This window comes from Tachypleus tridentatus, chromosome 12 (genome assembly GCF_004210375.1).
Source record: "Tachypleus tridentatus isolate NWPU-2018 chromosome 12, ASM421037v1, whole genome shotgun sequence".
NCBI classification, from domain to species: domain Eukaryota; kingdom Metazoa; phylum Arthropoda; class Merostomata; order Xiphosura; family Limulidae; genus Tachypleus; species Tachypleus tridentatus.
Genome location: NC_134836.1, coordinates 51437126 through 51559021, shown reverse-complemented (window position 1 = coordinate 51559021; position 121896 = coordinate 51437126). Strand labels below are relative to the sequence as shown.

Below are 121896 nucleotides of genomic sequence, written 5' to 3'. Positions count from 1 at the left end.
ATAATGTGCACTATAAAAGAAAGAGGATCTCTATTTATATGAAAGTAAAAAAAACAGTGTGTGTGTGAGTGCACATGGATTAGATGCTGGATGGTTGCTACATATTAGATGCATGAATTGACAAGCAGTTATTCTTCCATCAAGATATATTTTCTTCAACCAACTGACTTTAAGGTTTGATAAATATAGTTTAAATCTAACTATTCCTATTTAACCAGAAATATCAAATTTACCTATAGCAACTAGCATTACCCATGTGACTGGTCCTTCTTGTTTAACGTAGGAAAGTCCATGACCTCTAGATAACAACTGCTCCACCATTGAAGAACACTGCCATTGTTGATCTTCTTGCACAAGGTACAGCATTATAGTAATATCCAGTAGGCAAATCAAGTATTATTTCTATAAAACAAGAAAGTAAACTTAATAGATTTCTGTATCATATATAAAACCTGAATAGATTCAAACTGAATTTTTTTTTTAATTTCTACATTAATATAAAAACAGTAAATGCATGGTATGTCCACATTTCACATGGTCTGTACATCTTAACAACAGCCTTACAACTTATTTTCCATTGCAAAATGTTCCATTGTAAGGCTGTAATGTTCAAAGTGCAGCCTTCCTCCCTGTATGCTTTTCATAAGCCACCTAAAGTACAACTTGGAAAGTGAGGAAATGTATGTATAAAAATATTTTTTCTTACTGTTAATTTTGTAATAAAATTAATGTTTCTATTTTCAAATCTAAATTATCTTGTGTTTATATACAAATAATCAACCATTCAATTATTCCTCAGTTTTTCTCAAATTCACATTCTTAAGAACCACTCTGATTTTACTTGTTTACAGCCTTTGCTAATGATCAAATAAATGTATTCCAACAGGTTTGACACAAGTAATTAAATTTTTATTCCTAGCAATCTCTTTTCTTCTTTAAAAATCTTGTATGTCTCAATTTTGTACATAACAAAATAAAAATATTCTATTCATTACTCAAAATGTTACAGAAAATCTTAATGGATCACAACTTCAATGACAAAAAATAAAGGATACAAAATTTGCATATTAATGTATGACAGTGGGTCTTTAATGAGTAAATACCAGCCAATTACAAAAAAAAAAAAAACTTCCTGAGATTATAACATTATATGAAGTAATGATGCTAAACTTTATTTTTCTTATCTTCTTGGGATATGTCTGATGCTTTAGTTGGATGAGGGCCTGGCACGGCCAGGTGGTCATGGCACTTAACTAATAATATGAGGGTCAAAGGTTAGATTCCCTATCCCATCAAAAATGCTGCCCTTTCACCCATTGGAGCTTTATAATGTGACAGTTAATCCCACTATTCATTGGTAAAAGAATAGCCTAAGAATTGGTGGCGAGTGGTGACAACTAGCTAGGGACAATTAGTGCTGATAACCGTCATGCAGCTTTGTGCAAATTCAAAACAAACAAACAAACAGCTGGATGAAATAAACCAGATTGTTCCTCCAGTTACAAACATACATGTATTTTGTACAGCTGTTGTCCAACTAGCTGAAACACAGGTTGTTTTTTTTTAACTCAAAGGGAATTATTTTTTTATCTATAACTGCAAATCTGTTAAAGATTCATAAACATACATGGTAAACAGATTTGACTGAACATTGTTTTAACATGTTTTAAAATTTAGTGCTTAAACAGGGAAAATTTCTTTTATACCTATATGCTGTTTTTCTATAAAAACCTATTCCCTTATCATATGGAATTATTTAAAAAGAAAATAATAGTCTATAGGCCAGACTACTTGAATCCTGAAGTGCTAAGGCAGACTGAAGCCCCTTAGGCCTTAGCCATGTAAGGAACTTGTAAAAAAACAAAACAATTTATAATTTATTTATTTCATACCATGAATGTACAATGTGCAAAACAAATTACAATGTTTAATTCAGTTATCCACTTTGCCAGAGATGCCAAGTTTGGTGTTTCAATAATAAGCTGGCCTTTTATAACACCCTGTTGGCACTTATTTCATTTACGCAGGTCAAACTACACTTGGCCTTTTTAAGTCTGTCGAAGAAAATAAATACATTAAGAAAAATATGATAATTAGAAGTTTTTACAATACCCTCTATTAATGGTATATTTTATGATGCAATTAAGAATGGATTATTTTATGTTCTTTTCAGGGTTAGAATCTAGTGAAAAATTCTGTTATTTTATTCATACCTATGGCAATAACCTATGTCATTCTCTTCCATGACTGTTTCTGTATGTACTCATTTCGTTACATAAATTAATAAACTTCTGGATTCTATGTTAGAATCTTTTGAAATTAGTAGCTGCTGTACCAGTCAGGTAAAGTAGGCATCTGTCTAGGGAACCCAATCTCCTTCTGAAGCTCCATATTTGACAAATTATTTTTAAATATCTACATCATATAAATCTCCACAAAAGTCTGACTGCCCATAAGAGACCAATGTGCATTATTTATGCAAAAGTTTTACATCAATGGATAAGAATACTTATAGAGTACGAAATTTTACACATATGAGCAGATGTCACAAATGAGCATAATCCACAGATCCCATGAAGCCCTCTGCTAGTCCATCATGCACCTGTGCTTAAATGCAGCTCCACTAAATGTAACAATAAGTGGCATATCAATGACTGGACTACTTTTCCAACTGGTGAGGCTCTGATATCATTTTCAACAGCTGCTGTTCACATGGAATGTGATGGTGCTATCATTGTGACAATATTTATCACTATATGTTGAGAAATTCTACAACAAACTATGCTTGAGGATGCTACAATCCTCAGGATGTCCACACCTCTGGATCTGGACACCCACAGATCAGATCACATGAGCCTCCTCTGAATGTGCACAGTATCTCGGCTGCAAACTGGTTAAGAAGCTGATAGCATATGGAGCAGGCAACTAACCATAGATTAGGGAAACAGCTAAGGTATCGTACTAGGGCTAATTTGCAGAAACTGACATTCAGTTATTCAGCCATCAGATGGTGTGGTCAATAGTGTGATACTAAAGAAATTAGTGAAAATGTAGATATTTGGTTAACTTATCAACTATTGATCACAGCATCACATCCAAGAAAGAATACACAGCTTCAAGAGTACTTGAAATCTCTTGTTTAGAAATAAGAAAACAACCAGTATTCACGACAGACAGATTTTGTGAATTGCTCAGGGAATTTGCTGATGTGCATGTAACCAGATGACTGATTGGATTAGACAACAACTCCACATCATTATGCAGACATAGAAAACATCTGATAAAACAATGCAGTAAAGGATACCTTGGAGTACTGGGGAAGTTGCCATAAATAAAATGGAGCAAAGTCTAATAAGTGGAGTAATACAACCTTCAATGAGTCTGCAGTTATATCCAGTAATAATTCTCAGAAACAAAAGTGAACCCTAAGGTACTGTTCTGACTTTAGATGGATAAATGTGGTAAGGTATATCAACACACAAATACACCTCTGGATGTATTGGAAGGTGCACCATGGTTCAGTATACTCTATCTGGCTTCTTATTTCTGTCAAGCCAAAGTGGATAATTAATGCATATCTAAGACTGCCTACAACAATTAATTACTGTAGAAATTCAACATCATGTCTGTTAAGAGATTAATGAAGTTTACACTTAGAACCCTTAGAAATCATCAAAGATTTATGATTGCAGGGTATTGTAATGCATCATGAATGCAGACTTAGAAATGAAAACTGGAAATAATATATGCACAGTCATTACAGATGGAGTGTCCACTTAACTTGGAAAATTTGCAATGGTCCAAGACCATACATCATATTTTAACAAAGAAAAAATCTTGTTTGTAGATAACTTCTCAAAGATAACAGCACATTTGTCTACATTGTTTAAGATGTGAACTTCTGTTCTAGCCTATGAAGTACGCATTGGTCAATGTTCCAATATTTTTTTTTATGTTCCTTAAGTTTTCCATTCATTCTCTAATCAAATGCCACTAGTAAAAGAACTGACATGATTTTGTCAGAGGTACAGGTCAGCAAGGAGTACATGACCACATATGCAAGTTATAAATTGAGTGCTCCTGAATTCCAAAACTGTACAACAAAATACTTTCTTACAGTTGTATAACTTCTCAAACATTATTGCCACTATTTGTATGTTAAGAAGGTCATAAGTTGAGTGAGTCATGCATCACTGAAATGGCTACTAACCTCTGAAAACGTTTAATGTTAAGTTGTACATTAGATGATGGACTTTCAAAAGTACTACACTGTGATATAACAACTGGGTCAGAAGCAATATAGAAATGATTATATTGTATATTAGTGAGATCATGTTTTCTAACTGACTGTCAAATTCTTAAATATCATGCAGCAGTTAAAGCTACTGAAGCAAAGTGGACACCTACAAATAATCCACTGGGAGCTTTGGGAAGAGGAAATGAAGGATCTATACTTACCTTGTTGCTGTAGAGTTATGTTGTATGCACTTATTACAAAACTGGCAAACACAGTACTGATGTATAAAACTTGCAGCATTTATAATAATTTACAGGTTAAAGATGACATGTTCTACCATTTATTCTCCTGAAGAAGAATAGTCAACTATCCAAAAGCTCTTGACTTTTGGGTCTCGTTTTGAGAATATTACAACTTTTGTATGTGATCCTGTGTGTTAACTACTTAACCTGAATGTTCTACCATGGTTATGAAACAAGGTATGGTAGCTAATCTGATGTAACTAGTAATACCCAGAGCTCTAAAGCGGAAAACATTTCAAATATTGCATACTGCAAATTTAGAAAAGTAGTCTTCTAGGCTCCATTCACATAAATATTTTGAGTGACAGTATAGGGCCTTGTACCACATGCAATGTTAAGTGAAAAATCACGGAAAACATCTTCTAAGTTCATGAAGATCAGTCTAGATATAAGATGGTATTCAGCTGTTTGTCCAAAATTGAAAACAATAATTGATATGTGCTTGTCCTTTTTGATTACTTCATCAAGTGGACTGAAACTTGTCCATTGGTTAACATGTCAGCACAGTACATCAATGCTAAACAATGGGTTTTCTAGAAATCACTGGCATAAGAAGTGTAGCTGCATATATTTAATGTTATAACAATGTGACTTACAAGTAAAAATGTATGCATTTCAGAAAAACAAAATAATGACAGTGATTTAAAAATCACAGAACTCTTCCAGACAACAATTCCATACCATTGCAGTTGATTGATTTATTCCTGCTTATCATTTCCTAAATCTCTACACATACAGAAACTTTGGCTACTGATTGGATATCAATCAGTACATCTGAATACCATATTGGACTGAGATCAAAGTGAATATTCACAACACACAAAATTTCTTGTCATTAAAGATCACACATTATTACAACACTACCTTCATAAAGGCAGTAAACTAATGTGTAAATATCATTTTCACGCTATAATAGCATGTTCTTTTCAGAGAACGTACAGTTGTTAATTTGTTTCAGAATGACAGATAGGTCATTCAACAGATAAGTTGACAGGTAGGTGTAAGAGTTATTCCACCTCATTGTGACTAACTGTATAAATACACACAGAACCCAGAAGTTGTTTTGGGATTTAAAAATCACATCTATTTCAAGATGTACACTGTTCTACTTTAAGCCTTGGCTAATTGCCATATTTACCCCCATACAAAACTACAACACACAAGCATGAAGAAAATACTGAGTTATACAACAGAAAAGCAAAATACAGATTTTGAAAACAAGAACACTAACTATAAAGCCATTGTTTTAGAAACTCAATTTATTTGTTACTTTTCTATTTACAAACATAGACAAACATGGAAACAAAATGAACATGTCCAAAGTCAAACAATTAAGTACATACAAAAAGATCTCTAAGATACCCAAACTTTTCAATTTTCTTTTAAATATTAGTATAATATATTTAATGTATTAATAATTTATACTGTTATTTCATTAATTATTATTTTAAGCCTGTCAACACAACTATGAATAACTATGAAAAAAATACTTCAAAACTTTCAAACCAATCATATAGCACTTACTTTTGGAACATAAAAAAAGATTAAATATACATTTAATATATAAAGCATACTTGGTTTTCACCAGTTCGTGTGAAGAAATGGATAAACCAATTCCAGTCAATTATTTTACGGAATAACTCAGGTGGGCCTCCAAAGATGAAGTATGAATCAATAAAACATGTGCGAAAACGGTTCATGTTCCGTGGCCATTTCGATTTCACTTTTGCTAATGCCTTTTGTGCCTATTTTACAAACCCCCAACTTTTATCATATAAAATAATTAGGCTTATATAGTTATAGTGCACTTGATTATAATATTTCACATTTTATATAGCTTACACTCTTCTTATGAAACATTACCATCTTTTGACTTGAAATATCGCATGCCCTTAGACCCCCAAGGCATTAGCATACTGATTTTGCTTTGCACAATATGAGTTGGCATTTAATTTCACAAATTAGAACCTCCACTTCAAACATTCTGTGTATGGGCCTGCAGTAGACTACCAAGGCAAATTATGTTTACATACAACATCCATGTAAAGTGATGCCAAGTAGAGTTGACTTTCTGGTGTCATCACAAATCATTGTGATCGAATGGTATAACAAGTTTTAAAGAAACTGGATTAATGGTATGAGTTTAACATTCATTTAACTGTTTGATACAAATATCACATGAAAGTAGTGTTTAATGTCATGCTAGTACATTATGTATTTAATACTCATATAAGAAATGCTACTCAAGTTCTACAGAACTACAGCTTTTATGATTACCTTAATACAATTAAAATACTAGTGCTAGCAGTGTGTAACAGTGGACTACATTATGCATGCATGGGTTGTGCTACAATTTTAATATTCATTCAGTGAACAAGTGAAAGAAACACACTAATATTCCTCAGTTCAGATACATGAATTAAGACACATCTAAATCAAAGTTATTTTCTGTAACATTTGGGGCAAACACCTTCCTCAGGTAATATATATTATGTTACACAGTTTACTTTAATTAAACAGTATAATACTATAAAACCTAAACTCACCAGACATTTAATACAAAGATGTTCTCTTTTATTATATGCCACAGTGCAGAAAATAATGAAACCCTGAGTTTGTAACATGACCCAGAAAGAGCATTACTGTGAAAAACGGTAAACATGATACAGACCTTCCAGTGAGACAGGCAACTGCAAAAATAAAAAATGTGTTGATATAATTTATATCTGACATATAATAAATGTTTCTACACTAATCTACAAACTTTCCATGAAAAAAACCCTTACTATGTGTATCATTACAAATTTCACTGTGCAAATACTGACAATACTATGTAACATATTTTGTTCCTGGGTAGTATGTGTTATTTATTAATTGCTTATGTTGTAAGAGTATGGAAAATGGCAATTATTCCCTTCAAACTTTGCTTTTGTAACCTGGATAATGAAATTTTGAAATTAATCTATTTTCTATGTAAAAATGGACAAATTTGCACATTTTCATTTGCATAAGGTCTGAATAAAACATATGAATTCAGATTTACATGTATTTATACTAAAGTTATACAAAAATGTTTAGAAGTGAGTAGTTTTTCAAGATTTGCTACTGTAATATAAATCACTTTCACGTATCAGCCCCCAAATATAGTCTCCCATCATGTTTTCGTTATACACTTCTAGGTCACAAATGCAAAGTTTGAAGAGAAAAATAGGTCTTTTCCATTTACTTAAGGCATAAGCAATTGGGAAATAACACTTTCTGCCCAGGAACAAGTAAAATAAAAATTTTGTTACATAGTGTAATGAAACCATAATTATTGGCCCACATGACAAATGGACTAAAATCTATTTTTGGTAATTTGTAGTATCATAACTACAGTACTGAACATTTTGCTGGTTACAAATACAGGTTTACCTTCAAAGTTACAGGTTTTAAAAGGCTTTTGGCTTATGTGTAGCAAAATATTCGAAACAAAGATGGAAATAAAACCATACGTTAGTATATGTTTTACACAAGTTTCACTGTCAAAAACTTTAATAAATAAACTCACTATTGCTTTGCTTTGAGGAGAAACTCTATATAAACATATGTTATTCCTTTTCTTGCTATAATTTTCTTGTTCAAGTTACTTTTCACTATTCTAATTTTACAGTTTTTCTGCAGAGGAAATTTCAACTTTTCTCACAGTGAGCAAGCTGTAAAAACGAAATTTACAAAGTCATTCTGAATCTTGAAAAGTACAGTTAGCCAGACATTTTCTACCACAGTCCACTTAATAAGTATAATAAAATAGGTAAAACAAACAGTGCATGTAATTTAAATTCTTGAAAAGTCCAGTTAGCCACACATTTTCTAACATAGTCCACTTAATAAGTCTAATAAAACAGGTAAAACAAACAGTGCATGTAATTTAAATTCCTGAAAAGTCCAGATAGCCACAAATTTTCTAACATAGTCCACTTAATAAGTCTAAAAGATTGGTTCAACAGACAATGTAAATGTGTAATTTAAATTCCTGCTATGGAAGTGTAATATTTGCTCGAGACAGAATGTATTTGCCTTACACAAGATTAAGATCCAATTTATACAAGTATATATTTTTTACTTCACTTGAAATAGTTTACACATACATTGACTTTTTATAATTAAGTATTAGAAGAATGTTTGACTGATGAAACATACTAGAGAAATATGTTGGTATCAGATGTGTACTAGAGAAACAATAACAATACTTCTTAGTAAGGTATTCAAACTTGATTTTGCTCATAAAATAAAGCACTGGTTATCTCTTTCACTACCATGTTTATAGACAATTTTCTCATAGCTAGGTACATTTTAAAATACACAATTAAAGAACAAACAAAAAGGAACATTTTGGTATTTCTTTAGTTATTTGAAACTTTGAAGGAGAATTTTCTTTCTTCACAGTGCTACAAAATTTTAGATTCACCTGTACTGATTAATATCACACTTTTCAAGACAGAATAACTGTTAGTAATGTGTATTACATTTGTGCTAACACAGTTAAAAGAATCAAATGATGATACTACCTTCATAAGCATATATTCAACATTCCAGTAGATACAATCCAAAATCATGTTTAGTTTCTCACTGACAACAACACACTACCTGAAAGACATAAGATGATCCACTTAACCACCAAAGACCTTTTATTTTTATGGTAATATTCAGTTGACTTCACTGAAACATAGAATAAACACATAATAGTTAAATGTGAGTTACAACTGTTGTTTCCACTATTATTCAGAAGCTGTATGTGTTACCATGACATAATGTATAGGGACAACAAACAGAAGCTGTATGTGTTACCATGACATAATGTATAGGGACAACAAACAGAAGCTGTATGTGTTACCATGACATAATGCATAGGGACAACAAACAGAAGCTGTATGTGTTACCATGACATAATGTATAGGGACAACAAACAGAAGCTGTATGTGTTACCATGACATAATGTATAGGGACAACAAACAGAAGCTGTATCTGTTACCACAACATAATGTGTAGGGACAACAAACAGAAGCTGTATGTGTTACCATGACATAATGTATAGGGACAACAAACAGAAGCTGTATGTGTTACCATGACATAATGTATAGGGACAACAAACAGAAGCTGTATGTGTTACCATGACATAATGCATAGGGACAACAAACAGAAGCTGTATGTGTTACCATGACATAATGTATAGGGACAACAAACAGAAGCTGTATGTGTTACCATGACATAATGTATAGGGACAACAAACAGAAGCTGTATCTGTTACCACAACATAATGTGTAGGGACAACAAACAGAAACTATATCTGTTACCACAACATAATGTATAGGGACAACAAACAGAAGCTGTATGTGTTACCATGACATAATGTATAGGGACAACAAACAGAAGCTGTATGTGTTACCATGACATAATGTATAGGGACAACAAACAGAAGCTGTATGTGTTACCATGACATAATGTGTAGGGACAACAAACAGAAACTATATCTGTTACCACAACATAATGTATAGGGACAACAAACAGAAACTGTATGTGTTACCATGACATAATGTATAGGGACAACAATGTTTATTAGTTCATCTTGGCCATCACATCCTCTGAACTATTATAAATTTTAAAAACATAAAATCTTAAAACCAGTCCTTATTATTCATATAGTTGTCAAGCTTTCTCTTAAACTCACTAAAATTTACTACCTTCACAACATCCAAAGACAAACAATTACAGAAGCCAACCTCCCTGTTATAAAGATAAGATTGTCTTAGCTGAATATTCCTCCTGCCTTGCCAAAATTTGTATTTATGTCCCCCTATTTTCACTGCTAAGTATGAAAAAAGGTGTTACATCAACACTATCAATCCCCTTTACAATTTTAAATACTTCAATCAGGTCCTCTCTAACTCTTATTTTATCAATAGAAGACAGTGTCAGAGATCTTAATCTCTCATTGTATAACAAACCCTCCAACCCAGGCACAATTTTAGCAACCCTCCTCTGAACTCTTTCAAAAAATTAAATGTTCTTCCTTAGGTAAGAAGCCCAAAACTGAACACAACATTCTAAATGTAGCCTAACCAGTGACATATTGGCTTGTATTCAATAATTCTGTAGATACAACCTAAAATCGTATTTGTCCAACTGCCAGCAACAGCACACTGCTTGGAAGGATCATACCTTTGTTTCATTACAGTGTTAAAGTTATTCCCATCAAAGTTACGCCTATAATCCAAATTATGATAACCCATATGCATTATCTTGCATTTATTTCAGTTATTAGGAATTAGTTAACTGTACTTAAATGTACATGTTTATACATTTGTGACATAGAATATATCATAAATTTCTTCTTTATTTAGTAGTAATATTTTTTATGAAATTATTCTAAGTGTTGAAGAGATACAAGTTTTCCATAACAGGTTGGCTAGGAAAATCATTAAATTTATCTTGTTTCAAATTACCTTTATTTTATTATTATTTTCAAAGTTGGCAATACTTGTTACCACCTGTGGAGGTCAAAATATCCAGTGACATCATTTCAGAACAAAGTAATGCCTTTCAGTGTTTGTACAGGTAACATCTAGAAGTTTTAACCTCACTTAACTGAAATAAGAATGATCAATCATACTGGATAAAGTTGAGGCTTCACTTTCTGGAGAATCGTTTTATTTACTTAGCTCTGCTCAACTCACCGTCAAGTAGAGTTTTAAACGTGATCAGAGCTCCACCTTCCATTTAATATGATAGTGTGTAAGTATTTGTAGTTATGAAAAGGTACACATAGTTTTCAAGGGTTTTATCAGAGGCTGTTTATTTTATCAGTTTATATCCAAGCTCTTTATTTCATGTAGCACAGTTGTGGTCAGTAAGAACTTCTTCATAGTTCCATCTAATCAAACCTCATATTTGGAAAACTTGTGTTTGTTTTTTTCTTACAGCAAAACCACATTGGACTATTTGCTAAGTCCATCAAAGAGAATCAAACCTCTGATTCTAGCATTGTAAATCCAAAGACTTAGCATAATCCCAGCAGGGGACTTGGAAGGCTTACCTAATACAACTCTACACATTTTTAAATTACGTAGTTGTAGTACCACTAACAGCATCAATAATACATGCAACAGAAAATTCTTTAAAGTTATAATTATCACAATCTAATCTATAAATGTGAAATAAGTTCATATAAAAAAGTAACATAACTTGAAACATTTACACTTTTCATGATAAATACACATTTATTGTTAAAAACATTCAGTAGAAAGTTAAACAGATAAATAGTAGTACATGTATCTACACCTCTTAACTTAAACAGTTCTATTACCTGGTTAGTTCTCAAAGTGGTGTGTGTTCATGGTTCAATAGTTTAATACCTTTACCTTGTTTACTAACCAGTACTCATATTGTCACCTACGTGATAATGTACTTACTTCTAATTGTAAACAAATATGTAACAAAATATAAGGATCTTAATTTTCTCTACAGTATAGCCTATTGTTGTAGCACTACACTTGTAGTTGTACCGAAACTTGAATTTGTAAGAAAGCCAACATTTCCTATACTTTTAAATTAAGTAGAAAATATAAGCATATATACGTCTACAGCTGTTTTTATTATCAATATAACGCATACATTTGTAACTTCTGGAGCTCACTATACATGTACGTCATTCTTGTTAAATGTTACGTGTTCGTCAAGTTCAGCTCACTGGTTCATATAATATAGCAATAATTATCAGTAGCATTTAATGTATAGTTCTATTAGCGAAATTACAATTTTATTTTCGGTTACGAATACAAAGATGGTTTATGGCAACAAACTCTTTACTAAAATCCACGTAAAAAAATCACATAAAATGCATGCTTTTTTTTTACATTCTTCTAATTTCACTATTTCAGATTCTACTTTCAGCCCAAGTTCAAACTTCAACAAAGCTCCTAAGAGACAAATTAATTTGAAGAAAAAACAAGCAGTTCACATGATCCATACAACAAATTTTAAGCCTATTCGTACTCAATGCTTCGCCAAGTTTCGGCGTTTTGTTTGGTTTAACATTTTAGATAATTAAAATTCAATTTTAAGACTGATGAAATTATGTTAAACTTTGCACAACGCACGCTCGTAAATGAACAGAAGGCACTGAACTATGAGAGTTAACATATTTTATTTTAAAGTTTGAGCACTGAATATTAAAATACATGTTTAAAAGAACATCCTCCTTTAATTTCACCTTCTTAATCTACTTATCATTAAATGACCAAATCTTAAGCAAGACATACTCTAAATAGCATCAATCGTCAGACCTACGCAAGCCTCTTTTCGTCCAAAGAAACCTGAGTCTGGTTCTATTGTTTTGTTGTACACATATGTATAACTTATACTGTCAGAGTATATTTTTAAGTTCATTTATCAAAGGTGTTTTCTCTTTCATACAATTTTAATAGCTTATTCAAATCAGTTGCTATTAGTTTTACTCGTAATGATACTATCACTTTCATTTACTGGAACTCGTACCAACAATTAAACATAGACGGGCATCCAGCACAAATATTTTATTCTTGTAATTGTGCTCCTGTCCATCACTCCTTTGTAACTGATTGGTGTGTATAATTCAAATGTTATTTTCCTACGTACATTGTTGTTACTGTATTCCTTAATAATTGTAATATTTGTATGGTAGTTTTAAAAATGTCTTTGCTTTTAAATTTGTACTTTCATTTATGATTTGTATTTTCTTACAGTCATAGTTGAGCTATAACATTTGCACACTACAGCAGTATAGAAGAGTCAATAACAAAAATAGGTATGACTGGCGAATATGCGCGAAATTGAACAAAAAAAACAACAAAAAGTTGTTTGCTTGTATTGCTTCGTACGGAAACATTTTGAAAGGGTGTGTTCACCACTATCAATTTCATCAGATTTCTCTAAAGGGCAGTAGTGGCGCCAGGGGGGGGGGGGCTTGAGACCCCCAAAATGAGCCAAGCCCCCCCCCCAATATTGTTACCTACATATTTTCATAAAATATGGAAAACACAATCGTCGTTGTTGCTTAACAATTAACATCAAAGAGACATTGATCTGTAGAACTCAACGTCTTCATTAAGACGGAAGTATGTGTCATGCGTCCCATAGTAACGTACTGAATGCACTAAAACTCATGCGCTGCATTGCTACTCCCTGTGTAATGCCATTCTATCTTAAGCTTTTACGAAGATTAGACAACCACGTTGATTTCAAGTTACAACAGATCATCAGTGATTTTACTTGATAAACCAAAGGTTTCATAAGTATTTGCCCATTAATTTCATTTACCTTTTATTGAAAAGTAAAACATAGCATGCATATATGAGTGCATTGTGTATAGGTCAAAACTATTAAACATTTAGTCGGTGTTGTATTCTCTGTGAGATCATTTTGCATTGTGTATCAGCCATCCAAAATTGTACTGATGATTGTGGCATATACTTAAAATTGTGACTTACAATCCAATTAATGTTATACTTATGATTAGATAATAACCTTACATGTTAACTGACCAAATAATATTTCTAAACAATTTTAGAATTAATTTTGAAATTGTCTTTGGGCTATTTAGAAGTGCCTAATTTAATGTAATGTAGTAGTTACATTATTGTAACAGGTGCTTGTCACACTTATGATAATAAGAACAATATCACAATCACAGTTTGACCTGTATGAATAATGTGAACTTATGAAGAAACCAGCCTTTCTGTGAAGGTTAACTGTAATTTAGACATTTTGTTTTGGTGCTACTATGACCATTTAATATCCAGGCCGCGGGTTTGCTTTGTTCGATCGCGCGATTTCCGCCTCGAACGTCTTAAGCGTATGATCACCGATCCGCTGACCATAGTGTACGCTTTGCGTACAGCTAACGATCAGCTCAGCCCGATCGAGATCCAGATGCCAGCTGCACGCCACACACCCCTCCCCCGCTCATTCCCATTAGCTGCCCACAGTTTTACAACATGCCCTATCAAACCTGTGTTTGTGTTCCCTAATTAGCCCTGTAATTTTACATTAACACTACCCTTTAATTAAGTACTTGTGCTATATGGTTAAAGATAAACACTTTCTCTAACAGTATTTCACGGATATGTTCTGGATTTTTATGTGTTATTAATATAATTTGGTGATTTCAATGCCGCAGAGCAGTTGTTCGTAATGTTGAACTGTGTTTAGTTGTTCCTTATTCATGAAATGACTCAATAGTATGTATGTTATATCTTTTTCACTTATATTTCGATGTTTAAAATGAATATCCTTTGTAAGCCTTAATGCCAATATAAGGAGAGAAATTCCCATTCGTTTCATATAAACTAACACAACTTGGAAGTAAGAAGTGGTACTAGCAGTCTCTTTCTCTCTCTGGTGTTTGGATATATATATTTGTATACCCAGGAGGGTCAGGTACGCTAGACCTCTTCCTCCTTCCATTACTTTGTTAAAATGGCCTGATTAATATATTTCGAGTAAATACTTAATGGTTGGAGTAATATCATAACTTTAGTCTGGTCCTTTTCAGGACAATGTCCATTTATATGGTTCTTTCATTTTTTAATTTTTTTAATAAGTCATATATGCAATATCTATCTAGTTCGCATAACAACTCATTTTTTCGCCAATTTTTATCAAAATATTTTATTGTACTCTGTAGAAGTCTATCTGGTATTGTTTGTGTATTTGAGTAATTGTGCATGAACTTTGAGGAAGTGGTTTAGGTACTCTGTATGCTGACGTAATTAGTGTATTCTGTAATGTTTGGAGTTTGATTTGTATTTGTTTTTCACTTAAATTGATCCATGCAGGAGCTGCATAGTCTATTACAGGTCTAATGTATGTCTTGTATATTTTAATGATGTTTTCTGGTGTTGTTCCGTAGTTTTTACCAGTTAGACTCCTAGAATAGTTTATTCTTCGTCAAATTTTAGTTTTTATGTTATTTACATGTTTTATCAATGTAAGTTTCGAATCATATGTTAGCCCTAGCAATTTTGCAGATGTAGCAGTTTGGAGGAGCTCACCGTTCATGTAGATCTGAGGTTGAACTTTTTGATGTTTCGTTGATTTTGAAAATATTACTAATTGTGTCTTCACTGTATTTATTTTAATTTTATATTTTTTCACAATATTCACATAATCTATTTAGTTGTGGTTGTAAGTTAGTGGCTGCTATTTTTGGTGTAGGGGCACTTTTCCAGGTTGCTACATCATCAGCAAACTGTGACGTGTATCCATGGTTTGGGTCTTTGAGTGGCATATTATTTACACACATGATGAAGAGAATAGGACTAACTAACCTTCCTTGAGGGACTCTAGCTTCTGGAGTGAAGAACTCCGAAAAAGTTCCCTCTACGTTTATTCTACATTTTCTATTTTCCTAATAGTTGGATAACTAGCAAATAATTCCACGCGGTAGTCCCATTTCATACATACGGAACCGAAGACCATCGTGCCACACAGAGTCGAATGCTTTCTCGAAATCAAGGAAGCAGGCGATAGTGCATTCTTTTTTATTAAAGCTGTTTATTATTGTTTCAGTTAATCTAATTAAATGGTCTGTTGTTTGTCTATATTTTCTAAATCCGTTTTGCTCTTCTGGTAATTTTGAAGTAATCTCCAAAAATGTGGAGAGTCTCTTGCTTATTATTCTTTCAAGAATTTTGCCTACACAGCTGGTCAGGCTGATCGATCGATAACTGTTTGGTTTATTGGCTGGTTTTCTCTCTTTGTGGAACATTAAAATATTAGCTTGCTTCCAAGAACTTGGGATGTATCCAGAGTATAGAGATAAGTTAAATATGGCTAATTGGTGGTCAAGTAATTTTGGAGTGCCTTTTTTGAGAAGAATTGTTTATATTCCATCATTTCCCGGAGCTTTGTTTTTAAATTTTTGATTGCTTGTTCAAGTTCATTTAGTTTGATTTTTGTGGTGAGTAGTTGGGTATTGTAGTCATATGTATTATTAGTGTTGCTGTTCATAATGTTAACTGGAAAGTGTGGTTTATATAATTCTATGTTATTTGTTACGTGGTTGTTTATTTTATTGTAGTAATGGTTGTTCATGTCCGTGTCATTATGTGTTTTAAATGTGTTTTGTAATTGATGCTTGAAAGCTTCTGCTTTTTCTTTGTTGTTATATTCCAGTGTTGGGTATTTTCTTGTCGTGGGTTCATTTGTGAATCTTTTTAAGTGTAGCCAGAACTTACTAGGGTCCGTTTGTTCGTTTAGTTGGGAACAGAAGTTGTCCCATTTTTCTTGTTTTAGCTGTTTAATTTCTGCTCTAATTTCATTTCTAATGTTGTTAATTTGTGTTTTTAATTCTTGTTCTCTTGTGGCATTGATTAGTCTTCTTAATTGTCTTCGTTGTTTTATCATTGTTGATAGTTGTTTGGTAGGTTTCCATGCATTGTTTATGGTTATATATTGTTGTTTTGGTACCATGTCCGTAGTTGCTTTTAAAAGGCACTCCATGATTATTTTACTGTAAAAATGAATTTCTGATTCGTTGTTTTCTGTATGTTTGATTATGTCTGGTAGAATGTTGTGTAATACTTTTTGAAATTCTTGAACTAGCAGTCAGCCGGGTCGGGGGTCACTTTGACGTTCGTGCGCTCTGTATAAAAGGAAGTTATGTTTTTTTACGCGGCTCTCGCTCTCTATGGTACTCGGCCTCACACTGGAACACACACTCTGGTTGGATTAATAAGAGGAAATCAAAATCAGCGACTCGTTTTTAAACAAGGACACCAACACACAAGACAAGAGTCAGACATCACTCACCAAAACATAAACCGGTCATACTACACATAGGGTTGATTATACAACACTACCTGCTACCCAAGAAGAGGCAGCGAGTAGATGGTCTTACAAACACATGTGGTGCAAGTGAGGAGGACAGTGGTGATCGTGATGGTGAGAATGCGGACACGACTAGTGCGGGACCCCAGCCACAAGAGGGCACCACTCACACCTAGGTTTTAAAACTACCACCAGGACCCACGGACCTGAGCCAGCTTCCAGATTGTGGTCCTACCTGTCCAGACTTGAAGAGATACCCGACCACAGAATACAGCGGCCAGTCAAGGTCATTCAACAAGAATTGGCGTGATCAGCACTCGTGGTTGGAGTATCCTGTGACCCAAGATGCTGCATTCTGCTTCGCATATCGTCTTTTCAGTCACACACACTTCAGTAAAACTGAGAAGTTCTTCACCAATGAAGGCTTCCGGAACTGGAAGAAGGCGACCACATCACTGAAGTCCCATGATAACTCTGCAGAACACAAGTTTGCCATGCAAACTTGGGCAGAGTTTAAATCGCAGGAAACAAAGGATGCAAGGATCCAACATGCACTCGATGCAAGTCACACTAAAACTGTGGAGGAAAACCGACATTATATAAGAGCTGTGATAGATGCACTGCTCTACACAGCCTGCCAGAATGAAGCCCAGAGAGGTCACAGGGAAGATAGTCAGTCAGATAACAGGGGCAATTTCCTGGAACTTTTGACATGATTTCCATGTATGATGAAATTGTGAAGAAGAAGCTGAGTGGTCCTTGCAATGCCAAGTACACGCACCATGATATCCAAAACGAACTACTTGACATTATAACTGGAATGATCAGAAAGAATATCGGCATTTTGCTCTTATGGTGGATGAAACAAAGGATGTGAGCAAACAAGAACAGCTGTCCATTGTGGTAAGGTACCTCCACCAACAAAGCCTTCACAAGGAGTTCCTGGACTTCACAGCTTTGAGGGTCTGGATGCAAATTCATTGCTCAAGAAATTCATGGAGACTCTGGGTAAATGCGGTATTGACTATAATGTTTGCATTGGCCAGTGCTATGACGGAGCTGCAGTCATGTCAGGGCACATCAGTGACGTACAAGAGAGGTTCAGGAAAGAGGTGTCTCAGGCTGTGTATGTCCAGTGCTATGCACACAGGCTCAACCTTGTACTAGTTGATTGTGTGCACAACGTCTAGGCTGCAGCAGAGTTCTCTGTAACAATTCAGAAGCTGTACAAATTCTTCTTTATATCGGTTGTACATGAAGAATTTCTGAAAGTACAGAAGGAACTTGAACCCATGAACCAGCACATAGAGTTGAAGCGACTGTCAGATACAAGATGGGCCTGCCAACATGCTGTTTGTCTGGCTATAAAAAGAACCCTCCCTGCCATTGTGACAACCCTAAAGCGTCTTGTGGAGGGGAACAATGTTCACAGAGCCACTGAATCAAAGGGCCTGTGCATCCTCCTAAATCAGCAGTTCGTAACCAGTCTAGTGGCTATAGAAAAACTACTGCTGATGACAAAACAGCTATCAGACCACCTCCAGTCATCTGACCTGCATCTGGCCTCTGCAGAGGAGACCTAGTACAATCTGTCATCTCTGGTCTCTCAGAAATGAGAACTGAAGCAACATGGAAAGACTTGGAAGAGTGTGCTGAGGATATATGTAAGAAAGTGGGAATATGCAGACACCTGGACGAATTCATAATCACATCTAAGACTGGCCAAAGAGATGAACCAACACCAGATGCCAGGAGACACACCTTTTATGTCATCATAGACAGTATGCTCAACGAGCTGAATAGAAGATTCTCCTCTGATGCCTGAAGTGTTCTGATGGGTTCAACTGCATTGAACCCCAAACACTCCACATTTCCGGACAAGCAAACACTCTTAGGAATGGCAACAAACTATGGTGTGGCAGAGGATGAACTCGCAGTGGAGGTTAACCAGTTGAACCGGCTAATTGCCAGGAAGAAAGACAAGGGGCAGGAAGTAGCCACAACATTTGAGCTTGCAACCATGCTAGAGCCACACAAGGATGCCTTCATGGATCTCCACAAACTTGTATGCATTGCTGTGACCCTGCCTGCCATTTCAGCTGCCTGTGAGAGAAGTTTCTCATGTCTGAAGCTTCTTAAAACATACTTGCGCAACAGCAGTGGTAACAACCGCACAAACAACCTTTCTGTCATATCAGTAAACTCCAGGAGAACAAAACAACTCGATATTGATACTGTTATAGACACATTTGCTGCCAATCACCAGAACAGGCGCATTGTTTTGAAGTAATATTGACTATAAACACAACATGATGAAAGGTAGTTAACCTGATAGTAACCTTACTTTTCCTCAAAGTGTATTAACTTCACATGGGATAATTCGTTTCTGCTATTTAAACTATGTCTTTATGTTATATTTCTTTTGATTTGTAGCTTTACTCTTAATGGTATATTAAATGTTCAATCTAAACTAATTTTGAATTTCTTTATTATTATGTATTACCTTGGGTGGAATTTAGGTGAGCTTCCTCTTTTACATATACGCATATTTTCATAAACAGATTATTTCTAAATTGTAACAATGAATTATTAATCAGAGTATGAGTTTCCAATGAAAACTGCATTGAAAACGCATTTCAAAATAGCACACCTTTCTGAAATGTACCTTGGTATTTACATTATTATAATTTACCATCTATACTTCATATTGATCGCATTTTGGGAAGCCCTTTCACAGTTTACCTCAGCCCATCCAACGAAAATATCCTGTTGCCGCCTCTGCTAAAGGGACATTTCTGTGTCCTTTTTTCCTATTATCCTATATATCTCAATTTTTTTTATTATTACGCTTACAAAGAAGAAACAAAAATATCCTCACTGAATAGCTGTGCTGCACATCTCAATATCTAGTTGATAGAATATAATGAAGGAACTCTGTCTGCAGTAGTCACTGATGTCTCTTGAGTTACTCTGATCAAATTTAAGGATCTGACGGTTATCTTTATAATCTACACATACGTTTAACATTTGGAGCATGATAAACTAAATAATAACTCTTACCATAAATAATCTTGTATATCTAGCATCCTTTAAATGTGAGTCATAGGCCCACGGAGTCGGTAAATGGTATAAAATGAATTCTTTCAATCTCCAGGTTTGCATAAAAGTAAAACTTCACCAGCCTCTTTGTGAATCTGAGTATTTCTCGAAAACATTTTCACGTGAACTTCCCGGAAGTAGACCCCAAGTGCTGTGAAGTATATACAAAGTGTATATATTCAAGTGCTCTCTGGTTTGGTTTGTTTTTAATTTTGCTCAAAGCTACACTAGGGCTATCTACCCTAGCTGTCCCTAATTCAGCAGTGTAAGACTTGATAGATTCACGTTTTTGATACTTATGTAACTTATAAATATATACGACTCACTATACCTCTATATGTATTACAAACCCTGTAGTAGCAAAATGGACTTGCATAACTTTCTTTTCATTTCTTTGGATTAAAGTACATTCCAGTTTGTTATTATGTGTGAGAACCAATCTGATTCGATCACAGATTCTATGTTTTCCTAGGGTATGTGTGTGTGTTTTCTTACAGCAAAGCCACAATGGGCAATCTGCTGAGCCCACCAAAGGAATCAAATCCCTGATTTTAGCGTTGTAAATCCATAGGCATACCGATGTACTAGATGGGGACACACATTCAGAGCCCTTTGGCGAAAAATTGGTTTCATTCACCTTTCATTTTTGGTTTAGAATGAGCTGAAAATTTTCTGTTTGAATTTTGTAACTTGTGAGATGACTTATTAGCAATTTATTAAAGTTGTATACACTCTGAAAGCAATTTTTTTAAAATAAAATATTATATATATATACATGTATATGTCTGTTACATGCTCGATTTTGCTTTTCATACTCCACATAAACAGTGAACGGTAACTTACTGCACTTTAACTAAGGGTCAATGTCTTTAGCGTAAGTGCGTTCCAATTTCATATTTTTTAACGTTGACTTTTGTCGACGTTTCAGTTTGAGAACTAGTAATATTACACATATAGTTATGTCAGAGTATAGTGAACACGATAGAAATATGCATTCTGAACATTTCGGATGGGTTAATGAATTTCCTTCAACTTCAGGTCCAGTTACTTACAGCTATGAGTGTGATACGATGGGTAAACCCGCACTCGAAGGCGATTTTCGCTCAGAATCTATGTTTGGATCGTTTGATTACAGCAGTTCAACCCCGTTTGTGCCACCTAACATTTCAGGAGGTGTAAACGTTGGAGGGTATACTCAGTATCGTAATACTTACACCAATCATGGAGGGGGATTGTATGCGGGTACTGGTAGTATTCTGACCCCAGACATATACACTGGGAATAATTTTGAAGATGAACCACCTTTGCTTGAGGAGTTAGGTGTGAATTTTGACCATATAATGCAAAAAACGTTGACAGTGTTGAATCCTATTAAAGAACCAGAAGCTTCAATTTTGCAGGAAACGGATCTAACAGGACCTCTTGTTTTTTGTATGATATTTGGTGGATTTTTATTATTAAGTGGGAAAGTTCATTTTGGATATGTATATGGAATTGGTGTGTTAGGATGTTTGGCAATGTATGTTCTTCTGAATGTGATGAGTATGTCAGGTATATCAGCTGGATGTACTGTTAGTGTTCTTGGTTACTGTTTGCTTCCAATGGTAATTTTATCAGGAGTTTCAATAATGTTTTCATTAAAAGGAACTTTTGGCATGGTTATAGCTATTCTTGTTGTATTTTGGTGTGCTTTGTCAGCTTCAAAGTTATTTGTAATAGCACTTGTAATGGATCATCAGCAACCTTTAATTGCATATCCATGTGCCCTGTTGTATGGAGTTTTTGCACTTTTAACCATTTTCTGAAAGGTGTTAAGTGACTTACATACAGAAATAATGAAAATTAATTGGGCCTGAATGTGATACGTGCTTATGCTAGATTTCAAAAAGAAGATTATTTAATCCAAGATGGTATTGTTGTTCTTTATGGTTGAAAAAGGAATGAAATTGTGGTTGCATTTTATTTTAACATTTATACTGAGTTTATTTCTTTAAAATTTAGACATGACCCGACATTACATGATCTGAAAAAAAAAAGCATTTGAAATTTACTAACCTACAGTTATCATGAACATACCTAACAGTGCTCAATATATATTTTCACTTAACTGGAATAGTTATTTATTTATTTATTAATTTATTTATAGATTCGTTGTTGTTGCTTATGATATCTAAAGTATCTTGTATTCCATATATTATATGAAGTTTTATATTACTTGAAGATTTACAGTTAAATTGCTAACAAAAGAAATAGTGCCGAATGAAAGCCACAAGTCACATGAATGACATTACTAAATATATATATATATATTTAATTATACCTCTATTTTGATCATGAATATATAACAAGGAACTGATGAGATTTGGTTATACTAAATAGAAGCAGTTTCATAATCTCTTGTGCTTGACTAGTTTGATTTAGTTTAGTAATATTCATGCATTTTAATAATTTCTTCTTAATATTGTGCTTTAGAATTTTTTTTTCTTAAGTAACTTCTTGTTTGCTTTCTTTTTGGAAGGTAAAATGCTGTGAAAGGTGTAAAATTTTAATTAGAGAATTTTTTTTCCACCATCAGATTCTGTGGAACTGTTGTGTTGATACTAACAATAACAAAATATGTGTTTGAAATAATAATAAAAAACAAATTCATTATAACCTTGGAATGTATATATTTTGCAAAACTAATAAATATGTAGATTTTTGATTAAAGGAACATAGTCTGTTTGAGTTTTATACGAATGCATTTGTTTTACGGATGTACAGATATTTGGCGTGTTTCACAAGGCTAGTCAAAGTATATATGTACAGAACTTAGGTCTTTCTTCAAGTGTTAAGTACATGAATTATGGCCCCTTGTGGGAGAACTGTAAGTATACAGTACTAAAATCAAGAATTCAATTCCTCTCAGTGGACACATCAGATAACCAGATGTGGTTCTGCTATTAAATCACACATATGCATGATGAAGGGATCATATGCTACACATATAGTCTGCTTATTTCGTAAGATCAGTTAGTCAAGTTAAAATAAATGTACAGTATTTGTTCAGATATTTCAAATTTTAATAATAAAATATTCTAAGTAACATATTTTCCATAATTTTAAGAAGTGCACTTGATACTGTTAAGGCTACAATCTTTAAAAAAAATAACAAAAAACTTGGGATGTATCTAGATCTCACTGAATTAACATTGAACCAAATTTTTCTTGGTATTTTTCTGTACCAGTGTTTTAAATGTGTGGCTTAATGTTGTGTAACAATAATGATTGTATTTTATTTAACATTTGGACAAGGAACAACAAGGATTAGGATAAAACATTTGGTCTTTAAAAGCTGTCCCAGGGGTAAGTAAACATTAAACCCATCCTTTAATTTTCAGGAAATTATTGATTTTATTCTAATGCTCCAAAAAGGTTCTGGTTTCTATTAGGTGCACAAATGGATTACCTATAAAAGGCCAATTATTGATTAAATGATTATCAAAGATACTGTTAGAGCATCAAATGCACTGATTGGACTTGTGGAATGATTTTCAGAGTAAGGTTCAATTATAGAACAGTGAACCTGTTGAACTAAATATTTTAAACTGAACTCTAGTGCAATTTTTTTCATATCATTAACTTAGCCCTCTCTTGTCATTGTCAGAATGTAACAAAAAAAAATAGTGGTTTTTACTTTGATTCCTGGGATAACCATGTAAACTTCAAACTGTAAATTCTAGCTCAGTTTTTTTCTCATGAGAAAAGAAACTAAGATAATTCTTTTATCCAAGTATTTTCATCCAGAACCTATTATAGTAAGCCAATATACTTCTTAGATAAAGAGATCAAAGTAAAACAGTGTTCTAAGTGAGGCATATCTGATGGCTTGTAATCAGTATATCCACAAGTAATTCTAAAATGCTATCAGTTTTACCACAAGCATTAGAGAATTTACCCCATGTCTTAATTAATGTCATTTATTGTATGCTGAGGTCTTTTTATATATTCTTGCTACTAAATAGGTATCCATCTCATAATAAACAATAATTAAAATTAGGATGATTTAAACGCATTACTTGTGTACTTACTATAATTAAAATACACTTAATTGTCACCTATTTTACATATTATCAATTAACCTAAGTAATTTTCTAGCATGTAAGTATCCTCATTACAACTATAAATACCCAAAAACTTCATGTTAGCAGATTTACTAGTTTATGTTCCTATCTAAACATGACTGATTAGTGAATATTTGCTAATCAATTAGTTGTTGGGCTCATTAGTTGATTGTATTCAATTAGACAGATACTCTCAGGTGAGACTTATTTGGTTTGAATAGCTAAAACTAATAATAATTTGAAACACTGATTTTAATCAGTTGATTATTTTGACGACTCATGACATTAATTATCTACATAGAACAATCTTAAATTAATCAAAAATAATAAGAAATCATGATGGCGTCATCTTGGTTACTTTGATAGTAATAATAATTGAAAATAGTAATGATTAAAAACACCAATTTTGATTAATTGAACATTTGTGAGATTTAAATTAATTATTTTAATTTAAACTTATTGATTAGTAACTGATTAATTAATTAATGAAGGTAATATTCAAGCTTTACACTTTTCAAAGTCTAATGCAAATAAGAAAATACAAGAAATCAAACATTATTAGTAACAAAAGTTTAGTTTGGCTGGATTTCATTAACAAACTTTTGTCTTCTTTCACTTATGAACCCTTCAAATCAATCAACTAGTACTTTCAGCAGTGTGATGGCACCTTATCAAAAGTCTTTGGAAAACCTAAGTACAAAAAGTTGCATTTTTTCATCATTCAAATAACATTGAAAATCCTACATTCAAATAACATTGAAAATCCTCAAACAGTTAACAGTAAATGCTAGATTTATCTTCAGTGAATCCATATTCAGCTACTTTTATAAATTACATGTTAATAAATGATTTAGTGAAGTTTTTTTTATAAACTAAAATTCTTCTCATTTCTGAAGTATGACTAATTAACCGAGAATATTCAGAAACCATGTTAAAGACAAGAATAACATTAGCAATATTATATCATGTATTAATTTGTAACTAATTTTTGGATTCTTAGAAATAAAACGCAAAAAATTTGAAAAATCGTAATTTTCCGTCTTGTTTCAATTAATTTGCACAAGGGTGCACGTAAGTGCTCTAAAATTGTTGTAACCACAATGTGATGATACGAACACAGCCATTTATATCTTCTTTGAGTACAGAAGAGTTGTTCTGTTGCTTCAAAAAACACAATATATTATCTAGAACAAGAAACGCCAACCAGTTACTACTGTGCAAGCACTTTGGGCATGATAATAAACGTTTACTAAATCTGATTGCTCTCACGTTTCTTTCATGTTTTGCTTTGGATTGTTATTATTTTAATTCTAAAAGTAAATGTTTTCGAAACTACCATATTGAGTTTTGTAACCTTCTTGTTGGTTAGATTTATCAAATATTTTATGAAATATCACTTGTGCTATACAGAGATTTAGGATGTTATACTAAAACGATTTTGGAGTCGTTTTGGATTTAGAACGTTGTTCTAGTCCATGTAATCACCACCAACCATACCTCATCTGACGACCTGCATGTCTTCCTATGGAATATTATGAGTTTCTGTTTCATTCTCCAGCTGCTTGAGATATGTCATGAGAGTAGTTTGTGTACATGTGAATTGTCTCTCTTTTTCTCAGACAGAGATGGTTATTATTGTTATAGTGGCACTGTTGTTTGCCGTCAGACGACAGTTTTCTACTAAACTTTATGTTTGTGGGTTCTCACCTATTATAAGATGCCACTATATGCTTACAACGGCTGGAATACAAATTGTTGTAGGTTTCTCGTTCGATGGTACTAAGTAACCCATCTTGATCCATATTCCTATGTTCTTTGTTTTACAGTGGCATCTGGGAAATCCTAAATCCCGACCTAAAGACATCTTTATTATCATAGTGTATGGATATTTTGCGTTAGAAAGAGATGCTACATGGTCTTTCCAAAAGTGAGCAATCTTCAGAGGAATTATACCACCTACATAACACCAAATGAAGTTCTGATACACGACCTTCCACCACAGGTTTGTATCACGTGTGGTTACCGCGCGACTTGGTCATTTTTGTATATAAAATACTCTTATGTGTAGTTAAATCTCTGCGTAATAATACTATGACAAATATTCTTGTAAATTCAAAAGGTGTCCCGTTTAAATATCTAATAACTAACCAAATCAGCTGTATTTTAATGAAAGAAGGAACTACTTTGGTAGCGAATTCTTAAATTATCCATATTTATTATCAATAGAAAATAGTCGAAATATTTTTGACGAAGTTGCTACAAATATAAAATCACGACCTCTGCCTCCAGAACGTAAATTTATTAGCTCAATATTTCTCTATTACAACTTCGTCAGGAGCTATCGATATCCCGCAATTTTCCTAATCTAGCTGAATCTAAATTGGAAAACTGTCATTCGTAAGTCAAATATTGATATATGTCTTTAGAAAATATGCATTATATTAAAATAATATCAAACATTCTTGAATTTATATTGTTAAGACAAATCAAACCAACATACTAAATAAATAAAATTTGCAAACGAATTAGTAAACTACTAAGCTCATTGGTTTAGAATATAATGTTATTTATCTACAACATTTATTCATATTTTATTGGTAAGTATTTTTCAATCTTATTACGTCAATATATACATAAAACAATGTCTGAACATATTTAAATTCTAATAATTGTGTATGGAGACTTGGTAAAATTTCAACGTATTCGAATCATTAGTCTCTATACTAATTCTAGCATTTGTATTTGTTCACATCAGGTTTATTTTTCTTAATCAAAATAGATTCTTTATTTTTTATGTCCAGAAAATTATGAGATTCCGATATCCGACGTTTTCCCTCGTGGTAAGCCATGTTATTTTCCACAATGTTCTGCAAAATCATTGTTAGTACAAGGGTTTTAAACGTCACGTACAAGTTCAGATATTTTATCATGTATGGGTCAGAGCTATAAGAAAACAAAGAATCAAACAGAAAGTTGCTCCTTTATAAGGTACTTTATAAACAACATTTTAACGAAGGCATCTTCATTGTAGCCCATATTTAGTAGCTTTACAGTTATTTTTCGCGCATTATGTTTCTTCCTGTATGTTGAACTTGTTATTAACGACTGTAGAATGTTCTTGGATTTTGTATTATTTTAATAGGTAAGTCTGATGTCGAACTATTCTATTTAGTTTTTGAGTGATATTATCATTTATATATATAGTCATCCAACTACCCTTAGCTTCAGATGTGTTTTCTTTATTTCTGCTGTTCAACAGAACATGTCTATTTTCTGTTTACCTATCGAAATTTCTTGTTACGTTTTGAATAAATTCCTATGGATAAACATATTTTCTTACAAGAGTGATCAAGTTTTCCATAGCCTCCTCCCACATTTCTTTGTCATTACAAACTTTATCATTTCTATGGAGGTAACAATAATGACACCTTCTTACAGCAAGGGAATGATGAGAGTTGAAATACAAAGAGTTTCAGTATATAGCTTACTGAAAACACCAGTAATGATTTATCCATTCCTGAGACAAGCTGTGGTAACTAGAAACTCTTAAATTTCTACCTGATACGGCAAAACGTGTAACTTTTATGAATAGTTGAACGGTAAGAACTCAAGGACACTAAAAAAAAATTGTAAATTAGTGATTCACACTCCAAACACGTCCCTATGATGTTGGGCCAATATTCTCTCGTTTATCAAAAATAATAAATCTAAGTTGAATAAATATAATGGTTGGCCTTTAGTATTATTTGTTTGTTTGTCTGTTTTAATTTCGCACAAAGCTACACGAGAGCTATCTGTGCTAGCCGTCCCTAATTTAGTAGTGTAAGACCAGAGGGAAGGCAGCTAGTCATCACCACCCACCGCCAACTCTTGGGCTACTCTTTTACCAACGAATAGTGGGATTGACCGTCACATTATAATGCCACCATGACTGAAAGGGCGAGCATGTTTGGTATGCTTGGGATTTGAACCCGCGTATAAAATATGGAAAACCTTTTGAAACCACCCAAGCAATTAACTGATTAAAGTAAAGAATCCACCTTCCATTCTAACAAGAAGACCCAAGATCGAACCATGGTTCCTCTTAACAGATACAGTCCCTCTCAGGGCAGCGATAAGCTAGTACCAAAAACGTAGAACTTACATTAAATAGTAATTAGTATTAATAATAAATAACTAAATAATTTGCTATCTGTAAGAGAGATTAATATTCGATAGCTACAATCGGTGCGCTATAGTTCTAAAAAGCTAAAACTGTGACTAATGTCTATTAATCGGAGAACTACAGCGCTGGACCAGCAACGTTGATTGGTTTCGAACATTACCAACCGTTTGTCTTCAGTGAATTACTTCAGATGTTATTATTTCTATGAGGACATCAAATATATCGCTGTAAAGAGCGAACTTCTAATCGGTGAGAAGCCAATCAAGCCGAGCTAGCTGAAACGAGGTGCAAATATATCAACCCAGAATGAATTTGTTCGTGGTTGATGTGGATCGTCGATACAATATTGAGTTCTAGGCCAGATACAAGACTCTATGTTATCTGTAAGTTTGTAAAACTGTTATATATAAACCATCATTTGTACTAACTATGAGTAATAAATGTTATTATAAATTCTATTGTTTTTACGTTTGTATATTAAAGTATATTCGTGTTAAAACAGGGAATTGTGTGTACCAATATTGTTGGCAAATAATATAAATTTGATACGTATTAACAATTAATTAATTAGCTGATGAACTAAGATTCAAATTTCCGGTTACTTGTCCGAAATAAAATTATAATACGTGACAAATTAGAGATAAGTGATGGTTTATGCTACTAATTATGACAATGATGGATAAAATATCTTGGGTTGAAAAATAATTGAATGGTTAATATTTGTTATGTAGATTATAATAATTATAATTTACTTAATACACAAACACACAAATACATATATATAAATCAGTTTGTATATTTTTGCTTATTTGAAAATTGTGATAGAATTGCAGAACAGTTAAATTCAGAATTTATTTTGCAAAAAAAAAAAGGTTACACTTTTACTCAAATAAAACTGCTTGTTTTTCAGGTTCATAATTTAAAAGAACTTATATTACAGAAGTCATTTTAAAATGCATTTGAAAGCCAATAGTAACTGCAAGCAGCACATAAATATTTGGTTGCTTTTCGTGGAAATCACAAAAGATTCTGTGAAAATAAAAACTTTCTAGAAATATCACATCATACGGCACAACCAATTTGGAAATTAGAAAATCAGTATAATTCCGCTTCTTGTGAAAGGAAGTTAACCCAAAGTATTCAATCCGTTCAGAGGGAATCCATTAAAGCTATTTAATCCATTCGTGGGAAATCCATTGGTAAAGCCATTTAGTCCTCCATAGACAGGATATCTTGAACCTATGTTACCGCCATAAGGATAAAGACCTGTATTTGTAAACCGAGGATAACCTCGTGATCTTTTGACCCTTTGAAGTCGATTAATAGCGTTAATCAGTCGAGTCTTATCATTTTGGAAGTCGTCTCTTGAAGAGTGTGGTGCAAAATCTGTACAGACAAAACTCAAACAGTTAGTAAGTGTACGAAGACAATTTCTCCTTTATTTTATTTGTAATAAGTTATCCATATTCTCAGTTGATTCCATTCAGTGTAAAATAAGTGCAGTAAAATTTGACTTGTGGTGGTGTCTTAAAGAACTAGTGTACGTTAATATTATATACTAGGCTCTTCAGTACTAAAGTGTGAGAATATTCTTGTTGGATAGTTTATTACACTGTTTATAAAGAGTTTTGTAGTATGTTGGTTGCACTTATCAATAAGAGTGGCTCGACTAATGATGTAAGCAACATGGCTTTCTGGATATTTCTAGTAGGGTTAGAAATGAACTATAATTGTATTGATGATGCTTGTTACTTGTAGCCAGGGCGTGAGTAGCTTTGCTTGAAATTCAAAAAAGCAACAACAAACCCAAGCACTAGGACTTGTGTGTTTTTATATCAAAACTGGCATTTAAAAAAAATAAACATCTATCACCATTAAACACGGTGTTACTCAGTATGTAGATGGGCTGATAAAAAGAAATTGACTGCCACATTCAAACTCTTTAGTTATGATGCTTAAAAAATGAAATTTCGCACAAAGCTACTCGAGGGCTATCTGTGCTAGCCGTCCATAATTTAGCAGTGTAAGACTAGAAGGAAGGCAGCTAGTCATCACCACCCACCGCCAACTCTTGGGCTACTCTTTTACTAACGAATAGTGGGATTGACCGTCACTATATAACGCCCCCACGGCTGAAAGGGCGAGCATGTTTGGCGCGACGGGGATGCGAACCGCGACCCTCATACTACCAGTCGCACGCCTTAACACGCTTGGCCATGCCAGGCCTATTGCTTGTTTGAAGTTAAGCACAAAGCTACACAAAGGGGTTATCTGTGCTCTGCATACCATGTGTATCTAAACCTGGTGTTTTGCGTTGTAAGCCCGCAGATACATCGCTGCATCACTGGTTGTTTTTTTTTTTATAGGATGATAATAAAAAAAAACTACCACTTAGCAGTGAGTTCAGTTTATTAGCGTATATTATTTCCATGTTTCATAAATGATAGTTCCATTTCTGGTTGCAAGATGGCAGCACAAAATGCTCTTATATAACGACGGTTTGTGACTTTTCATTCATAAACACGATATCTGACAAAACAAGTTCAGTAAAAATAAATATTATTGATGTCTAAATTTAAAAACACCAGTTTGATACTATCAAGATAATACATTATATAACAGTCTACTTTTCTTCCAATTTTCAGTCGTGTCGAGCCTGGTAGTTAAGTTTGTAAGTGTGGTATCGTATTTCATGGCTTCGGATTTGTGTGCTATCCTTTCCACTAATCAGCATGGCCCTAGCATGAGATGGAGTCGATTGTATGCATGTGCAATGCGTTGGTGTGAAGTTGAAAGATGTAGGTTCTGTAAATGTAGGGAACTTGTACCGTTCTGGAGGAATCATTTTAGCTTTACTAGCCCCCAGTTTAATGCAAAATTAGAGAAACTGACAAAACTGATATGTTATTATCAATTATGAAATTGAAACAAATGTTCAATTCTTAAACTTTTTTAATGTTTTAAAAAATAGAAGAAACAAGTAATAAAAATAAGTATGATTTAGGGATGACAATCACAAACAAATATAGAAACAAGACAGGGATTAATACACAAAACCATACAAATGTCACGTCATACAGTAAGTAGCTTACTTTTTACAAGAATAACTTTTATCTACAAATAAATGTTGAATTGCTGTCAGTTGCATGAATTCAAGATTTAATAAGATTAGGATAAACTGAACAGTGTTATACAGTCTTACAGTGGATAATAGCCATAAGCTTGAAAGATTTCCATCTCTATATCAAACATAATTTTTCCATTTTTTTAATTACGTATATATATAAAGAGTATTTCCTTTAACTTACCAGTATTTCCTTCACTTGTGTGTATGAAGTAACAAATACATGTTACAAACACAAGAAGTAAGTACAAGTTACTCATGTCTCACCCTCAATTCTTTCTGCTACGAGTAACTAGAACAAAGGGTTATATTATAACATATATACAAGTGAGCTCTACTTTTATACTTATGTATTAGGTTTAATATTGACCCTACTACCAGGTGAAAATGTTTCGAGACGGATTTAAATGTTTTTCTTTCTGACTCAACAAAAGCTAAAAAAACAGTTTGTAAAGAACAGAAAATATTGTTATTCAAACTTTCCAGCTGGTTTTGAAAATTCAGATGACGTCATGATATTTCTCACATACATCTTAGGTTTTTGTTGTTGAATTTCGACCAAGGCCGTTCTGTAGCTATCTGTGTTAGATAGCTTAGTTTTGCATTCGACATAAGAAGAAAAGCAGGCATTCAACACACGTAATCGCCAACTTTTGCCCCACTGTTTGGATTAATCATTACATAGCACCTCCACAAGTTTAGATTCCACGACCCCAGCGCTGCTACTCGAGCCCCATAAACCCCAGGATATATCATAGAAGACTGAGTATATAATCAGTATTTTAACATTAAATTATACGAACTTATAACCTTTCTGTATGTTATCAGTATTGCTTTAAAATTCAAAAACTGATTCAGAATTTTTACTTAAGGCTACACAAATGGATATCTGCTCATGGCTATCGCAAATTGCGAAATGATAAATAAAAGGGAAAGTACTATTCAACAACACCGACCGCCATCTCTTGGGCTACCATTCTCTACAGTAGCGGATTTAAGGTTGTGTGAGCCCAGGGGCTAATAATTTTTGTGGGCCCTATATCCAATGTAGTTTTATGTAGAATAAAATTATCAATGGGCCCCCATTAAAACCTTGGGAATGAGCCTTCTCCAGCATCTACTTAAATAGGCTACTGTATCTCTCACCGAATGTTGTTCTTACGGTGCACCAACTACCCCAGAGTGTAGAATGTATTTCTGTGGCAATGTACTGCGAAGTATACGCTCTACCATTTTAACTTATTTAACGTTTATAGTTCAATACGCTTTAAACACAATGTCCCTTGTTTGTTTGTTTTGAAATTTCGCACAAAACTACTCGAGGGCTATCTGTGCTAGCCATCCTTAATTTTGTAGTGTAAGACTAGAGGGAAGACAGCTAGTCATCACCACCCACCGCCAACTCTTGGGCTACTCTTTTACCAACGAAAAGTGGGATTGACCGTAACATTATACGCCCCCACGGCTGGGAGGGCGAGCATGTTTAGCGCGACGCGGGCACGAACCCGCGACCCTCGGATTACGAGTCGCACGCCTTACGCGCTTGGCCATGCACAATGTCCCTAAACATAAACTTTCAGTGCTTATAAAATGAAGTTTCTTTTTATCTTGAAGGCTTAAACATACCAATACCTTGAAAATGTGAACACATACATAGAATATAATATTGGAAAGTTGATAATATTTATTTACTTACTTGTAAAGTTTTTAATATAAATGTTATTTTGAACAAATCTTCGCCTAACGATTAGGCCTCGCGAGGCCTACTTAAAACTAATTCACTTCAAAATTTTGAGTCTCAGCATAGCCAGGTGGTTAAGGCGCTCGACTTGTAATCTAAGGGACGCGGGTACGAATCTCCGTAGCACAAAACATGCTCGATCTATCATCCGTGAGGACGTTATAATGTGACAGTCAATACCACCATTCGTTGGTAAAAGAGTAGCCCAAGTGTTTGGCGATAGGTGGTGAAGACTAGCTGCCTTCCCTCTAGTCTTACACTGCTAAATTAAGGATGACTAACGCAGATAGCCCTCGTGTAGCTTTGCGCAAAATTCAAACCAAACAAACAATGTCCGTCTTACCAATTTATTCTTGGTCTTGATTTTTAACTTCTTCTGCAATAAAAAACAACAACATGCGAAGTGCAGAATAGTGCACTGTTTGTAATACTAAATAATAGCACCTGAATACGTACAAACTGTTTAAATAACCTGAGTGAAAACGCGAAATCAGAAAATTGTGTTAAAGTTCTGATTTTAAAAAATCAGATAAAGCACAGATAGTCCTTTGTGCTGCTTTCTTTTTAATTTCCAACAAACGTTTTAGAACACCAAACTGTGCTGATATCCTAAATGTAGACAAACGCGAAGATTTTAATATATTAATATACGTTTATCAGTCACTTACATGTATATATGTATTGACCAGTCGATAAATTGATATATTGTGACCAATCTCATATTAACAGGTAGACGCATACAAACAAATGTATACATCACATTGGTACAATTAATTAATTTAAAGTATGCTTTCCTTATTCTTTTTCTTGTATTAGTTTTCATATTAACCTCTTTTCTTTGAATTTCGTAAAAAGCTTCACGAGGGCTATCTATGCTAGCCGTCCCTAATTTAGCAGTGTAAGACTAGAGGGAAGGCAGCTGGTCATCACCACCCATTGCCAACTCTTGGGCTACCCTTTTATCAACGAATAGTGGGATTGCCCATAACCTTAAAACGCCCCCACGACTAAGAGGGCAAACATACTTGGTGTGACGGGGATTCGAACCTGCGCCACCCTCAGATTACGAATCAAGTGTCTTATCCACCTAGTCATGGAGGCCCGTATTAATCTGTACAGTGTTTATAAGCACAGTTCTGAATTGATATGTTTGAATTTGGCTGGAGCTACAAATTTTCTCCTAATTATTGTTAGTCATCTTAAAGCTTTAAGAATATTTATTTTAGTATTATATTGAACGTTTTGATGACACGTTTACTTTAATGGATAATTTGTATTTAGCTTAATTTCCTTTACTTTGAATTTCATACTTTTGAAAGATGCAGCATGACCAGATGGGTTAAGGCATTCGATTCGTAATCCGAAGGTCGCGGTTTTGAATTACTCTCGCACCAAAGATGCTCGCTCTTTTAGCTGTTGGGGCGTTATAATATGACGGTCAATCTCACTATTCGTTCGTAAAAGAGTAGCCCAAGAGTTGGTGGTGGGTAATGATGACTAGTTGCCTTCCCTAAAGTCTTAAACTACTAAATTAGAGAGGGCTAGCGCTGAAAGTTTTGCGCGAAATTCAAAACCCAAATCATACTTTTGAAACAGTTCCTCTTATATTCTATTTGAAGTGATGTGTTTTTCATTTTGATATTATTTCTCTTACATGTGTGTTTATGTTTTCTTCTATATTACTTATTATTTTGCAAAGCGTCTTATTTGCACAATATTTTTTCTGTTTTTGCCATTTATTTTGAATTGATATTTTATTGTTATTTATTTCAAATTAAACGTTTTGAGTTTTATTTTAGTTTGTTTTAGTTTATTCAGTGCTAGTAAATATTTATAAATAAAATTTCCTTCGTTTATTAGATGTGAACTAATAAGGCATCTTGAGTATCATTTTAATTTAAAACAAAAAGTATTATGGAAACTACGAGTTGTTTAAGCAGGTATGTCGTATTTAGGTATAATGAATACAATCTTGTAAATAGAATTCAGCGGGTCACGAACGTGTTTGAATCATGGTCCATGGTTGCATGTTACAAAGGTCATTCTAAAGATCTTGTAAGTGTCTGGATTAGATTCAGTAATGCTCTTCTTCTTTCTTTTTGTTGAGAAGGATTCGTATGAGCTAAGAGTTAATCTGTTCTTTGAATATGCAAGAAGAGTAATCACTAGCATAGGTAATCTAGGATCGTGAGATACCTCAGTAGGACCTTTTTCTAAGTAAATTATTGACCAGTATTGTTAAATAGGTAATCTAGGATTGTGGGATACCTCAGTAGGACCTTTGTCTAAGTAAAGTATTGACCAGTAATGTTAAATAGGTAATCTAGGATTGTGGGATACCTTAGTAGGATCTTTGTCTAAATATAACATTTGTATGATGATACGGATGTAACTCTTTCTATTTTATTGGAGTGCAGATACAGTTTTTTCATACTTCGACAACCACAATAAACACTGTAAGACAAGAGTATCCAACCAGTAGTAGTCTTAGGTATGATAATCAATTGTTATTTTCTTTGTTTACGCTTATTTTTATGTCACTTCTTTTGTCGTTTGGATTTTCATTATTCTAATATCGAAACCTTTCGAAACTCCTGTATTGCGGACGTTCAACCTGTTTGGTTAGTTTCACCAGTGAATTTTACAAAATATTGTTTTACACTAAAATTATTTTGGAGTCTCACCATGCTCCTGCCACCATCACTAATTATGTATTGTTTGACAACTTGTAATGGAATGGATATCTGTTTTATCATGCAGCTGCTTCAAGTATGCTACAGTTGAACCGATATGTCGCTGAAACAATATTTATGATCATAAATTGTGTTATTATTATAGAATTCTTTTTTATTTTGTTGTGTACTGTTGCCTGGAGCTAATGCCACTCACCATTGTGTTCACGAATTCTTTATTGTTACAAGACGTGTTTTCCTTACCACGGCTAGGGTTCGTCTTGTTACAAGTCTCCCTCTGGATGATCCTAGACCCCAAGGTGATACATATTACTTTGTTCTCAGATGCCACTAACTACGAAGGATATATACATCTTTGAAATTCTAAGTCCCGATCTGTTTTTTGTTTGTTTTTCTGTTCAGAATTTCACGCAAAGCTATAATTGGGCTAGCTGAGCTAATCGACTCTAATTCAGCAGTGATATCTTAGAGGGAAGGAAAACATCAACATCAAGCACCGTCAACTCGTGGGCTGCGTTCATAGAAGGGGATTCGAACTTGTGACCCTCACACTGCGAGTCAGGCGCCTTCTCTCCAGGTCGCATCCCGGTCTGAAACTTATCTTTTTTATTTAAGTGGAAGAATAGTTTGCGTAAAAAAATCCTACATATTACTTCCCAGAGCAAGAAACGTTAAAATGTAGTTCTGATACATGTTGTTCTACTTTAGTTTAAATCAGTAGTTTTTGTCATGCGACTTCGTCATTTTGCATGTAAAATATGTATGTGTGTGTGTGTGTGTATTTAATTCTTTGCATAATAATATTATGAAAAAATATTATTTATCGGCTGTATTTTAATGGGTGAAAAATGTGTTGATAACGGATCGTTAGAATATCTACGCTTTACTATTATTAATGGAAAACATTGAAACTAATTTTCGACGTAGTAATTGATATAAATATTTATATTTTAGTCAGAAATTCAAATGAAAAAATACCATTAGCTAAACATAACATGAATATTGTTTGTTGATTCAATTGTTAAGCAAAACTACGCAATAAGTTATTACAATTGGTCCCTATTATTTTCCACACTGGGTGACTCATTATTTCCCATATACATTTTTATTTACTTTTGAAACATCTATCGAAAGCTTGATGTGGCCCGCGCGCCACCTGTTGAAGATTATTGGACAACTGAGAAACACACAAGTCAGCAAGACGTGGAAACCCCTTTCAAATTATCCAAGTGCTTAACTGATTCAGTTTCTTTCTAGTAAGAAAGCCGGACTTTCTCGAAGATACGAAATCATTAAGACCTAGTGTGATTTTTGGGGATAGTTTTAATATAAGCCTACCCCCAGATACAAGACTTTCTCGAAGATAGTTATACTTTAGTATCCAAAACGCACGACTCACACCAACAGATTACCAGTATTAAGTGATAATAATAAAGAATCAATTAATTTGTAATTAACTCAGGTGATCATATAGACTACTGACTATAACAAAAAAAAAAAAACTACTGTTGAAAAGGAACATATGCAAATTATTAACACTTTATGCATTCTTATTAGTATGAAAATTTAGAAAAGGCTTAATGAACTCAAGTCACACTCAAACGCAAATACTGTCCCTTCTCATTAATAATCAAACAACTGATATTTCAGAACCCACGTTTATTTTTAAACATTTTGAAATGCAACTTAAACAAGACAGTAACTACAAGTAAAACATAAACGGTTGCTACTCGCACAAATCTTATGAAATTCCACGAGAAAAAGAAAACGTTTAGAAATATAACTTTCGGAATAACCAGTTTCAATATTAGAAAATCGGTAAAAGTCCGGTGGTTCCTGTAGAAGGAATTCCAAGCAAATTAGTCAGACTACTTAGAGGAAGTCCACTTGAGCCAGTTAATCCAGTTGTAGGAAATCCAGTTAATCCAGTTGTAGGAAATCCAGTTAAACCAGTTAATCCACTTGTAGGAAATCCAGTGAAACCATTTAATCCAGTTGTAGGAAATCCAGTGAAACCATTTAATCCAGTTGTAGGAAATCCAACTTGTGAACCATAGTAACGGCTGTAAGGATAAAGACCCGTATTCGAGAATCGAGGATAACCTCGTGACCTTTTGACTCTTTGATGTCGATTAATAGGGTTTACCAGTCGAATCTCGTCATCGTAGAAATGGTCTCCTGAAGAGTATGACACAAAACCTGGATAGATAAAACTCACAACGTTAGCAACTATATACGAGTACATGTACTTTTTCTAACGACTCACTCTCTGTTTCTATGTATACATACGTGCGCACACACGAATGGACATGTATCTGTCTAAATACATTCAACATATAATAATTCCAAGAATGTTTGACCTTTGATTATAGTTTAAAATTCCAGTATGGTAGCATGGATCTGTTATGGACTGAGCTTTCATACAAATATCAACGCGCACTGTAGTGGCACAAACACTAGAAACTGGGTTTCATACCCGTGGTGGACAGAGCACAAATAGCCCATTATGTAGCTTTATACTTAATTACAAACAAACACATAAAATATGTCAGCACGTATGAATGTATTTCTTGTTTAATGCGTTTATTACCGTGGTTTTGAACTTTTTTTTTTTGCATGTGGGTTACACTTATAGATAAATGAGGTCCGGGCCCGGCATGGTCAGGTGGGTTAAGGCGTTCGATTCGTAATCCGAGGGTCGCAGGTTCGAATCTCCTTTGCACCATACATGCTCGATTTTTCAGCCGTGGAAGCGTTAAAATGTGACGGTCAATCCCAGTATTTCTTGGTAAAAGAGTAGCCCAAGAGTTGGTGGTGGGTGGTGATGACTAGCTGCCTTCCCTCTTGTCTTACACTGCTAAATTAGGGACGGCTAGCGCAGATAGTCCTCGTATAGCTTTGCGCGAAATTCAAAACAAACAAATAAGGTCAGACTAATGACACGTCACATTCTGACACGATGTACTAGGTTAATAACTGAAGATAATTTTAATCAATGTAAATTACATTGAACAGTTGATATGTGTAGCTTAACCCCCATATTTTTCACATACCAATTTGTTTTGTTTTGAATTTCGCGCAAAGCTACTCGAGGGCTATCTGTGCTAGCCGTCCCTAATTTAGTAGTGTAAGACTAGAGGGAAGGCAGCTAGTCATCACCGCCCACCGCCAACTCTTGGCCTACTCTTTTACCAACGAATAGTGGGATTGACCGAAACATTATAACGTCTCCACGGCTGAAAGGGCGAGCATGTTTGGTGCGACCAGTATTCGAACCCGCGACCCTCGGATTACGAGTTGAACGCCTTAACACGCTTGGCCATGCCGAGCCATTCACATACCAATACAAGATTGTTGTACGTTCATTTCTAAATAAAACATTGCGATGAAAAATAGATTATAACTTTTTGAGTTTAGGCTGGACTGACAAGATAAAAGCGTTATATAGTTATACGATTAGAATAACCCTCGTCCGAACCATGTGAACTTATATATTTTTTGTGTTTGAACCAATATTCACGAAAATATTTTCAGAATATTTCACTTAACTTACCAGTATTTTCTCCACTTGTGTGTATGAAGTAACAAATACACATTACAAACACAAGAAGTAAGTACAAGTTACTCATGTCTCACTCTCAGTTCTTTCTGTTACAAGTAATTACAACAACAGGTTATATCACAACATATACTCTAGTGTTCCCTGTTTTATACTGATTCGTTTCCTATAATGTTGCCTTTGCCACCAGGTGAAAATGTTTCGACACGAATTTGAACGTCTTTGTGAGTCATTATAAGCTAACAAACGGTTCTTGTATTTTATCAATGCAGCTGTAAATGGAAAACGTAGTTATTTCACTTGTTTTCTGTTTGTTTGTTCAGCTTCCTCAACCTAAGAGTCATGAAGAATCTGTTTTCGAAACCACAAGTTGAATTGACGTCAAAATGTTTTTTTTAAAGTGTACATCTAGGTTTTGTTGGTTTTTGTTGGTTTTCTTTTAATTTCGAAGCCAAGCTACTCCAGATCTACCTGTGCCAACAGTCCCTAATTTCCAAGTGATAGACTTAACAAACTCACTACCAACTTTTGAAATACGCCTCTGACCAAACAACCGGATTTAAGCATCACTCTTAAATGTAATACATCTACGACTCGAAATTGCGGAGAATGTTCTTGTGGCTCGCGAATAACCTGTCCTTAGATTCCCGGTTCGAGCCATGCTAACAACGTGTGTATACTTATTTAGGCATTAGGTACAGTTACAAAGAGTGCACCACCAAGAACGTTTGTTTTTGTTGAAGAAAGTAAAGCTGACGTAATCGATCACGTTTTCTGAAGTCTTGAGATAAAATTGGAACTCGGTCGCTCCATTTCTGTCTTTACTTCACTTATTATATTAATAAAATATTTCTCAAGAATATTAGTATTTATAATGTGCAGCTGAATTCCAACACTTATTTATCACTATTTCAGTCTTTTATATAAAAAAAAAGTGTTCTCCAGTGGCTCAGCGGTAAGTCCACGACTTATAACGCTATAAATCAACTTTCGATACCCATGTTGGGCTCAGCACTATTGTGTAACTTTGTGTTTAATTAAAAACACAAACAAACAGAATATTAAAAGCTGAAGCCTCAACTATTATTCCTATCTTATTGCCACAGTGACTTATTTGTTTCGATTCCTCAGATAAAACATTTTGTGTGTGTTTTTTCAAACGTTTCTTTTGCAACAATGATTTTTTTTAACAAATGGGTCTAAAAGGCCGATCCAGTATCCTGATATGCTCAGTACTTTTCACAAAGGCTCAGCAGAGACTGGTAGATTTCGCCAGAATGTGTTTATATGACGGTTAAGTGTATCGATATTGCGTTAGAAAGGTTTTAAAATGAGTATTTAACGTATAGAATACACGATTTTGCATTCACATTTCAAACAGATACGCAAGTGTATCTAAAATTATTTATATCTACTGTAGATAATTTAAGATTTAGTGGTACGAATTGTTTTAAACAATTATAAATTATATAGGCTATCGCCCTTTAGATTTATTTTTTATCTTTAAACGTAACGTGTAAATAAAAATCGTTCTTGCGAATTTTACAAGGTGATAAAATTACGTTTAGTGACAATAAATTCAAATTTGAATTTAAGTTTTGGCATGAACCAACAAGTAAAACTTTACATTACAAGTACTTAAGGTTTGGATCATATTTTAAAGAAAAAACAAACAAGAATTGTTTGTTTGTTTTGAATTTCGCGCAAAGCTACTCGAGGGCTACTGCGCTAGCCGTCCCTAATTTAACAGTGTAAGACTAGAGGAAAGGTAGCTAGTCATCACCACCCACCGCCAACTCTTGGGTTACTCTTTTACCAACGAATAGTGAGATTTAACGTTACTTTATAACGCCCCTACGGCTCAAAGGGTGAGCATGTTTGGTGCGACCGCGATTCGAACCCGCGACCCTTGAATTATGAGTCGAACGCCTTAACATACTTGGCTATGCCGGGCAAAAACAAACACCCTTTTTATCATTCTAATTCAAAGTGAAAAATATGTAAATGAATCATCCACCAGGGGAAAAAAATTAATAATATATATATATATATAGAGAGAGAGCACCATAACCTCTTAAATGTTCGACTGGCAGCTAAAGGCTTGTTATTAAACTGCCACATTTAAAAAGACAAGTTAATTTAATATAACCACAAGACGTGCGAAATGTCCACAGGAGAGAAATAAACGAGCTCGTAATGAGGTGAGGTAAATCTAACATCTTTTACGTTTACCTGTTGTTTGTAGTGTTGAACTTTATTTAACCCTAACATGGTATTTGGTAAAAGTTTTTGCAAATCGTTGTTCATGTTGACGAAATTGTTAGATTTATTATTTATTTATTTATTTATTATTTGTGATAAACATGTCGTTGTTCTTCGTTCGCCATTCACTTTTTCACCTTCCTTAAGATAGCCTATCTTTAAATACTTTGAGGCCTGTCGTGATTTGGTGATTAAATAGGGAACTAAATTCGCAATTTATAGTCGCGGGTTCGAATATCCATCACTGAACATGCTCGCTCTTTCAGCCACGAGGGCGTTATAATTTTATGGCCAATCCCGGTATCTGTTGGTAAAAGAGTAGTTCAAGAGTTAGCCGTGGATGGCGTTGATTAGCTGGCTCTAGCCTTTCACTGCTAAATTGGGGACGGAAAGCGCAGATAACCCTCGATTAAGTTTGCGCGAAATTGTAAATAAATCAAACTTTTAATATTGATACAGTTATAAAAATAAATTTTAAACGTGTTCATTATAAGTTTCATGTTGTTGATGTTGGATTTAAATACCTTTAGTCGAAGCCTTAAAAATGTTGGATTTTTGTGTTCGTTTAAACGAAAGATATTGGTGATGAAGTGACATTCAAACCAGTATTTTTTTAAAACTTGTTTGAAAATAATTTGCAGTAACGTATTTTACTAACTAATGAAATTTCATCTATTTTTATTCCATGAAAGGTTCTGTTTAGTGTACAATTTGCTTAATTTAATAGATATATACATTTTTTTTTTTTTTGCAAGTCAAAGACGTTTGTTTGTTTAAGTTTCGCCCAAAACTACACGAGGGATATCTGCGCTATCAGTCCCTAATTAAGCAGTGTAAGATGAAAGAGAAGGCTGTACTAGTCATCACCACCCACCGCCAACTCTTAGGTTACTCTTTTACTAACAAAGAGTTGGATTGACCATCACATTATAACGCTCTCACGACTAAAAAAGCGAACATATTTGATGTGACTGAGATTCGAACCCGCGACCCTAAGACTGCGCGTCGACTAACCACATGGCCAGGCCGGGCCAACCAAAGACATCCATTTGACAGAAATGTAAAGTGAATGCACTGATCTACTTGGGAAGATAATTTCAAACTTACATTTTTAGTTTTAATTTTATCGCTATCTCGTTCGAATTGAATCTCTGTCGGTGTTTGGGTAAGAAAAGTTCATACCCTGGAGGGTCAGGTTCTCTTGACCTTTTCCTCCTCCCTGTACTTATATTCTTGTCGGATTGGTATTTATAATTGTAGAATTGAATATTATTTTGATTCTTTTCAATCGCTATCGTGTAGTATTTGTTACTTGTTATGTTGAATTTCGCGCAAAGCTACTCAAGGGCTATCTGCGCTAGCCGTCCCTAATTTAGTAGTGTAAGACTAGAAGGAAGGCAGCTAGTCACCACCATCCACCGCCAACTCTTGGGCTACTCTTTTACCAATGAATAGTTGGGTTGACCACCACATTATAACGCCCCTACGGTTGAAAGGGCGAGCATGTTTGGTGCGACCAGGATTCGAACCCGCGACTCTCGGATTACGAGTCGAACGCCTTAACCCACCTGGCCATGTCGGGCCTATCGTGTAGTAACACAGGAAGTCTTGCGATCCCATAAAATAGTCTCCACACTTCAAGCTGGGCGCTATGAAAATAACAGCCTATTCTAGCGTGAATGGTGGGTGGCAGGGTGCTGTTGAACGAAGGCCTTCCCTCTGGTTAGTAGCTCAAACTTGGGGAAAGCTGTCAACAGTATTTAAAAAAAAAAAAAATTTTCACCTTGCGCTAGATAAATTGAAACACTTTTCAAGGTAACGTCACGGAATACAAAAAAACAACCTGCCCATTGACGTCATATCTTTTGTCAATATTTGTCACAATAACATAGAGGGCCAAGAAGTATGACTAATCGGCCAATAATGAATCAGGATTTTATCAAGAAAATAATGTTTTGTGTAATAAATAAAACATATTTACACTTTTGCAAAATACGATATTGATGTCACATATTTAATTTTAGATAGATAATAACTAATTTATGAAAGAACAAAAAAAAACGTAATTTCCAACAAATTTATCTTTAAATGTATACATCAAATTACATTATATAAAACACTTTTTACTTATTCTTGTTTCCTGGGCAGAAAGTGTTATTTCCCAATTGCTTATGCCTAAAGTTAATGGAAAGCCTTATTTTTCTCTTCAAACTTTGCTTTTATGACCTGGGAGCGTATAACGGAAACATGATGGGAGACAAAATTTGTGGGCTGATACGTGAAAGTGATTTAGATTACAGTCGCAAATCTCGAAAAACTACTCACTTCTAAACAGTTTTGTATAACTTTAGTATAAATACATGTAAATCTTGATTCATATGTTGTTTTATTCCGACCTTATGTAAATGAAAATGTGCAAATTTGCCCGTTTTTACATATAAAATAGATTAATTTCTAAATTTCATTAACCAGGTCACAAAGCAAAGTTTGAAGGAAATAATGTCCATTTTCTGTACTTTTACAACATAAGCATTTAAGAAATAACAAATACTATCCAGGAACAAAATTTATGTTGCATAGTTATTAATTAATACGCTACTAACGCCTTACTTGCTGGGAAATTATCTAAATATTAACTCATTAGAAAAATATGATTCCCAAGTAATGAATTTTAATAGAAAAAAAAATCTATGGATGAAAGTACAAATTATATAATGAATTACATCCATAAGTAACAATTATTTGGTGATTAGTACTTAGAAAACGAATTTTACCTTTTCTAATGATTTTAAGTTTATGCTATCTGTATACTATATTTTTTAAGAAAAGAAATAATACATTTTATAACTGTCAGATGGTACTATAAAAATCGCATCAGTTTAAGCGGTTTCGTTGTTTGTTACAATACAATGCGTCACTTGGCAGTTGTTTTTGAAGAAACAAGTATTCTACTTTAGAACTGCGTGAATAACTTTCTCTTTTGTGTATGTTGGGCCTTTCTTGTTGTAATAGAGGGGTTTACTTAACAATCATTCAGATAACTTACTGACAGCGATATTCTGATGAACCGTAGCAACCATTTTGGTAAATGTCTTCACACGCAGTATCATCAATAAATGCAGCAAAATTCGCGCATGTTCCACACTTTTTGTCCTCAAAGTCTGTTTGAACAGGTGGCTGTGTTTTCCATTGGGTTGGCCAGTGATACAGTTTGGCTATGACTGTTTGAAAGTCGTGGAGTTAATTTTCATCCAAACGTTCCGGCATGGCTAGGGGGGGGGGGTTAAGGCGTTTGACTCGTAATCCGAAGGTCGCGGATTCGAATCCCCGTCGTACCAAACATGCTCACCCTTTCAGCGGTGGGAGCATTATAATGTGACAGTCAATCCCACTATTCGTTGATAAAAGAGTAACCCAAGAGTTGACGGTGGGTGGTGGTGACTAGCTCCCCTCTAATCTTACACTGCTAAATTAGGGACGGCTAGCGCAGATAGCCCTCGTGTAGCTTTGCGCGAAATTAAATAAAAATCCAAACGTTCAGCAACACCAGGCACGAGATCAGTCAAACTTCCTAACAAAACCGTCGTAAAACAACTTCCCTGAATAATTTGAAGAATTAATAAAAACACCTCTGAGTTGGGGATGACGGTGGACTGTTTTACTCCACCACTACCAGATTGAGTCCAATACAAACAGAATCCCAAGACTGGCTTCATTCGTAATCTTAGATTGAGGTGCTAACTTTTAGTACTCATAGGCTTCTCGTGTTTGGTTGATAGTGAGGTTCACTTTCTCGATCAAAGTATCAGCAGGTCATAATGATGAATGCATGATTATTTATATCTGCGCAATCCCAAACTTCCTAGAAACTTCTGAGTTTAACTTTCCTTCCTTACAAGAAAACCGCTGGATGATCTTCCATCTGTTGTCCCATGTGATGGCGAGATAACTGTAACAGGTGTGGTTTGTCCTTCAATCACATATCTTCCTTTCTCATTGTCATCAAATATTATTTAGCAGTGATATTCATAGATGATGAGTGCTACAACTTTGGGTGTCTGTAGATCTCCTGGTCATTTGCACCCGCCATAGTTGAAGACGGCATTTTAGTCCAAATTACTATCACTAAGAAAGCCTAGGCTATACTTTTTGGCTTTTTTTCTTCTTGTTATGTTATTTTGTAAGGACTGGTAAAGTGCAATAGATTAATGAACTCACGACACAGTAAAAAACACAGGTAAGCTAAATAAGGCACCTAAACTTTAGTAGGCCAATACAAATAAGAATAAAACACTTATTTTTTGAGCTACCAATTCTGTAATTATTACATAAATGTAAGAACAAATCAACAATCACAATTGTTGTTTCTTGTTGAACTAGCTTTCTTCGAAGCATAATTGAAAGTTCTTACGCTGTAATGTAATAGCTTAAAGTAACTCCCCACAGCAATCAGAGTTGACAAAAAAAAAAGACAACCGTAAAAAATCCAAAGTGCAACTTTCAACTTATTGAAATATAAAGTTGATAACTTACCAAAACACAGTAGTTAAATATGTGTCTGGTCAGAACTTGAAACTAACGTTAATGAACAATGCAGTATATAAAACGAGGTTAATAAGCATTTCAGTAAATAAAGGAATTAGGAGAAAAGAAGCAGACAAATAAAAAAAAAAAAAAAAAAAAATCAATTTCCAAAGTAACAATATTCTGTATACAAAATTAGTAACAACATTAAGTAATAATTGGCAATAATACTGTTCAGCTATATCTCTTGATCTAACTTGTTACTGGGCCCGGCATGGCCAAGCGCGTAAGGCGCGCGATTCGTAATCCGAGGGTCGCGGGTTCGCGCCCGCGTCGCGCCAAACATGCTCGCCCTCCCAGCCGTGGGGGCGTTATAATGTGACGGTCAATCCCACTTTTCGTTGGTAAAGAGTAGCCCAAGAGTTGGAGGTGGGTAGTGATGACTAGCTGCCTTCCCTCTAGTCTTACACTGCTAAATTAGGGACGGCTAGCACAGATAGCCCTCGAGTAGCTTTGTGCGAAATTCCAAAAACCGAACCAAACCAACTTGTTACAGCTCAATATAGGGTTTTTATTCACTTGTTAGATCACGAGATTACAAATCATTGGATCATAATTTACATACCCTTGTGAAACATTAATAAAACCTGTACATAATTTACATATTCTTCTGCAGTATTAATGGCATCTGTTGGTCACTACTAGGAGAAACAGATGCCAGTCTCATAATATGTGCATATTAACTGAAAATACACGTAATCATCTGGAAGATGAGTTAACTTTTTAATGTAACTAAAGATTCATAGATAGGCTAAACGAGAAACAAAACTATAGCCAAAGAAAAACATAATTATCAAAATGATATTTTGTATATAATTTCTCTACAAACACCATGACTTAGCTGATCAGAAGAGAACAAAAAGAGTTTATTCATTTTTTTTTATCCATACATGTAAGCATTATTTTTAAAAAAATCATCAAAGCTAGCTTAAGAAATTAGTAGGCTATGTAACTTGTATTATGTATTAATTTTCTATCACGGAAATTATAAACCCTTGAGTCATGTTGTCACAGACGAAAAAACAACAACAACAAAGAAATAATATATTTCACAATTCCATAGCTAGAAAAAAAATAACATATCTTTATTTAGGCACATTCAAGTAAAATTTAATTCTGTGTGTGTGTCTGTGTGAAGATACTGGGCACTTAGCTACACACTACAATAATTAGCTCGTAGAGGCTTATACTCACTGAAGTATGTCACTGTATCACTTCTCTCTTGGGATGCTTTGTCTTGTTTTGAATTTCGCGCAAAGCTATTCCATGCTATCTGCGCTAGTCGTCCCTAATTTAGCAGTGCAGGACTAGAGGGATGGCAGTTAGTCATCACCACCCACCGCCAACTCTTTACCAACGAATAGGGGATTGACCGTAACATATAACGCCCCCACACGGCTGAAAGGGCGAGCATGTTTGGTGCGATCGGGATTCGAACCCGCGACCCACATATTACGAGTCGAGTGCCTTAACCACCTGGCCATGGCAGGCCAATCTCTTGGGATGCAGTTGTACCCAAACTGAAGGGCATCAAAGATACGTATATAACTTACTCTACGCTAGGGGTTTATTAATCTCTTGAAAATGTTTAATAAAAGTATTCCTTGATCTAGATAATCCAAGATCTATGTTCATTGTTACCCAAAAAATGAAAAACATCGAAACAATTGTTGCTTTTGCTTAATACTCTGGAAATATAAATCTAATTTGAGTAATTAATGTTTTTTATGAGTGTTATGAAAGATTTTATTTCAAAATACACAAATTAACTTTTTTTTATATATTATTATCCCCAAAATGGGGAAATATTCATAATTAAACCTTTTAAAATTTGTGTGAATCCCTTAAAGTTAAGACTATCTTTCAGCAAGCTAGGCTTTAGAGATATGAATATAAGGCTGCGGTTTTAGGCCCAAATCTTTTCGAATTTTCCAGCTTCATAACCAAAACTATTTAAGTCTGTGTAAAAATTAACTTCCAGAGGTTTAAACAAGCCCGATCCTAAACATAGCGAAGTAATTTTAAGGTTCAATCATGCGTGTAAAAACGTTAAATGAGATAATTCTCGGCAATAGTCAAAATACGTTCATATAAATGAAGGTCTGGTGGAATTCGGACTTGGCCTATAAGATTTATTTCTATTGGACTTTTGTATATGTGTTTTCTTATTGCAAAGCCATATCGAGCTATCTGCTTAGTCCACCGAGGGGCGGACGTTTGTAAAAATTACTTATAAATTGTCAGATTATTTAAGTTTATTCACAAGTAACTCACGGAGTACATGAGAAAAAAGTGGAATTAATTATTTATTTGTGACTCTAAATCTTAACTAATATCTATTGACATTGATTTCAAATTTCAAATAAAAGAGCTTACTTCCAAAATTTCATACTTTTCGTTTGTTTGTTTTAAGCACAAAACTGCATAATGAGCTTTTGGGCTGAAACTGGAGGTTAGAAGATTTATCGCTAAGTTCAATGGGTATCCAAACAGATAAAAATATATTAAGTTTTAAAAAAGCAGTCTCTAAATAAGGAGGTAAGATGATGAAATGAAACAAAGGATGTTTTATTTGATCTGTCAAAGCTCTATAATATACATTTACATTTGGTTATAGCATATAAACAAAGATCCGTCAAATATGGATATAAAGTTTCTTAATGCCTCTTGGACGTGAAGACTAAGGAAGACAGGAGTAACAGTGACATTGAGAAACGGAAAATTGTCTTTGCCTACTAACTCATCAAAGCTTTACAGATATACTGTTATTAGTTACTATTGTTTGTATCTCTATTAAACTACAAATGCCGCTATATGGTTAACATGTGAAACTAATATAAATTTTACTCAGTTTTTAAGCATGCCAACAGGTGGCTGTCTCAAATAAACGCGACTGAAAAACAAAACAAACAAAACTTGGCAAGAATTTAGCTTGAAGGAAGAAAAAGCAACGTGATAAATGTTTGCTCATCCCAACTGTGGGGACTAGTGAACAGTTACTCCCCTTCAACCCTGCGCGTGAGAATAATTTGCTACAGTGGCTATAATCGCGTTTAGAAACAATGACGAGAAGTTTTTGTAACTAAAGAAGAAACTTGGCAGTTGTTTTGGTTTTGAATTTCTTGATAGACTACTAGATGGCGCTCTGAAACTTTCGTTGATCTTCATCTCTTCTTGCAGATTTAGGGTTAGATTTTTATTGAGGTTGAAAGTTAATGTACTTGCCAGATGCGACAGATACCGGACAACTTAAGATAATTTACAGCCTGTTAGGTTAGCGTTAAGATTATGCTGTGTTAGGGGGAAGCTGTGAGGTGAGAAAGAAGGAGGAGAAAATATTTTTTTGTGAATGGTTTGACTAGGTAGTATATATACGCTGAGTACACTCGACGTCACAATCGTCTTGACGAGCGCCATGTTTGACATTTGGGCAGATCGATAGAATGTTTAAGTTAGCTTTTCTGAAAGTGGTGAAATATATAGCGACATCGGTTTATATTGGCATTAAACAATTCAAAACAGTTTTCGAAAACATCTGTTACTTTTTAAAGATAAACAAACTATACTACAATTACATTTTCAGTGTTTATAAATGGTAAAAGATCCGTGTAAGCCTAAATCTAATAGTAATATTACACGAGATCTCGTATTAGCAGTATTAATATTACATAACTATTAGTAGGACTAGCTGCAATGTTACGTAGGTACTATAGGTATTAAAAACCTAATTACGTTCCAGACTCCAGGCTAATATGACTCATTTGTAAATTTAAAGAAAGGGTTTATTTATTTTGGTTTTTAAGTTTATTAGGATTTACTTTTGTTGTTTAATACTTGCATTGAAATGAAATGGTCCAGTAAGAGAAAATATTGTAATAAGTTTGTATTTATAACCTATTCATCATGGAATCTTTAGAATATGAACCCAGAATATCTTAAAACTTATATAGAACCGTTTTAGTTAAGATAAGACCTACGAGATATACTTCTTTAATGTTTTCTCAGAAAATGTGTTAATTGCATTTTTTATAAACTAGCGATTACAAAAATATTGGTTATTAAATAAAATGAAAGACCATTGGTGGCTATGATCCATTGAAAGACTTTTCTAATTGTTTTATTATAGGATGTTCTAGATTTTAGATTCTTCTTTGCATGCTTATGTCCCAAGAAGAAACGAACAACAAAACAATAACGAAAGAACGAAAGTTTGCTCCACTCGGTAAGAGTACCCAGTCAGGAGAAGTATTACACAGTTGTGATTTGCCTCTGATATCCAATAAACAACCAGCAAAAGTAATATGTAAATAGCTCAGGCATAATCCGTCAAATCGTTAAACTTTCAAGTCTAAAACATCAAATAGAGAATCAGAATTACTGACTATGCTCTAAAAATTCCAGAATTTGTTTGATTTTGAATTTCGCACAAAGCTACACGTCCCGAATTTAGCAGTGTAAGAATAGAGGGAAGGCAGCTAGTCATCATCACCTACCGCTAAATCTTGGACTACTTTTTTACCAACGAATAGTGGGATTGATAGTAACGTTATAACGCCCTCACCAATGAAAAGGTAGCATATTTGGTGTAAAGGGAATTCGAACCCGTGACCCTCAGATTACGCGCCAGAATTTGCATTTGCCTTAATATGTTTATGAAGTGGGGTTTTAATTCATTTACATTAATAAACACAACGATTCCCATAGAATATTTTAATTGGAAATTAGATTAATACACAGATGTAATGCCTTAAACTATTTCATGTTTTGGGATAAAACCTGAAAGAAATATTAAAACATAACTTTTAGTGATCAATCAAAAATATATAATATATATAATTTAGAAAGTCTTTGCTTTGTTCGCTTCTTAGTAGCTCAGCGTTGGGTCTGAATACTTATAAGTGGGTTTCGATACTTGTTCAAGGTGCGACAGCCCCAGCCCAGTACATAGATTTGTGCTGAAGTACAAACAAACACCAACAAACAAGTTTGTTATTCCTGTAACTACGAACCACAGCGCCATTTCTAAACGAATAATGAAACTGTATTGTTCAAGCGTAAAACTATTGAATGATGTCTGAAAATATGTTCACATTTTTGAATATTATTTTCTACTGTAGACTGGTGTTTTGTTTGTATTACGACTATAATTCATTACTTTCGACTGCTCATGTTCCTTTTGTTTTACTAAAATGTTTAATTCGTTCAATGCAAATTTCATTTTTTAGAATTCAACAACAACATAATTCTTTTCACGACCCAAAGAAGAACAGTAAGTTCATTCAGTCGCCAGCTGAATACAATTTCGAGTTGTTTGAGTTTTACCTGGAGTAATTTTTCGAATGTTAAGGAATCGCTATATCTCGTTGTGGAGGTTAACCAAGCACTGTGTGCAGCTAAAGTACAAAATAAGCTACATGTGTTAGCTGTGCTCTACTCATTACGCGTACTGAATCCCGATTTTTAGGATTGCAATCTTTTACAGACCGCCGAGCAACTGGGGTTGGGGGTGATGCAAACTACATGTACATTAGACTTAGTACAATTATTACATGAAAAGTCAATATACTGAGAAGCCGATTACTGAACCTTGTTTGTAACTGATTTGTTACAAGCAGGACTGCTAGGAGCTTTAATAGATCCCGGGCGTTGGTCCTGAAGAAATTTACCCAGACTTCATGGTGGCATGGGGAAATAAGTCATTTGCTCAGACTTCATGGTGGCATGAAAATGATCCCAATGCTTGAGCGCTTTTGAAGACTAGTGTTTCTTTATAATAAAGCAAAAAGCTGCTTAGTGGGCTATTTGTGCTCCTCACACCACTGATATCGAAACCCAGTTTGTAGCGTTGTAAGTCCGCAGGCATACTGCTGTGCCACCAGAAGGTTTTCTTTGTTAGAATATCCTACAACGAATGTTTTCGTCATACATTCAAACATAAACACCTGCTTATTAGTGACTTGGTTAGGTTTCAGCATAATTGTGTTTTGTGCATTGAAAAATCAGCATGTGTTCATTAATACATCATCCAATTTACACTTGTTATTGTTTTAATAGTATAAAGCTACACAATAGGTTATTTGCACTCGATCCACCACGGAGAACCAAACTATGAATTTCAGTTTGTAAGTTCCTTTGTTTACCGCTTACCAGTTTCACACGTTGATGTGGTATCTTTGCATGATTTCTACAACTACCAAATAAATTAAGAAAACATATTTATAATATTATGGTAAGCAGCGAATATTCATAATATACGTGGATACTTATCATTAGTGAAACAAAAGAGTCCTCAATAGCTACAGCACTTGAAATTCTTTTAGGCAGTATTAGAGTAATTTATTCTGAGACCTTTACCCCCTCTTTATTGGCTATACTTTTGTACAACAGTAATACCAAGTATGGGTCACACAAATACCGCAGGATTAGAGTGAATTAATTTATGAGATCTTGGGCGTGGTCAAGTCCATCAATCAAAAGGGTCTGACCCACTGAGTCCAAAAGTGTAATTAGATCTTAAATCAGTCAAGAGATGACGGAGCTACGAGCTAAAAGTTTGTTCTTTAAAAATAAATCTCTGAACTGTTCTATGAGCAGATGTGCTGCAGCTAAAAATTAGTATTTGTTATTTTCCATCGAAATGGTTATCTGACACATGGGCGAAGAGAACACAAGAGACTCCAAGGTTCGAGCAAAGCCATCCCTAGAAGGGCAACGAATCAGAACCATACCTCTACATACAAGCTGTTACTTTTAAACAAATAGTAAAGCTGACACTTAAAAAGCTTTAACGGCTGAAAAGTGTGCCACATTCTTCAGTGGCATATTTCGACTCGAACCTTAGACCTTCTGATACGCAAACTGTTAAACTAACCATAGCCTACACCCAGTCTTAGTAAAGCTTACAGACACAGATTATCTAAGTTTGTCTACGCGTGTCTCGCTAGTTTGCTGTCGGGACATTTGGCTTGGAGATTTGAAATATCAAACTATTTATCTTAGTTGTAGCGCGATATACATCATCCACTATTTTAAAATGCCACAAAGAAACATTATTTAACTTTATGTACTTACCGATGTGTATGTGTTGTTAGGCTTGTTATAAGTATTACACTTAACTTGCAAAGGAAGAAGTAACGAGTAAGGTATTTTCTGTAAAAAAACATTAGCATCAACACGTGTCAAGATGGAGGAGGTTTACCCAACACGTGTCAACATGGAGGTAGTTTACCCCATATGTTCAAGTAACAGGTGTAAATAAGAAACAATATCTTCGGACAAAAAAACACTATATCCGTTTTTTTTTTTTTTTTTTTCAAAATTAAACTACACACACACACACACACACACACACACACACACACATGAACGTTCAAACGTTTAATTTTTATATTCCACTAATTATAGCTGTTGGTTTTTCTTATGTCAGAAATGTCTGATGTGCTTGTAAACCGAAGTTTAAACGTTAAGTTCTATTTTCTCATTTTTTTAATGTTAAAAAATAATCATTTCAAAGTTTCAAGTACCATTTTTCACACGAATCCTTTCATGCCTCGACTTGTTTATGTTTCACTGATGGACACTTGTATGTGTTTCAGTTACATGAATATTATTTTCTGTCAAGTTACTTACAAACAACTACAATATTCATAACTTAATACATATTTCTTATACACTACTACAATATTCACAACTTGGTACGTAATTATACCTCCTACAAACTACTACAATATTCACAACTTGGTACGTAATTATACCTCCTACAAACTACTACAATATTCACAACTTGGTACGTAATTATATCTCCTACAAACTACTACAATATTCACAACTTGGTACGTAATTATACCTCCTACAAACTACTACAATATTCACAACTTGGTACGTAATTATATCTCCTACAAACTACTACAATATTCACAACTTGGTACGTAATTATATCTCCTACAAACTACTACAATATTCACAACTTGGTACGTAATTATACCTCCTACAAACTACTACAATATTCACAACTTGGTACGTAATTATGCTTCCTACAAACTACTACAATATTCACAACTTGGTACGTAATTATACCTCCTACAAACTACTACAATATTCACAACTTGGTACGTAATTATACCTCCTACAAACTACTACAACATTCACAACTTGGTACGTAATTATACCTCCTACAAACTACTACAATATTCACAACTTGGTACGTAATTATACCTCCTACAAACTACTACAATATTCACAACTTGGTACGTAATTATACCTCCTACAAACTACTACAATATTCACAACTTGGTACGTAATTATACCTCCTACAAACTACTACAATATTCACAACTTGGTACGTAATTATACCTCCTACAAACTACTACAATATTCACAACTTGGTACGTAATTATACCTCCTACAAACTACTACAATATTCACAACTTGGTACGTAATTATACCTCTTACAAACTACTACAATATTCACAACTTGGTACGTAATTATATCTCCTACAAACTACTACAATATTCACAACTTGGTAATTATACTTCTCCTACAAACTACTACAATATTCACAACTTGGTACGTAATTATACCTCCTACAAACTACTACAATATTCACAACTTGGTACGTAATTATACAAACTACTACAATATTCACAACTTGGTACGTAATTATACCTCCTACAAACTACTACAATATACTACAATATTCACAACTTGGTACGTAATTATGCTTCCTACAAACTACTACAATATTCACAACTTGGTACGTAATTATACCTCCTACAAACTACTACAATATTCACAACTTGGTACGTAATTATGCTTCCTACAAACTACTACAATATTCACAACTTGGTACGTAATTATACTACTACTACAATATTCACAACTTGGTACGTAATTATACCTCCTACAAACTACTACAATATTCACAACTTGGTACGTAATTATGCTTCCTACAAACTACTACAACATTCACAACTTGATACGTAATTATACCTCCTACAAACTCCTACAAACTACTAAACTACTACAATATTCAAACTTGGTATAATTATACCTCCTACAAACTACACAACTTGGTACGTAATTATACCTCCTACAAACTACTACAATATTCACAACTTGGTACGTAATTATACCTCCTACAAACTACTACAATATTCACAACTTGGTACGTAATTATACCTCCTACAAACTACTACAATATTCACAACTTGGTACGTAATTATGCTTCCTACAAACTACTACAATATTCACAACTTGGTACGTAATTATACCTTTTACAAACTACTACAAACTACTACAAACTACTACAATATTCACAACTTGGTACGTAATTATACCTCCTACAAACTACTACAATATTCACAACTTGGTACGTAATTATACGTAATTATACCCTCCTACAAACTACTACAATATTCACAAACTTGGTACGTAATTATACCTCCTACAAACTACTACAATATTCACAACTTGGTACGTAATTATACCTCCTACAAACTACTACAATATTCACAACTTGGTACGTAATTATACCTCCTACAAACTACTACAATATTCACAACTTGGTACGTAATTATACCTCCTACAAACTACTACAATATTCACAACTTGGTACGTAATTATACCTCCTACAAACTACTACAATATTCACAACTTGGTACGTAATTATACCTCCTACAAACTACTACAATATTCACAACTTGGTACGTAATTATATCTCCTACAAACTACTACAATATTCACAACTTGGTACGTAATTATATCTCCTACAAACTACTACAATATTCACAACTTGGTACGTAATTATGCTTCCTACAAACTACTACAATATTCACAACTTGGTACGTAATTATAATGGAATAAACGGGTTTTGAATTTTTGTCAAGAATTTTAAACTCTTCGTTTAGGCTAACTCGTCAGTCAACTTCTTTGTAGAATGCTTTAGCTTCATATGTTGTTATATCCATCTGCTGTTTTTAACAAACCGTAAATCTCATTGTTCGTGCCAACTTCTCATCCATTAAGAAATATTTTGAACACACTTCAGAAAATCTTTCACCGGAACAGCCACAGAAATTTCCTGAAATATCCTAACCTTGAATATAAACGCACGGTATTTCAGAGATCAACAAAATATACCACTATCTCAGGAAAACTAAAATAGACGAATTTGATGCGCGAAACACAAAACTGTTTGGGTTAGTTTGTTTGAATTTCGCACAAAGCTACATGAGGGCTGTTTGCGCTAGTTGTCCCCAGTTTAGCAATGTAAGACCAGAGGGAAGGCAGCTAGTCATCACTACCCACCGCCAACTCTTGGGCAACTATTTTACCAACGAATAGTGGTATTGACTGTGACTTTATAACGCCCACACGGCTCAAAAGGTGAACATGTTTGGTGCGACCGCGATTCGAACCCGCGCCCCTCGAATTATGAGTCGAACGCCTTAACATACTTGGCCATACCGGGCCGAAAACAAACACCCTTTCGAGCATCAAATTTCAAAAGTTAAATATTTGTTAAACTACTGTCAGTAAAATCAAAATTAAAGACACAAAATTCATTGCTTTTGATAGCTCATTCCTCAAACAATTGTTTTTCAAACTTCTGATTTTTGTTCTCAGATAAACAAATATTTAGTCAGATTTCTTTTAATGTTTTCAAACTTATATGATTAAAACAGATAACTTGTTGAAGAGAAAACATTTACGATATATTTTTTTAAATTTGAATACATTTTGTACAACTCTTACACGCTGAAGATGCTTACAAAATGATTGTATCAGTTTCGTTGAGGGTCCGGCATGGCCAGGTAGTTTAGGCACTCGACTTAAAATCCGAGGAACATTAGGAACGACTAGCGGAGATAGCCCACGTGTAGTTTTGCGCGAAATTCAAAAATAAAAATATTAACATCCAATAGGGGAGACATTATTACTGATAACTTTGGGGTTAAGCTACTATCATATTTTTAACAATGTAACTTAGTACTTCTTACTTATTAGCCGAATTAAAAGAGATGAAGTGGTGATATCTTGCTTTAAAACAATTATTATCTTGACGACTAGAACTACATAAAATCCATGGAAACCTTCATATCTTCAGCCAGCTAGCAGTATCAATATAAACTACAACGTTTTTTAAATGTTTTGGTAAAAAATATCATTATTTATCTTTTATCTCTTTTCCTTAGGTGTTATTTCACATAAACCTTAAGGTAGTATATTTTAAAGGAAAAAAATACAGGAAATGCGCGTGTGAAGGTAACCTTGAATAAAAAAACGAACTAACTAAAAAAAACTTTTTTTGCTTTTGTTTCAAACCAAACCAAAAACCTACACTAACCAATTATACGCTGAATGCTAAAACGTTATGAAGAGAGAATTTCACGTTTAATTTGAAATTAAATATAACTTGAAATCGAGGTAGCTCTGGATTTCATGATTCTTCTGAACCGTGGATTAGTCGCAGATCCTAAATTATGTGTGGCATCAAAGTTTTAAAAAAATACAAAGTCCTTAACCTTTTTGTCGCTTGGGCGTTTTTCATGAATGATTAAAACCCTCTAAAAATAGTCTTAACAATAAAGAAAGGTCTTTTTTATTTGGTCGATAATTCTTTATTTGGTTTAATAAAGGTCGATTAATTCTGGCCAAAAATAATCTATAATAAAAATACGTCTTCAAAAGTGGTCAAAGATCCAAGTATGAGAAATAATATTTTCTTTAGTCTTTCATGTGACAATCACTTTAAAAAATAAAGTTTTAAAATGAGACTATTTATTTTTGTGGACTGGAAATTTTTTGTGAACTTTTGCCATTTTCTTCGTTTCAAAGTTGTATTTGAGGCTAATGAATGACTCAACATTGATTGGTTGGTTATTAACCACAACGCTACATACTGGACCACAGACCGTGCCACTGGAGAGCACAGAATCCTAACATTTTTCTATTTAATGATATTAATAAATTCAACACAAAATAATTAATAATTATAAGAGAAAATCCAAAAGTGTGTTTTAGAAAAAGCCACAGTGGGCTAGTAGGATCTGTCCACCTAAAGGAATTAAACGATGGATTTTAGCGTTGTAAGCCTGTAAACTCACATCCGTCTGACTAGGAAAATAAATTATATAAATATTATATATATATAAAGAAAAATATAATAAAATTAAAGTTATCAGATTTCACATCTGCTATTTACAAAGAGAAAATATGCTTGTTGTAAGGTCTTTAGTCCTCTGCCCAACATGGGTATCGATATCCTTCTTTTAGTATCGTAAACTCACTGAACCATCGCAAACAGACTTTGGAAAACAAAGTGGTTTATTGGTTTGCTTTGATTTGAATTTCGCGCAAAGCTACTCAAAGACTATCTGTATCAGCCATCCTTCGTTAGACTACAAGGAAGACAGCTTGTCATTACCACCCACCACGAGCTCTTGAACTGCTATTTCAAAAACCAACGAATAGTGGGATTAATGAAAAGGGCGAGTATGTTTGGTGGAGCGGAGATTCGAACCAGAGACTTTCAGATCAATAAAACCTACATATATGTAAGTAAATAAAACGTAACAGTTATTTACAAATTACCATCTACATTGATCAGTGTGACAACTTATCACACGGCTAAATTAACAAAAATGACCATGTAAATATAAGCCGTGGTGGGGTGTTATAATGTGACGACTATTCTTCCTATTCGTTCGCAAAAGAGGATAGCCTAGAAATTGGCTAGTGGTTAGTTTTAGCTAACAGTCTTTCATCTAGTTTAGTCGTAGTTAGCTTCATGCGAGATTCAGAAACGAACAAATGCACAAATCGATGTTCCTGTCGTTCACTACTAATTTTTTCGTGTACTTTTATATCATGTTCCTTCACAACCGAGTTACAAATTTCCGACTGAAGCCTTTTTGAAAGTTTTGTTTGTTTGAATTTTGCGCAAAGCTACTCAAGGGCTATCTGCGCTAGCCATCCCTAATTTAGCAATGTAAGACTAAAGGGAAGACAGCTAGTCATCACCAACCATCGCCTACTCTTGGGCTACTCTTTTATCAACAAATAGAGGGATTGACCGAAACATTAGAACGTCCCCACGGCTGAAAGGGCAAGCATGTTTGGTGCCACCGGGATTCGAACCCGCGACTCTCAGATTACGAGTCGAACGCCTTAACCCACCTGGCCATGCTGTTTCCATACGAGGAAACATACAAGGATTTAGACTCTTGTAAAGAATACCTAAGAACAAAAAAAAATGTATTTAGGATTTTGTGCCGATTACTTACCAGGTATTTGAATTTCGTGATATGTAGTTTGGAATAGTTGAGGACTAAGTTGGCAGTAGTCCTACTCGCCTACAAAATTATTCATAAAGTGCTTGTCACGACTCCCTGCGTCTTCGTTGCCCGCCCATTTTAAAATGTATAAAGTGGAATAAATTGTGAAGAACTAGATTGCCACCTGAGAATCGTGTGAATAATTTTATTCTATTATTGTTTCAGAATTATGACATTAAATAAAAGGAGTAGAGTCCACATTTGAAAACTGGTATAACAGTTTTTGGTGACTGTTTGTATTTTCTATGCAATTACGTGAAGCAAAATATGAAAAGGAAACCAATGTCCTGGAATTTCTATAAATAATTCTAACAAATATTTCTTGCAGAAGATGAAGTTGAATGTGGAATTTCTTCGCAATGTACAAGAAAATGTTTATTTATCAGAAAGTAAAGCGTTACATGTCAGACCTTTTCAGGAAACGAAACAACTACAGACGTCATATGCAGAAAATCCTGACATATAAACAGTTTGTGTCCACCGTGGGGAATCGAACCCCTGTTTTTAGCGTTGGAAGTCCATAAATTTACGGTTGTACCAGCGCGGAACATCATATAAAGAGGGGCTTCGCGTGATAAAGATTTGAATAAGAACAGTCATGAACGTGTGGTAGAAACTTGGAAATTAACCATATTTTTGTAAGGTCACATAGAGTTAGTTTATGAGACAGTGGCCACCACACAACCCCCCCTCGCGACACATGAATACATATACACACACATTGCGTCATTTCCCAAACTACGGAAGGTCAAGCCTTTCACGTGTTATTTCTCTGAAACAGCTGCAGTGTAAAACATATTTTATATAGTAGCACATATAGAACCCAAAATGTTTCTATTTCTTCAATATTTCACAAGGCGCGTGCGAGTTACTTTTCAAAATATACCATCTCCTCCTCTAGCCTCCACCTATGGCTCAGCCGTAAGATGTGAAGTTTCATAATGTAAAAATGCGAATTTGATATTCATGATGGACACGCCGGAAATAGCTCACCGCATTTTTTTTTTACAGTTAAAAACAACAACTACATCTGTGAAATGACTCAGTGAAACCTCTTCTTGTGCCGATGTCTTGGTAAAATGCTGCTTTGAAACAGCTTATACCCAAGACGTGATCTGAGTTTAACTGTAATGATGTTTGTGATTTATTTCGCCACTTCTACATCATCGAAGTGCAGCTAAATCAAATTATCGTACGTTGTCCCTTACCATTCACTTATCTTATCACACCCAAGAAGTATGTCGTTATTTTACATCTTCACAAGTTTTCGAACACTGCAAATCAAATATACACAACATAGCCATAGAAAACACCCAAATACTAAATAGAGAAACAAACGCAAACTTAAAGAAGCCTTACTTATACAACAAATCAAGCTCAAAATTAACCAATACAAAGTAACACCTTTATATCTATATTAATAAATATAATCCAACATCTAAGCACGCCTTCTACATTCCTACACTCAATTACACATGTGGTTAGCTACCGGTCAGTAACTCTTTCTTTCTTTGTGAACCTGACAATGACCGAAGAAAGTCGAAACGTTGTTCGCTCTTCTATTAGTGCCTTCTCTATCCATACCAGCCGATTTTAAATATACAATTTTCTCTACAAGTGGGTTTTCTCGTCATCACGGATTATGTTGTAATTTTGTCTGTTCCAGAAATCCACTCTAGTTGCCATCTTCGTAACAAACGAGCCCCCCAGTGGCTCAGCGGTACCTGTGCGGACTTACAACGCTAAAAACCGGGTTTCGATACCCGTGGTGGGCAGAGCACAGATAGTCCATTGAGTAGTTTTGCGCTTAATTCCGAACAACAACAACATAACAAAGGAAGTAGGTTCTATAGAAAACGTGTATAAGATCAGGTTTTATCTCACATCAAATTAATTCGAAAATGTTCGTATAAAATGGCCTCTGTCACTGGAAGCCACCATCTTGATTTCCGTTAGGAATCATCAGTGTGATAAATAATTATGTAGGCCTACAGCCTTTAATTTTTTGAGTATACAAAATGGTTTATTTTTATTACAATGATTCAACACAGGCTAAATTTTAAAATTAAAAATACTAAAATCGTACTTAGTTACAAATATATTTATCACGTGCGCTCTATCAAAGAATGCTTATCTCTAACTGTTGTCTGCTTTCGTCGCTTAATGCATTGCTTACATTATCATATTTATAGATAAAGTGTGTGTGTGTGTGTGTTTCTTATAGCAAAGCCACATCAGATTATCTGCTGTGTCCACTGAGAGGAATCGAACCTCTGATTTTAGCGTTGTAAATATGAAGATTGTTGGGTTGTTTTGAATTTCGCACAATGCTACTCGAGGGTTATTTATTATTGTGTTATTTTTTTTAGCAAAGCCACAACGGGCTATCTGCTGAGCTCACCGAGGGGAATCGAACCCCTGATTTTAGCGTTGTAAATCCGTAGACTTACCGCTGTACTAGCGGGGGGTGCTACTCGTGGGCTATCTGAGCTAGCCGTCCCCAGTTTAGCAGTGTAAGACTAGAGGGAAGGCAGCTAGTCATCACCACCCTCCGCCAATTCTTGGGCTACTCTTTTACCAACGAACAGTGGGATTGACCATCACATTATAACGCCCCCACGGCTGAATGGGCGAGCATATTTGGCGCGCCGGGGATGCGAACCCGCGACCCTCAGATTACGAGTCGCACGCCACGTAAAATTTGATGGCAATACCATCTAAGCCATTTCGTCACGTGACAATAACTATAAAAAGGACAAACATGGATGCTAACATGTTTCACCTTATCAGTCGTTCATTGGACTATTTTTTTAAAAATACGAATTTTTGAAAACAGATAATCTTGCAACTCAACTGTAATTTGAAATGACAAAATTTACAAATGATCCATTATCCACTAAAATTATAAAGATTGTTTATTTAGGACAACAACTTTGGTAAAATAAAGTTAAAAGATGTAATATACACCAATGGTAAAGACAAATGGAAACGTGTTAACTTATTGTCTTAAGTTAAGCCAAACTACATGAATGTTAAGGAATCATGAGTTGTAAACCTGAAAAGGTTACAGCATTTCTCTTGACAGAATGTTATCAGAAAAAACACACAAAACTTCTCTTCTTCCTTCCTCTGCTGGGACAGCACTGAGTCTTCGGATTTATGATGCTAAAATCAGGGGTTCGATTTCAGTCAGTGGATACAGCAGGTAGCTCAATGCGGCTTTGTTTTAAGAAAAACACACATGTAAGTTCCTTGTGATATATCTGTGTGAGCATCTCCAGTGGCTCGTTAGCGAATGAGTAGGCTAACAATGCTAAAAATCGGTAGTCAGAGCAGAGATAGACTGTTGGATAGATTTGTGCTTTTGAGCAAACAAACAAGCAAGGTTTTTAGCGCAAAGCAAAAAAAAAATGCACTATCTTCACTCTACTCACTACGGGGAATCGAACCCCGCATCTAACATTGTACTCTTACCGCTACCCCCGCGGGACATAATTCTGAATACAAAGTAACGAGCAGGAACCTCTGAAATAGTCTGCGAATCCTACTAACCACGTTTTATACGTTAATCCTTAAAAGCATAGCAGAATGAATTTGAAGGATCACAGTCTCAATAACACAGATGTGTTAGATAAATGCTTAGTAGTACACAATAAATACATCTGTATAATTTAAAACCTACACAAGTGGCACATTTATTTTAACCTCACTTCACCGTGTCCAGTAAGTAGTCAGACCTTATCTTATTTTGAGTGGAAGAAAAATTCGTACAGTGTTAGAAAAGTGTAAAAAATCATAAAAGTCCCAGAAGAGACTCAGAACATGGCCATCAGTCGCGATAATAGGAAATGTATGATGAATGATGAGGCGAAGACTTAGATAAATTAATTTTAAAAATCACGTCCTATTTCGCTGTCCCCAATATTAATATTAATTTTAAAATCTAACTTATTAAATTAAGTGTTTAAAGAGTGTCACAGCAGTAGTAAATTATCACATTGATTCAACTTAGGCGTCTGTTTATTTGTTTGTTTTTTACTTCGCGAAAGGCTACACGAGGGCTATCTGCGCTAGCTTCATTTAGTAGTGTAAGACTAGGGGGAAGGCAGTTAGTCATCACCCACTGCCAATTCTTGGGATACTATTTTACCAACGAACAGTGGGATTTACCGTCACATTATAACGCCTCCACGGCTGAAAGAGCGAGCATGTTTGGCGCGACGGGGATGCGAAACCGCGACGAGATTACGAGTCGCACGCCTTAACACGCTTGGCCATGCCGGGCCCAACTTAGGTGACAAGGATTATCTGAGAATAACAAGATTTGTTCATGTTATGTGAAGAATTATGTGATGAAATTTCTCTTCCCAGTGTAAAGGATTTAATATTATATATTCATTTTAATATCTACTTTTGTTTCGGTTTAATATATATTTAGAAATGCATGTACTTTGTATTGTTAAATGTGTATTGCGAAAGTCCCACCTATTCTCTAAATTTGTAGAACACTCTCGAGCGTAATTACCAGTATTGTTGCCAGCTGAATTTTCTAAAATCTCGTCTAATGAGTATAAAAAGTACCCATCGCGACACGCGAGCTGATATTATAACACTGTTATAACTAATAGTAATTACAAATGATGGCTTATGTATAAGAGTTTTACAAACTTACACACAACACCGACTCTTATATCCGGTCTGGATTTGAATATTTTATCGACGATCCAATTTATTGACGAATATACTAGTTCTGAGTTGATATTGTTGAAATTCGCTTAAGCTATAGATGCCTTTCTTGACTAGCCTCACACTGGTTAGGAGTTTACTTTTTATCGAAGAATATATTTACTGTCTTTGTGGGAACAATAGCGTCCGAAATAATTCACTGAAGTTGAACGGTTTGTAATGTCCGAAATTTATAACGTTCCTGGTCAAATTCTGTAGTTTACCGATTAACAGACGTTTATCACAATTATAGTTTCCGAGATTTAGAGTATACTGACCCAAGCGACCCAATAACATTCTGTCTCTTTACGTGTTGATTTATAACATTTGGGCGAAGTTCTAGAAAGTTCACTTGGTCCATAAATACTGGTAATCACTAGTATTACATTCATACATCATGCATTGTTGATTCTTACGCTCAAGAATCTTCAACAAATTTAGAGAATAATTGGGAATTGCTCAATACACATTTACAAGAATACAAGTTTCATACATCGAACTAAAACAAATATAGATATAAAATAAAGGTATAACAGTAAATCCGTTACAGTATATTAATATATTTGTGATAAGAAAGGAAATTGTGTGCATCAGTCTTGTTGGAACATATCATAAATTTGATATTAATATTCAATTAACTTCTAAATTATAATTAAAATTTCCGGCTATTTGAAATCGTAATACGTGTAACGTACATAACATAATAAATCAGAGACTCGTCCGAGATATATTACGATGTTACGCATTATTATTAATCACACTTTTATAGATAAGTACGTCCGGCAGGTGAAACAAGAGTATTAAACCAGGTGTCAAAATCTATGCGTATACACAATAACATTAAATCAGATGTGAAAATATATAGGTGTTTTGTAAACACTGTATGGAAAGTAGATTTGTACTTGAATACAAAAAAACTATTATGAGAACCGTTCTCTGAGCCGCAGTGCCGCGACTGAAAAATAATTTTGACGGCCCTTTTTGAGCTGAATAAGTCATTAAGTTTTTTGTACCTAACATTATACTGACACCAAAATGTTTATATATCGTTAACTCTGTTTCTCTGTACCCAAGAAATTATACACAAAATGCAATACCTTTTGTTTCACAGAGTTAATCATTACCAGTATGCAGTACATGAAGGAAGTTAACACGTGTTTCCACTTGTGCTAGTTAGAACACTAATGTGGCCTAATTGCCTTAAAATATTGTTTGTTTAAATTTGTCATTTTATGTTCTTATGCTATGAAAAAGTTATAAAATTAAACCCTATTGTTCAGCGTCTTCTATTTTTGTATTTTTTTTGTTTCTTTGGTTTCTTGGAAATCTGTAAAGCAGTAGCTTTATATATTATATTATATTTATATATTATTGTTTATATATTAAACTAACTTCAATTTAACAATGTACACATTAAAATATAGCAACCGAAAACAGGAAACATATACAGGTCAACATTTATTTCTGCCATTTTACCATCTATCAAGTCTTTCGAGTGAACGAACCATTTTCCTTTTTAACTCAGAAAATACGCCTTCTTCCCAGCTCATCGATTTCTTTCTGCCACGTGGATGGCATAGTTTGCAGGTCAACATCATTTCACGTGATCTGGGGACTAGTAGCACGTGCTAACATCGTAACGAGGACTTACCGAGCTGTGTAGAACGCGAATTGAGATGTTAAAAATCGTTGCATCCAGGTATAAATGTTGGCCCTTATATTGAGTATTATCTTGAGTGATAAAAATAATTTGAATCGTCATGTTTTCAATACTCTTATTAAAAACGGATTTACTTAAAAATCAAAATTGTTTCAGAACACGCGAACTGAGTAAACGAATTTAAGTACAATTTTAAGTAGGATAAAGTAACACAAGTTCCATGTTATATTTTGTTTATTGTAATAAAATAAAAAACGTTGAAATATGTAAAGTTATATAACATAATTACAAGTTTTGTTAAATATAAGAAATATCTGTTAGTTTTCCTATTTTAGTTAGTTGTATTAATATAAAATATGGCTGCAGGGGGTCACTTGTTTTAGGGGGCCAGTTGTCTAGTTCTCCTACAACCGTTCATAACATATTTCTTTACGTAAACCTAAGCCTATTTCTTTGGCTACAGTGATTTATTTACATTGCATTACATTCGGTACAAAAAACATATTAAACAGCTGAATCATATGACATTTAAAATATTTCGAAGATGAATAGTAAAAAGTGTTTTTTATTAATTTACGAAATGATTTAGAACATAATATTGTTTTATGATGACGTAAGAGAACTTACTGGGCTAATTACAAAAAAAGAAATATTACTGTTTTCAAAATCTTCCCTTGTTAAAGATCACACACACATACACATATATTAGTCTAATATATGAACATATATATCCTCAGATAAGAGTAATTATTTATGTATATCACTTGGCCCGACATGGCCAGGTGGGTTCGACTCGTAATCTGAGGGTCACAGGTTCGAATCCCAGTCACACCAAACATGCTCGCCCTTTCAGCCGTGAGGGTTTATAATGTGACGGTCGATCCCACTATTCGTTGTAAAAGAGCAGCCCAAGAGTTCGCGATTGGTGGTGATGACTAGCTGCCTTCCTTCTGGTATTACACTGCAAAATTAAGGACGTCTAGCGCAGATAACCCTCGTGTAGCTTTGCGCGAAATTAAAAAAACAAACAAAGTATATCTCTTTGCAACAGCATAAATTTCAATGAAAATACAATAAGACCTGTGACCCAAGAGACCTTTACAACAACAGGCAATAAACTGCCACAGTTCAGAGACCTCGTATCTAAGGTTTTATGGATACCCCCCCCAGTGGCACGTATGCGGATTTACAACGCTATGAATTGGGTTTCGATACCCGTGATGAGCAGAGTACAGATAGCCCATCATGTAACGTTGTGCTTAACTTAAAACAAACAAACCTTTATACAAGTGCCTTTCAACTGGGGTTCCTCGATAGACATTCAGGGTTCTGCGGAATGTAAGAATTCCACATATCCTGGTGAGTAAACAGAGCCCAGTTATATAACTACAATCTTACTGCGCGCTATAGTTCCATATTTGTATAGCAGGTCTCACAGTGACACGACATAACGAATCACTGCACTGTTTTAAATGAAGGAGCAGGACTGGTACAAAGAGTCGTGTAAAGTTTTGTTATTTGAGAGACCATGCATCTCGTTGTGTGTACAACTTGTACATGTGGATATTTAGCAGCGTTGAATATACGTACTCTGTCTGAGATCTATATAAATAGCACTGTATATTGTACGTGGATAGATCCTCTTTCAAAACTTGTATGGAGGTTCATTAGGTTCTTGCGAGGATAACATAATTTATCAGTTATGCCTTTTCGTTTTGCAATTTTTGTGTGCATTTTTACTTTTTTCAATACTATCCTGTCCCCTGTCGATGAAAATCCACCACACGTGGCGTCATGGTTTGTTGAGTCCGTGTGGAGAGACATAAACTTACGGTTTCACATTTTTATCTTGCAATTTTTATGAGCGTTTTTTTTTTTGTCGTTTTTTTACAAGTACATATAAGGGAAGCAACTTTTCACGCCCTAAGATAACCTTTCATTAATCACGAACTTACACAACTTTCGTCCATTTATTTATTGAGATAATATAACAGTAATGTGTTTTATAATAATTAATACCCATGGTTTCGGAATGAGACTACAACAAACACACATGGGTGTGATGGTCAGGGTGTCCAAATACTTTTGGCCATGAAGTGTATCTCAACTATGTCTGAAGTTTTACACAAGGTTTTTAACAAGTGGTTTTCTTGTGAAAGATAGTTTCCTGTTTATGTGATTAAGCGAATAATAAGCTAATAAGACTTTTGTACAAACAGTTGTGTTTTATTTACCGGTTGCTTACCCACTCTTATAGCTTGCAACGTTAAATTTATCGATCGGTAACTCATGCTGCCGATAGTATTGGAATTGATGCGATTGCCCGGATATCTCGATAATTCGAACTAATTGGGTTTCGTTGTACTTTTAAGTGACTGCTCTCCCACTATCTGCGCTCTGTCCATCGCGGGGAAACGAAACTCGGACTAAATTAGTAGAGGCTATGCTTCAAGAATGTTGGTCTCTAACCTGGCTATTCACCCCACGTGATGCATAATGAGACAGTGAAGTTGGGGGACACAAAGCAATTAGGTTCTATACCAAAACTTCAAAGAATAAAGATTACAGTTAGCACCTTGGTGCTAAGACTTTCTTGATATAAACAGTCAGAAGCAGGGTACTTTTAAGACAGTTCTGTATTTGTCACGGTCACATCGGTGCAGATGTTAAAACGTTTGACTAAAGGAGGAATCCAAAGAACTCCTGAAGAAACATGGCACTTTTTTTTTTATTAGTTGTTTTTTTTAATTCAGAAAACTGTTATTTTGTCAACTTGTTCGTATTATACTTATGTTCAGAAATCACACACTTGTTACACAAACTAAAATGTAAAATAACTTTTCTAGAAGGAACGAAAAGGTTATTCCTCTATCAAATATGTTTGTTTTGAATTTCGCTCAAAGCTACACGAGGGCCTTATGCACTAACCATTCCTGATTTAGGGAAGGCAGATAGTTATCACCAATCATCGCCAACTCTTAGGCTACTTTCTTACGACCGAGTAGTGGGATTGACTGTAACGTTATAAATCCCTCTTTAAGGTTGAAAAGGCGAGCATATTTGGTGTTTGACGGGGATTAGAACCCGCGACCCTCAAATTGCGAGTTAAACGCCCTAATCACTTGGTCATTAAATATGTTCAAGCTTATAGAATCAGCTTTATGATAAAAGAAAAAATTATCTGGCCTCATGTTAAAAGAAAAAAATATCTGGCTGCATTTCGAATTATCTATGTGTATATTTACTATTTAACTGCACTTTGCTCCATGAAGCGAGAGGTCTAAGATTGGTGACATTCAGGCTCAAGTATACTGTTAACATTATTTTGCTTTCAGAAAAAAAACACAAGCAGGATCACGTGGTTTCCTTTTTTTTTTTACTTTATTATCAGCGCAGTACTGAGATGAAGGTTCCTTAGAGTAAACCACACCTTTCGGTTATTTATTTTACTAAATCCGAAATAGAAGTTTGTTTGTTTTTTCGGATTAATCGTTAAATGGTATGCGATAGATTTTGTGAAGTCCTTCGTGTAGTAAATTTTGATGTAGCCGAATCATGTTCACTGTTGAAGAACTTTGTCAACAGGGTTTCAGGGTGACATCTTTTACGCCTTATATTCCTGTCTTCTTATATTTCCCTTGTGGAGGACATATTACCTTTCGACTTCCATTGTCGACAGATCCTGCTTGCAGTTGTTTTTGAGCAGTCGGCTAAAGAAATAGGATTGTATTAGGTGTTTTTGTTAGGTGGGCAGTCACCTAATTAAATATCATATTCTAGATTTATCAGAATAAAACTACATTTCTTCGTTTATATGGCTCAACCAACTGTTTGGCATGTCAAATATGGGCGGAGTCGTCGTACAGGGGTCAGTCAGTGGAACATAAAGGTAGAGTCGTCGTACAGGGGTCAGTCAGAGAATCATGTGAGCTGAGTCGTTATAAATGGGTAAATCAATATAGTTAATGGTGGTCTATTAAAAGTAAAGTGAAATAAATCTTCAATATATTAACTTATACGAATGTTAGTGGAACAAGTCAACTGAATGACCACTGTTCAGAATGAACATTCACGTGGGGAGCTTTTGGGGAAATTCTGTGACCTATGAAGAACACTTAAGCCTAGGGTTTAATGCATTAATATTATTTGTTTCAGAACAAAACACGTTAAGTTACATGGTACGTTCAGCGCGGGAAGTCAAACCTCGAATGTTAGTGTCGTAAGTTCGTAAAATTTCTGCTGTCCCAACGGGGAACAAAGTTTGTTTGTTTGTTTTGCTATTTTTTAGCAGAGTCGCATTGGTCAATTTGCTGTTTCTACCGAGAGAATGACATCTCAGGCATTACCGTTGTAAGTCCGTAAACTTACCGCTGCCCAACTGATGAATAAGATGCATTAAAAGGCATCATTTATTCATATCCTTTTTAAATTATATCTATTTAGAAAGCCCTCAGTAGCTCACTGGTATCTCTGAAGCCTGTTAACACTAAGACCGAGTTTCGATACCTGTAGTGGGCACATTGTGTATAGCCCTCTGTGTAATTTTTTGTTTACTCGGAAGCAATAACAAACAAACAAAATCTATGGTGAGAGTTGTTTGTTTTTTTCATTTAAGAGATTTATTGGAGGTTTATACTTAAAAAGGCTCGCTAAAATAATTACTATATTTGATAACATTTCTCTAAATGTACTTCTGGGGTCTCGAGCTCGAATCTCGTCACCAAACATTCTCGTCCTTTCAGACGTCGGGGCATTATACCGTGACGGCCAATTCCATTTTTCGTTGGTAAAGAATCAGTGGTGAGTGTTATTGACTGGCTGATCAGTGACACGTCTTTTATTACAGAGAAAAAGATTGGTAAAAATATTGCTTTTTGTTTGTTTTGAGTTTCGTGTAACGTTCCTCGAGGGCTGTCTGCGCCAGCCTTCTCATGATATATCCAAAAAAAGGAAGGCTAAAATGTAGAACACAGAGAAGTACAAGTAGCAGTACGTGGCTACATTTATTGAAGTGTATGTGTATCTTAATAAGTTTACTAAATATTGTGCCATTTTATATCGGATATTTCAAAAGTGGTACACGGCGCATGGCTTCATCAAGACGAAGCTTAATTTAAACTGTCACTTACCCCAATTAACTGGAGAATGAAATGGGTGTTCATGCCATTCTAACATCGGCCAATTATACGGTTGCAACCTTTATGGATTTTTTGCAGCGCCTTAAAGTTCCCCATTTTCCTTATACATATGTTGATGGATTGTGGAAAGTACACGAATCAGTGGTGAAATTTGGACATGAAAGCCTTAAGACTTAGCCTTTTGCAACGAAGACTACACTGTTAAACAGAATATGGCCGAACATGGCGACATGGACTGTAACAACGCAATGTGGGCCCAAAATGGTTCTAATATAACGTACTCAACCTTTTTTATACTAGAGATTAAACAGTAGAGATGTTAACACAATGGAATACAGTGTTATTAAACATTTCATCACATATTGTTACTGCTAAGATGTACCTTCCAACTATATTTATTACACAATCATACTTACATAACCGCAATGAGGTATGTTATTTCGGTGAAACGCTTTCTTACCAGTAATTGTCTTTTCACTAACATTAGAATTTGTAAGTCTAGTTTTTAATGTATTTATGCAAAATCAATTGATGGCTTAGCAGTAAATTTGGGGGCTTATGACGTTCTTTACCCTACAAAATACCCTCTCCAAAACAAAAACCCAACAACAACAAACAAACAAAATAAGAAATCAAAATACTAGTGTTTATTCCAAAAGGAGACTTAATTTTACTTGATTATTTAGTTTTATTCATCTGTTTAATATTTAATTGTTTGTTTTTAGCGAAAAGCTTCTTAATCGGCTACCCATACTGTGTCTATGGGCATCGAAGCCACGATTTTAGTGTTATAAGCTTTCAGACTTGCTGTTGAGCCACTGGGAGGGGTATAGTTCTGTGTTGAATTGTACACGATACAGTTCTTGAGTTTTAAAACTAAACTGTAAGGTTTTACTTCTTTTACTGCAGTTCAAACTTACGCTTACCTTTCTTGTTAATTATTTTTTCCGCGACTTTTATTTTCAAACGTTTCGTTACAATTAAACTGTTTAAATTTGGTGTTTTTGCTAAATTAGCGTAATGACTTAGAAGACCTATTCTTTTATGTCTATTTAGCTCTAGATTTCTAATCTTGGAATGATAAAAACAACTCGATTTAGAACGAAAACAACATTATTACTGCGATGCTAGCTGGTCATACGTATTTATATATGGACATGCAAAGCTGAATTTTACCTTTATATAATAAAACAAAATGTATGATAGCGTTCAGTGATAATTTTAAGTGGTTCAATAAACAAATTGTAAAATGATATTAACATGCCGGATCATTTGTACAGAAGCGCTTTGTTTTCCTGATTTATTAGCTTTTTATATATTTAAAAAAACACAAAAGGTGTTCACGAAAGAAACAGAACACAAGCGCTGAACCATATCTTTTCACAATGGTGGAGTATGATGTTGTAATTTCTTAAGAAACTTGATCGACCACGTAATTCTTAAAAAGACCTGACTAACCAAGCAAATGAAAAATTTCACAGTTAGGTGGCACAGATACAACTACACCTATCATGCGTGTGATCTTATTAGCAACTGTGGCCAGTGGCACGTGCTACACCTTCTATAATACCCTGTAAAGCAGGTTAGTTATTGTATTATCAAAAACAAATTGTGTTACGATATTTTTATTTGTTATTTGTTTAGAGATATTGTCAACAAATTAAACAAAAGATATGGAATTAGTGATGGGACCGTTGACATTAAAATATTTTCATGTTATATGAACATTATGTCATATATGTCGAGCCTTAAACACCAGAAGAATGCCTCCATCCTAGTAGTTCATAATTCTAAAGGCTCGTTTTGCTAAAAAATGGGCTTCGATACTCGTAGCAGGCACAGCACAGCTGCCGTATTGTGTATTTTTGTGCTTACCTGGAAAGCCCACTTTTCGTTGGTTGCTAAAAACGTTTGAAAGAAAACGTATGCGGTCTTAAAGCGACTGAAAAGCAAGTAAATACATTTATATATATAAATATGTGTTTGTCAATGAATAATTTACACTTACGAATAAAAAACATAAATAACCACTTACTTCATTGTTGTACAAATAACACATTAAAACCCAAGTTTTGCGTAATAAACGTTTCACGTCTTCCGTGAGTTGTGAGATTTTATTAAGCTTACTGTTTTTAGAGTGCATCAAAAACCTCAAGTTTTTGAAAATTACACTCAGAATAAAAATAACAAAAAGTGGAGATGTGAAATCTTACATTTTTAACTGAATGTTGGACAAAAACATACCAGCCAACAGTATCAACGACAATTCGAAAAGTTTTGTTTTTGTTTTTTTTTTAAATTAGCGCAAAGCTACTCGAGGGCTATCTGCGCTAGCCGCCCTTAATTTTGCAGTGTAAGACTAGAGGGATGGCAACTAGTCATCACCACCCACCGCCAACTCTTGGGCTACTCTTTTGCCAACGAAGAGTGGGATTGACCGTCACATTATAACGCCCCCACGGCTAAAAGGGGCGAGCATGTTTGGTGCGACGGGGATGCGAACCCACGACCCTCAGATTACGAGTCGCACGCCTTAACCCACCTGGCCATGCCTGGCTCAATTCAAAAGAGAACACATATTAAAAGTAAATTAGACCCGAGCCCATGTACACATATATGTATTGGTCGAATCTACCATTAGTACTTCATTATTTTGTTTTGTCCACATGTATCTAAAGGTAATTGTAAATGAAGCTTCACCTGTGGCCAGTAAATGAAGTAGGAACTCTATAACACGAGCGCTTTCGAAAGACGGACCTTTCTTCTTTAAAACCAAAGGGACTCCCAGTTTGTCCCTGAAGAAGAAAGGTCCATCTTTCAAAACACACGGGTTATACGGTTTCTACTTCATTTTTATCAAGACTTCTTAGACGTACGTGTTTTTAGAACATCATCAAGGTAATTAACATATCATAATTCAGCTGTATTGCTTGTTAGAGTGAAAGTCGTGTTACATTTTTTAACTAAAGAATACAACACCGACATCTTTAAGTTTCGACAAATCTATTTAAATAAAAAAAATACGCACGACTTTATGAGTCCTTAAATAATTGATATATCTCTATTGCAACTTTAGTGAAGGTTCGAAAGATATTTTACACATTTATTTGTAATAGTGTATTCCCTTTCGGAACCTCATAAATTACGTAGGGTTTGAGGTCTGGTGCTCCCTGGTAGGTAGAGCGTTCCACTTACAATCTGAGGGTTGTGGATTCAAAACCCATTACCGAACATACTCGTTCTATCAGCCATGAGAGAGTTGTAATGTTACAGTCAATTTTACTATTTGTTGATAAAAGAATATCCCCAGAGTGAATAGTGTTGACTATTTGCCTTCTCTTTAGTCTTTCACTATTAAACAAGGGATGGTGGCGCAAATAACCCTCGTATAGCTTTATGAAAAATATAAACAACACCAATTCATTTTTTTTCTCTTTTAAACCTGATTCACGAAGAAACATTAACCGGAATCACAGAGATGTTTGTTTTTGTTAATTTGAAAACAAATTAATTAGGCTATCTTCTAAAACCAGAATAAATAACTTTATAAATTGAAACATGAAGCTTAGTTAAACCATTGATTTTTAATTAATTTATTAGTCTAATTTTATGGAAAGACCATATTCAAAATCAAAGTGTTTTTATCCGAGATTACGTTTTATGCAATGCTAAAATTTCATATTTCCTGTTATAGATATATTATTATGAAAATTTCCACACCTAGGAACAGATATATCATTATTATAATCAGCTTCACCTCTAGAAACAGATATATAATTATTACGACCAGCTTCATCTCTAGGAACAGATATATTATTGTTATAACCATCTCCACCCCTAAGATCAGATATATTATTATTATGACCAGCTTTACCTTTTGAAACAGATATACTGTTATTACTAGCTTCACTCTAGGAACAGATATATTATTATTATTACCAGCTTCATCCCTAGGAGCATATATATTATTATTATGGCCACTTCACCCCTAAAAACACATATATTATTATGACAAGTTCCACCCTAGGAGCAGGTATATTATTATTATGACCATCTCCATCCCTAGAAACAGATATATTATTCTGACCATCTCCACCACTAGAAACAGATATATTATTATTATGACCAGCTCCACCCCTAGGAAGATATTTATTATTATGACAAGTTCCACCTCTAGGAACAGATATATTATTATTATGACAAGTTCCACCCCTAGAAACAGACATGTTATTATTACGACCAGCTCCACCCTTAGGAAGAGAAAAATTATTATTATGACAAATTCCATCCTAGGAACCGATATATTATTATTATGACCATCTCTACTCCTAGAAACAGATATATTATCATTTTGTCTGTTTGTTTGTTTAGAATTAAGCACAAAGCTACACAATGGGCTATTTGTGCTCTGCCCACCACGGGTATCAAAACCCGGTTTTTAGTGTGTAAGTCCGCAAACATACCACTGTGCCACTGGGGGCTATATTATCATTATGACCATCTCTACCCCTAGGAACAGATATATTATTATTATGACCATCTCTACCCCTAGGAACAGACATATTATCATTATAACCATCTCTACCCCTAGGAACAGATATATTATTATTATGACCAGCTCCACCCCAAGGAACAGTTATATTATTATTATGACAAGTTCCACCTCTAGGAACAGATATATTATTATTATGACAAGTTCCACCCCTAGAAACAGACATGTTATTATTACGACCAGCTCCACCCTTAGGAAGAGATATATTATTATTATGACAAATTCCATCCTAGGAACCGATATATTATTATTATGACCATCTCTACTCCTAGAAACAGATATATTATCATTTTGTTTGTTTGTTTGTTTAGAATTAAGCACAAAGCTACACAATGGGCTATCTGTGCTCTGCCCACCACGGGTATCAAAACCCGGTTTTTAGTGTGTAAGTCCGCAAACATACCACTGTGCCACTGGGGGCTATATTATCATTATGGCCATCTCTACCCCTAGGAACAGATATATTATTATTATGAACATCTCTACTCCTAGAAACAGATATATTATCATTATGACCATTTCTACCCCTAGGAACAGATATATTATCATTATGACCATCTCTACCCCTAGGAACAGATATATTATTATTATGAACATCTCTACTCCTAGAAACAGATATATTATCATTATGACCATTTCTACCCCTAGGAACAGATATATTATCATTATGACCATCTCTACCCCTAGAAACAGATATATTATTATTATGACCAGCTCCACCCCTAGGAATAGATATATTATTATTATGACAAGTTCCACCCCTAGAAACAGACATATTATTACGACCAGCTCCTCTCCTAGGAACAGATATATTATCATTATAACCAGCTCCTCACCTAGGAACATTAGTTACTTTTTTAAAAGTATTCTAATTTATGATTAACAAAAAAAGTTTTACATATTTCGTACTTTTCTATTTGACATTCCTTTTAATAAAACAAATTCCATTTGGAATGTTGTAGATGGGCGGTGTACCATACCTCCATCCGGGTTTTCGATCTTGTGTGTCACCTTTGTCCTGTTTCGTGGTCTGGATTTATTAACTTCATACAGTTTGTATCCTTGTCGAAAGGATTGTATTTTAACTTTTCTGTACTGATTTTGTGAAGTTGTGATATACAATACATGCGTGTAGATTATAGCTCAACCCTAAATGCTTTTCCCTTGGTTGATTTTTTTTTTTTTTTTGCTGGTAATGTTTTTATTGCACAGTTTCATTAAGGAAAAGAATTTCAAAGGAACCGAGCAACTTGCGCTCAGAATAATAAACACCTTAACATTAAGATTCTGTGTTAAACGAAAAATTTCAATCAGTGTTATCGATTAAGTATACTGAAGTGTAAGAAATCGTTTCTGTGAAGGCTACTGAACAGACGTACTAAAAGCTATTGCCACTCAACTCAAAGAACAATTCACAATATTTCTTTATCTTCTCTAACGATAAAAAACTTGGAAAACACAGATATGATATTGATAGTAGATGTCTTTCTATTACGTGTGTAAGTTCCTTTTGAAAACGTAGCGAATTATTTGCAACGTCTCCTATTAATATAAATAGCTTCCCCCCCTCCAGTGGCATAGTGCTGTGTCTGCGGACTAACACACTAAAAACCGGGTTTCGATACCCATGGTGGGCATAGCACGGATAGCACACTGTGTAGCTTTGTGCTTAGTTCAAAATAAACAAAATTAATATAAATACACGTAATTTAGTTTTACGTTATATTTACACAAAAGTGTCCGTTCAAAAATCATCTTGTAAATAATAGATTTCAGACAAACTAACATTAAATTATTATTTCTATTATATTCGATAAAAGTTCATAGTGTATAAAAAATGTCATTAGAAATATTTTTTAAAAAAAATACCCCATATAACATAGGGTTTAGCTTCACGAACGTTACAATACCAGATATAGAAAAACTGTATTTGGGAGTCTTGGGTTTGGTGGTATATAACATAGCTAACTAGATACGTTTCTAATGTTTGACGTTCATCATGAGTGCCTCATAACACTAATTTGTGTTTTCTATTTAATGATTAATATTCTTCGCTTACTGAAGAAGTAAAAACACTATTTACACTATAGTTACTTGTTATTCATTATGGATATTGAGAATAAATGAAGAACGATACGATGGGTAACAACGTATTAAGAACTTAGTTTTTGTCATACATACCCCTGATTTTATTAACATATACAACAATGATAATATTAAAACTTAGCGAAACGTCTTTATATCAAAACAAAAATATATTAAAAACTTAATTACTTAATTAATTACAGTTTCTTTTTTTAAAAAAATCACCGTTGGTGCGAGCTGAGTGAAACGGTTAAAACGAAATCTCCTAAAAATTATTTTTATTTTTATTTTTTTTATCAACGGGTTTTTAAAGGTTCGTTACAAAGCAACACATGAACCTGTGGTATTGATGTATTTTGTTTAGTCTCTGGGTGTGAAACGCGTACATTCGTTCTTTTCATTTTCAGGCTGTAGAGACAATGCATTTCTTAAAACCGAGTTTAGCCTCATGTATACACAGCAGAACTTTGCTGGCTTACCCAATTAAATTAATTAGTAGTAATTTGTTTCAGCTTCATTTCAAGAAATGTTAAAACAAACAAGAGAAAACAGTACTTTACAAGAGTATTTATGACGTCGTGAACCAAAATCATCGTGATAAGAGTTATGAAGGCTCGGTATGGTCAGGTGGTTAAAACACTCCACTTGTTATCTGAGGGTTGCGGGTTCGAATCCTCATCACACCAAATATGCTTGCCTTTTCATCTGTGGGAACGTTATAATGTTACCATCAATTCCACTATTCGTTGTAAAAGAAGAGCCCTAGAGTTCGCAATGGGTGGTGATGACTAGCTGCCTTACCTCCAGTCTTACACTGCTAAATTAGGGACGGCTAACGCAGATAGTCCTCGTGTAGCTTTTCGCGAAATTCAAAAGCAAACAAACGAGTTATGAAATTATCTCCTTCGGGAGAAAGAATATTTTTTTCATTAAACTAACAATAAAAAACGTTTTGAATTAAGGAACTCGTGTCGATTTCGCAAAAAATAAACGAAGTTGAAAGTTATACGCCAAAGAGATTTAGTATTACAACGATGTGAAAATCGAAGGAAAGAAAAATACGTGAAAGCAATAATTTGTTGGGAACTTGAAATTACGAATGTAATAATTTGTTCTGTAAAAACAAAATCCAAACTGTTATGTTTTGACAATTAAAAACAAAGTTAGATTTAATAAGAGTCTGAATTTCTTTACATTTATTGAAGTATTGCAACAGATAACGGTATTTGGACTTATGTTAATAAGTTCTAACCCAACTGTCTGTTAGTAAGTACTATCCCTGATGTCTGTTAGTAGGTATTATCCCTGATGTCTGGTTGTAGGTATTATCCCTAATGTCTGGTAGTAGGTATTATCCCTGATGTCTGGTAGTAGGTATTATTTCTGATGTCTGCTACTAGGTATTATCCCTGATGTCTGGTAGTAGATATTATTCCTGATGTCTGCTATTAGGTATTATCCCTGATGTCTGCTATTAGGTATTATCCCTGATGTCTGCTACTAGGTATTATCCCTGATGTCTGGTAGTAGGTATTATTGCTGATGTCTGGTAGTAGGTATTATCCCTGATGTCTGGTAGTAGGTATTATCCCTGATGGCTGGTAGTAGGTATTATCCCTGATGTCTGGTAGTAGGTATTATTTCTGATGTCTGCTACTAGGTATTATCCCTGATGTCTGCTACTAGGTATTATCCCTGATGTCTGGTAGTAGATATTATCCCTGATGTCTGCTACTAGGTATTATTGCTGATGTCTGGAAGTAGGTATTATCCCTGATGTCTGCTACTAGGTATTATCCCTAATGTCTGGTAGTAATTACTTAGAGGGTAATTACTTAGAGGAACAGTATCCACCCCCAACACCAAAAAATATTGATAGGATAATGATTGATCCTCCATCTGAGTTTAGTTTTTGGCTCAATATAATATCTCACCAAGAACACATAACGAGCTGATGTTAACAATGATTATTAACTGTTTATTTTCACATTTATTTTTCTCGTGTTTTTTTATCTTAATTTCCATCGCATCTTGATCCCCATTCTGGCTGCAAAATGTGTACGGGGATCGTACTCCGAATCATAGTAGTTTTCGACAAGCTTGCTATATTTCCAATCTTTTCTACCCCTCTGCTCCGAATGCAGTTTGTTTCGAACACCTATAATTACCCAGTTCTTGTATAATTACCTAGTTGTTGTATAATTACCTAGTTGTTGAGTGTCAGTTCCTGGCCCGCCATGGCCAGGTGGTTAAGGCACTCAACTCTTAATTCGACAGTTGCGGGTTCGAATCCCTGTCACACCAAACATGCTCGCTCTTTCAGCCGTGGAGGCGTTATAATGTCGCGGTCAATCCCATTATTTGTTGGTAAAAGAGTAGCCTAAGAGTTAACGGTGGGTGGTGATGACTAGGGAAGCTGCCTTCCCTTTAGTATTCCACTGCTATATTAGGGATGGCTAGCGCAGATAGCTCTCATGTAGCCTTGTGCGAAAATTCAAAACAAACAGTAAGTTCGTGTCAAAATTCAGCCTTTAATATACGTTTTTATATATCCGTTTTTTGATTGTGAATAGTTACGAAAAATTCAGTAAATAAGTTTGAGAACAAGAACTTAGTTAAACTATTTCTGAATCAACGAATTTTCTTTATAATTTTGTATGCGTATACTCAATTTATACGATTAAAAACAATGATAGATTATATTAGCAAACAAAATTAATGTTGTTTTTTTTCCAATAACATGTTGAATGTTCTGGCTTTTACGTTATCGCGTTTAATGTTTATGTGATATTATTCAAAGTATTTCGTATTGTGTTCGATTGTGATCATTTAGGTAATGTGTGTTTTCTTATAGCAAAGACACATCTGTTGAGTCTACCGAGGGGAATCGAACTCCTGATTTTAGCGTTGGAAATCTGTAACTTACCATTTAGGTAATCTTGTAACTTTTATAAAACGTAACGTTTAATATGATACTTGTTTTTCGTGTGATAAATATAACTAAAGTTCGTAGTAAATTCCAGTGTAATTTTTTCGATGTAACAATATCTACAATACTTGATGACGAGAAACCTACTTGAAGTAAAAATGTGTCTCCGAACGGCTGGTATGGGTTTTAACAAAGATTAACCTGAAGACGACCTAGAAAGGTGGAAACATTGTTCTCTGCTTTATTAGTAAAAGTGTTAATACCCATACCAGCCGTTCTGAGATACAAGTATTTACAATAACTCTACTTAAAAACAATGAGATGTCGTGGATTCCTATAGTTTAATGGAAAACCAGAAAATATAAAGCTGTATCAGTAATCACACAATTACTGTGGTGTTTACTTTCACTCGAATGTACATAGACTTCATTGAGATGTTATTACAAATAATTAAAACATACCAACTCTCTTTGCACGTTAGCGTCAACTACTTAAATCACAGGTCATTTCGTTCGTCTGCTTACAACTCAACGTAGCTAAAGTTGTTTCTAAAAATGATATGAAGTCAGTATTCAGTTTGAATGTTGCTAGTACCATCAAAAATAAGATGATGGGTATGTCTAAAAATGATATGAAGTCAGTATTCAGTTTGAATGTTGCTAGTACCATCAAAAATAAGATGATGGGTATGTCTAAAAATGATATGAAGTCAGTATTCAGTTTGAATGTTGCTAGTACCATCAAAAATAAGATGATGGGTATGTCTAAAATGATATGAAGTCAGTATTCAGTTTGAATGTTGCTAGTACCATCAAAAATAAGATGATGGGTATGTCTAAAAATGATATGAAGTCAGTATTCAGTTTGAATGTTGCTAGTACCATCAAAAATAAGATGATGGGTATGTCTAAAAATGATATGAAGTCAGTATTCAGTTTGAATGTTGCTAGTACCATCAAAAATAAGATGATGGGTATGTCTAAAAATGATATGAAGTCAGTATTCAGTTTGAATGTTGCTAGTACCATCAAAAATAAGATGATGGGTATGTCTAAAATGATATGAAGTCAGTATTCAGTTTGAATGTTGCTAGTACCATCAAAAATAAGATGATGGGTATGTCTAAAAATGATATGAAGTCAGTATTCAGTTTGAATGTTGCTAGTACCATCAAAAATAAGATGATGGGTATGTCTAAAAATGATATGAAGTCAGTATTCAGTTTGAATGTTGCTAGTACCATCAAAAATAAGATGATGGGTATGTCTAAAAATGATATAAAGTCAGTATTCAGTTTGAATGTTGCTAATACCATCAAAAATAAGATGATGGGTATGTTGCTGCTACTGCCCAATATCTAACATCTATGTTACTAGTACCATTAAAAATAAGATGATGGGTATGTTGCTGGTACTGCCCAATATCTAACATCTATGTTACTAGTACCATTAAAAATAAGATGATGGGTATGTTGCTGGTACTGCCCAATATCTAACATCTATGTTACTAGTACCATTAAAAATAAGATGATGGGTATGTTGCTGGTACTGCCCAATATCTAACATCTATGTTACTAGTACCATTAAAAATAAGGCAATATCTTGTACCTTTGTTGCTTTCAATCAGTGTAAGTGTAACATTTAATACTGTGAAACAAAAGAATAACACAAATTCAGTCAACGCTTCTACCAAATAAGCCGTTGTTTTCAATCGATGTAAGTGTAACATTTAATATTGTGAAACATAAGAATGATACGAATTCAGTCGAAAAAAATCGCTTCTTATAATAATAATAATCAAATGAAATCAAGTTGCTTATAGAACAGATATGGACATGTTATGTTTTATTATACACATACCCATATAACAGAAAATATCACCATAATATTTAAAGAATACATAGGCTTATATTTTTGTTTTAATAAATTAAATCTGTTTGATATAGGAACTCTGTTATTGAATACTGTACATGTTTTATAGCCACCTTTTATATATATAGATATTTTTATATTTGCGTTAAACTTGTTTAAAAATATGAGTTGGTATTTAGCTCACTGAGAAAACAATAATAGTATGGAAGACTCGTACATAACGTTTAACTACATATTACAATTCAACGTTCGTTTTCATATCAGTACTAGTAATTTTAGCATTAAGGATAAAACAAATCAATATAAAACAGAAACTCGTGCACTTAAAACCACTTTCAACGAGTTCACATAACGTTCCTATGTTTTAACATTGCATGTGGAATACCTGGTTTTAAATGACTCATAACTCAATGCCAATCTGTTTATAATTACGACTGCTTGCGAATTTTTGTGATGTCAACCATCTAGCGGATCAGTAATAACCCTCAGGAGTTATAACAACTAAACTTAGGGTTCGATCCCTCGGTGGCGGATCCACTACTTATAGTAGCCAATTGTTTAGGTTTATGCTAAAACAAACAAAAGTAGTAAACCTTTAATACTATCTGTACACAGCTGTATTTCAGGAAGTACCGTATCACGCATTGCACAGACCTACTCATGTTAATTAACCAACCATATATTATCACTTTCCCTCTTGTATCATTAAGGTTTACGCACTCTTCTTAGCGTTTCGTACTCGTGTATTTAAAAGGCACGTGGAGGTTTGGTCCTTAACAGAAACTACATTCTCCACGTGAACAATGGTTCACACGAGCTTTTCTAACGCCATTATCATCATACAACTTCCTTTGTAATTCCCAGTTTAATTTCTAACACAAATATTTTTGTAAACTGAGAATGGAACCACCCAAAACATTTCGCAAAGCTACTGTACATTACGTAAATAGATCCATCTCTTGAAAAATCACGATATATTTCTAGTGATTATTCTATCAGGAAAATCCATTATTCGTGTATTATGGGTATTAGTTTTATTCAAAATCTCTCTTTTCTTTCAGAATCTGGAATTAATAACGTGATGTATATCTGTACATTTTAATAAGAGCACTCTAATAAAAACCTGCATGTGTGGCATTTCATAACCATAAATCCATTTCTTTAAATATTCACAACATAATGAGATCACATTTACAAGACCTTAGAATACTTTTTTAGATAATAATAAAAATACATTTTGTAGCATTTTAGATGGAAATAGATCATTTAATTATTTTTGAAACATTTTAGTTTTTTCTATAACATACGACCTTTAAATCCAATGCTTCTATACGAGATAAATACGTTTCTCCAAGGAAACATCTTTTATATTTTAGTACGCTATGTTTTAAGAGCAAACATTGTTTTTACCTTGATACTATCATTATAATTTTTATAATACATTATGTTATATACTTATGTATTTTTTTAATTTTATATTTTAATAGACAAACGTAATTTTCTTTAAATTTTTTATACAAGGAAAACAGCACAATGATTTCCTAATACTATAGATATATAATGACATTAACAAGTTGGCAGACTTAGATTACTACTTAGCCATTTCTATTCTACATCAATTCATAAAGTGCTTTAAATTCACTTTTCCTCTAAGGAAATCCGAACCAAACATAAACAGTCCGAAAGGCAAAATCAGAAAGGGGTCAGAAAGTTAGCACTAAAGTAGGACACAGTCTAATACTTGACCGTTTATTTCCATCCGTGTATTTTACGACTCACTGTAAAGGGACGTGTTTGTTTGTTTTTCTGGATTATTTTCGCTCGTTTGTAAAAATTTTCATATTGTACACTTATGTATCTTGTAAACCCATGCCAAATTGTATCTACTGAAAGATATATTATAATCCAATTTTATATGAACAGGACTATCGGTATTGCTCCTCATGAGGTGAACACTCTCATCCTAAACCTTTTTTTGTGTAAGATTATGGACACTCACGTTCAGCGAAGACTAAAACTTCATGTCTTGCACAAAAACAAGATAGTTCTTATCTTCACATGAAGCGGTGCATCCAAGGAGAACTTCCTTCAGTCAGTGGTCCAGAAACTCCAGAACTTTGACTGTGGCAGCGTAAGATATAGTTCTTACCATCATTATTATCCCAAAATTCTTGACCGTTGGCCAAAAACCGGATAGCAAAGATTAGCCGCTGGCCTTCACTCATGAAGGGAACAAAAAAATTCCAGGAAAATTTATCTGACAACCCATCATAAGATCCATGGACGTAGTTTGCTAGAACATCATCATAAGATAACCACTCATTGGTTGTGTAGCGGGCTACTACGAGTTTTTCGAAAGAAATATTGAGTACGCGAACATAACACTGCACATTCAAACCTGATGCGATGATATTTTCGAGACACACCTTCTGATTTCGAATCCGATCCATGAAATCATTTTGTGTCATGGGTTGTGGAAACAGAGGAATGAATGTGCGACTGTTGTTAGAAGACGTGTGCATATCAAAGCTATAAGCAAATGGATTATTTTGCGAGATCAAATTGATGGAAGAACGACCAGAAGATGAAATATTCAAGTCACTGAATGCAGATGCTGGAATATCAAGATCCTCATCTTCTGATCCTATGTGTCGTACAGCCTCCAAGTCAAGTCCTAAAGTGTCAGCAAAGCACACAATTTTTTTTCTACTTGGAGTTCCAGGGGGTGTTTTACCGGTTTTGAGAGAAGTACTTCTTATAAGTTTTTTATCACCATCCTCTTTTTTTTCGAGACCATTCAAAACATTCCATTTCGATTCTACACCCTCAGATTTGTACTTGCTATCAGTCACAGGGTTTTCATTCTGTGAACTTTCCTCCAACAGCCGATTTAGAGAATCGGGGTCAGAAGTTTGTACGCTTTCATCCACGCTAATATAAAGACTTTTTTTGGTTTCTTCCCTAGTGTATAAAGATTCTGTAGTGTTTTCATCTAAATCTTTATCGTATTCCTCGACACCATCATTGGTGTCCTGAGCTAATCTACAGCTAGAGTCTATAAGGTCTGACGACTCACCCTCTTTACCACCATTATTATTGGTGTCCTGAGCTAACCTACAGTTAGAGTCTGTGAGATCTGACGATTCACTTTTTTTACCACCGTGATCATTGGTGTCCTGAGCTAACCTACAGCTAGAGTCTGTGAAGCCTAACGACTCACTCTCCTTACCACCGTGATCATTGGTGTCCTGAGCTAACCTACAGCTAGAGTCTATAAGGTGCGATGACTCACCCTCTTTACCACCATGATCATTTGTGTTCTGAGCTAACCTACAGCTAGAGTCTGTGAAGCCTAACGACTCACCCTCTTTACCACCATGATCATTGGTGTCCTGAGCTAACCTACAGCTACAGTCTGTGAGATGTGACGACTCACTCTCTTTACCACCATGATCATTAGTGTCCTGAGCTAATATACAACTACAGTCTGTGAGATGTGACGACTCACCCTCTTTACCACCATCATCATTGGTGTCCTGAGCTAACCTACAGCTACAGTCTGTGAGATGTGACGACTCACCCTCTTTACCACCATGATCATTAGTGTCCTGAGCTAACCTACATCTACAGTCTGTGAGATGTGACGACTCACCCTCTTTACCACCAAATGCAATGTCATCATGAGTCAAGTTTCTCTTGTTAAGACCATTGCATGTTTCAAGTTCAACACTAGTTGGAGAGGTCATACCACTGTCTCCCATCGAGGCTGAGTTAGTGGTCATTTTATTTATACTTACTAAAGAAACCGTACAGTCATGGGATGGATTTTCTAGAACTCTCTGAAGTGACGTAAGCGTGTTTTCGTTTGCAGATTTGGAAGACACGTCTACATTCCTTTCGTATTCTCGTCCTTCGTAAATACGAAGAATTTCACTTTCGTCCTTACGACCATTTAAATCCAACTCTTCAACGCTGTCGCTACCACTGTCAACATCATAAAACCGTTCAGAAGTTTTGGTTTCCGGTTCTGATAAAGACCAGCTTTCTGCGTATTTCTGAAGCTTTTCAAAGAGAATTTGTCTTTTGGTTCGATCCATTACTTGAGTATATCGGAAGTCATTTTCACGCCAAGGTTCCCCGATAGCATTAGACCCACACGGATGAGAACACGCAGTTTTAGGGCTGTGCTGAATTTTATCGCTAGAATCCATAGCTCCTGTCAAGTTTACAGATTTATTACCAACAATGTCCTCATCTACTGGACTGGGTGGTGACCAGTCGTCCTCCGGACAGCATAATTCTTCTTCACAGGTAAACATGGTTTCTTTCCAGCCCTCGACGTCCACAATATTTGAAACCGGTTTTATCTTAGAAACAGGAGCCTTATTTATAACAGGAATAATGACAGAATGTTCATTGAATGAATCTGTAAGTCTAAAAGTGTCACAACTCAACTCACCTCGCAAGTGCGAAACTTCAGTGTTTCCAAACCTTCCCGCGGACCACAGTTTGCTGTGCAGTCTACGTGCAAGCACTTCTGCATGGTAGCGGCAACTGGCCAAGCTCAGACTACACGGGAGATGCCACACGTTAAAGTTCCGTTCAGTCATTTTTAGAACACCCGAGAACTGGCTGTCTCCCAAACCTCTTTAGCCGAAGAACGCTGTTAAAATCATCCAACTGTCTGGCTTCCTTTACAAACGTCAAGTCTCCGAGTACACTTGCCTTCTATATAATTTCTGGCGTCGTCTCCATCACTTTACTCTATTTGTAACGGCGTAAAAGACGAACCACTTCCAACGTTCCCCGATGTTTTGAACGACCCTCAAACGTCCTTGATTGTTTATTCTACTGATTTTCTCTGTTGCTACTAGAGGGCACTAACAAAAGCCGAATTGATCGAAGTTGCGCAATACCAGCCCTCTTCCAAATTAGTAACGCACTTTGTCGAAAAATCAATTCTTTGTAACATGTTCAGCGCAACGAAACGCGAGTTGAATAAATAGCAGTGAAACTACGTTCCAGTAAATTTAACAATACTTGTAATACTTTCATTTTTTTTTTAATACTAACTTTTATTTTCTTCTGAAAAGGAGTGTGGTTGATATTATTTCCAAACAAGCAGTTTTAAAGCATCAACAGAACCATTTGAAATTATTCCATTAATTAAGTCTTTACTGCTGAACACTATTTGAATTATTCTTTATTTTAAGTAATAAACAATGAAACCAGAAATAACGAACCTCGAATTTGCCGTTATTGTTGTATTAACGCGAGCTTATGCAACATACTATCTGCGTTCTGACTGCCGCAGGGAATCGAATTTTGGATTTTAGTGTTTTAAATGAATCTAAAAGTGTGTGCTTGTGTGTTTTTCTCATTGCAAAGCCACATCGGGTTACCTGCTGAGCCCATCGAGAGGAATCAAACCCCTGATTTTAGCTTTGTAAATGCGTAGACATTCCGCTGTACTAGCAGGGAGCAAATCTATAAGTTTCTTTTCTTTTTTTTTAATTTCGCGCAAAATTACTAGGGGACTAGAATGCCTCAACCACCTGGCTATGTCGGGCATATCTGTAAGTTAGATGTATAAAAGAAAAAAAAAAAGCCCCCCGCTAGTATAGCGATAAGTCTACGGATTTACAACGCTAAAATCAGGGGTTCAATTCCCCTCGGTGGGTTCAATTGATAGCCGGCTCGGTATGGCTAAGTGGGTTAAAGCGTTCGACTCGTAATCCGAGGGTCGCGGGATCGAATCCCGGTCGCACCAAACATGCTCGCCCTTTCAGCCGTGGGAACGTTATAATGTGCCAGTCAATCCCACTATTCTTTGGTAAATGAGTAGCCCAAGAGTTTATGGTGGGTGGTGGTGACTAGTTGTCTTTCAGTGATAAATTAGGAATGGCTAGCGCAGATAATCCTTGTGAAGTTTTGTGCGAAATTGTAAATAAACCCAAACCCATTATAGTTCTTCTGGTCCAATCACGATACTTAATTACTTACTGTTAAGAAGTCGATTAAGAAAAGGCTTTATAGATTAAATATTACTGTTTTCATTACAAAGTACTGTTCAGTAGAAACAGAGTAGGTAATAAAATTGTATGTTAATTAGCAAATCTCAGTCGTAGGCTAATCTTAGACATGTGTTCACAGACTAGAAGACTGAACCGGGGTATAAAATAAAACTAGAAAAAAGTTTTAATTTCGTTATTTCAACTTATTCTATATACAAATATTCCATCTTACACAACTGAAAAGTATCTCAAAAACTAACAACAATTAATACAATGTATCCTCAATGTTTTTGACATCGGTGATTTGGATCATGTGAACAATCTTCTGCCTCTGTGATAAAAACATAAGTATAAGAGAAATTAACTTTAGTAACAAATCAAACACACGTTTATTTTCTTGATTTATATTTATATTAACATTAATTTACATTTTTCTTTAATAAAATTTTTACATTACAGAATTTCTGTTTCTACTATTAGTGTTAGTAAGTAATTCTAATGTTTTTTTTAATTTGTGTCGTTTTTCAAATGGAGATTCTTTTGTTTCAAATTATGATTTGCTCTGTTGCTTGGAGCACATGAATGAATGGTATTGTGTTAGTGAATTCTAATCTCTTACAAGATGCTGCACTTTGCTTTTTACATGTGAGGTACGACTTCTTGAAGATCTCATTTTCGATGGTCTTTGATGTCCCAAGCTAATACACACTCCTTTGTTTCTCAAGTGCCATCAACTACAAGACATATTTCCATTTGAAAATTCTAAATCTATGATTTTAACCCATCTCTGGCCTAAATCTTTGAATGTTTTATTCAGGAAAGAGTTGGTACATGTTGTTCTCAAAACTCCTCGGTTTTAGGTGGCATATTAAAAATGTTTTGACGTAGTGTACTCAAACCTCTGTACATCATTTAAGCATCGCCACAAATATTTTAGGTCGGTGAGAGGTCAAAACTCTAGGCTAGGTGGTTAAGGCGTTAGACTCCTAATCCGAGGGTCTCGGGTTCGAATCCCCGTCGCATCAAACATGCTCGCCCTTTCAACTGTAGGGGCGTTTTATGTGAGGGTCAGTCCCACTATTCGGTAGTAAAAGAGTAGCCCAAGAACTGGCTGAGGGTGATGATGACTAACTGCTTTCCCTCTTACATTACTATTATATAAGTTAGGGACAGATATCCCTCGTACAGTTTTGCGCAAAACAAACTGTTTACGCACCAACACATTACACGACCTATTTAAGAACAGTTATCAACGTTTAAATAACACGTACACTTTATCTACACTACTGCTGTTAGAAGGTTAAATAGGTTAACTGGAATCTCTAGTTTTTAAGCACAAAAAGAATGAAGAGAGGCCTTTATTATTAAAATATTTTTGAACGTAAATAAATTTGTATTAATACTCACACTAGTAACACGAACAGAAATTACTAGCGCCATCTGTTAAGCTGTATTTGAAATATATTACTTTTTTTTTGTGTGAAACAATTTACAAATCAGCTTGATATTTCAAAAAGTATCTGTTCTTCAGGCCCTGGCATGGCCTAGCGCGTAAGGCGTGCGACTCGTAATCCGAGGGTCGCGGGTTCGCGCCCGCGTCGCGCCAAACATGCTCGCCCTCCCAGCCGTGGGGGCGTTATAATGTTACGGTCAATCCCACTATTAGTTGGTAAAAGAGTAGCCCAAGAGTTGGCGGTGGGTGGTGATGACTAGCTGCCTTCCCTCTAGTCTTACACTGCAAAATTAGGGACGGCTAGCACAGATAGCCCTCGAGTAGCTTTGTGCGAAATTAAAAAAAAAACAAAAAAAAAATCTGTTCTTCAGGTTATCAGTGATAAATGAAGGACAATATATCTAAACCAAACAAACTGTTTACCTTCAACCACTATATGAGACCCACATTTTTTGCTTTGCTCATCTATGCAGAACTGATAACACAAGAACTAGGCGAGACTAATTCGTTGTGGCGGAAGCATCGAATCAAATAGAATACTAGGTCTCATCGTAATCTATTCTTCACTACCGTTCACGTTTTGGTGAAGAAAAGAAACAAGCAAATAAACACATGGGTCGAGAAATTTAACTTTTTTTTTTTTAATTATTATTTCGAACATTCTATTATTCTCTGTTTGAAAAAGAATGTTATAGAACTAAACAGGTGATGTTTGAACGTATTTTACAAAAACAGGTACGGTGTTTTTACTCCAATTACGGTTTAACATTTTGATTAATATACTCGTATCAGTAGAGAAGATGTCCTAAACTTTTGGATTGAATTCCTTGAAAATTATCCTAATGGTATTTTGACATCTAAGAATTGACCAGTGTTGAAAACTCGTGGAAAGCTATTTGAGAAACGAATCCTGAGTTAAAATATTATTAATAATTATATATTAATTCTACGCATCAAGATAAATAATCAGATTTTGTTTACAGCTGTAATTATTTTACTTTAATCGCTATGTGTGACTATGTTTGTTTGTTTTGGAATTTCGCGCAAAGCTACACTAGTTTTGACGCTTCTTTTTTTACCAACAAATAGCGGGATTGACCATAACATTATAACGCCCCTACAGCTGAAAGGGGCGAGCATGTTTGGTTGGAGGGGATTTGAACCTGCGACCCCCAGATTATAAGTCGTGCGCTCTAACCACCTGGCCATAGTGATATGTTTCCGGAATTGTATTGCTCGAAATAGGGTTTAGGTATCCGTGTGGGCAGAACACAATTAGCCTTTTGTGTAGCTGTATGATTAATAACAAAAAAGAACAAGTAAACAATAAGTAACCTGTCTATACCGTAGAGACATGACTTGTTGATTTTGTTTGGTAAACACTGTTGACAAAAGAGCAGAGACTGGTTATAAGTAAGGAAACAATAGCATGTAAGTTAAAGTAATTGAAAGGATATTCAGTCATCATTCAGGGCATAATTTCATACCAAAGTATGTTTTACGGCTTTAATTCATGCCTTAAAGAATACATTCCGGTCAGTGCACAAACCCCTCCCCTCAAGTGGTTTAGTAGTAACTCTGGACTTACAACACTAACAATTAAGTTTTGATATTCGTGGAGAGAACAGGACAAATAGTCCATTGTGTGGCTTTGGACATAAAAACAAACAAACAGAGTTTGGTCGCTATTTTATAGGGTTCAAGTAGTTATGCAAAATAGCATGTGTCTAGAATATTTCACTTAAGTGGATAGTTAATAAAGAGATGATCTAATATGAAAACTCTTGTTCGTTCGATTCACATTCCTCTACCTAGACGAAAATACACCAAAACAAATACAAACACGTTTTAACACATTTAGCAAAAAATTGACAGACTAGACTTCTTCGATCCTCACAGAGTTATGTGAAATATTCTGACACGTCACCTCTTTGGGTTCAGCAATACGTTCTGTATTTATTAAAATAGTTCGAACATTTCTAATTATTTCAACAGAGAGCCGATAAAACAGAATATGGTAATTGTATCACCTTTACAAGGGTAGGAAAGATTCACGTGGAAATTTCATTATAAAACGACCTCATTCTATAACTTTTATGACATCCACATTGTTGGGAGTTCAAGCCGTGATTGTGACTCTGCAAGATGATTCTTGAAACACTGACCTCTAGCGGAAAAAGTTGAACGAAATTCAAGTGGTAATAAATATTAGGAATGGAGAACAATTATGAAAAGTCTTTAATCGTTGATCCGGACATTGCGTATTGTAACAAAGATGGGAATGGCGCCACTGTCTTGGAAAAGTCCTTTTTTTCTTTTCTTTCTTTATAAAGAACAACTTTGCCAAAACCAAATAGTGCTCAATGACAAAGCTAAACACGAATGTGGTAAAAGGGATCATTTATTAAACGTTTCAGAATAACCAAAATTCCATAACCAGTAGCCTAGAAGTACAAAACGATGATATCTCTATGGATACGAGACCAATATAAGGCATAGGTTCACTAAAAGAAGACAACCGTCATATCTTTAGTCCAACCGTCAAATAACTCGAGCAACAGGAGGATTTAAGGAGAGTTTTTTTTTCATTCCATATGAAGATATATCGATCCATTCGTTAGGTTCAGAGCCTATGGATTTCTGTGATATAGATTTGTTGAAACGGGTACTGTGATCCTATATCGATTATTGAAACCCTACAAATTAGAGTGGTTTGCTTTGTACATGACAATCTTATAACGGAACCTTCTGCAGTTGCAATCACGCTGTATGAATTAGGGAAACCATTACATGGAGGAAGGGTGTGCCTTGGATATGATATACTTAGGACTTTGTTTTGTCCTTAGCAAAAATTGTAATATTACATATCTAAAAAGAGTGATTTTTTGTACAACTGTACCAATCCATAGACATGTATATGTGGATATCTCAAATAAATGGTCAAATTAATAAAATATTTGTACCAAATGAAAGAGACTTCATCTGTGAAAAGAAGGGAACTTATTGAGACGTTATTACTTTTTTTCTTTCGTGTTTCACATTTTTTTCCCAAGCCTGGAAGAAAACAAGCTCATTTATATTGTGCATAGACTATCTTCACTTCTCACATTTCTACAACTCGGTTTGCGCCATATATGAACTATGAATGTTGTTATTGACTCCCTTTTGGGCCTGGCATGGCCTAGCGCGTTAAGGCGTGCGCTTCGTAATCTGAGGGTTGCGGGTTCGCGCCCGAGTCGCGCCAAACATGCTCGCCCTCCCAGCCGTGGGGGCGTTATAATGTGACGGTCAATCCCACTTTTCGTTGGTAAAAGAGTAGCCCAAGAGTTGGCGGTTGGTGGTGATGACTAGCTGCCTTCCCTCTAGTCTTACACTGCTAAATTAGGGACGGCTAGCATAGATAGCCCTCGAGTAGCTTTGTGCGAAATTCCAAAAAAAACAAAACAAACAAAGACTCCCTTTTAAAAATATTATTTGTATAACGAAATAATACATGCACGTGTGTGTAACGTTTATAGGTTTTATTTGAAGATGACAAAGCGATTTTTTATTATTTTTCAAAAATAATTGTTGCGTCATGCGCGCGTGGTTTTGTTTCAATAACTTTAAGAAATGTTATTTTAACGTGTTTTTTATTTATTTTTGTTAATCTCTCAGGATCTGAGTACATACGATATTTCTACCTCACGTCTGTGTCTTCTACCTTAATATTGTCTCTTCTTGAACATAAAGTTTGAATAATATTGAACCGCTGTTGTTATTATTATTTTTAGAGAAATTAAGTTTTTCTTTACATTTGGCAGAATGTGTCTTGTTACTTATACCTCTGGAACCTGTTTATATTATTTAAATTTACTAAAATAACAACAACCTATGATATTCGTCGATATGTCTAAAATAAACTTGTAATTTTATTCATCAAGTTAACTTTAACCACAATCTCTGCTTTTTGACATTTGTAAAGTAATAACAAAACTTTTTGCATCTTTTGATTATAGTTTCTTTAAATTAGTACGAGATGGCAGCACAGCCGCTATAAACGGTCTTGCATCTCTTTTACTACAGGCTCGGCTTGACCAGGTGTTTAAGGCATTCAACTCGTGCGTAATCTGAGAGTCGGGGGTTTGAATTCCCGTCACACCAAACATGCTCGCCTTTTCAGCTGTGGGAGCATTACAATGTTATGGTCAATCCTACTATTCGTTGGTAAAAGAGTAGCCCAAGAGTTGGTGGTGGGTGGTGATGACCTTCCCTCTAGTCTTACACTGCTAAATTAAGGCCGGCGAGAGCCGATAGCCCTCGTGTAGCTTTGCGCGAAATTCAAGTCAAACCAAACTCTTTACTACTACAGAAGAAAAGACAAAACACAAACATTTTCAAATTAAACTTACTGATATATATGTACATTTCTTTTTTATTTCATTACGTGTTCACTCCTTTTGTCTTGAAATGCATTACTTTAGACTTCAACAGTGTTCTGAGCACCTTATTACGTGCATTTGGATGCTTTGCCACAAGAAATGATATGTATGAAAATAGAAATGACAGATGCAGACATTTTAAACTCCATGCGTAGCTTTTGTGTACATACACATATAATATATATGATACAGATTAATTTTTTTAAAATCCTACGTGATTCTGTAATATCTTAACTTTTGATTATAATAATTCAAAGAGTCAGTTATTTTTTTCTCCTAATTCATGACATTCATACATTATTTTCTACCATAGTGGCAATAATAACAAGGGTTTAATACGTTAACATTCAGAGTTCGATCCCTGCAATGGCCACATCGCTGACGGAAGCGTGTTATTCATATAGAAGTATTTTGTCGCTTCGATTATTTATGTATTAATACACCTCCTAAAGTCACCATTATTTTGACGCATAAAGAAGTAAATCCTAAGATATTTGTCGATAATTTTTAAATGAAATCTTGGGTGTAATACGGTTTCAATAACTAATCCCTTAGGGCTCTAATATTTAGGATTATTCTTCCCCAGTAGCTCAGCATTAAGTCTGATGAGGCTTTATAATGCTAAAAATCGGTTTTCGATACACGCTGTTATCAGAATAGAGATAACTTAAATGAACTTAAATAAAAATTATGTTTAATATCGGAAGAAACTGGAAATTTGTATATTATTGGTACAGTTACTTGAGTCTCTATCACTGGTATGAAACATAGCGTTTGGAGAGCATGTTGTAGGTTTAATAAGTATCAGTTTGACATTTTGTACAGTATTAGTATATGATATTTCATTGTGTGTTTGATTAAATCATGTTTGGACACGTTATATATATATAATTTGATGTAAACAAAAATAAGCCCAGACAAAAATCAAGAACGCTACACCAATCGAAAGGATATCCAGGTTACAGGCTATAATTTAAATGAAGTTAATAACTTACCTTCTGAGTGTGAAAATAGGTTATTTATTATTACTTTTCATAAACTTATTGCTACTGGTAACTTGGGAATTATTGTTTGTTTGTTTTGGAATTTTGCACAAAGCTACTCGAGGGCTATCTGTGCTTGCCGTTCCTGATTTAGCAGTGTAAGACTAGAGGGAAGGCAACTAGTCATCACCACCCACCGCCAACTCTTGGGATACTTTTTTACCAACGAATAGTGGAATTGACCGTCACACTATAACGTCCCCACGGCTGAAAGGGCGAGCATGTTTGGCACGACCGGGATGCGAACCCGCGACCCTCAGATTACCAGTCGCACGCCTTAACACGCTTGGCCATGCCGGGCCCAACTTGGGAATTATAAAAAATAAACTATTCTGTGAAATACTTAGAAAAGGATCTGAATACAGAATAGCCACAAAGAATAATAAGAATAATATTGTAAAATCTATTTAAAATAATATTGATGAATATATTTTGAAACATAACTGCATTACATCTAATTCACCTCGATGGTTTTTTGGAATGAAAGTTTTACGCACTTAAAGAAAGTAAAATTTAAATTATTCCGTATAAAATTAAAGAAATACCATACAGATTTATCGTTTCTCCAGTTAAAAAAAAGATACAACAATTACAACAAAAATATGTTACGACTTCCACTGTTAAAACTAACTGTAATTTTTTATTTCATTTGTAATAAGATTTATGCATTAATTATGATAAAAGATGAATAATACACACACACACACACACACACACATTTAAATCTTATTAAGGAATCTAAAGATACTGTAATTAATAATTTCATAAAAACTTTATCCTAAACCAAATATTTATTTAGATTTACCTTTTATCTATTCTATTCGTAAATTTATTAAATCTCCGATTAAATTTAGATTTATTTTTAATTCAGTAAGAACAATTATTAAACAACTGGTCATTTTATTAAATTATTATTATATAATATTTTATTTTATAAGATTAAAAATATAAGTGTTAATAATAAGTCATATACTTTTTGGATGATAAAAATAATTAACCTAATTTAGAATATCTAAGAATTGTGAACAAATAAATAATATTCAAACATCTAATTTCACCATACTGCACACCTCAATTTCATTTAAAGACTTAATTTTTATCATAAATTCATTAATAAAGAAAAATCAGTTATCCTTCCATAGTATTGGAAGAAAGAAATGTTAGCTCCACAAAGATATATTAGGTTTCTGCATTTATAATAATTATATATATATTTCAAGAACCAGATTTTTAATCAAGTAATAGAAGTTAAGTATTGTACATGTTTTGAACTTTATATCATTATTTTTAGGAGAACACGCTTATTGAAAATTGCATAAACCTAAATATTTATGCTTTAAGTTACAGATATACATAAACGATTTAATTAGTATAAATAATGCTGAATAAATTATGTTATTAACACCATTTATCCGATAGAATTATAAATAAAAAATACTTCAATATCGAATGTAGAGGCACATTATTTAAGTTAGAAATTAAAATAATTGATAATGATATTAATGTAAATATTTTGATAAAATAAAATGTTTTACTTTTCCAATATATGGTTTACCTTATTTTAATAGTAATCTATCATACACTTCTGTTATAAGTATTATAACTTCACAATTATTCAGATTGTGTAAAATCTGTAATAAATTGCAATATTTTATTATTGATGTTGAAATATTTATTCAAAATTAATAGTTAATGGATTTAATAAAGAAACTTTAAATAGAATACTTATTGATAAATGTACGAGTGTTATTAAATAAATAAAAACAAGTAAAAGTTGAGGAAACTTTACTCAAAGTTTCTGGAACTATTTTTAGTTTTAAGGCTATTTAAATAACTTGACACTACTTTAGGTGGATGAATACCTTTTCACATATAAAGGCTTCCTTAGAGCATGAGAATTGGTAATTACAGTGGGCTTAATGAGTGATTATTGGGAGTTATATTAGTTTATTTACATAACTGGTTGGGACTACTTTATACCAGTATAATTTGACTACTGGACTTTTCCACCATAATGGGGACTGGAATGCAAACGTCAGGAAGTAAGTTTATTTAACTTACTTACACACAATCGGCAGTACCTTATTATTTTGTTGTCATTTTTTATTTTTACTTAAAAGCTATACCATCCCAGAACTGTCTGCAGGGAGTGATGGGTGATATATATGTGAGACGTTGTGGGTTTGAGCACCCACATCTCGCTCTCCTAATTCCTATTTGTATTTATTTTGATTATTTTATTATCCCATATTACAGCTTGTACCCTGGGGATCCTTTTGATTGATGCAATGTTGTTGTTTTTTTTTTTTTGGTTGGGCTTGTTTTTATTCATAATAAATTATCATTAGTCAGAATTTTATTTTTGGTTTTATTTTACCTAACTGGTCACCATTAAAACTCTCTCCCTGGTGACTGAAATAATAAGTATTTAATCTTACACAACGGATAAATATCTGAAACAGTTTCAATACAACGTAAATTTAAAAGATTAATACAACAAGTGTTTATAGTTCAGTATTTGTTGTTATTAATTTTTTCTGTGATTTGTCCGAGTTAAGTCGGGCGCCCTCTGTGTTACAAAAATATCTACCTTTCCTGTTATTTCATATTTTAAATCAATTCCTCGAACCTTTTCATAAGTTATCATGTAATACAACCATTTATCGCTAGATGGCACTACAAAATCTGTTCGTGGTGATTTTTATTTATTTGGTTAAAATATTTGATGAAATTAGATCTCAATAAAACCCATTTATTCAGATGAAGCGTTTGATAGGATTTCTTTCAACAAAACTGATTCATTGGACTTAAACGTTTGATAAAGCTAGTCGAGTATCACTGAGCATATTTTCTTGCTCGAACTTCCTGATGCAGGCCCGGCAATATTACCTGTCTTGATTATGTGCCTTGAAGATAAGGTTATAGTCTTCCTGCTGTATTCAAGACATCTTCCGAATCTTTAACCATATTGTACTTCTGAATACGAGATGGCCCGGCATGGCCAAGCGCGTAAGGCGTGCGACTCGTAATCCGAGGGTCGCGGGTTCGAATCCCCGTCGCGCCAAACATGCTCGCCCTCTCAGCCGTGGGGGCGTTATAATGTGACGGTCAATCCCACTATTCGTTGGTAAAAGAGTAGCCCAAGAGTTGGCGGTGGGTGGTGATGACTAGCTGCCTTCCCTCTAGTCTTACACTGCTAAATTAGGGACGGCTAGCGCAGATAGCCCTCGAGTAGCTTTGTGCGAAATTTAAAAAAAAAAACAGAATACGAGATGTTATACCCGTCTCTTTGTTTTACATATTTCTTCCTCTTCTCTCGTTTGGTAACGTGACGTAGGAAAGTAGGTCACGAAGTCGCATGTTAGTATCAAGGAGAATTTTACTATCCGTGAGAAATTTGTTGGAAAGATCTTTACGTCATTATAAGTCAAACGGTGAAATACGATTTACCTTAACTTGCAGAAAAATATGAAGCAAGAAAAGTAAAGAAAACTGGTTTAAAACTTATCATTACGTTTTATTTAATCTACGAGTACCAGAAGAAAATGTAAAATTATACACTGTCATGCGTGTTTTACTAATAACATGTCACACTGTTTATAGGTCTATCGTATTGATTAAATTGCGATAAAAATGTTTCAAGAAAGTCTGTCGTGAAACCGATTGTTGTTTACCAAAAGTTTCTATTTGTCAGACGAGACGTAGTCGCTGTCATGCGTGTACTAATTAATTAACGACTAAAAACAAGTTTTGACTAAAGGTATTTAGTCGTTAAGGTTATTCTAACCTTTACGAGGCTTACACTCACTTGACGTCCCATCTATTTATATTGAAATGTTCTAAATTATAACGTTTTGTACTTTGTATTATAATGAAACAGCATTAGATAAATAATGCCCCCCGCTAATACAGCGGTATGTCTCCGGATTTACAACGCTAAAATCAGGGGTTCGATTCCCCTCGGTGGGCTGAGCTGATAGCCTTTGTGGCTTTGCTAAAAGAAAACACACACAGATAAATAACGCTTAACGTTTGGCTGAAAGATCCAATAAATCTAGTAACCACTAAGTTTGTTGTTTTCGTTTTTGCTGAGGTGTGATTAATCAAAATTGTATCGTGTTATTGTAACAAATCTGTTTTTTAAGATCAAGTAGGCCCGGCATGGCCAGGTGGGTTAAGGTGTTCGACTCGTAATCTGAGAGTCGGGGTTTCGAATCCCGGTCGCACCAAACATGCTCGCCCTTTCAGCCGTGAGGGCGTTATAATGTGACGGTTAATCTCATTATTCGTTGGTAAAAGAGTAGCTCAAGAGTTGGTGGTGGGTGGTGGTGACTAGCTGGCTTCCTTCTGGTCTTACACTGTTTAAGTACGGACGGCTAGCGCAGATAGCCCTCGTGTAGCTTTGCGTGAAATTCCCAAACAAACACTGATGAAAGACCAGCGAGATCATCAGTTGAAATTAACCAGATTGAACTCTGAGTTTTGTTCAAAGACGAAAAAATGTTCAGAGTGCGTTAATTCAACCTTTTATTTTTTTTTCCCTTTTCTTTACTGAATCCATGACTTGTTAAGTAATGGAAATGCTTTCTAATTTACGAATTGTGTTCTCTTCCAAATTGCGTGACTTAGAATGAAGGCTCGTACTATGGAAAGCAAAACAGCGTAATATAATTGAAATTTTCAACATTTAAAATACAGTGGAGCGCCATGAAGCCGCGGACCAGTAAACCGCGAAATCGCTTAAGCCGCTGTAGCAAGTCTTGTCACCGCTAATTTAAGAACGTGTAAAAACGCGGCTTACGAATTTAATCCTGGCTTTATAACTTCAAGGGGACATTTAAAAAGGAGTTGCTTTAATTTGGGAAATAAATAAAATATATTACAATAGAAATCGACTGTTAATCTACCTTATCCGCTCTCTATGTCAGCTTTATGGAGGCCGCCATTGCTACTGAATCACACCTCTCCATACATTAAAGTTAATCCGCGGTAAATCCGTGAAAAAAAAGTGATCAATATTTAAAGTATTATTTTTAATTCGATAATTAGATATTTTTGTGGAATTCTATAAATATTGGCCACAAACCTAATAGAAATCACTCCATTGATGATGAAGTACCAGTAGCTTCCTCAATTTTCCACAAAGGTTTAAGCCGCGGACCACTTAAGCCGCGGTTAAGCAGGTTGACCCCCCAAATACCGCGGCTTAACGGCGCTCCACTGTATGTTGTTTATTGTTACGTGGTAGGCTCTCTGTGCTCTGACATAGTTTTCGAAGCCAGATTTTAAGTGTTATAAGGCGTTAGGCTTACGGCCGAGCCATCGTAAGGAAACGATATAGTTAGCGACATTTTTTACGCGACATCATTGACATAGGTTTTTTTTATAAGTCGACGTCGTAACGACCTTAAATTTACATAAAAATGCTTTTGAACACGCTTGCTTCAAATATAAATACTATTATTTGTTTTTATTTACTGAAAGTCAAATAAAGGAGTTTGCGCGTGTGTGTTTTTTTGCAGCAAAGCCACAGCGGGCTATCTGTTCAGCCCACCGAGGGGAATCGATCCCTGATTTTAGTGTTGTAAATCCGTAGATATACCACTGTACCAGCAGGGGCCTATACTTTAGTGACAGCATTGTATTTTTTTTTTTTAGCAAAGCCACATCAGGCTATCTGCTCAGCCCACCGAGGGGAATCGATCCCCTGATTTTAGCGTTGTAAATCCGGAGACATACCGCTGTACTAGTGGGGGGCTTAGTGACAGCATTACCCGGTCATACAAGAAAGTAGGCCTAAAATATTCCAATTCACTTTTCTAAATTAAAAAAAAAGTACTCTAAAATTTTACAAATTGGCCTACTGGATTTATTTCTTGAATAAACAAATTGTATTTGCTGTTTTCCCTCGATTAATATTACATTAGGGTCTTACATTATGATTCAATCTACTAGCTTTCCTGGTTTTCTGATTGGCCAAAAAAAGTGACATCATTGAGCGTATATCTTTCGGTATGACCCGCACTGATATTAAAAAAGTATGTTATAAAAGAGTGTTCTTCCGCTTTAAAAAATCCAATTTAACCACTGCGTATAAGTAAATATTACAAAGAATAGCCTTAGCACATGTATAGCACAGTGCTAACGCACTAACCTCATTAACCCAGAGTAGCGGGTTTGAATCTAACTTCTGAAAATTGTTTTATCTTATTACGGCAGCCAAGTCCAACTGACGTAAACATGATAATTGTGGATAAAAAACTTCGAATATAATATTATAATATAAATTATAACAATTACACGATATAATATTAGAATATAAATAATAACAATTGCACGATATAATATTAGAATATAAATAATGACAATTACACGATATAATATTAGAATATAAATAATAACAATTACACGATATAATATTAGAATATACGAGGTCTGTTCAAAAAATACGCGGACTGTTTGAATTGCGCGGCTCCAGTTGGTTCCAGGGGAATCCGCTTGGTGTCGCTAGGTTCGCACAGATCAGCTGATTACGACGCCATTTCCCGATTGCAGATATCTTCATTTGTGTATTAGCTACGTGAAGCTAAGTGAAGTGCGATTTTTTTCGTTTGGCGGATTTCAGAATGAATGATCTGAAGGAGTAACGACTTGCTGTGAAATTTTGTGTTAAACTTGGACAATCTGCGACTGAAACTTTTGCTAAGCTTAACACGGTTTACGGTGATGTTGCTATGAAGCGTACGGCATGTTTCAACTGGCATGAACGTTTTAAGGATGGTCGACAGTCCATTGAAGATGATGAGCATCCTGGACGTCATTCCACGTCAACTGACGACCCACACGTCGACAAATTCAACACCCTGGTGCGGGCAAATCGACGTCTGACTGTCAGGAAGCTTGCTGAAGAGTGTGGGATATCAGTTGGATCTTGTTTCGAGATTTTGACCGAAAAATTGAAGATGCACCGCGTTGCTGCGACATTTGTGCCACGCAGAACTCGTGAGTTTTTGGCCAAACACTCGATCACTGTTCTTCTTCACCTCCCCTACTCACCTGACCTTGCTCCTTGCGATTTTTTCTTGTTTTCCAAACTCAAAACATCCTTGAAAGGAAGAAGATTTGAGACGATTCCCGAGATTAAGGCAAATGCGACGAAGGAGCTGGAGGACATTACAAAAGAAGCGTACCAGGACTGTTTCAACAAGTGGAAACAGCGTTGGGGAGGAGAATACTTTGAAGGGGTCCCAGACCTGTAACTTCTAAATAAAGTACATTTTGTTTTATGACGTCAGTCCGCGTATTTTTTGAGCAGCCCTCGTAAATAATAACAATTACACGATATAATATTAGATTATAAATAATAACAATAACACGCATTTATTTATCGTGAAGTTAAATATCCGATAAGTTGCAAAACATTTCCGGTTCTTCAGAAAGCTGGTGCTTAACTCAATGTATTCAGCACAGAAAGAATTTTTCCGTTCGACCTAGCACAATCTACACTTTTCTGTTTAGTGTCTTGGTGGCAGAAAGTATTGTGTAGATTTTTGCTGTTTTCGCTGGTCGTGTGATCGAGCACAAAAATATTCTTACTCTGCTTGACAGAAGAAAGAGTTTAAGAGGAATATTTAAAAATCTAGATAGTGGAGTAATGTAGCGTTAAGATGTGAAATGAAAAGTTTGAGAGAGCACGTGACAGTCACGTTGAAACGATTACATATATAGTCAACACGGATTATATTCTAGATTGTTAAGAGTGTAACGTTAAGTTACGACGTCGTAAATATTTAGTGATCCATACTTAAAAAAATATCACAGAGAAACATAACGTGAGCGAAACTGGTTCTGGAAGCGACGGTTTCTAATTCAATGACGAAGATCGTGTTATTTATTGTATGTTGCTGATAAAATCCCGTATTTCTGAAAATTACGCGCGTTTCATTCAGACATTAAAATTTTAAATGTCTTTGAATGGATTTATGTTCCTGTTTCTTTCAACCCCTCACCCCGTACCCACCACCACACACAAAAAAAGATGTTAAGATTTTTTTATCATACAACGCACTGATTATATTTTCGTTTCGCATAATTAAATATTAACGTAAGATTACGATAATACTTGTATATAAAACTTATATATGCCATTGGAAAGTAAATGAAACTGAAAAGTAAATATACATTGTAGAAAAAAGTGTTTTCTTCAAGACCAGGTGCACCAGGAAGTTTGTTTTTGAATTCCGCGCAAAGCAACACGAGGGCTATCTGCGCTAGCCGCCTCTAATTTAGCAGTGTAAGATTAGAGGGAAGACAGGTAGTCACCACCTCCCACCGCCAACTCTTGGGCTACTCTTTTATCAACGAGTAGTGGGATTGACCGTCACATAATAACGCCCCCACGGCTGAAAGGGCGAGCATGTTTGGTGCGACAGGGATGCCAAGCCGCGACCCTCGGATTACGAGCCGCACGCCTTAACACGCTTGGTTATGCCGAGCCTAAGACGAGTGACCAATGAATGTATGTCGGTGTTTGGGTAAGAAAGGTTCATACCCTGGAGGGTCAGATTTTCTATGACCTCTTCCTCCTCCCTGTACTTATGTTCTTGACGGATTGGTATTTATAATTGTAGAACTGAATATTATTTTGATCCTTTTCAGGGCAATGTTCATGTATTGTGGCTCATACATAGTGATTAGTTTATTCTATCAACAAAATGTCAAGTTTGTTGGTGGCATTTTTATTATTATTATTGAATACATATATAGGACTAGCTTCATCATGTATGAGGTACCTGTCTAGTTTGCATAGTAATTCGTCTTTCATCCAATTCTTATTAAAGTACATTATTGTACTATGTAGGAGTCTATCTGGTATGGTTGGTATGTTCGAGTATTTGTGAATGAACTGAGATGATATAGTTCTTGGAACTCTGTATGCAGTTGTGAGGAGTGTGTTTTGGATTGTTTGTAGTTTGGTTTTAATTATTTTATTGCTTACAGTTATCCATGCTGGAGCTGCATAATCTATTACAGATCTAATATATGTTTTATAGATTTTTAGTATGTTATCTGTAGACGCTTCACAGTTTTTGCCAGTTAAACTCCTAGCATAGTTAGTTCTTCGCCAGACTTTATTTTTAATTTCGTTCACATGATTGATCCAAGTTAGTTTTGAATCATAGGTCAGACCTAAAAATTTTGCCGATGGGACAATCTGGAGTAGTGTGCCATTCATATATAATTCTGGCTGTTGTTTTTTGTGTTTTGTCAATTTCGTAAAGACTACGAGTTTTTGTTTTTCCTGTGTTTATTTTTATTCTATATTTTGGACAGTATTTACTTATTCTATTCAGTTGCGGTTGTATGTTAGTGGCTGCTATCGTGGGTGTTGCGGCACTTTTCCAGACTGCCACATCATCTGCGAACTGTGAAGATAATTCATGATTTGGATCCCTCAGTGGCATATTGTTTACATACATGATGAAGAGTATAGGGCTAACCACCCCTCCCTGAGGGACACCAGCTTCAGGAGTAAAGTATTCAGAAAATGTTCCTTCAACATTTACTCTACATTTTCTATTTTCAAAAGTTAGATAACCAGCGAATAATTCCTCGCGGTAGTTCCATTTCATTCATTCGGAACCTTAGACCATCGTACCATACAGTGTCGAATGCTTTCTCGATATCAAGGAAGCAAGCGACAGTACATTCTTTTTTATTGAAGCTATCTATTATGGTTTCGGTTAATCTGATTAGGTGGTCTATGGTTTGTCTAAATTTCCTGAATCCATTTTGTTCTTTTGGTAATTTTGATGTTATCTCCAAGAATGTGGAGAGTCTATTACTGATTATTCTTTCAAGAATTTTGCCTACACAGCTGGTCAGACTGATTGGTCGGTAGCTATTAGGTTTATTTGCTGGCTTTCCTTCCTTATGGAACATTAATATATTTGCAAGCTTCCAAGAAACTGGGATGTATCCTGAGGATATAGATAGGTTGAAAAGTGAATTTAGGTGGTCAAACAATTTCGAAGTGCCCTTTTTTAGAAGGATAGCTTGTATTTCATCTTCACCTGGTGCTTTGTTTTTTGTGTTTTTTATTGCTTCGAATAGTTCTTAAAGGGATATTTCACTTGTTAGTAACGTGCTTGCATAATCTGTGTCGGAACTTGTATTTGTATCAGTTATGTTTATTAGAAAAATTGGTTCAAATTGATGTTTATTGTTTAATATGTGATTAGTGACTTTATTGTAGAAATATGTATCCATATCTGGATCAGTGTGGGTTTTAAAAGTATTTTGAAGTTGATCTTTGAAAGCTTCGGCTATTTCTTTATTCGTGTGTGCTATAGTATTATTATGTTCAAGTGAAGGATATTTCTTTGTGTCTGTATTTTCATTGGTGAGTCTTTTAAGATGTGACCAGAATTTTTTCGGGTCAGTTTTATCATTTAGTTTTGAGCAGTAGTTGTCCCGTTTATCTTATTTTTGTTGTTTTGTTTGTGTTCTGATGTGATGTCGGCTCAAGTCCGACGCGGGTGTGGTACTACACCGGGACTGGGCGAGGCTAGCCTTCGACGAGTGACCAGGAATGGTACTACACCGGGACTGGGCAAGGCTAGCCTTCGACGAGTGACCAGGAAGTTTGTTTTGTTTGTTTTTGAATTTTGCTCAAAGCTACACGAGAGCTATCTGATCCTTAATCTAGCAGTGTAAGACTAGAGGGAAGGCAGCTAGTCATCACCATCCACCGCCAACTCTTGGGCTACTCTTTTACGAACTAATAGTTGGATTGATTGTAAAATTATAACGTCTCCACGACTGAAAGGACAAAAATGTTTGGTGTGACGGAGATCGAGGGATTATGGTCTATCAAAATATAATATATATATTTGTCTGCAACATTTAAATCATATTTGCCCAAATGTTTACGTTTGTAAAATACTAGCAGATTCACGTTGAAACAATTCAACGGTAAGTTTCATTAAAGTAATGATGAATAAATAAAAATCTGTGCAGTCAACCCAATGCTGTGGATCAATCTGTATATATAACATTATTTTTCAGTGGGCTGTATGCAACAGTATTTTGCCATTCTAGGTGTTATATCGACAAGTAAAATCGAATTGCTTTTGTTTTCAGTAAAGAGAATCGATCGCAGTGCATTGCAGGAACAAATATTTGAGCTTTGATGCAATGGTCACATCCAGTGCAATAGAACGTTCAGGTTCGCTATGTAGACGCGGGGATTTTTTTTTTTTCTGTTGGATACCACTGTTTCTCACCGTTTAGTAATTCTGAGCTATATGAAAGCAAAGTAACCGAAGCGATCGCTTTTGGTCAACTGTTGCTTCTATAAGAAGTGTCAAGCGGGAGATATTCTATATAATTCAAATCAATTTGCTCGACATGGTAAATAAAAGTGTGAATGTTTATAGTACCAACGTGAAGAAAGTACATATGAATCAAACAACAAACAAATATGTACTCAAACACGTTCCTCGCTTTGTGGTTTGTTTGTTTTTTTATTCGGTTCATGCTTCTATCTCCAAATGTCTTGTTCATATTCTAATTCTGTCCAGAATGACCTTCAGTACATATGCATTGATACTCATGTCGGTAGCAAAGTTTATTAATTGATACTGATGTCGGTAGCAAAGTTTATTAATTGATACTAATGTCGGTAGCAAAGTTTATTAGTTACAAATTAAATGAATAATTTTCCTGTGATTTACTCTTGTTTGTTTGTTTGTTTTGAATTTCGCACAAAGCTACATGAGGGCTATCTGCGTTAGCCGTCCCTAATTTAGCAGTGTAAGACTAGAGGGAAGGCAGCTAGTCATCACCACCCACCGCCAACTCTTGGGCTACTCTTTAATCAACGAATAGTGGGGTTGACCATAACATTATAACGCCCCCACGGCTGAAAGGGTGAGCATGTTTGGTGCGACGGGGATTCGAACATGCAACCCTCGGATTACGAGTCAAACGCCTTAATCTACCTAGCCATGCCGGGTCCATATTTACTCTTGAAAATAACCACTTTTTTACATAGATGAAATAGTATAATAATATAATTAAAATTAAGCTGTGAGGAATTTAATACTTCTTAGAATATACATTTGTTTACCTTTTTAGTGTCCGTATTTACAACGTTAAAATCAAATGTTTGAATCCCCTTGGTGGATTCAGCAGATAGCCCTGTATGGCTTTGCTGTAAGAAAACACACATTTTTAGTGTCCACCCTCCAGTGACATAGTGGTATATTTGCGGGTTTACTACACTTGAAACCGGGTTTTGATACCTGTGGTGGGCAGAGCACAGATAGCTTATTGTAGCTTTGTGCTTATACTATAAAAACAATTTTAGTGAAAAGATTTTACTCTCAGATTCACAAACCGTCTCTTTGTAGAAGATCTTTGGCAACGTATTTCTTGATGTTTGTAACACTAGATTACGTGTTTTTTGGTTTTTTTTAAATTTTCGCAAAGCTACACGAAGGTTATGTGCGCTAGTCGTCTCTAATTTTGATTGACCGCACATTATAATGTCCCCACAGCTGAAAGGGCGAGCATGTTTGGTGCGGCCGGGATTCGAACCGACGACCCTCAGATTACAAGTCGAACGCCTTAACCCACTTGGCCATGCCGGAACCCTAGAGTACATGATGAATGATTGGAAAGATCTGTGGCTCTTAGAAAGTGTTTCTTTTTCCTAAATTTAGTGTATAGATTCTATGTTTAATACATTCTCTATTTTCAACGAGAAACTTTGTTGTTAGCAGTTTTGCCGTGTTTTGCGCCTATTATAATAGAATGTATTATAAGGTAAAAAAAGAATTTTAGTCGAGAAATATACCGATACGTTTTCTTCAATCAAACCATCTGATGTTTTGTTCGATAACCCTAAAATCATGTTCAAATTTATAGATTTCATTGAAGGTTAAGTAAATTTGAAGAAACGGTCATATGGAAACCGTCATATGGAAACGGTCATATGACAAAAATATTTAAAACAACGCTCGAAAAGTGTCAAAATTTATACATTCGTTAGTTCTATATCAACTAGTTCTATATGTATGTTAATAACATGACGAAAAGTTTTATCTATTTCGCGTCAGACAGTTTATTAGACATACCTTTTTCTTATCAGACAGTTTATTAGACATACCTTTTTCTTATCAGACAGTTTATTAGACATACCTTTTTCTTATCAGACAGTTTATTAGACATACCTTTTTCTTATCAGACAGTTTATTAGACATACCTTTTTTCTTATCAGACAGTTTATTAGACATACTTTTTCTTATCAGACAGTTTATTAGACATACCTTTTTTCTTATCAGACAGTTTATTAGACATACCTTTTTCTTATCAGACAGTTTATTAGACATACCTTTTTCTTATCAGACAGTTTATTAGACATACCTTTTTCTTATCAGACAGTTTATTAGACATACCTTTTTCTTATCAGACAGTTTATTAGACATACCTTTTTTCTTATCAGACAGTTTATTAGACATACTTTTTCTTATCAGACAGTTTATTAGACATACCTTTTTTCTTATCAGACAGTTTATTAGACATACCTTTTTTCTTATCAGACAGTTTATTAGACATACCTTTTTTCTTATCAGACAGTTTATTAGACATACCTTTTTCTTATCAGACAGTTTATTAGACATACCTTTTTCTTATCAGACAGTTTATTAGACATACCTTTTTCTTATCAGACAGTTTATTAGACATACCTTTTTTCTTATCAGACAGTTTATTAGACATACCTTTTTCTTATCAGACAGTTTATTAGACATACCTTTTTTTTATCAGACAGTTTATTAGACATACCTTTTTCTTATCAGACATATCTTCTTCCGCATTTTTGAAGTCCGATATTATCATCATTTTATGCTTATAAACATTCATTTACCGAAAAAAAACAATTTCAGGAAACTAGATAAGCGAAACGGAAAACGTTTTGAGTTAGATGTGTCTCTTATGAGAGTTAAGATTCGAAAGTCTACCAATAGCTATTTCTAGAATGTCGCATCTCATATCGCCTTGAGGTCTCGAAAAAGAACTTGCGCGTTTTCAGGTTAGAAGAAATGACAAACCCGATATCTGTGCTTCGTTACTTGGATAAACGAATCAGACTTTCTTTGAAGTGAGATAAAGTGATCTTAGGTTAAGAATGACGTTTATATAAAGTTTTTCAAATGTAACTTCACCAGAAAAAGTAACATTTCTAGTGGTAGTCTGATTCAAGACCCGGTAGCCTAAGGCTTCTAATATTAAACGCATGCGTGGTTAATATCAAAAGGGAAGTGTAATTAATATAAGAGACTGTAGCTGTTGCACAGTCTCAAATAACGGAGAAGTTAATTAGACAATAGCTAAGCCTTTCTCCTAAAAATATCTGTATTCATCGAGAAGTTACAGAACGAAATAATGTTAAAGCAGCTTTTGAAAAACGCAGGTTAAACATCGAAGACAAAAGACACGTGTCACATGCCACGCCTAACGTTTAAACACGTGATTACGTATGGAGTTGAATATATTATACCAACTCAACAACTTCTGGTTTTATACTTTTTAAAACTTTCGAAATAGTTTGTTTATTTGAACAAGTAAGGAACAATCCAGAGCTTGTACATTTTATCAAACAAATCCGAGAAGACAAGACAACTAAATACCATTTTGGGTTTACAAGTTCTCACAATTAAACACTCTTCTATACAGCATTTGATACTTTTATCTTGTACGGTTCTTTACGCGATACATGGGTTAAATCACCAGGTCAGAAACTGTTAAGACTCAAGCAGCGGCGTCTCTAATTTAGAACTGCTCACCACGACTACCCCCAACGGATTAATGGATTAGCGGATTAAGGTCAAGCTTTTACGACACCTCTGCAAGTGAATGTGTAGGCGAGTTCACCAGTATATAGCAGGAACCTCAACCTTAACAACTTGTACTTTTATTATGTTAATAGCTGAGAACAATTAATTAGTATTATATCCCAATAAAAACAGGAATCTTCTAAAGTTCGTACCGAAAGTGATATCATAAATATAAATTACTGATTAAAAACTTCCTTTGTTGCCAACTATACATTTTAAATTATCGACTACGGAAGTTATTAACCAATGGGAATATTGTAGTTTAATATATATAACAATGACACTTTTTAAAAATAAATACTATAAATTACTGGCTGTCGTTTTTCATAAAAATTATGTGATAGTTATGAGAAACGATAAATGTTATTGAATGGCGAATTTAAACTGTATACTAGTGTATACAGTATAAAACGAGTAGCCCAAGAGTTGGCGGTGGGTAGCGATGGCTAGCTACATTCCCTCTAGTCTTACACTGCTAAATTCGGGTCGGCTAGCGTAGATAGCTCTCGTGTATCTTTGTACAAAGTTCAAAACAAACAGTCCCCCACTGGAACAACGGTAAGTCTTCGAATTTGCAACGCTAAAATCAGCGGTTCGATTCCCCTCGGTAGACACAGCAGATGGCCCGGCATGGCCAGACTGTTAAGGTACTAGACTCTTAATCCGAGGTCGCGGGTTCAAATCCCCGTCACACCAAAAATGCTCGCCCTTTCAGCCGTGAGGGCGTTATACGGTGACGGTCAATCTCATTATTCGTTTGTAAAAGAGTAACCCAAGAGTTGGTGGTGGGTGGTGTAGCTAGCTGCCTTCCATCTAGTCTTACACTGCTAAATTAGGGACGGCTGGTGCAGATAGCCCTCGTGTAGCTTTGCGCGAAATTCAAAACAAACGAACTGATGTATTGTATTAAGTGAATATTGAGAGATGATGCTTTGTGTAGTCATGAAACGTCTTATTTTGGTTTGGGCTCCAATGTTTTATTGAACCTTCAAGATATGTTTTTGGACGAACGACTCCAAGTTTTAATAGCAGCTCCAAGTTTAACTCGAAGTCGAGAATGTGTCAGTCAAACTACCCCATGATTTACCCAAACGTTGATTGTATACTTAACTTCCTAACCCCGTTTTTATCTCATAATGTTTCTGTAATCTATAAACCTACTATTTGACTCAAAGTTGGGAACAATTTGAATAGAGAACTTCCATGTGTTGCTCGAAGGTTGAGGAGTTTATCTGAGCGATACCACATGTCAAGGAAGGTCGTGTTTCTCACAAAAGCGAATTTATATGTAGCTAAACAGTCCTCTTTTTAATTTTCAAAATTAAGTATATGTCTAGTTGAGCAGTCTAGGTTTTATGCTAATGAAAATTTAAAACAATGTTTACATGTTTTTCAGTTTAATTTGGCAAAAAATAATTTTTTTATTTGTGATCTGAAGCGCTTTATTACCTAACAAAAATGAGAAATTCGATATTTTGTCTAGTGTTATATATTTGATTGATCGCAGAGTATTGTAAGTTTAGTTTTAATCAGTTGTTTGGAATAATAGCCATCAAACATCATTGTCTCGGCGTTTTTCGAGTATATATAAACGACATTTTGAAAGAAGGCATAAATTACGTAAAAAGTGAATTGAGCTGAGTACGGTTTTCTCCCAACATTACATATGAAACGGTTATCCTTATAACTTCTTTTGAGGACTCCATCCTATTAAATAAAATTCTGACTTAGATGTGCAAATATCAACCGCTAGTAGCAAACATTTTTACTACTTATTTCCTGCAGCTATTAACAAGGACGGGTAGCCATTGTTCCGTATCTAGTCGCATTTCTGTTACAGAGAAATTGACGAAGTTTTGTTACTGGCACGTGATAAGATTGGACTATCAGTGTTTAACGTTTCTCACTAATAAAAATAAACAAAAAGCTACATACGTAGCTATCTGTACTCTGTCCGTCGCAAGAACTGAGCCCCGAATTTTGGCGTAACATGTCCGTAGACTTCTGACTCGCAAGTATATATTTGGAGGTCGATACATATTTTCTCTCTATCTTCCGTCTGTGGGTAGATAAAATAATTGAGTGTTTTAGGTAAGTACATATAGTTGAATGACAGATAAAACTCGTTCTTAATTTTTGTTAGTATTTCTACGTGTTTTCCTTAAGCTACGTAATCCAATCAAATACAGAGAGGATTACTAGATGGTGTGTGGTTAACTCAAGCAAAATAAACACAGAGACCTCAAATACTTCTCGTGGTATTCCTAAATAAAATGGCCTGAGATGTAATGGTGGTTAGGGTACGCCACTCCAAATCTGTCTTTCGTGGCTTCGAGTCCCATTTCTTGACATGCTTCCCCTATCAACTGTGAGGCCGTTATAACATGGCGATCAATGGTGGTTGATATCCCAGTATTTTGTTTTAATAGCTGAGCAGATGCCCCAGTCACCAAACGTATAGTAGGACAAATGAATGTCTGTCGGTGTTTGGGTAAGAAAAGTTCATACCCTGGAGGGTCAGGTTCTCTGTGACCTCTTCCTCCTAGTAGGACAAGCTTATTCGGTTAGGGGAATTTTAATTCTTGACGCCCAGATTGCGAATTGAGTGACCTAACCACCAAACTATGCCAGACCCTGTCTTTTTACATTAGATGCTACTCAACACTCGAAGCATTTATACATGTAGATGACCTTTAGTTTGTTAATTTGGCTTAAACGCAAAATATTTCGTTATCCTCACGAATGGTTTAAGGATAGCTTGGAGTTCTAGATGTGAACAAACGTTGCACTTTCTTTATTCTAACGAATGGTTTAAGGATAGCTTGGAGTTCTAGATGTGAACAAACGTTGCACTTTCTTTATTCTAACGAATGGTTTAAGGATAGCTTGGAGTTCTAGATGTGAACAAACGTTGCACTTTCTTTATTCTAACGAATGATTTAAGGATAGCTTGGAGTTCTAGATGTGAACAAACGTTGCACTTTCTTTATTCTAACGAATGGTTTAAGGATAACTTGGAGTTCTAAATGTGAACAAACGTTACACTTTCCTTATTCTGACGATTGGTTTAAGGATAACTTGGAGTTCTAAATGTGAACAAACGTTACACTTCCCTTATTCTAACGAATGGTTTAAGGATGACCTGAAGTTTTAAATGTGAACAAACGTTGCACAGTAAAGCTCTAAGTTTCTTTATTTTCAAGGGATATTTACTGGTGAATAACAGTGTTATTTGGGTACATCACATATCTTTTTTTTAGGTGTGAAGACTTTCTTGGTATACTCTTTCGAATTATATCAATTATTACTTTGGTTGGAAAATAATTCTTACTTAAATAATGCAATATTTATTTTATCGGTTTTTTATGTAATTCTGGCCATTAATGGTATGCTCTGTATACCAAAGTTCTAATCGCGTTTTTTTTTTTTTAATATATTTGTTGGAAACTCTTGCAGGTAAAATAACGGACATCAAAATCTAAAACCAGAACTAGTTTGCTTTGTTTTTTTAATTTCGCACAAAGCTACTCGAGGGCTATCTGTGCTAGCCGTCCCTAATTTAGCAGTGTAAGACTAGAGGGAAGGCAGCTAGTCATCACCACCCACCGCCAGCTCTTGGGCTACTCTTTTACCAACGAATAGTGGGATTGACCGTCACATTATAACGCCTTCACGGCTGAAAGGGCGAGCATGTTTGGCGCGACGGGGATACGAACCCGGACCCTCAGATTACGAGTTTCACACCTTAACCCGCTAGGCCATGCCGGGCCTAAAACCAGAACTAAATGGACATGTCTAGAAATGGAGAGTTTCATTAAGTGTATATTTGTTTAAATTCTCTGTGTTTTTTGCGCCATTCTGATGCACAATCTTTGTTATATGCAGTTATAATTAAGAAACAGAACTTGTAGTCTAACAGGCTACTGTTTTTACTATTATCAGGAGACAAATATTACTAAAATTTCTACTAGTAACAACTAACAACAACTGGAGCTGATGGTTTTAAAGCTCCCTCTTTTATACTTTATCACATATAACATCAAAGAATCAAGTAATGTTTTTATTTATGATATAAAAGGTGATCTATAATTCGTCTGTTCTTAGCCTGACATGAGGTGAATTAGTAAAAATTCTTTCTAGATGGTACAAGAAGTCTTACAACAGTTTTTGCTAATAGTTTATTTAATTGGTTTCAAATCTTTACGATTGAGAAACTGGTACAAAACCGAGTTTTTACTGAAAAAGGTTTGTTTCTTTGTTTGAAGTTATGGGTTATCTGTGCTCGAAACTCAGATTCTTGCGTTGTAGGTCCGCAAAGATACCGCTGTGCCACTGAAGGAGCTTTGTAAGAAAATAAACGCCCAAACCATTTAATTGACTTTAAAATAAAGTATAGAACAGCATTTTTGACCTTATTGGGTCATCTTCAGGTTAACAAAGAGAGGTTGTATGCAACTCATAGTTTTAATACCCCAACTAGCCGAAATTTAAAATACATTTTTACTTCATGTGGGTTCCTCGTCATCATGAATTCAATTGACTTGTCGCTTAAGGCTCAAAATGCAGGTTAGTTAACATTAAGTTAAAACAGCAAAACTATTAACTCGGTTAAAATAAGAAGCTAAAGTCCTAACGATTTTCAAAAACAAGCAACTAGATTGTTTAACATGTTAACAGCCTTAACGATTCAGTTAAGTGGTAGACTTGTCTGGAATTAAACTAAAGCATAAGATTCTATTCGTGGTATTCTAGTTTCACAATATCTAACGGTATTTTTTCTTTTTTTTCAGAAGAATGCCGGGGTTTTTTGTTTGTTGATAAAAAAGTTTTATTCTATTGAAAAACTGTAAGACTGATCAAACCCATCAAATCATCCATCGCGTCTTGGGATTCAAGCAACAAAGTATTCGAGTAATTCTGAACCGACTTGTTGATATTTATCTCAGTAAAGACCCCCGCTGGTACAGCGTTAAGTCAACGGATTTACAACGATAAATTCAGGGGTTCGATTCACCTCGGTGGACGCAGCAGATAGCTCCATGGGGCTTTGCTATGAAAAAGCAACACTCTTTAGTCTCAGTAAAAATTCGAAGGTAATTTTTATAACGCGTGTACACTAATCATTCATTATTGGTTCTGTATGGGCTTCTGATTAGACACTGAAAATACGTGTAAGAAGATCTATGACTACACGAAAGAAATGTTTGTTTGTTTGTTTTGGAATTTCGCACAAAGCTACTCGAGGGCTATCTGTGCTAGCCGTCCCTAATTTAGCAGTGTAAGACTAGAGGGAAGGCAGCTAGTCATCACCACCCACCGCCAACTCTTGGGCTACTCTTTTGCCAACGAATAGTGGGATTGATCGTCACATTATAACGCCCTCACGGCTGGGAGGGCGAGCATGTTTGGCGCGACTCGGGTGCGAACCCGCGATCCTCAGATTACGAAGCGCACGCCTTAACACACTAGGCCATGCCAGGTCGACCACTTAACTAATGAATAGACACATTTCCTTATTGTTATTAAAATCCTTCCTCTGAAGTGCAAGAAAAGTTTATAATTAATTATAGAATACAGTCAGCCTATTTCCCTTAACATTTCTTTTAAATTATCAAACATTTGTCTGCCAGTATTTTATTGGTTTCTGTGCCTTTAAGCATTTTAAAATAAGTAAATCTGAAACAAAATAATCTGAACAATTCTCTGTGCGCTACCCTTTTATAGCATTAAAATTACAAAAGTAATTTTGGTTTGATCCGTGTTTATCGAATGATGTAGTTTTAGCAAAGTTTTTAAGTAGTTTCGCTCTCCATTTTTTTCCTCATTAATTCGTATTTTCACACGTTACGCACTAAGTTTTAAAATAGACAAAAATTTTATGCCGTATTTAATTTATTATTTGTAATCTTGTTTCTGAAAAGGTTATTGGGGTATTGTGGACAGATTTAAGGCAATTTTTCTTTTACAGCGTCAAATATAGAAGATATGACGTGACAGTAAGAACTGTAATTAGTTTTGATAATGTGTGTTAAATAATATTTTCTATTGTTTATAAAACGATAACTAATAACGTTTGTCTTCGACTCATAAAGAATAGACGTTGATCAAGAATTACTGAAATTATGTAGAGAAACATCCAGAGTACTTTCACTAAAATCTAACATGTTTTCTTTCAGCAGTTTATCTAAAACACAACAATTTTCGGATGAAAGAATCCAGTGTTTAAATGCATAGAATGATTACTTTTACGGTAGATCTTTCTTAATTTACAATAAGATAATTATTGTATTTTCCGGCAACAATGTTGGATTGCTATTTAAAATATCTTCTGTTTGCTTTTCATTTTTATAGTTATAGCAAATGGCGGATCCAGAGTTGATCGAAAGGAGGGGCTCAACAATAGGTTTGGTTTGAATTTCGCGCAAAACTACTCGAGAGCTATCTGCGCTAGCCATCTCTAATTTAGCAGTGTAAGACTAGAGGAAAGGCAGCTAGTCATCACCAGCCACCGCCAACTCTTGGGCTACTCTTTTACCAACGAATAGTAGGATTGATCGAAACATTATAACGCCCCCACAGCTGAAAGGGCGAGCATGTTTGGTACGACGGGGATTCGAACCCGCAACCCTCGGATTACAAATCGAGTGTCTTAACCACCTGGCCATACCGTTCTGTTTGCATTTCATTAGCGTGGCAATTATGCTACGGTGCTATACATAATTCTTGAGCTGTTGAACAGATGAAAGGGACTCACTGTCACACTTATAACGCACCTAGATGTGAAAGTAGATACCATGTAAACGATTTTTACTTCTGTAATAACCTAAGCTTCCTCATCAACGTCACTGACAATATACAAGTTGTGTCATCTTTTCTATATCTGAGAAGAAGAGCAACACATTAATGATATGTGTGTGATATAACATTTACTGATAACACTTGTATACTCTTTCACTACAAAAGGGTTTTGAGGCGTTCCGTTCTTTCCAGTTAGTTCTATCACATATCATTTCTTCACGTTTCATTTTTTTTTAGAAATAATAAAAAATAAAGCCAAATTGAGTAATTCTATCTGATCACATGATCAAATAAAATTTTATCAAACAAAATGAGAAATGTTACGATTTTTCAGAATAACATTTGAAGGATTTATATAACGTGATTCAATTTATTTCTTACTACAGGCTGCAGAACCTAAAGATGAATCAAATGCGTTTTATCTTTAGTTAGAAGAAAGCAGGAGTCGAACATTCTTTCATTGCGAAAAAGGATAAAGGGTACAAAAAAAACTGCGTCAGTGTCTCATGAGAATATATCAGACAACCGCTGTTATGGGTATTAAAATTTACCCATAACTGATAAAGCTGAATTTGCAACTGACCGTCGGGTATAGATGTCTAATTAGAATCATGGCGAATAGTTTTTTTTTTTTTGGATATTTACAAGCTAAACGTAAAACACAGCCTAAAAATTCTTTGTTGTTTGTTATTGAGCACAAACCTACACAAAGAGCCATCTGTGATCTGCCCACCACGGGTATGAAAACCCGGTATTTAGCGGCACAAATCGGTATACATACCAGTATGCCCCTCAAGGGGCCATAAAATATTTATGAATGCTGAAATGAATCTCGAGTTTAATTAAACTATCCAAAATGTCTAGAAACATTCCCATGTCTTCTAAACTATTACTTTCCAACCAATAACGTATCAGCTTACAGGACTCCATTTTGCATTTCTCAGTTACTATAAAATAGTATCGTTTCGGTAAATCATTATCTGACATAAAGGTCACGAGCTTATTGTTTTATTGGGATACCATATAAATACATATTACCTACTTATAAGCAATATGTACATTGTGGTCTAACAGGGACGGTGTAGGTTTCTTGCAGCTGGGATGTGAACACACATATTTAATTTTTAATAGCGCGCGCTCTGACGTGGGTTTTATTTATGATGTTGTCAGATGAGAGTATATACCTATAGATCGGTTTTAAATTTCACCTATAGCGGTTCACCGATGCAATATTCATTCACCGAAAATCAACAAGAAAAAACAATAACAAGTAGACACAATGAATACATAAATTAATAATAATAATAACAATGAAAAATACAAAATTCTGAAAAGAAAGACGTACTAAGTAAAGCATTAATAGCTGAATACTTTAAAGTGGGGAAATAAACCTAAACTAAATATGTTTTTTATTTCCCGAATCGACCATGTCCGTATTTCTATTCCAGTCTATTCAAAACTACAAAACATTTTTTAACACCTTCCACTCGAACCAGCTCAGCAATAATTAGTTTTGACGCTAGGATGGTCAACATGGATGGCATTTCGGAAACCGTTGATTTTGAGAAATTACGATAAATCTCGAAAACACAACAAAATAAATGCTGATGAAGATATGAGAAGATAAATCCTATACGGAATATACAATGGTAGTACCACGAAATACATCAAAACCTTATCTTCATTGTAGAAATGACATTTATAATATGAAAATTGTTTATAAGCATCTTGTAATAACTGTGCATCTGTTCCAATTTCAAAACTACATCTTTTGGCTCTAACGTGTCTTTAGTTCGTAGTGGGTGGTGATGACTAGCTGCCTTCCCTCTAGTCTTACACTGCTAAATTAGGAGCGGCTAGTGCAGGTAGTCCTCGTGTAGCTTTGTGGGAAGTTCAGTGAACAAACTGATATACATTTCCCCATCCACCATCCAAATAACAACAACATTATGAAACAAAAAAATATAGGCATGTTCAAAGATTGAATAGAGAATAATACGTCTGAGGTTGTGATTGGTAGTAAAATAATCGACGTCATCGTCAACATTTAGTTTTTTCGTTCTCGTCGGATTTACGGAAATAAAATCGGGTTTTCTGAATAAACAGTCCCCACCCACTATACTGTTTGTTTTTTTCAATGGTCTTAAGGAGGCAAAGCTTGTTTGTTTGTTTGTTTTTGAATTTCGTACAAAGCTACACGGGGGCTATCTGTGCTAGCCGTCCCTAATTTAGTAGTGTAAGACTAGAGGGATCACCACCTACCGCCAACTCTTGGGCTACTCTTTTACCAACGAATAGTGGGATTGACCGTACATTGTAACGCCCCCACAGCTGAAAGGGCGAGCATATTTGGCGCGACGGGGATGCGAAACCGCGACCCTCAGATTACGAGTCGCACGCCTTAACACGCTTGGCCATGCCGGGCCCGGAGGCAAAGCTATGTCCAGAGGCTGCTGAACCAACAGGTCCAGTCACACATGTTTATACAAGTCAATAAATGCACCTCGATACGGTCATGGTCGAAAATTCAAGTGTGTTGACTGTCACTTTATAAAACCCCCAATGGATAAGAGAGAGAGCATGATTAGTGAGGGGACTCGAACCCGTGACTCTAGATTGTGCGTCGTAAATCCTAGCCAACAGCAACGACCAACCACCTTGTCCTCCCCACTCACTTCTTCCTTGACGTCGTTGACCTTTAACCTTTAACGTCAGATGACATACAGTGAGTTTGGACTAATATTTGCTACTTGTTGCGCTGTGCGTAGACGATTCAAAGTTTCATCGTACGGATGTTTTAAATTTTTCTGTAGTTTTTATCATTCAAACAAATATCCAGCATGTATGGATCAATATGGTGCTCAGCACGTGACAATACTACTACTATTAATAGAAGAAATAATAACAAAAATATTTGATCTTTATTCTAGTGCAACATTTAGCCTAGCCATAGACTCCCCAAGATTAACCTTGGCGCCATCCTATGGCCGAAATGCCTAATTATACGTTTTTAATGGGTTACTCACAAATCAAGTGACTAGTACATAGTACAACGTCAGATGCTAACGAGAAACGCATTTGAAGTAAAAATGTATTCTCAACACGGTTGGTATGGGTATTAAAACTTTAATTAAAATAAAGTACAAAACAACGTTTCAACCTTCTGAGGTTATCTTCAAGTTAACCTTAAAACTTTAATTAAAATAAAATACAAAACAACGTTCTGTAGGTCGAAACGTTCTTCTGTACTTTATTTTAATTAATGTTTTAATACCTATACCAGCCATCTTGAGAATACATTAATCCGAAGTTATTGATGGTTCTGGTGGCCTGGTACTAGAACTCTAAATTACAAATTCACCCCTGTAATAGAAAGGTGTGCTTTCAAAAACATTAGTATTATAAGGTTTTTCATCATGGTCTGTCTAAATTTTTGAGCCTACAATACATTCAGATTTCCATTTAGTTATGAACCAGTTAATCAATACTCATATATACTGCAATATTTAATGTTCCTGCATTGTGTTTATTACATAAACATCAATCTTTAGCAGCACTTTGGCAGAACTGTGTTTCACTTTAATGTTTCTCCATAGCAGCTCAGCTCTAAGCTAGTGACTTTATAATGCTAGAATTCCAGGTTTGAAACTCACATTGAACACAGAGCAGGTCGCCAATTGTGCGACATTGCGATAACATCTGCGGGTCAAATTGTGACGAGAAACCACAAAACAAGAGGCAGAGATCGCCTTATATTTGCAGACCATCTTCGTAGTTTAATAGCATAACAATCTGTTGTGATATGGATACTTTAGTTACTATAGTCTGAAATTTACGTATTAGTTAATATACACAACACACACACACATATATGGGATTGGTTCTGAAAAATCCTATCATAGGACACATGAAAACCCTTTTAAAACTGTAAAGCTTCCCAATTTTTTCTTGTCTTATGTCCTGAATTTTTATTACTGTTCATGCGTGTTCAATTCATCTTACGGTAAGAAAGTTTCTTTTCTCAGTTCGTTGTCTTAGCTTTGACACAGTTATATTCAACAGTATATATGGGGAATAACAACTGGGGTTATTATTTAAAAACCATGCGATATACGTATATTAAAAGCAGTCAAAAGAATAGAGTCTGATTAGCATGTGTCTGGTATCTTATTTATTTCAAGAAAGAAAACGCAATTCAGACTAAATAATATTGTCCGTAGCGTTGTATTCATTTCAAAATAGAAATGTATTCGTATT

The 121896-nt window shown here is 34.9% G+C and overlaps 4 protein-coding genes, 1 long non-coding RNA gene and 1 pseudogene across 7 annotated transcripts; 2 read left to right on the top strand and 4 right to left on the bottom strand.

Annotated features, from left to right (window-relative positions):
- Positions 1-239: 239 nt before the first annotated feature.
- On the bottom strand, positions 240-9171 carry LOC143233314 (uncharacterized). The gene is made up of 3 exons (XR_013018095.1): positions 9090-9171; positions 7086-7229; positions 240-402 (listed from the first exon to the last, which is right to left on the bottom strand). It is a non-coding gene; the product is annotated as an uncharacterized LOC143233314 (long non-coding RNA).
- A 7214-nt stretch (positions 9172-16385) lies between these two features.
- LOC143235624 (zinc finger MYM-type protein 1-like) lies at positions 16386-18101 on the top strand. The gene is made up of 2 exons (XM_076473857.1): positions 16386-16404; positions 17581-18101. Exons 1-2 carry the CDS (start codon positions 16386-16388, stop codon positions 18099-18101), a joined length of 540 nt encoding a protein of 179 aa, XP_076329972.1.
- A 3203-nt stretch (positions 18102-21304) lies between these two features.
- LOC143233310 (protein YIPF5 pseudogene) lies at positions 21305-23193 on the top strand (annotated as a pseudogene). Its single transcript, XR_013018094.1, has one exon. The product of XR_013018094.1 is annotated as a protein YIPF5 pseudogene (transcript).
- Positions 23194-29570: 6377 nt separating this feature from the next.
- LOC143235072 (uncharacterized) lies at positions 29571-32187 on the bottom strand. Its single transcript, XM_076472847.1, has 2 exons — positions 32061-32187; positions 29571-30138 (listed from the first exon to the last, which is right to left on the bottom strand). Exons 1-2 carry the CDS (start codon positions 32134-32136, stop codon positions 29879-29881), a joined length of 336 nt encoding a protein of 111 aa, XP_076328962.1. The 5' UTR covers positions 32137-32187; the 3' UTR covers positions 29571-29878.
- A 5762-nt stretch (positions 32188-37949) lies between these two features.
- LOC143233312 (uncharacterized) lies at positions 37950-87820 on the bottom strand. Of its 2 annotated transcripts, none has more exons than XM_076469441.1 (2): positions 87470-87820; positions 37950-38509 (listed from the first exon to the last, which is right to left on the bottom strand). In XM_076469441.1, the coding sequence occupies exons 1-2, from the start codon at positions 87618-87620 to the stop codon at positions 38118-38120; spliced, it is 543 nt and encodes a 180-aa protein (XP_076325556.1). In that variant the 5' UTR covers positions 87621-87820; the 3' UTR covers positions 37950-38117. The 2 variants fall into 2 exon arrangements, with proteins under 2 accessions (XP_076325556.1, XP_076325557.1); XM_076469442.1 differs by lacking the exon at positions 87470-87820 and adding an exon at positions 39864-40018.
- LOC143233311 (uncharacterized) lies at positions 82951-87463 on the bottom strand. Its single transcript, XM_076469440.1, has one exon. It carries the CDS (start codon positions 87327-87329, stop codon positions 85065-85067), a length of 2265 nt encoding a protein of 754 aa, XP_076325555.1. The 5' UTR covers positions 87330-87463; the 3' UTR covers positions 82951-85064.
- Positions 87821-121896: the final 34076 nt, after the last annotated feature.

What these genes read in the sequence shown, in the direction of transcription:
- LOC143235072 (XM_076472847.1), bottom strand. Translation starts at nt 32,136, where the DNA reads ATGAGTAACTTGTACTTACTTCTTGTGTTTGTAACATGTATTTGTTAC. An exon ending in CACAAGTGAAGGAAATACTG is followed by an intron (nt 30,139 to 32,060) that starts GTAAGTTAAAGG and finishes TTGTCTGTACAG; the next exon opens with ATTTTGCACCACACTCTTCA.
- LOC143233311 (XM_076469440.1), bottom strand. Translation starts at nt 87,329, where the DNA reads ATGTTTACCTGTGAAGAAGAATTATGCTGTCCGGAGGACGACTGGTCA.
- LOC143233312 (XM_076469441.1), bottom strand. Translation starts at nt 87,620, where the DNA reads ATGACTGAACGGAACTTTAACGTGTGGCATCTCCCGTGTAGTCTGAGC. An exon ending in TGAAGTTTCGCACTTGCGAG is followed by an intron (nt 38,510 to 87,469) that starts GTGAGTTGAGTT and finishes TTATCTATCCAG; the next exon opens with GTTTTGTGTCATACTCTTCA.